Source organism: Alligator mississippiensis, chromosome 9 (assembly GCF_030867095.1).
Source record: "Alligator mississippiensis isolate rAllMis1 chromosome 9, rAllMis1, whole genome shotgun sequence".
Taxonomy (NCBI): Eukaryota; Metazoa; Chordata; order Crocodylia; family Alligatoridae; genus Alligator; species Alligator mississippiensis.
The window spans coordinates 22,416,327-22,522,244 of record NC_081832.1 but is presented as its reverse complement, the minus strand read 5'-3'; the positions used below and the strand labels follow the sequence as shown (position 1 = coordinate 22,522,244).

The following is a 105,918-nucleotide window of genomic DNA, read 5'->3' as shown; positions in this document are numbered from 1 at the left end:
ACCAAAGGAGAGTGGTAGATGAAGTTCAGGATCAGAGGTTGGTCTCAGTTATAGCACTGAAATGACTGGCATTACGTTGCTGTCATAGAGCAGAATGAGGCTCCGCTTGGTGCAGAGACTTCAGTGTTACCTGTTGTGGCAGGTTCCCATTGTAGGGATGTACAGATATGGGTTGCAAGGAAGTGGGTGATAAATGTCATCATGAAACCTGTCCATCTTTTAGTGCTTGCTACTTGTTGCAGTACAGTAAATCTCATGTTCTATTGGGGGCAGCATCACAATTCTTATTTTGGATGGGGCTGAAGTAGGGTCCAGGGCCTGAACAGCTGTGAGGGTAGCTCAACAGGCACTAGCCCTCTCAGCACTCAACCCAATTCTCTGTATCCCTTCCTGCCTCAGTGCTCTGGAAATCATTCTTAGTCCCTGCATTTCTTCCCTTGTGCCTCTGGCTCCTGCCAATCTGCTTAGCTGTCACTGGTAGCTGCCTGGGTCACACCCCCAACCTGCGAACACCTATCTCTTAGACTGCTCAGCCTGAGCTGACATTCTCTAGCTTGCACCCTAAGGGTATGGAGCTAGAAGTGAACTGGTTTCACTATCTTAAAGGGCGTTCACCCTTCTACACCTTCAGCATGGGTTTCCCTAGCCCCACTAACTTGGCATGTGGCTGAAAAGTGGGGAGCTGATTCCTGTACAGTGGCAAAGAGGGTGCTCCAAGCCAAGAGTAGCCTGGGAGATGGTACCCTGGCAAGAGAGGGAGAGGAGGAAAAGCAGAGTTGAAGGGGGATTTCCCCATCTGGCTTTCTTCTCCCTGTGTCTTCAGCAGCCATGGCTCCTTAGATTCAGAGGAAGAAAAAAACCTACAGCTCCTCCTTGATATTCAGCCAGCCCTGCCTCACCTCAGCTTTGTGACCTGGGACTCAGCTAGATGGGCTCAGACATCTCACAGTTGCCATAATGCTGCAGCTGGCTGAACTATAAACAGGCCTCAGATAAGAGAGAGACTAGCCTAGGGAGGCTACAAAGTCCAGCACTCTTAAGAAACCTTGCTCTCAACCTTGCCTTTTCTCCTATCCGCTCTGCTGCAACCTGGGACTTTGTGGCCCTTTGACCGCAGGCCTTTCCAGCCTCCTTGTCCTACTGGAAGCATCTCCTATTTGGAGGAGAGTTGTTGTGGTACCCCAGCAGCTCAGTAAGGAGGAGAGAGGATGCTTCTGGTGTATGTGTATGGGCCTCAACAGGACACTGTGGAAAATTCTTCACCCAAAAGCATGATACCCTGATTCTTACCAGCTGCTTCCCACCTGGGTGTGGGGCATGAAAGACTTATAGACAAATGCTGAGCTGTCAGATAAGATCTACTTCTAATACCAGCCTCTGCTGCTGTGATCAAAGGAGCTGGGAGAAATATCTGTGCAAGGTCAAACAGGCCCTTCAGGGCACAGGTAGTCACTGATTCAGCCAGTCCAAGTCCCAGGCAGCTGACATTCTCACCAGACTGGAACGCCTGCCCTGTGGTGGTGGGGAACACAAGATCTGCATAACAAAGATAAAATCCTTATTTCCTTCTTGAGCCCAAGCTGCAAAGTCTGCCTACCCCAGAGGTTAAGGGGCTAGTTGGTTCCAGCATTTTCATTTATCCTATTATACAAGGCTAGGTGGAAAGTTCAGGCTTGGATCCAAACTTCTTCAGAGCAGGGAGCACGTGGGCCTGGGGTTCGGATCATAGGCTTTTCTCTCTGCAAACCTAAGCACATACCTTATTCTAGTGCATTTTCTCCATGCTGTATGCTACCCCCCAAGACACCATGCCTGGGTGTTGTACTTCTAATGCTGCTGGGCACTAGATTCAACTACCCTGCTGCTTGGGGGTAGAAGGGCTTTTTGTGTCTAGTAGGAATCTGTCTTCATTCCAGGGGAAATCTCACTGAACAATCATTCTTTGGTTGTTCTTCTGACTACTCTTTGACTTTTAGTAACTGAGGCTACTCCCATCAGTTGCCCACCTGCTATCTTCATTCAGTGCATGAGTTGTGATGGGGCCTGTTCATGTTTTTTGTTGTGAAAATTTTCCACCTCTTCAGGGCAGTTATTCTTGGCTCCTGGAAACTGTCAGAAACACAGCTTCTGCTTGCTTCTGCTAAAACAAGGAAATGGGAGGAGGGAATGAGGAGAACATTTCACTCACTAGATCCCCATTGGTTACAAAATCCAGCTTTGGTAACGAAATACATACTTGGGAGAATTGCACGAAGCAAGCAGATGCTTTCTTCATAAGAAGTTAAGTAGAGTTGCTAGTTCTGGCTACCAGTCACCAGCAGATTGACTGGAAAAGACCAAGCTACTCGTGATGCTAATATAATACATAAATCTTAGTAAGCTGGCAGCCTTATTTCAGGTCAAGCTGCTATGGTGCTAGGTGCTGTACACTTATGCATCAGGCACCAGCCCCTGTGCTTGAGAGTGTCTATACACTGTAAATAGACAGGGTTGAAAGAGAAACTTGTCCAAGATCACATAGCAAATCGGTGGAAGAGACTGGAATACAACTCACATCTCCTCACTGTCCAGTAGCTTGGCCATTGGCTCATGCTGCCATTCAAGTATATGTTCATTGGTTTTTAGCACATCCCGCTCAGTTCATTTGGAACCTAGTGTTTTGCTGGGCAAAAGTACAGTTGTAAGGCTGTGTCATGCAAGCAAAACCTGAGAGTTTAAATGTTCATGGATCTCCTTTCTACCTGCGGACCATGCCTAAGCCTGCTTGTCACGTGAGAACTAAGGAGGCCCTTTCCTAGAGACACTGCTCTGAAGGTCTTAGATGTCCATGTGCCACTTCTCAGCATCTCTTACATACAAGGCTACAGCAGTTAGTAACAGGCTACAAATTAAAATACTATCAGGGAACCATGAAGGAAAACAGGATTTGCTGGAGGAACTGCCACTCGTATTACCCAGTTCCCATGCTCCGGATGTTAGCAGGTCAATTGTGTCCCAGTTCAGGGCTTCTAACAGTTTCCAGCATCTTGTGGCATTTAGCAGGTGATACATGCCTAATTACCTCAGCTAGGGCCCAGCATGTGACTTGCTTCCAGAAAAGAGAGCACTTTGTTCTAACCCCTTCCACTTCTCTCCATGGCGAGCTGCCCTCTAATCCTGCCGGAGGGTATTTGCCCTCCCTCCCCTTAGCCCCACATTTGCCTTGGATCCCCTCAGCTGAGAGCAATGGCAGGGTAATAATTTACTTCCTAGCATAAGCCACTCCTTAAGAATATTCCTTTGACCTTCAGGCTAATTCACCCAAACAAAAACACAGAGCGAGAGAGAGAGAGAGGGGTGAAAACCACCCTTGTGCAACTCCTAGTTAGCTAGCTCTGCCTTCTCCAGCTCCCAGTGTCCCAGCTCTGCCTGTTTGACTTCTTCGGCTCTCTCCAGGTAAAGCTTTGATTTGCCTTCTCATCTGTTTTTTGACTTTCCCTCACTTTGGAGTATGCAAGGCATTAGTTTAGAGCAAGCAAAATCCTTGACCCCAGACAGTCCCATGCAGGGTATGGAGCGAGATTGACTTTTGGGACGGCTGTTGTTTGGGCACGGAGGTCTGAGAGGGAATGGTACTGACAAGCAGGAGAAATTGATTTCAGGACCCGTAGGTGTTCCTCTCTCCCAGATGATCACACTCCATGGATCAGACTCTGGCTGGCAGTAAACACAGGAAGCAAAAGCTGCTTTGGATCCCCTGATCATATTCAGGGGGATGAGAGATTTTGTTTCAGCTTGAGAGAATGCTATCTATCTACATACGTATCTGTCTTGTACCCACAACCTAGAAGGTTTCAGCCAGGGAGTCACATGTGTGCTCGGAATATAGGATGCCCTTAATATATCCAGGCATCATCTTTATTAATTGTTCATCCCTCAGAACTGATTTTCAGGTATCTATTTTAATAAAGAGCAGCCATAAGCATTTTATATTATACATGCAGTTTCCTATTAAACAGAAAGGGCAGAGACTATTAGATACAAAGCTGAAGCCCCGAATCAATCCAAATCAACTGGAGTTGAGAAAAAATCCTGAAGCCATAACAATTCACGTTGTGTCTGCATGAGGATTTTCAGCTGGCATTAATGTTTGCCCCATTTCAGCAGCTCTGGAGCTGGTCTTGAACGGGTTGCTCTGATGGTGCTTGCAGCTCACCAGGGTTCAACACGCATCATCCTTGGGTAGCCCCCCCATGTTAACAGGATTGGACATGGGCAGCCTTATTCTAATAGTGGTGTGACAAGTAAGTTCAACATCAGACTTGGGACTACGGGACCAGTGTTTTTAATACGGCTGATGGGTAGTCTACTAATATCTCAGGAGGGAAGAGCAGGACAGCATGTAGTTAGAATGCTTTTTAACCCCAAAGGGGACTTCCTCTGCACATCGGATAATGACTTGTGGCAACATCTTAAATGTGGCTAAGCCCTACCAGAACTGGCCAGCCCGGTGCTGGTCCTTATATTGCCCTGTAACTGTATACATAATTATTCCTCAGCCCAGAGGAAGATGGCTAGATAATTGCTAAAGTGTCTTGCTGACATATGATTTTGAGCCTTGCTCTGAGCTTGTGCTGAAGGCTGCCTCCCTACTTGACCCAGCTGCAGTTGGGTACCTGAAGATGCTAGCTCTCTTCTCTGATGCCCTCTCTTCTCTGCTGTTGGCAGTGGAAGCTGGTGTGCTCCACCACTATTACTCTGATGAACCTTATAGACTCAAGTGAACCAGGACTGACTGATACAGATCCAGAGCAACTGCACCAAAATAATGCATCTGGGAAGGTGGACAAAATATGCACCCCTAGCTTTTAGAATTAAAAGCAGACTTGCTTCTTCTCTTTAGCCAGAGGAGTTGGGACCAGTGCAATGAGGGGAGGTGAACGTGGCCTCTGTGTATGAGAAGAGAAGATAGTGGGTCTGAAACCTGGGATTTTCCAAGGAACTCAGCACCCACCCAGGAGGTGAGGGCAGGGCAGACTTCTAGGAGTCCAGCAAGTTGGGTGCACAAGTCTTTGGAAAATTTAATTGTGAAGAGTAACAATATAAGCCTCTGGCTATTGAGCACCTGAAGAAATATGTTGCCTACTCTGCATGTTAAGCACTTAGCAATCTGGCTCTGAGTGATTCTGAAAAACCTGTGCCATATCCTTGCCTCTGTTATTTTGATTTAACTGGTATGTTTTGAGTTCTAGATTACTCAGAGGTGACCCAGGTTGTGGAAAAAATGCAGAGCTTGTTGCTCCTATTTTCCACATGTATATGCTGAATAACAAAGGCCAGAAAGTTGGAGGTTTTAAAGGAGAGAGTAGGAAATAAAAAGGAAAATTACAACTGCTGTTTGCTTTTGTCAGGACTCAGTCAACGTGTACTAAACAGTTGGGGAAAAAAGAAAGTCCTTGTTTAGCACAATTAAAATGCCATGTCCTTAATATGGTACTCTTCCCTTGTAGATCTTGATCTGTTTCCAGAGGAGGTCAGGATCTTTAAGCCCAGTAATGATAATATTTGAGGATACTGAGGAACAGGCAAGACTTGTCCATGGTCAGCCAGCAGCAGGCCAGGAATGGAACTCGGGAAATGTGTGTCCTATTTCAATGCACTATCTCCAAGGCCACGTTACTCTTAATTAACATGTAAGAAGAAACCTCCCACTATTCATGTGAGACCCCCTTCCCTCCCCTCCAAAGAGTTATTCAGCAAGTAAAGGACACCTAACATGATACAGCTGATGGCTTTCTTTTAGTCTTTCTTGAGTGCACAGAAGAAAGCAAGAAATAATCATAAAAAGCTCAAACACAAATGTTTAAAAAAAAAAAAGAAAGAAAAAGAATTACCTCCAAACAAGCTCTTATCACATAAGATCAGAGTACATTCCAGCAGGGTATTAAGGTCACCTTTCACCACTGGCTGAAGGTAATTTCTTATGTACTCTTTAAGGAAATGAGTATTTTATTCTAGGTTGGACCTGCAGATTTCAATTATTTGGGGCTGTACAGTCTGTTTCTGATGGTGATGGCTATTGTTATATGAATGGATGACAACAGCATGTCACTTTTCTCTGAAACAGACTATTAAGGAGCATGCACAATGTTTTGAAGGCATGTGGGGCATGTGCAGGAGCTGGGCTGTGTCCTGCAAAATGTCTTGCTCTGGGGAAATGATGAGTGCAGAAGGTAAAGCAAAGGCTCTGCAGATGCAGGTGAGATCTGGGTGTAGCTGACCCTTTGCACAGCAGACATCCCACACACATTTTCAACATAATAATGTTCCTTTGTGTACTGAGTTTGGAAAAATAGGGAGCTTCCCCCCTTAAAGGCAAAAAGAAAATGTTTCCTAACACGGCCAGTTTCTAAAGGCTGTAATCTGTTTTATATAGCCTCCCACAGGACTACAGGCATCTGAACAGTCAGTGGACTGTGGCCAAATGACAATCAGACTACAGCATGTACTTCCTGGCTACAGCAATCTGATACAGCCTGTCATCCATGAGGGAGAGGTTAAAAAATGTGGCATAAACTGTTAGCAACTTGAGGTGGGGGGAGGCTGGTCTCTACTTACAAGTTCTGCTGGTAGAGCTACATCTATTCAGGGAAAAAAAGAATCACAGGTGTTAGCCCCTGACGAACACAGCTATGTCCTGAGAAGCCCATGTCAATGCAGTTCTGCCAGCAAGAATGTCTCTGCCAGATAAGTTACTTTCATCAGGGGAATGGTTTAAGACAATTTTGTGATTATAAGCTACCTCTCCACTAGGGACATATACCAGGATAATCGGACCAGTGCAGCTTTCTTAACATCCTTTCCCAGTGTAGACAAACCTCCAGGTGTCAATGCTTAACAAGTTAACCTCCTCACAGCTGCCTCATGTACCTGATGGGCAGAGCTAATCATTCCAGCGGGTGTCTTAATTTTATACCACATAAAGAGGAAATGGGCTTAAAGAAGGAGCAGCAAAGTCAGTAAGGTTCAACTGGCACTTAATTGGGATTTGGTAAAATACTTACCCCATGTTATGACTAAATAAGAAGTGATCAAAGACTTGTTTGTTGAGCTGAACAACCGCTGGCATGCATGCAGGGTTTGTAGCTCACTGACATGCACACAGTCCCCAGGGGTCTCTGATGACATGCAGTTCTTTTGCGAACGAGGGCAAGGCAAAGGCCTTAAAATCTGTTATGGATTGTGCTGTCAAAGATACGAGTGCAATCCTTTTAGGTAGGAGTCATGTGCCACTGTATAAGGTGTTGAGTGCTAGTAGTAGCCATAACCCTGTAACCCTGACACAGTGGGAGTCCATGGTCATAAGCCATACAGCAGTTTTCATCTGAGCTTGCCTGCTGCCTTAACATCAGAAGAAGTCAGCTGTTCAATATTTCATGACCAGAATTGTTTAACAATTAAAGACCCTATTTCCTCTTCTGCTTATTAAGCTACTATCAAAGAGGGAAGAAGGTATAGCTTATTCCCTTTCCCACTGGGTTCCCACCACTGCAGACCTGGCACAAACAACCCTGCTTCTCAGCAAGACTGATTAGATGTGCAGGGATGATTTTATAGCTTGTCTCTGTTGGTTAAACACTTCATTGCCATGTGAACCTTCCTGATGCTTGGCTGAGTAATGGGAGTTCAAGGGCCAAAGTCATTCCTGGTGTAAATGGAGATAATTCCCACTGAAGTTGAATTTTGCCTGCACTGAGGGGGTCTGTGAAAGTAGCTGGGTCTGCACTGGGTGGGTTTCTGGGAGCATGGGTCTATGTCTGCCTCACAGCCCTGCCTGACGCAAAGAGGCATAAAGAGCTCAAGCCAGCTCTCAGGTATGTAGTGCATTAAGACACTGGTTATTGCCTCTGAACTGTGCAGGCGGAAGATAATCCTGAAAGCACCCTTGCACATCTAGATGCAGCAGGCAGCCCTTCAGTTCCAGGTATAGCGCAGTGCTCAGCCTGGAATGCCGGGAAGCGGGGACGGGCTCTCTGGGGGTTCTTTGGCCACTTGCTGCCCAGGCTGAGTTTTGGTGGCAGATGATCTCAGCCACTCTGACATTTGGGAGGCTGTTCTCAGCCTTTCAACCTAGGTATGTTTTTGTGGTCCCTAGTGCCATGACTGTGGGGAGCACAGTGCAATTTGGCCCCTGCTAACTTCCTCCCCTAACATACTGTGCTGTATGTGAACTTGTGGACAAAGCCAGCAACTGGGCTGGGTACAAGCTGTCTTCTTTCTTTCCCTGTCTGTCCCATCCAGGGATAGGTTGCAAAGACACCGTTGCAGCCTGTTCACCCTGGGGGGCTCCTGGGATGAAGTCCTCTGTAGCTGGCTGCCTCTCATCTCTTACTACTAGTTCTGTTGCCTCTGACTTGGGTGCTACCCTGCTCAGCTATTGAAACCACAGCTGGGAACTTGTCCTTATCATAAACCAGTACAAACAAATCATAATAAATGAAGAGCTAATCTCACGCTGCACTTACAGAGCATGTTTCATTCCAATGGGCTTGATCCTTAGCTTAGTCCTTTTGAGGTCTATGCAGCGGCACCAAGTTTGGATTTGGCCTGTTAATTAATTAAATAGCAGCAAATTCTTTTCTTTATGAAAGTAAAAACATAGTCTAAGTGGATACATTGTGTGGAAGTCAAATAAATATCAGAATAACACCCTACTCTAAGGTAGCACTTAGTGCAGCATGTAGACTCGGCACTGTGTAGATCTCAAAGCACTTTACAAAGCAGGTCAGTATCATTATGTCCCTTTTATAGATGGAGAAACAGAGGAAGTGACTTGCCCACGATCATCCAGAAAAACAGTGGCAGAGGCAGAAGCAGAATGTGGATCTCTTGAGTCTCAAGCCCATATCCATTAGGTCACAGTCTCCCCAGAACCTAGCCCTGGTCCAAGAGATTGAAATCTTTTAAAGAGGAGAGTCTCTTGATGTTCCCAAGACCAGAGTTAATGTTGAGAGAGTGCTAGTGCTCCTTTGGGTACCCGCTCTGCTAGACTCCAGCCCGTGACTACTCGTAATGTTTTGCTTTTTCTTCCTACCTGTGTCCTTTGCAGAAGGACAGGATACTGCCTAGCATCAGTTTGCTTCCACATCTGCCTCCTGGTCCTCAAGGAAAAAGAGCCTGGTGCCAACCACTGGATTCCCTGCGGAGTTCCTCAGGCAGCGTGTATATATCCAGGCTGACTGTATGTACACACCCCAGCTAGAGACCCCTTCCACAGCGCTGGGGAAGACAAAGGGTAATACACTTGACCAATACACATTGTCAATAATCTCTAGAACTGAGCCATCTTCCACACCTAACTGGCAAGCTGCAGGGTGTGGGGATGGGAGTAGAAGAGGAAATCAGGCTGTCAATTGCCTGCTACTTCAGCGTTGTGGCTGGAAAGCAGGTAGCAGAAGGGAGAACTGGGGCAGTTTGAGTTGCTTTGAAGGGCCTCAGCAGGTCATGACCCAATTCCCCCTCCCCACCTGCCAAGAGGTATGACTGAAAGCCCACCAACACCAAAGGAAGACCCTAGCTTCTCCATGGCAGGGTACAGGTAGTCCCATGTTTAGCTGGTGCTTAAGTCCACCCTGCAAGTTTGCCATGGCCTGACATAATTGGTACTAGAGGAGGGACCATACAGTTGCTTTACCAGGAAAGCAGTCTGGACAGGAATTAAACTGCTGTATGGCAGGCAAGACTGATTGGCACAGTGTGGGGGTGGTAGCATTATGAAGCCCTAGCTATATTCTATGCGTTACGTGCTGCCAACAGACATCATCTAAGACGTACTTCTCTCTGAGGCTGCGACCCTGATAAGGGGCATCAGAGCGCCTGGCACATACAGAGGCTCTCCGGGACCTTTGAGGCTGTGACCCTGAATCCCAGTGTCAGTGGGCTGGTGATGCCTGCCTCTTCTATGTCCATGCATTGGAAAGAAGGCAGCAAGAAATCCAGGGTGGAGGTCTGGGTTGATCTGGGAAAGCCTGGGAGTCACTGGCCACAGGCCTTAATCTAAATCCTTTTCTCTTGTCATGGGAAACAAAAAGGATCAGATATCTGACAGGGGGAGTAAGTACAGTACATGTGGTTTTGCCTACCTGGCCTTAGGGGGACTAACAGACTACTGTACTCAGTTTTAGTATATTTGAAGTGAAGTTTTGCACAGCATGTCCAAGCCTAAGCTGCCCCTGCTAAGGGGACCTGCGTGCACCAGAACTGGGTAAAACGAAGACTCATTTCCAAGGCATAAGGCATGGTCACAATTTCTCCCACATACCCCCCACATGTCTTCAGTACCCCTAGGGGTATGCTTATCACAGTTTGAGTACCCCGGTATATTATACAGGAGACCCTCGTCATTCACGGGGATACATTCTTTTTAGATGTCTTTTTAGCTTCCTCCCAGTGGGGCTGTAGCAGAAACAGCAGCAGTAGCAGGAAGGGAAGATTTTTATGATTCAAAGGGAGAAAAGGAAGATATATTAATTTCCATGTGCAGGGTTAACTGTTGTAGGCAACATAAGCTGTTTCTCTGAGGCCTTTAAAAGACGTATATGCTCAACTGTTTAGACTGGAAAGGCAGTTGGTTGTAATGTAAGGTCCAGAGAGGATAGTAAAGGTGAGAGTGAAGGTGGATTGCCTCCTTTACTCCAGGATGCTGGTAGAAGTGCTGACGGGGGTGTGTGTGTGTACGCGTACGCGCGCACGTGCCTGCTGTTGATGCTTTGTTACCTGTTCTCATGCTTATCACAGAGTGCTTGAGGCTTTAAATACCTGAATATTTTTCTGGCCTGCGTGGGTGATTTGTTTGTCTTTCTGCTTTAAAATGCCAGTCTGCAGGTGGATTCTTGTGGGAATGACTTGCCTTGATTATAGTATGCAGAGTTTGTACCTATAGAGGTTTCCTTTTTGTTTTGGAATTCATGTGTGTCTGTGCGTGTGTTTTGTTGTTCCCCTCTGAGGGGCTGGGCGCCATTCAAAGCAAATTGCAAATTTGCTTTGAATGACTAGGAGTTGTGCAGTGAGTACTGGTATTTAAACAGATCTATTAAAAAAGGACAAAAATCCTGGAGCTTTTTCTAATGCTTTTCTGGGCTAGTCTCCCTGCCTGAAGGCTCTGGCCCTGGGTTCTGCAAGCTGTAATGAACCCTGAAGAGGTGAAAGTATAACTGAACGCTGGCCTTGTGTAGCCAGCTCGGTATCTCTTAGATTTGTGGCAGGGTAAAGGCCGAGCCTTGCTTGGGTATGAAAGCAACCATGTGAGGAACTGCTTGTTCTTTCTTAACTGCATAGGACTCTTGAAACTTAACTCTTAGCTGTGGAATGATTCTCTGTGTTACAGTCCCTAGATGCAGGAAACATAGTGGATTAGCATTTCAGCTTCTGTGCGTCTCAGGCCCTCATCATGCTGGCCTCTTGTTAGTCACAGCTGCAAGGACTTCAGCATTTTAATTCTCCCTTCTAACACCTCAGACTTTGAAGCAGGCAGCTTCTTCCAAAATGCAAACCACCCTCCAAATGAAAAAAACACCCCAGTTCTTCTTGTCTTCTTACATTGTAATTAGCACTTCCCAGAGAGGATGAGGGCAAGGTCCCTACTGCAAGAAGTTCACAGTCTAGGTTAGCTGGAACCTGATAAAAGGAAGCAATGACATCAAGGAAGAGGAGCGGGGAGGCTCGCACGTGAGGTTGTCTCTTCCTGCGAGGTATGAATAGTTTTAGCAGTATTTTTGTTGCAAATAACACTAGGCTGAGATGGGAATGTGGGTCACGGGTGGCGAAACGGCAGAAAGAAGCAGGAGCTGCTTGTGCTGTGCTCCAAGCAAAACGTATGTTACTGAGGGGTATTACAGGGGTCTTTCATTAGCTGCAGTGATTGCTTGTTTCAAGTTGTGTGTGTCCAGGCTGCTGCGAAAACAGGTATCTGCCACCTCTGAGATGCCTCCACTCTGCTTATTCCTGTGTAATGTGAATCTCTGGGAAATAGGGCAGGGGTGGGTGGGTGTAGCAGTTTCTCAGCTGCATAGTGATGGCATTATGTAACAAAACCCATTGGGATTTGTTTGTCTGATCCATTCCATTGACTTCACAATGCTTGGAGCCTCCCTGCTGCACCAGCAAAAGGAGTAATGGAAGCTTTATTCTGTGTTTTTCTGATCAATGTTTCAGATGTAATTTCATGACCTATTTTTAGTGTTTAAGTGTGCTTTAGAAAATCTCTGGGCTGTAAGGCAAGCAGAAGGTGTTAGTGACTCTCTCATATAAGCCAATATGGTTAGAAGCTGCCTGAACTTTGAAGAACGTGGGGTGTAGGGACTGGCTAGGGAGGAGGGACACTGGGGATGGCTCCGATCAGAGTCCTCACGGTGGGTGCCATGGGATAGGTGCTATGTATACAGCAAGGATACCAAACCATGCTTCTACAGTGCAGGGGTGAGGCTTCTGTCCCTGAGTGGTCAAGTCTGATGTACTGGCCATAGTGGAAACACTTCCATTCCTCTCTAGGGACTTGGTGAATAGACTCATTTACCATAGCAAGGGACTATGGGAGTGTGGTACAAAGTGGGCAGGTATTGTGCACGTTTACCTCTGACAGCACTGTCATGCTCTGCCAATACTTTTTCATCCTGGCTCACCCAACCTTTGTTAATTTAGCCATGTGTTTCCCTTAAGAGAGAGGTAGATCGTGGTTGTGCTTAATGGTAGTCTGTCACGGCGACTTGTTCTGTCTGTGTTACAGTGGCTGCAGCTTGCAGATGTCTACAGTTGCAGTGACTTCAGAGTAGATGTACTTTTGGTGATACTGCCTAAAGCAAAGATCCTCTGCTTCCTTGTTATTTGTGATCTGAGCCTGGAATTTGACCAACCTCTATATTAGTTGTGCATGTTGGCATTAAATTAGAGGTAAGCGAGAGGGGAATTGGCAAGTTTTTTAGGAGAGCTCCATATTCAAAAGCCTGAGCTGTCTTCATAAATTGGCTTTGCAGAACTTGTTTGCATAGTAATTGGACTGAAATAATCAAACCACTTATTGATTTCTGTGGTGTTTGGGTGCTAGTTTGTATGCAGATACAGAGTGGGGTTGTCTTGGTTCATAGCTTGTTTGCTTTTATTCCAGGCTTTATTTACCAGAACAGGGTTCTGATTCCACAACGCGTTTGCAAGCACAGGCTAATGCCAAGCAACCCAAGGTGTGAATTTCAACAGGTCCATCTCTGTTCTTTGTGTATACAAGTGCCTAGTCCCAACAGGCAAAAGTCTAATGCTCCAATTTTTCCTCTTGCATTTAAAGAAGACTGCTCCTTTCATTGCCCTGTCTGCTGTCACTGTGACTGGACTTGCAGACACGCTGTTCAGTGCGTCTCTGTTCCCAAAGTCAGTCACGTTGTCTGTGATACATTTGGTTTGCTCTTTGGGACTGTGCTACCTGGCAGGTGTGCCTGGCTCCTACTCTGAAGGCTGAGGGTCAGGCAGGGTCCACAGCATCATAAAAGAGTAGGGATAGTGCCACCTTTGGGGGAGAGCAAACAAACTTGACTGCAAGCTCTTTATTGCTGGGAAAATCAGATGTACTTCCATTTGGTTATTCTGGGAGATAATGGTCCTAGGAAGCACTGCAGTCTAGGTATTTGATCTAGTGTAGGGGAGGATTTGCAGTGGGGTGCAGTATGTAGGCATATGAGAAACTGCTCCTACAATGCTTACACACGCAGGCATGTGTAGTTTCAGTTTCTGGCTCTTATGCCTCAGACTCCCAGAGCAGTGCAGTTGTCTTAATGGAAACCACTAACTAAACCAGGGGCAGGCAGTTATTTCGGGTGGAGGGCTGCTTACTGAGTTTTGGCAAGCCATTGAGGGCTGCATGACAGGCAGCCAGAGGCAGATAAATATTAATTTTCTAAATTTTTTTAGGGGCCCAGAGAGCTGGATAGAATTGTGTAGCAGGCCACAGCTGGCCCACGGGCCACATTTTGCCCACCCCTGAACTAAAGCATCATCTCAGTTATTCCCATCCATGTCTGTTCTGCAGGTCTATAGGCTAGTGCCAGCTAAAAAGTGAAGATGTGTCCTTTGTTTTATCTTTTTGCCGAATGTAAATCTTGAGCTAACTCCTCTCTGATAGTGGCTCCTTGACCTGTTCTTATCTCTGTATCCAGGGATTTAGTTTCCTATGCCAGGCTACCATCCCAGTATTGAGACCAACATGGGAAAATGCCTTCTGGAAACTCTCATTAGTTCATATTCATCTTAAAACTGGCTACTGGCTTGGGAGCTGCATGGCCACAGTTCACACTGCTGCCTCGGCTCTGGTGGAGCTCTTCAAGGCACTTTAAATACAACAGTTTTTCATGGGGTGTTTAAACTCTCCCAGTTTTAACCAGATGTTTTGATTCTCTTCTGTATCCGCAAACATGGGGGTTGAAGGGGAAATCTAGTCTTGGCGTATGTTTAATCTACAGATGCATCATTCCTTTTTGAAATTTGTCGTTCCGTTTCATCAAGAAGTGCTTAGTTAAGCGTGAGGCAGGGAGGGAGGATGCCCCCCCCCCCCCCCCCCGTTCTCCTGCCCTTTGCTACTCAGTATTGTAAGATATGAATAAAATGCCACTGAAGTAAAAAGGTGGCATTTGGAAGTTGCCTTGGGATGGTGTATTTGGAGTTGGGGAGGGGAGGAGCAGCAAAGTGCAGGACATTAATCGTCCCTTCCCCCAAGTTTTAATGGTGACCCTGACACTGACTTGTTATGTGTCCTTAGGCAAGTCACTTGGGCATTGTGATTCAGTGCTTGGCTACTTCACAAGGGTGTTGCATGGCTTAATTCATGCTGGTGAAGAGCTCTGAGAGCCCTGAACGAAAGGGGCTGTGTAAATGCCAAGCATGACGTATTGCAGTGTAACCTCCGTCTCGTGATCTTATTTCTGTAAGACTAGGACACTGCATGTTTTTTCTGGGAAGTGGCTTATGGAGGAGGTTTACACAGATCAGACCTACTTTCCTCCCAACCCCAGGAGCTGCAGGTTCCCAGCTATTGGTCCTTTCTTAGATTCACTTTTTAAGCAGAATAAAGGTTCCCAAAAGAGACTGGGGAAGCTGTCTTGCCTCCTGTACATTCCTGGTTATTTTGGTGTGTGGGTGGAGGGGGTGGCTTTGAAATGAAGGGCAAGGTCAGTTGGGAACAAACATGTTTCTGTGTTCTTGTGATCACGTCGCCGGCTAATCAGCTTAGTTTTCCAACTTTTCTTTTCCGCAGATCTTATAAAGCACGGACGCGAGAGGATAGAACAAACTATTAAGGCCTCCGGCTCCAGGCTGTGTTCCTAGTGAGTAAGAAAGCTGCAGAATGAGATGCTAGCCCTTTAAAAATGAAGCCTGATAACCTCTGCTCTAGACATAAGTGGTGAATAGAGACGACTGGCACAGGCCAGATGTGGGCAGAGCCCTGGGAGCTGCCTGTGTTACAAACGCAGTGCAGCTGGGAAGCATCCTTTGCCATGGCGCTGACCCTGCTCCCCAGGAGAGGGGCTCTAACTGCAGTGAGTCAAGGTGCCATGTATTTCTTGCGGATGGGATGCTGTGTGATGAAGTACTGAGAGGAGGGGAGGGCGCAGGGGTGGCACCTGCAAAAGTTCATAAGGTTGGCTGGCTGGTTGCAAAGGGTGGGAGTTTAATGGACCTGCATGCCTGCACAGCTTCCCTTGATTTTGGTGGGTGACTGGGGAAGAAGTGTGCAGGTAGGAAATGGATCAGATATGATGGGTGGGGGGGCAGCTACCTGGTTTGTTGATTGTTGTCTTAAAAATAAGGGATATGGGGGAGGGTCAAAAAACAGAATGGTGGACTGTGGTTCCCTTTGAGTAAGAATAAGAATCTCACCCTCTGGTATGTGACCAGGAAAAATAAGATTAACTAGAGAGGCATAAGACCCAGTGTTGATAACTTTGGTTCTGACCTGCCCTGTACAGCCAAACTGGCATGGGGTCACCCCCATGTGAAGTGTGACACAGTTAGTGCTCCTGGCTGCTACAGCCCAGGCTCGGGCTTGGTCCAGTTCTACCTTCCTGCAAATGCTAATGCAGCCTCTGAAATCATGAGTGGGGTGGCCAGGCCTGGTGTAATCTAGTTTGGGAAACAAGCTCAGAAAAACACCAGCATTTCTCTGGGTAGTCGCAACCAACTTGCAGGGTAACCTTGCAGCAGTCAGGTCAAGGAGGGCTGGTAGGGTTCGGAGAGGGGCTAGAGGCCTGCTACCTCAGAAGGCTGCAGTGTGGGGTGTAATAGCATCCCTACACTGGCTAAGCTTCCTTACTGCTGGCTGACAAGTCTCTAATCACTTAGTGCTGTAACCCAAGTTTTTTGGGTCACAAGGTTGGCTGTGGCAATAGTGTAACTAAATTGTTTTTGTTTTTTTTTGTGGGGGGGGACCAGGAGCTGTCCCCAAAATGGCCACCTCAACAATGTCAGCTAACTGCACTGCTGTGATTGGCACTGGCATAGCCTGGTGTTACCCTGTCTGCTGTGGCTGCCCCCAGTGCAGAGCTATCCTGCTATTCCTCTGGGCTGTGGAGTATGACTGGCTATAAAAGGGGGCAGCAGACGGTTGTGTTCATAGATAATCCGCCAATGAGACTTGCTGTGTCCACGATGATGTTTGCTGCTAGCATGGAACCAGCAAGAACCAAAACAATCTTGCTCTGGCACATGAACTTGTGCACTGCACAATAAAAGTGGGGCAACTCTTTCCAGGAGTGGCTATTTATTTGGACTGCCTTTCTCAGGCATCCAATGCAAGGCCCTATGTTTTATGTTCCTTGCCCCACTAGAAGTCAGTGGAAGCTTTAGGAGCTCAGCACTGGTGAAACTCTGTTTTTTGCAAACTTTGGCCTGATGATTGAGTTTAGGATAATGTTGTGCTTGCTCCTAGGCACTAAAATAATTTGGGCTGGATGGGTCTTTTTTTTTGTTCACCTGTACCTGGTACTGTCACTGTCTGTCCTGTTTTATAGCCAATCTGACCCCAGTAGCACCAGCCATGTTGGATGCAGGGCAGGAGGAATCCTGCCCTGTTATTCCAAATGCTGGGCTGGTAGCTTGATTGGCAAGATCTTGAGACACTGAGTTGTGAAATGCTTTTCCCTTCCCCATCAATTCCTAGGTGAGAAGATTATACATGCTTTCCCCATTAGAGCCAGCTTTCCCTATGTGCTGAAGTCTGAATTTTTTTTTTTTGGTACCTGACAGGTTGGTTGAGAGTTGGATGTTGATAAACAGTGTCTATTTTGTCTCTTCTCTTTCAAGTGCTGAAAGGGTTGCCTTCTTAATGGACCGTTCGAAAAACTCAAGTTCCAAACCCCAGGTGAGACCCTGGCTCCTACCCAGGCTGTCGAAGCTCATTGGAAGTGGGAGGAGGGAAGGGAGGAAACCATATTTGTAGGAGAAAAGCAAGGTGGAGAAGTTGGCTTTGATGTTTCTCTCCAAAGTATTCAGCTCAGATTCTTGATCCAGGGAGTGGATTAGTGTGGCTGTGTTGAGTGGTTTAAAGATTAATTTCACAGCTCTGAATTACAACCTTGGATGTACTTGACAGTGCTGAGGATTACTGCAGTGTCTCTGTAGTGCTGGAGATAAGACCACCCGCTGCCATGAGAGCAGAGGGGATTGGTTAATTCAAAGTTTGCAAAGTGCCATGCATGTTCATGTTGCCAGCACATCATATGTGGACAACGAGAGCAAAGCATGCAAAGCAGCCCCTGGCTTTTCCTACTGAAAATGATGTTCATCTTGCATGAATTAAACCAGCAGCTAAACTCATTCTTCTATTGCTGTTTTTGAAGATTAACAATCTTCTGGAGGATTAAACCAGTGTGGGACGAAGACTGGGCAGTAGAACTGTAGCTGAAAGGATGGCATTGCTCTAGGACATGACTAAAGATAAGGCAAGGGATAGAAATGAGATCCCCTTGTGAATATAGCATTTTGGAGGTGCTTCCCCAAACATGCCTGCACATACTCACTCGCTGTCAAAGAACTGCAGATGACAGACTTATTCTGCTGTCATTGGTGGCCTTGAAATAATGGGTGAGGAAACAAAGCAACTGTTCCAGTGCTAGGCAATTGGCGAAGGGTCTGAATATCTGTTGTGTTCCATGAGGATACTGAGAAATTGTTTGATTGAAACTGCAGTACATGAATACCTGTGGTGAGTTAAGGAGCACATGTGTTCTAAAACTCTTCATTTGAAGCTACATAGTCCTTATGATTTACGTCCTGGCTCCTTTAATGTCTATGTTGTCCTCTCTAGCCTCCAACACTGACTGACAACATCAACCTTGGGCCTTCAGCGAATCCAAAGTAAGCTCCATGTAAATATGAGGTAGGGTATGGAAGGAATTGCATAAGGTGGGGCATGCAGTGAATGATTGGCTTCCCTCTCTCAGGTGGATGCATGTGAACTAAAATGATGATGGTAATATGGCCCAGGTGAACACTGATGTAGCATGTATTTTAAACCTTGCCTTTCAAGTGGCTACCTATAGCTAGTCACATGTTCAGGTTGTATAGAATTTTGCTTTGTTTCTGGAAGGTCCTAATCCTTGCTTCTGACCACACTTATCCCAAACCCCTCACATGTTGTCTTCCACTTGGGGGACTGGCTTCTTGTTAAGTGGTGGAGGAAGACTTTTGACCATACTGCGTCTCCCTGACACCTCCAGCTTTCTGTTTGCTTCCTCTCTGGGACAGACTCTGGCTTAATTGAAGCCCTGGCTCTTGTCAGGTCTCAACCTTTATGGGCTGAGATGGACTTAAACAAGATTCCTCTTCCACTGTCCTGTTCAGCCCAGTGAATTCCTTAAATGTGCATCATCTTTGCCTGTGGCTTCTCCCCCTGCCACTGCTGCCTCCTTTTGTCTGTATTACTACTGAAGATCTTTTCCAGGTCAGATTTGTCCATGGATAGTTGAAATGGGATTTATGTAGTGAATAAAAGCTAGGTCCCCAAGCCTCTCTCAGCTCTTACCCTCCTATTATAAACTTGAGAAAGGAACTTTGCTAGGTGGTAACTTGCTATCTGCTTGTCCAACAGTGCCAAGCCAACAGACTTTGACTTCCTGAAAGTTATTGGCAAAGGAAGCTTTGGAAAAGTAAGTGGAATACAGCTTTGAACCCTAGTGGGCTACTGCTGGGGCCTAAATGACTTTCTATCATGCTAGCAGAACAGCAAGAAGAAAACATTGTCATAGGGGAAAAGAAGGGAATATGGGTAGAAAAATAGTGGCCTGCGGGAATTTGCAGAAACAGATTTTTGTTAAGATGTATGTCCTCTATATGACTAAAGTTGTTGTGGGAAAGATTAAGGAACACTTCTGTGGAATGAGAAGGGAGCAGGATTCAAAACCTAGTCTGTGCAGGACGTATGTGTGGGGACAACTGCAGGTTTCTGCATAGGGGGTGCACAGAGGTGCACATGCACCCCCCGAGAGTGCCGGTGCCCCCCTACAAGCGCGGGCCAATCGCTGTGATTTGCTGTAGCTGGTTCCGGGAGCGGCTGTGGTGATCGCAGTGATTGGCCATTGCAGGATTGCCCAGGGGGCAGGACTGGCCATGGGTAGACCCCCTCCCTCCCCACCCCCAGTTGGTGGGACTGGGAAGCGATGGGGCACGCCCCCCCCCCCGACTAAGGCAGCACCAGTCGCCCATGTTTCTGTAGGCTTCCTAGCATGGACCTGTTCCACCAGCGTCTGAATGACTGGTAGTGATTTTTCACAAAGCAACCTGTCAGCATCACTGAATTGAGCGGGAACTAAGAAGCTACATATCTAAAGCGATGTCCAGTAACTAGGGGTAGGTGGGAGCCTGTCCTCTGTATCTCCAATGTCTAGCAAAGCTTGATTTTGATTTTGATTTTTTTTAAAGAATTTTGTTATGTTCCAAGCCAAATCAAGTCCAAATCCATGAGTCCAGAACCATAAGTGGCCCTACAACCGGCAAACATCCTTCACCCCCACCAGGGGCTTCAGATATTTCCACAGTCTTTTGGCAGGCATCCTACATGCTTGCCCAAGTTTTGCCTACCCTCAGGCACAGGAACAAGCTAGGGAGAAACTTCCCATTTCCATAAAATGGGCAGTAAGCCCCAAAACCTCAGCAGGTACTAAACCACTCCAGAAGAACAGTTATCCCTGGGAGGTTTAAGGAAAACTGCTGTCTTGGACCCAGATACATGGTGTTTCCCCTGTCAGGTCTAGCAAAGCTTGATATGTAACATGCTTTTTTGATTCCGTTTCCTTCCAACATGCCCATAGGACAGAGGTAAGGGTGTGAGTGTTTTAGCACATTTAAGACCCACAGGGTTCTTTGGGTAAATGTAGTATCTTTTATTAGACCAACAAAATAGTTGAAAAAATTGTTCCACACTTTAAGGTTTCTATGCCTAACGAAGGTACCTCTCATCTTGACCAATTCTCAACCCACCAGATGAGGGTCCTTGGCTTAATGGTACTTCATGAGATGACAAGGATCCTCTTGGTGAGGAACTAGGTGGAGTGAAAGGAATGTAATTTAAAGAAGCTTGGTATGCTGGTGTCCTTATCAAAGGATGGAGGAAGAACATAAGCTGGGGGACCCTTGCTCTTTAAAATCATGGATATAATTCCCCTCCCCCCCCACCACTCTGCCCTTTGTGCGGTCATGTACACTTGTACAAAACTGTTCTGAAACACTAACCAGATGAGAGTGGGGTAAAGCAATAGAAACATGAGATCTCATTTTGTTCTCCTCTGCAGGTCCTTCTGGCCAAGCGGAAGTCTGATGGGACCTTCTATGCCATCAAAGTCTTGCAGAAGAAATCCATTCTAAAGAAAAAGGAGGTATGTAATAGAAGAGCATATTTAATACTTGGGAGGAGGCTTTTACTTCTCTTCTGGGTATGTTTGTTTCAAAAAAGAAGCAGGGCTTACTAGTGCCTCTGTTACTTGATGTGTAGCCCTGACGGAGCAGCTGAGAGAAGCAAGGATCACTTGGATGAACCTTGTGCTTCTGAAAGGAAGATTAAACAACACTGGTTTGAGCCTCTTGTAGGCAAGGTCAGTCCTTGTCCCTTAGTCATTTTGAATATGAACAGGCTTGTGCTTAGTATCACTGGTAACCCTTTTCCTTGGCTAAATCAACACTCAGTTCTGCAAACCATAGGGCTGATTCTGCAGATACTTGCTAGTGAAGACAATACTTTCTGCTGTGGGTAATGTTGGTAACACAAATGAGATTACTTAGGCTTGTAAGCACTGTACCTTGTAGTCTTTACTAGGCTATTGACTGCACGGATGCTAGTTCATGCTACCCTATGGAGTGCATGCCTATGTTATGTTCCACAGGGATGTAAGGAAAACATTTGTTTAGCATGATTCAGAAGAATCATTCTTGATGAAGGTCTTATGTGAGGAGGCTCTAGTAGGAATCCCCACTGAAGGCTACTCACCCATTACCCTCCCAGCTCTTCTCAGAGTGACTAACTATTTTGAGACTATGAAGAATCTTTAATGAACATTTGTCTGGCTGACCCTGGGGCTGTACCGACTAATTATCTTGGATGGTTCTTCACAGCAAAATCACATCATGGCAGAACGAAATGTACTACTGAAAAATGTGAAGCATCCTTTCCTAGTGGGACTCCACTACTCTTTCCAGACCTCAGAGAAGCTCTACTTTGTACTGGACTATGTAAATGGGGGAGAGGTGAGTGAGTGTATATGCAACTTTCCTTTTAGGACTCAAGTAAAGTAGAGGTCTAAAATGGTCCTGTTGCTGTTGTCTCTGATAAGGAAATAGGCTGTAGATGTCTTTATCTAAAGCAGTGTTCTTGCAGTTTTTGAAATGGAAATGTCAAGATGGACTAAACCAGGGGTCGGCAACATTTTTGGCCAGCGCGCCAAAAACACTGCAACCCTGACCCATGCCTCAACTTGGCATGCAGGGGCAGATTGTGAGGGAGCCACAAGGGGCCTGATTCTCATTGCTGGCTGTGGCTGCACACATGCCTTTGGGAGGATGACAGGGGAGGGGCTGGGGTTGTGCTGCCCTGGTCCCACCCCTACTCTGCGCCCCAAGACGTGCTCGCAGTCACTGCCACCAAAGAGCCAGTGCCTGTGCTCCAGAGCCCAGTGCAACTGTTTGCAGTCTCCCAGCTGCCTGCCACAGCCAGCCTGGCCTCTGGGCAGCTGCACTGTGTAGTGGGAAGGCTGGAAACAGTTGCACCAGGCTCTGGAGCACTGGCATTAGCTCTGTGGTGGCAGTGGCTGCATGTGTACCTCCGGGCAAGATGGCGAGAGGGTCTGGGGTTGCACTACCCCAGGCCCCTTCTCTGCTGTCTGCCTGGAGGCATGCATGCAGCTTCTTCTCCTGGAGCTCAGGAGCCTGGTGCAGCTGTTTGCAGCCTCTTGGCTGCCTGCTGCAAACAGCCTGGGCTCCATGGGCTGGTTGTGGTGTGCCAAGCAAAAGGGCCTTGCATGCCATGCTCTAGCACACATGCTGTGGGTTGCTGATCCCTGGGCTAAATCATATAGCCTAGCCACTTAGGGTACGTCTATGTAGCATAACATAGTGCTGTGCGGAGAGAGCTGGGTTAGCACTGACTGAGAAGCAAGAGTAATACTAACTCAGGTGGACCAGGAGCTAGTGCAACTATACTGATTTTGGAAGCCTGAGCTAGCTTAGGCTTCTCAACATGGCTTAATGCAGTGTTGTGCTGACATAACTATAGTCTGTCTTAGATTATGAAATAACCCTTTTGTACCACTCTTGCCTATGTTGTGCTTCCATCTCCCTTGTAACGAGTACAGGGTATGATGGTCCATTCTTGGCTGTAATGGTGACATAGAAGCGGCACTACTGCACCTATTCTAGAAAACATTCAACCACACTGCCATATTTAATAATCTAATGATGCACTGCTTACACCCTACAGGCTACCACTTATCTGGCTAGCTTGTATTCAGACTGCCTTAAGGTGTTTGTCCCCTTTATATGAAGAGATCTATTTTCCCCCCTCTGGATACAAAGACTGCACATTAGTAGCACATCTGTCTGGAGTTTTTGTTAGGCAAAACACAATACTGTTCTGGTGAGGACAGGGGAAGAGAATCCATATTAAAGGGAGGAAGAAGAGCTGGAAAACATGGCTTTTTGAATAACAAAGCCAATAGTGGCAGAAGCAGCCGAACTGACTGCGAGATTGGGAAAGAGTTGCTCCCAAATGACCAGGATTTTTTTTCTTCTGTGTCTACAGCTCTTCTTTCATTTGCAAAGAGAGCGCTGTTTCCGTGAGCCTCGTGCCCGCTTTTATGCTGCTGAAGTAGCCAGTGCTGTAGGGTACCTGCATTCCTTGAACATTATCTACAGGTAGGGTGTGTGTATTCCTGATGTGCATAGCAGCATTGGTAATACCCCCTGTTGTACTTGACTGTGTGCAGTTGCTGGTGAGGGAAAGGGAAATACTTGATGTTTTAATGCTGTCACCTTGTTAAGAGGAAAACTTTTAAAAACAAAGCTGAGGACTCTTGTAGTGGATAACCCCCCTGACATTGTTCTGCTGAACTTAGCAAGCAGAAACCTTTATAACTATGCTCCTGATCTGGGAGGTCCCGGGAGCTTCACAAATGCCAGGGTAGCACTTCTCTGAACCACTTCCACCATTCTCCTGACCTTTCCCTATCCATTATCAAATGGGAATGTGGAATTTGGGAGCATCCAGGTCGAGAGAACTTCTAATACAACATAGATCAAGAGAGGAGGAAGTTTTCCACAGCAGCTGGAACTCTGTCACAGTGCAAAACCTGTGCCTGTCAGCTTATTCAGCCTCTGAAAACCATATTTATATGAATAAAAGATGTGTAGGCTGATTCATAATGCCTGTGAGCTGCAACTCCAATGCTCCTGACCCCCATGCAGTTCACCAAGACTCCAGGAAGTCATCTTGTCAAGAATAGGTGTCATCCAGCAGCTCTTTTCAGTTGTCGTCATGTGCTGAGCCCTTTTGAATATCTGGCCAAGTCTGTTTACATATCACCTTTCTTTTCTAGGGACTTAAAACCTGAAAACATCCTCTTGGATTGCCAGGTATGTTCAGTACATTTGCAACCATACCTGCTTCCTGCATTTTCCTTCAAAGACTGAGGAACACTGGTCCAGAAGTCTTGGGTATGATGTAGACGGGAATAAGAAAGTGTGATTCCTTCCTTCCTTCCTTCCTTCCTTCCTTTTTTACCCATTCCTTCCTACACATATGCACACACATTACTGCATGGACTTTAAAATATTCCAGCAGTGAAAGCCACAATTCTGTGTTGCACTTGCAAATATGCTATGTAATGTTGCCTTTGACTATCAAGGCACTGCTTGCATTTTCCTAGAGCTTGGGACCTGAGCACTGGTATGTGAACAAGAAATTCAAGTGTTTTTATATAGCAGCTGTAGGCTGGGTGTTGTATAGTGCCTATCACAGCAACTCTCTGAACAGGGCTAGGGATAAATATCCAACTGATTGTGCCTAGCATTACAGTCTGGCTAGTCTAATAGACCAGCAGATAAATTCACTGTACACTTGTAAATAACTGCATATTGCCCGTTTCTAATAGATGACTACATTGTATGCCCAGGAATTGGAAGGTATATCAGGGAGGGACACAAAGGGTCTAGAAACCTTGTTCAGCCTGTTCATCAGGAAGGGTTTGATCAGGCTTCTATCTCTTCCCTTAGGGGCATGTCATCTTAACAGACTTTGGACTCTGCAAAGAAGGAATGGAGCAAGAAGAAACAACATCTACTTTCTGTGGCACCCCAGAGGTACAGCATAGACAACCTGAGAGTTTTGCTGGTTGTTGAACTCCCACTGAAATCAAAGCAAACGTACATCAGGCTATAAGCTTCTGTTTCTGTGCATGATACCGAACATGTTGGCATATGACTGAGCACTGTTTGCAGTATTTCTCTTACTAGTGTAGATAGCGGTCAATAGCTTATAAACAGATTGAACCGACACCTCAAAAGAGGAATCGCTGTCTCATTCACCCCAGTGGGGAGTTGTCTCTAACAGTGATGGGCTCCATTGTCCTTTTCCAGTGCTGTTTTTATTTGAAAAGCTGTTTCACAGGTAAAGGGGTTCAATTTTCAAAGATACAAATAGGGAATCTATGGGACCCTTCCATTATGGGGGAAAATGGGATGAAATATGGTTGCTGAACCCTAGTCCACATAGGTTCTCTTTTTTTGACTTGCATAGTTACTTCTTTCTTCTTCATAGTGTGGACACAGTTACCTCGGTATAAGGGTACTTAAATGATAAAAATGTCAACACTGGGCAGGGATTATAGTTAGAGGTACAACTTTTGTATGTAGATTAATTTATTTTAACTTACAACAGGGTTAATTTTTACTGATGGTCTTTAGGAGCTTAAGCAATTTTTTTTTTTTTTTGAAAAACATTGCAACCTGGGCAGGAAGGGGGAAGCCTGTTGATTCTGGAATGGCTGTGCCACAGAACCTGTCAATGTCATTGGTAGCTACGGTGATAACCTTGATACTGGAAGCCAGGACATCTGCAGCTCTGCATTTTCACTGCGGTGTTTATCTTTCTAGCTAGGAGTGAGCTGTATAAGGTGTTTACTCGCAGAGCATGGATGAGCTAATAGTCATCTGGTACTGACCTGCGTCTGAGGGCATCAGAATACTCTGAGGTCTAACTTACGGTGTCTTGCCCCCTGGTTCTTGTGATGTCCCACTACTCAGTGATTTTTTTTTTTTTTTTTTTTATAGCTTTTTACAGCCAGACCAGGGTCAATGTATTATACTCAAGAGTGTGAGGGATGCAAGATACTGGGATAGTTGTGTCCCCTGTCTGGGAAGGATATTTCTTAGGCATTCAGTTCTCAAAGTGCATTCTTTTTTTCCTCCCAACCCCCAAAGCTGCTGAAAATATTTTTGACAGGAGCATCGTAGCTTCTAGGCGTGACTGGAGTTGCTGCACTCAGTAAATGGAATCTCTTCTTCCTTGGCAAATGAGGTTCCTAATCTAGGCTGGAGTGCTAAATCTCATCTTGCCATTGCTCCCTTGCCACTTTCCAGGCATGCTCACCCTTTAGCATGTGTAAGCTCAGAATTGCAGCTAATGCACTCATATGAGGCCCCAATCTTATTGTATTGGCCCATAGACTGATCAGTAGAATAAGAGTTCAACTGTTGTAACAGAACTTAGCTACATCTACCCTTCCTGCCTGATGCTGAGATTGTTAGCTTGTAAAATAGCCTCTCATTGCTGCATTTGGTGTGCTGTTGTATTTGAAGTTTTGCATGATTCTTGCCAACAGGTAAGCAGTAATACAGATGCCATTGGCAGGGTTCCCAGATATAGTCTGTGGGGCTGGCAAAGGGTTTATTCCCAGCTCAGCTATGCATCAAAAATCTTCTGTCAATGGAGCTCTACACCCACAGAAATCTTTTCATGGTGGTTATAAGGAAGGGAAATCTGCAACTTGGGTTTAGCTGTGTTAGACTTGTACTTGCTAGTAATTTTGGAAGCAGCTGTGCATCTATCACAAGAGCTAGCCTGCTGCACTGAGTTCTTGTTAAAGTCCCTTGTTCAAAGTTGCCTAGGGAGAGAAAAGGCTTTACCCTCTTTAGAAAAGGTCTAAATGTATTGCTTTTGTGCAGGGAAATTATTTGTTAAAAAGGTAGCAGGCATCACATCTGTGTCACTGTAATGTGCTTTTTGAACTCAAATAAATGTAACCAGGAGGGACACTAGTCACGGGGATCCATTCCTGGGACCTTGCCTGAAACCTCTCTGACTCTTCACAGTATCTGGCTCCAGAAGTGCTAAGAAAAGAGCCCTATGACAGGACCGTAGACTGGTGGTGTCTAGGAGCAGTCCTCTATGAGATGCTGTTTGGGTTGGTAAGTGTTAAAATCCCTCGCTACTTCCTGTTGAGGAGCAGAGGGACTACGGTTTATTGAGGCAGTTCCCTGCTTAAGGAAGCATGACCAATGATCTCAGTCTAAATGAAAGTACTTATTGAAATAATTATCATATTACTAAAATAAGTGTAGCCTCTCTCTGTCACCCATTCACTGTAGAAATGAAATTTGAATTAATTGGCTTGTTTGCAGGCTTCATTGCAGTAACTCATGTCTTTGCTGATTTTCCTCTTCCCATCAGCCCCCTTTCTACAGCCGAGATGTGTCTCAAATGTATGACAACATTCTGCATCAACCACTTCAGATCCAAGGAACCAAGACCATGGCAGCATGTGATATCTTACAGGGACTTCTCCACAAGGATCAGAAGAGGCGGCTAGGAGCCAAGATGGACTTTGTATGTGGTATTTCTTGTATTAGGATATTTCTTCTCCACACCCTTAGTTTAAGTCTCTCTCCTCTCTCTCAATAACTATACTACAATGGAAGATCCTCATCTGAAGTCTTCCTAAATGTCAAGATGCTGACTACTCTCCCCTCTCTAGGGTATCATTCAAACCCTGGATCTTACAGCTTTGCTTTGCTTGGTTGCATTTAAAAGCACCATGATATCTACTGCGTACGCCTTCTGAATTGCAGGTTGTCTAAGTGTAAAGAAATATGACTCTTGGTTGGTTTGGGCAGGGGGTGAAGTTTCCTGTTGGTAATACAACGGGAAACTCTCTAGCTTGTAATTGCACTCTGAACTTCAGAACCTGCAGAAGAGAGATTTTGTTGTCATGGGTCAAGATATAAAGATAGGCTGGCTTGCCAGGATAGGATGGTATCATGTTGTGTGTGATCCAGTAACTCACAAAGCTTTATGCAGATCAGATGCTCTTCTCCCCATGGTCTATGCTACAGCACATTGAATTAGTAAGTTGTAAAGCTGCAAACTGCTCCAGAGGAGCTTGTGTCTGTTTTGTGCCTGCTGGAGAAAGATGGTTGAGGATGATTGACAGGGAAGTGACTTCCATCTCCCTCTTTGCAGCTGGACATAAAGAATCATGTTTTCTTCAGCCCAATTAACTGGGATGACTTGTATCACAAGAGGATCACGCCTCCATTCAATCCCAATGTGGTACGTGGCTGTTTCAAATCCAATTTCCTCTACATGAGTAGTAGAAAAGGAATTGTGAATTGTAATGGTTAGGTGTCCTGTTCAGATGTTTTGGCTGCTTCCAGTTATGGGAAGAAGCTAAAAATGTCATCCCCTGGAAACTTAAAATGACTTGCATCTTTTGCCTGCCCATCTCTCTCTCTGTTCTCTTCCCTTTATATAGTCTCTGCTTGTCATAACTCTGTTTGCCTGGCCATGATTATAGCAGAGAAAATAGGAATTCTTAACTTTGTGGGAAGGAGCAACCATAGGGAAAAGTGAACACTGCATTCCCCTTTCCCCAGGAAAAAAACCTGTTTTAATGTTGGTGGCTAAAGTCATTCAAGTAAATTTCTTGGAACTCTTAAGTTCTTGTCTCTTGTGTGGGAACATCAACATCAAGATAAGGGCTAGGTTACAGCTATCTAAAAAACACTCTACCTAAAATACATAACCTGACTGATAGCTTAGGCCTGTTAAGTTTGCTATGATAGGCAGCTGTGCCTTTTGTTTTTTAGGCTGGTCCTGCTGATCTGCGACACTTTGATCCAGAGTTCACTCAGGAAGCAGTCCCAAACTCCATCACCCGCACACCTGACCTTGCAGCCAGCTGCTCCAGTGCATCTGATGCTTTTTTAGGGTTTTCTTATGCACCAACTGATGAGGACTTCTAGACTTTATATAGGGCTTGAGGAGCCCAATTTTAACTCTGGTCTTGTTTTTAAGAAAAGGTACTGCCCTTTTGCTCGTGACTGTTAAGAAATTTGGAATAACCTACTAATCGGAATGGAACAGAATGGAACTCTTCCGATACCTGATGCACAACGCTGTCCTGAAAGTGGCCCTTCCTCTGGTAGGGAGGATGATAAACTTCATGTTTGGAATTTTGTACACCTAAAAGTTGAAGTTCTTTAAGACAATGGAGTTGTAGTTAGAAACTTTGCTGTTGTTTGTTGCATTCCAGAAACTGGTCTACTTACGCTTGTTTGTCTACCTCCTATTCCCACTTTTGGTGCAGGATTTTCAAACAATACAAGACATACTTATTCAATAAGCCACTTTTGGGAGAGGGGTATGAATGGAAGTGGATTCATTACTTAAATGTGCATCAGCAAGCCAGTTTCCTTGAACTTCTGTTAAAGCAGTTCATAAAGGAATAGCACACTGGGTGTAACTGGAGTGTGCTAATATATGCATAGCCTCGTAATTCATCTCCCTGTCTTGAGAGGTTCAGATTCTTTGTTCACGTTTGTGAAGCTATGATGCTGTGCCTCAATGACATTATGGTTACTTTGCTGTTCTAAGGAGGTGGCCTGGAGTCTGCTTATTGTAGATGTTTCACTTCAACTGTTTCTCCAGTCACAGACTTTTCTTAAGTCAGAGTAACTCCTTCTACGTATAGAAGCTGTGCAACTGAGGGCATTCTCTTTCCTTTCCTGGTCCTGGGCAGCCTATAAAGGGTCGAGAAGGCTGTTTTAAAGATTCCTCTTGCCTTAGCTTGGCAACTGAGGGATGTAATGTGCACAGGACCTCCCAATTAAAAGGGGGAGGTGAAACATGGCTGGCTGGATTGGCCTGTTACTGTAGAGAGGGGTACTCTTATAATAATATACCATGCCTTGAAAGGAAGGGGGAAACCTTTCGTTGCTCAAAGCTGGGCTCCGCTAGTACCTGGCAGTTCCTCTCTGAAAACAAACTGCAGAACCAGCATGTCCTAGCGCTGGATTATTGCATGAGGCACAACCCCACCTGCTTCGGGGCCTGCACAGAGCTTCCCCGTCCATGCGGGCAGCTGTTGGCTACGCCAGGTCCCCCTTGGCGTGCTCAGGGTAGTAGGCGGCCTCCCAGCTTTATTGAAACCGAGGTGGATCTGCAAGCACCAAACAAAACTGCCAGGCTCTAAATCGAATTGTTGTTATGCGCTATGCTGCCTTAAAGCTGCTTGGCTGAGGGTAGGAGAAAGGCATCTGGGATTTGACTGGGCAGCCTCCTCACATTAGTCTGCCTGTTCCTGCACTGGGCCCAAGGGCCTCTTCTCTGGGCTGTGTTGTGCTCTGGGGAGGCTGGTGCCAGAGACAGAAAGGGGGTGCAGGGCACGGCCCTGCATGAAGTTTCAATGTACCCAACTTTATCTTGGACATAAGAAGCAGGGGTTTGTACGGAAGTAAACCTGCTCCCATTGACTCCTCTTGGTCCAAGTGGGCCCAGCTGCTAAACCCCCCCCCGCGCATGCGCAGTAGCGCCGCGCCAAGCGGAAACGTCCGTGCGTTCCTCACCCGTCTCCGCGTTGGTACAGGCCAAGGAGGTCCAACCCTTCCCCCCTCTCTTTCCTCTAGAGAATGGTAGGAGCCCGGGCAGTGCGGCGGGATTGGGGAAAGGTAGAAGCGGGGCATCTGACGTCATCGGTCGAAGCGGGCACAGCTCTAGAGGCAGGAGCTCGTTTGGCTCTTCCTGCCGCCCGTACTTCACGGAGCGCTTCGCCCGTGCGCATGCGCACCGAGTGGGACGGTGGGTTGCTAGGCTGAGGGCGGCCCTTAGTTACCGAGCCTGGCGGGGCCGGAGGATGGTGCTGACTCCGCAGGTACCGTCCGTCTGCGGCGCTGGGCTGAGACCGCCCCCTTGCGTGGGCTCAGCGGCTCCCCCGCCTCGGGTGCACGGAAGCGGGCTCCTCCCGCCGTGCCCTGCATTGCAGTGGTGACAGCGGGGCCCAGGCCGGGACTGCTCGGGGGCCTCCGGGCTGCCTAGGCCGTGCCGGGCCTAGGGCAGATTCTAGGCGGCCCCGTGACCCCTGGACGCCCGCGCGGGTCATGGTGGGAGCAGCAGGGGCGACTCGCACCGGGGCCGCTGTGCGGACCCTCGGGGATGCTGGTCTGCCGCGCTTTGAGAAACCTGCGCTGTGGCCTGGCACTTCTCTGCCGTCACAGGGTCTCTAAAACCGTCTCCGCACAAACCTCTCCTCATTGTCTAGGGCACCTGCTGACAAGCAGCCTGCATCCTTCCTAGGTGCTCTCTGCCTCCTGTCCTGAGATGCCATTGAATGGGGGTATGTGAATAACAATAAGTTTGCACACGTGTTTACGAGCATGGCTGGGAGGATCCCTCTAGTTCAGGCCCGTTGACACACTACAGCCTTGTTCAAATTAGAAAAAAATATCAAACCTGTAACAAGCCATCACAGCAGCTATGTTAGTGAGAACCCAAGGGTAGACCACATGCAGGTGTTTTTGCTTTTGTATGTAGAGCTGCTCTGATGTTGTTATAAAATGTCAGAAGTGTAGCTAACTTTTATGGAAAACAAAAAGGGTCCTGGCTCCCAAAAATTTTGAGCAGCACTTTCTCAATCATTCATTAGATTTCAATCATTGAAAACTACAAAGGAATAGCATTAGACTGGAAGCCCGTGATTTTTGGGATTTTTTTTAAATACAGAGTACTGGTGAATCTAATTACATTTTTAATTAAGGCTACTGAAGAAATAAAATGGGAAGTCTTGTGTACTTCTTGGGGTGTTTGCCTGGCTGGCTGTTGTGTGATGATTTTATGTGTTTGTCTACAGAATGTTATAGTAAACTTTTAACAACAACAGAAAATCATAGCCTAACTCTTTTAGTACAGATATGCCATTCCTGCACTGACACACTACACACCAACCTGCATGTGCCTGCATGTGTTCCTGATTCACAGTCATGAAGAATCTGCTTGTTCTTTACACAAAGTTTGCAGGTATGAAATAGTATATTTTTGCTTTTGCTCTGCTTTTTGCATTCGTTCTCAAGGTTACTATGGAGAGAGATCCTCGGAACATCATTGTCTTCAGTGCATCCAAAAAAGAGATTTTCACTGTCAACAGTGGTTTTAAGTCTTTACAGAAAAGGCTTCGCAGTAATTGGAAGATACAGAGGTGAGGAATTGGCTTTCTTTTTCACTCCTTGTAGCTTTTAAGATGCATGAAGGTGAAACTGATATATGTAATAAGTTACTTGTGGAGTAAGATCAGTGCAGTTGAGACCATTTTTATGATGACATTTGAGGTACTTCATAATATATTAATGTTTGTGGATATTCATAGCAAATCAGAAGAGCATTAACCTGTAGCTCTGCTATGGGGTGGCTTTGAAGGGCTTTAATTGAACTTTCAGATAGTGGGATTTGTAAGTTTATGCAATCTCTGAGGCTACCCCACTGTTTGCTTTTTTTTAGAATGCTTATTTGCCTTCATAATGGGTTAAGATTTGCTGTTACTATTCTGGGGTAAAAAACTATTAAGCTTAAAATTAGGGGTGCACTGGTGGATTTTTGGGGGGGGGGGGGGCTGATACTGATAGCCAATTTTTAAGGAGGCATATCGGCCAATACCGATCTGGTTTCTGATGCACAGCCTGGCAGCTTGAAGAGCAGTGTCCAGCTAGTAAGTCTGTTGTGGTGGAAGAGGAGGGAGTAGGGGGGCAGATCGAGGCCCCTGCAGTGAGGGAGGGAGTAGGGCTGGGGCAGACACTGCACAGTTGAGGAGGGCCGTGGGATGGAGCTGCAGCTCATCTGGGAGGCGTGGGGAGAGGGGCCAGCTCCCGTTGCTGTATGCACCCCAGGAGGGCATGGCTGGTGTGTGCCCCCAGATCTGCACGTGGGGCCACATGGGCTGCTGCTGGGGCCAGGGCTGGGCCGGGCTCTTCCTGGCAGGGGGCTGGTCTGGAGCAGGCAGCGGTGGCAGCACTGGGAGGGACCTACAGGGGGGGTTCCAGCTACCCCAAAACTTGCTGTAGCCTCCCCAGTTCTCCTCCCCCTCAGCACCACTGCCACCTGCCCTGAGTGCGGCTTGGCCCAGCCCCCGCTGGGAAGAGTCCAGTGCCTCCCCGGCTCGCAGGGGCAGCCCACCCCACCGTGCAGATCGGGGGACACCAGGGGGTGCAGGGAGGGGGGCAGCTCCCATGCCCTCCTGGAGTGTGTACAACAATGGGAGCTGCCTCCCCTCCCTACACCCCCTGGATGAGCCATGGTTCCATCCCACGCCCCACCTCACCCCGGCTGTGCAGCGCCTGCCCCAGTCCCACTCACTCCCTCACCACATGAACCTCGATCTGCCCTCCACACCCCTTTTCTTCCCCCCCTCCCCTTCCACCACAACAGACCTACCAGATGGACACAGCTCTCCAAGCTGCTGGGCTGCGCTCCTCACCACCTACATGCTGCGCTGCAGCTGTGTGCATGCATGGGGCATTTATTGGCCAAATTATTGGTCACATCAGCCAAAAAAAGACTTTCCGATATTGTCAATTTTCCTTATATTGGACTGATTTGATGATCCGGCACCTCTATTTAAAATAAGAGTAAAAAAACATAAATCAACTGAAGTGTTCACTTTGTATTCCTTTGCTAGGCTTTTAAAATAAACTGCAGTTTAATGACTCATTCATGAACTATATATAAAATTACTGTGTAACGTGTTTTAATTAATCTGTTTATAGTTTAAAAGATGAGATCACATCTGAGAAGCTGATGGGGGTTAAGTTATGGATTACAGCAGGGCCCAGAGAAAAATTCACCGCAGCTGAGGTGAGAAACGTAGAAAGGAGGAGGAAAAGACTAAAGTGATTTGCATACTAGTTATTTTTCCAGTTATTTTTCACCTAGGAAGAAACTTGAGAAGATGACATACAACATTATATGATAGCACTGTAGTTTGGAAAGCTTGTTTTACATGCGTATAGATTTGAATGCTTTTTTGCAGGATCAAGCTGCTTTCAAATAATTAAAACTAGATACGTTTCTCATTTCTTTACAGTCTTTTTGAGTACTGTTCTTAGCTCTCTGATTGTATTCCTGTGTTTCCACCTTATTGTTTAGTTTGGGGTTCTGAAGAAATTCCTGGAAGAGGGTGGGGATATCCTGGTGATGCTGGGAGAAGGTGGTGAATCCCGATATGACACCAATATTAACTTCTTGCTAGAAGAGTATGGGATCATGGTCAATAATGGTAACTGAGTTTATTCCAATCTTTTTTTTTACCCCTTGTTGACAAAACCTTTGGAATATTTCTACTATATATTATATTTTAACATGTTTTAGGTTTTGAAATCCATATTTTTGTTGTAATGCAGAATGAGACTGCAGTCTGGCCAAAGACTTCTGTATATAGAATAATTTTATAATCCCCAACACATTTCCATTCATTTAGCACATCAGGTAGTTGAAGAGTAATTACTGACAAATGTTAATACCAGCATAAATGGATTTTCACAGTCGCAAGCTACTTAATGTATTATTAGAATTTCACTTGTAATTCATGGTAGATGATGGGACATTTTGTTATAAGTATTTATATCTTGCTGGGGGAAAAAAAAGATTCTCTGAGAGCTGAATTAATAGTTATTTTCAATCCAACAGTGATTTTTTCTTTTTCTTTTTGAGCTACTGAGAAAATTTTATCTAATGGTTCTTGAGATATCAGAAACAGTATATTCTCACCAAATGAGGCATTTCTTATTTTCTTTAATGACTGGTGGATGTTGGGTGTTCTAGTTCACATTCTTACATCAGAGTGGTGATAAGTTCAACATACTTTAGGTAACTTCTAAGGCATGTAAGGAGAGTTTGAACCTGTAAAACTAGATTATGTTTTTAAACTAGTGATCCTGTTTGCACTTGCAGGAAATCACAGGTTCAGGAGAAGGCATGCACACATATGATTGTAGATATCTACATATTTTCATTTGAGCCTGCAGATAAGTGTTTCCAAAATTATTTGAAGGTCCAAATCTGCAGGTCTAAAAAGAGTCACCAGGTTAAGGCTGTTTTAATTTATGCTTGGAACCAAACCAGCCCCAGGATTGTGGCATTAAAAATAAATACTATAAGTATCAACAAGTGAACTTGTGTCTCCTTAGTCTGCCTCATGTTCTAAGCACTAAATGTGCTTCTTCCATGGAAGGGAGAAGATTACATTTTAAAGATATTAAAAAAAAGATTTAATGCTTTTTCCTTTCTTCCAGATACCGTAGTGAGAAATGTATATTACAAGTACTTCCACCCTAAAGAAGCCCTGGTTTCTAATGGAGTTTTGAATAGGTTAGTGTTCTTAAGATCACAGAATAGTAGGGTTGAATGGGATCTTGAGGGACATTTGGTTTAACCCCCTGCATGAATACAGGAAAACTGTTTCTAAATCACCTCTGAATCAGTGCTTGAGGTTCCACGGCTCTCTTGGGCAATTTGTTCCACTGTGTTACTGTTCTTACAGGATGTAAACTTGTAAATAGTGCTGCTGTAAATCTGTGGGATTTTCATTGGTCTTTCATTGGTTGCCATCTCAGGGAAATCAGCAGAGCTGCAGGGAAAGCAGTACCTGGGATAATAGATGAAGATAGCAGTGGAAATAACTCTCAGTAAGTATCTTTCCTACATCAGCCTCTTCAGAGGAAAGATTGAGTGTGAGCCTGAACTGTTGTATTACTGGCACAGTAGGCAAGTGGCAATGCTTTGTGAGATGTGAGATTCATGTCTGAGTGTTGGCTTCTTGTTCCTCATGCTTCATGACTAAAAGAGAGGATTTCTTCATCAGTACATGCCAGCTCACCAAGAAGAAACAAGGATGGATTCTGATGGGAGACCTAACTGTTCCTCCTATCCAGTGCTGTATTGGGCACAGGACATAAAAGATAACCAAAATTGTACACAGCTACTTACTAAGAATTTCAGCCTGAAAAATTTGGAGGCCAACATCTTGTCATGATCACCAAGATTTTAAATAATGTGCTTTTGTGAACATACAGCATACCTGAAACACAACTACAAGTTAGAGTTTGTATAGACTGATCTGGATTTGTACACGTTTCCAAAGCATGCATTCAAAATCTTAGCCTCAGCCTGTTTAATACTGAAGACATTACAGTAAGATCTCTGTTATCTGGCATCTCTGGGGTAAGGGGATTGCTGGTTATGTAAAAATTCCAAAACAGAGTGGAGGGGAAAGGCGGTGGCGGCTGCATGGGGAGGGGTGTGTGGTGGTGACCGCCCATGGAGCAGTGGTAATGCAAGATGGTGGGTAGCGGTGGCTGCTGCCACATGCAACCTTTTCCCTGCCTCTGCTCTGCATCCGGCCAGCCGGAAATTCCAGTTAATAGAATTTCTGGTTACTTAAATGCTGACTAGCGTAGACTTTACTGTAGTAAAATTCTTACTTTTTTTTGCAGAGCTCTCACTTTTGTGTATCCGTTTGGTGCCACTCTGAATGTGATGAAACCGGCAGTGGCTGTTCTGTCCACGGGGTCTGTCTGCTTTCCACTAAATAGACCCATTCTGGCTTTTTACCAGCATAAGGTACAGTGTTGGATGAAATAAATTATTAATTCCTCGGTAAAGTAATTCTGATACTTTTTAACAATCTAATTTTATTTGACATCTTATTTACCTAGAGACTCCTCCCCAAATGTTCACAAAAAATGCAGACATCGTGTGAAGTATGAAGTAATTTACCTTGGATTGTTTTCTGTAGTGATTTACTTAGCAATTGGGCATGGACACCCCGCCAGTTCTCCTAAGCTGGGTGCCTGCAGTAGACAGTGCTATAGTGTTACAGTGCTGCTTTGAGTCATCTGGCACTGTAGCAAGAGTGCTAGTTTGCACTGAGCAAAGTGCATCCCTTTTTTAAATTGATTTGAGTAACCAGACATAATAGTACAATGGTGTATAGTAACTCTTCATGTTGAGACATAACTTACCCAGGAGTGGAGTATCTTACACTAAGGCTGTGCATCATATGTCTGCTTCATTCATAAAGTTAAGTTTACTTTATAGTAAATGTGTTGTGTGTTCACATCCAAAATTATGCACATGTTGTATAAAACAGGCCCCATCACTTGGGCAATACAAGTATATAAAGATTATGTGATTATGATTACAGAGTTGCTACCCATCTAAGGTTGAGTGAAACTAAGCATTTTCCAAATGACAGTCCACAGCTGTCACAGCGAGCAAAATCATGACAATTTTCTTACCTTTTATCTCCTGACATGCATGCATGGAGCAAAAGAATGCACTTGTGATAATCTTCACAGGTAACAGACATACACATGTGCAATACGTTAATCAAATCACATGAAGGTATCCGAACTTCGCTGGGTACAGCGTTGTTTCAACACTGCTACTGTTTAGCTGTGTTCTAATCTGGTTTCCTTTACCAGTTTGGGGAGATGTTTCCCCCCTGATAAGTAAAATAATCAAGCTATGCTATAGATTAAAACTTAAAGAATTTATCTTTACATCTGTCTTGTTTGTCATATGGATTAATAATTGAAATCTAACAGAATTGCAACATGGAAGAAAATCTCAGATTCAGTTTGGTTTCTCTGGCCACTACAAAGAATGAATTTAAACACAGTGGTTGCTAACCTGTTCCTGTTATAATGTTAATGGGACATAAGCGAGTAATGTATTTTTAAAGGCTTTATGTTAAAAAAAATATGAAAATAATCTCTAATTATCCCTGAATATGCAAGTGCCTTAGTACTTGATTTAGTGAAAACTTAGTTTTTATAGGAAAAGTTGCTAATCTGATGCTCTCTTCAACTGATTTAGATTTTCAGTTACATGTCTAGACCAAAATTGTGCATGCAGATGCATCTAATTCATTATTTGTGTATGTGATCTGATTTCCTGTCTCACTCATGCACTGAAAGGCACAAAACTGCCCAAGTTTTATAAACATTGTCTGCTTTTCCTAAAATGAGGGAACTTATTTGCATCAGAGTTCAAGTCATTCTGTTCTTGCTACAATAAAATACCATGAATACCTGAGGTGGAGAACCAACCTTTAATTGGGCATCTCTTGCTTTCATTTAACTGGAGGAAATTATAGGTAAAATGCTGGAAGCTGAAGATAATGGTAGAATTTCTGTTAGGGCAGAGAAAAGGATTAGAAAGAAAATACATAATCTGTTTGAGAGAAATGAGGTAGGATAAAGAATGGCAGTAGGTAAACTTTAGCTGGGAAAGAAACAGTAGAGGAAGAGGATGCTATCCTGCTGCAGTGCTGTGCAGCAAAAAGCCACTTTCTTTGTTTTTAGCTTACTGGGGTCTCATACTGAGCTGTAGCTATAAATAGGAAGTAGAACTTTTCCATTTGTATGAGACTAGGGGTGCACTAATAAAGGTTTTTTGGGCTGATACGGATGTCCGATTTATTAATGAGCCATATCGGCTGATACCGATCGATTGTTGATATGCAGCTTGGCAGCTTGCAGAGCAGCATCTGGCTGGTAAGTCCATTGGGGGAAGGGGTGGGAGGGGCCAGACCAAGGGCCCCGTGGTGAGGGAGGGATTAGGGCAGGTGCATGGGCAGGCTCTGCACAGCTGTGATGGGGCTGGGACAGAGCCGTGAACAGCTCGTCTGGGGAACGTGCAGGGGCAGTTCCTGCTGCTTGGCACACTTCTGGGGGAGCTATGGGCAGTGTGTGCCCCCTGGATCTGTGTGTGGGCAAGGGCAGGCTGCCTCTGCTGGCTGGGGCCGGGGTTAGTGCCCGGGTCTTCCTGACAGGGGGGAAGGGTGGGGAGGATTGAGCCAGTCTGCACTTGGGACCAGCAGCAGTGCTGGGACAGGGGGCTACAGCAAATTTTTGGGGTGGCTACAACCTCCCCCCAACCCCTCTGTAGCCCCCACTCCCAATGCTGCTGCTGCCCACCCTGAGCCTGGCCTCAGCCAGCAGTGGCAGTTTGACCTCACCCCGCGCACAGATCCGGGGGTCACATGCCCCCCATGGTTCCCTGGGGGTGTACCGAGTGGTGGAAGCTGCCTCCCACTTCGGACGAGCTGCTTGCAGGTCAGTCCTGCACCCTGCCCCAGCTGTGAAGCACCTGCCCCAGCTTCATACCCTCCCTCACTGAGGGGGCCTCAATCTGCCCCCCATGCCCATCTTCCCCAACAGACTTACCAGCTGGATGCTGCTGCTCTCCAAGCTGCCAGGCTGGCTGTATGCATGCTGCAGCTGCATGCGTGCATGTGGCATTTATTGGGGACATTATCAGCCACATCAGCCAAAAAAAGCCGATTGTCGATAATCTCAATTTTCCTTTTAGTGGTGCCGATATGATATGGACCAATGTATCGGTGCACCTCTAAATTAGACCATTATGCTTATTCTTTATTCAGTCTAAGAATACTGGAGCCCTATGTGAAGCACCTCTAACATCTTTGCAACCACAGTTGTATGCTTATATCATTTCCTATGAATTTAAGATTTGGTGCCAGCAAATAATGCTATTTCTTGTGTGTGTCTGTGGGGGAGAGAGGTGGGGAATCTTTTTGTAGAGGAATAATGTAGTTATTTCTTCATATGACATTTTTAATTCAGCTAGTTAAATAGGTTTGGTTGTATCTTTTGCAACTCTTTATGAAAAGCAAAAATTACCTTTGTTAGCTAGCTTGGGGCTATAAAAATGATGTTACATCATTCACAGGTTCAGACTGTGAAATGCTTAAGAAAGAGCTTACAGAAATTAGTTCTTTTACTTAAAAATCACTTAAGAGTCTCTCTTACCATAGTGAAGAAAATGTCATCTCTCTTTCTCTCCCTCCCTCCCTCCCTAAGAAAGGAGCCAAAATTGCAATGAGACGTAGACAGTTCATTTCTAGTTGATGCAGTCCTATCTGTTGCTCTGATTTGTAGGTAGTCTGCCAAGTGTTTAGTTTTTATTACTGAAGATCAGTCCTACTGTTAATTAGAAAGAATAAATTAGTTAAAGGAATATATTTATTTTATATTAATGCTGCACATATAAGAGTATGTCTTCCTTAGATTTTCCTTTAGTCTAAATTATTCAGAAATTTAATTAGAGTAACAATTCCCTCAAAAAATTGTTCTGGAATTTTTTTATTTTTTTTTTTGATGTATTAACTTCTTTGTTAACAGAACCGAGGTGGAAAACTGGCAGTTTTAGGATCTTGCCACATGTTCAGTGATCAGTATTTGGATAAAGAAGAGAACAGTAAGATCATGGTAAATGTTTAAAAATATACTTTAATGGCTTACAGGTATTTTATAGCATTAACAAGAACAGTCAAGAGTTGCAGTTTGTTTCCAGAGACTGGATACTAGCACTGCTATAAAATAATTAAGAGATGGAGATGCATGTATGATATAAATTTCTACAGGTAAAAATAGTGAGTTAGGTGCCTCAAAAATGTATTCTTTGTCTGGCAGAACTCTGGAAAGCTTTAGTAACCTTTGCCCTCTTAATTTTTTCCTCTTTTAATATGCAATATTTTTTAGGGTAATTGCTTAGCTAGAAATTACTTACAGTTAAAATGTGGCATCATGATCAGTAATGCTTTCCACTTTATAGCTGCTTTCACCTAAGAATTGTAAAATGTTTTTACAAAAGTACATGTATATCTTCATCATCTTTATCTGTAAAAAGGGGGGTGTTGATTTAATAAGTGAGTTGGGGATTCACAGAGGTTGAATGACGTGTCTGTGTTTATGTGAAAAAAGATATTTGAATATTTGGTCGTCTTACTATCATTCCTGTATTTTAAGTAGTGGACACATCATTTTACCTGATGTATAAGGTAAAAGGTAGTTTGGATGTTCTTTCATCTGTATGGGTTTTGATATAGGGCTATTTGTGTCTTTCTGTCTTTTTTTGAACATGCTTATAGTTAAAGGAATAATTTTGACTGGCTGATGAAATTCTAGATCATTTGAGAACTGTCCTGTTTGTATTGCTGTTCAAACTCGTTGAGGATGTCATTGCAAATCAACCTTTCCTAAATAAGTGCAACTCGTATGTAGTTCCTGGACTTGCAATCGCCTACATCAATAACTTTTCCTCAGGGTCCTTTTCCAGTACTGTAGCTTATAGTATATACTATGCAAGAATTCTTTATAAAAGTACAAGTCAAAAATCATTTGCCAATTATCAGAATCATCTTTAAAAGCATTTATGGATTTCTGGAAATTTACATTTTTCAGGCGAACTAAATTGTCTTTGTTCTCATGCCCTGTACAATATCTGTAGAATACTGCAAATTTTGTATATCTGAAGTATGCAGTTATCCAGTATATATCCCTTTGCCTTGATATATTTCTATAAGTAAACACGATCTGTGCTCCTATTACCTAGTTTGTTCTGAGATTAATTCACTGTTATGTTAGAGTTCTTTCATGGTTACCCCTTCTCTTCTAGTATGTTTCATCAGTTGGATTTGGTAAGAAATTTAATTGTTTAACATTATAGTAAATTATTCAGATACTCCAAAAACCCACTGTGTTTCCTCAGGATGTACTTTTCCAATGGCTCACAACATCAGACATCCATTTAAATCAGATTGATGCAGAGGACCCAGAGGTAAGAGATGTGGTTTAGTAAATTATTTTTTAATCCAGCAGGGTTGGTTTAACTGAAGGATCTGCTTGGTACACCATAACTAAAGACTATATCAATGTTATTACTTACCTTGCTTTTCAAGATGGTTGGGGGAGGGGGGTACGTGTGGCATAAAAATTAATAGATTAGGATTCATTATTATTTGGACTGTGATTCAGTGTAAAATTTCAGCCATGGAGGTGCATGTTTCCAATTTGCCTCATGTTACTAGCCCTCATATGCCGGATACATTAGTTTAGTTTAAATATTCTTGAAAATTGGACTGGTCCAATGTGAAACCTGGGCATCTGAGCTTTGACTTAGCTTCTAAAGTGTTGAAGATCTTTGTGAGCCCATCCGTCCAGAGGGATAACTTGGTTAAGGAATGCCAGTTTGTGCAAGCAGTGGCATACAAAGGAGTAATGTGATTAGCATCTCATCCAATCACCTTTTGGTTTCCCAATCCATATAACCATGATGAACCCAGTTACAATTTGGTCAGCTGGGGGTAGCTTTTGGCGCAAGGCTGGAGTAGGCCTTGAATGCTTGTCTATAGCAGGGTGCCTTAACTGCTCTTTTGCTATACCCCTTAGTTCAGGAGTAAGCATGGAGCAAATAGCACGTGTCTGTAGCTAAGCAGAGATTAGCCAATTAACAAGTTTGTGGAATCTTTCTTAAACAAAAAAAAATAATGTATACAAATGTTTCTTCTATCTTTATTTAAAAATACCCTGCATGCAGAAGGGAAGAGAGAAGTGTTGTATAAACAGCACATGCAATTTATTCTTGAAACCTCCATTTAACAAGCTTGCAAGCCTTTGAACAGCAGTGATACTGGTATATGTGAAGCATCTGTTTGTTCTTGAAGCACAGGAGGGTGGAACTGTGCTCCTTGTTCATTCAGAATAACAAGGATTGAGCTGTCTTCACTCTGCCTTTACAAGCAAGAGCCTGACAGAAATTCAAATATATCATCCCTGCAGCAGTTGGAGCAGGATTAGAGTGACGAGCTCACACATCTGTCTTTGCATAAAAAAGTAAGGCTATTTGGAATAGCAAGGGTGCAGGACAGCTATTACTGCAAAATAAAATAAATAAATTTAGCTGTCAAGTATTTGCCGATGCTGATCATTACAACTTTGCTTTAATGTATTATTTTTGCCCCCTTTCTGTTTACAGAAATCAAACGGTTTTTATATAAAACAAGTACTTCATAACACTCCTAAAACCAAATCCAGGGTCTGTAGCATGATGACTAACACATGAGGAAATGTGATAAAGCTAATTTTTTCTTTCTTCACTTAAATATCATCAAGAAAGAATGAGGAAGAGAAAATTTCAGCTACATGAAAATCCCTTCACTTCTAACAATATTATGGTGTTCAGATTTCAGACTATACAATGCTTCCGGATATAGCCACACTGTCTGAGCGACTGCGGGTGTGTCTGCAAGAGGGAGAGGAGAATCCCCGAGACTTCACTACGCTTTTTGATATGTCTATTTATCAGCTGGATACAACTTCCCTTCCTAAAGTGATCAAGTCAGTAGCCATGAATTGTGGTTTTTTTGGTTTTCTTTTTTTGGGGTATGTTTAAGCCTATGTTTAATAAGGAAAATGTGTTTAATATTTTAATATATTAAGGAAATTACTGAAGTGTGTTTTGCAGATGAATACACTGAACTTTTACCCTAGGACACTTGGGTGTAAACATACCATGGGTCAAAAAAAATGACAGCCTGACTTTGTGGAAATGTTGAGAATCACTGCAATAAGACGCTCAAGCCACCCTTTGGTAGGCTTCAGGTCCGTCCGTTGTTGTGTCGTTTCCCCACCCCCCGAAAATGCTAGCTCCTTAGTTTTCATGCTTTTTTTTACTACAGAAAAATATTAGAGCAATTCTTCTTTTGCAGAGAACTCAGAAATATTACAACAGGTCAGAATGTTTTTAACATTATGAATTTCTGTTTGAAATCTCTGGGTTTATCTTGTGAATCACATTTGTACACCTAACAGTGCTAACATTGCATAGCATCCTTGAGGGTCTTAAGGGACTCCTGGGTACTGTGGCAGTGCGGTTGAGAATCACTGTCTTATTGAATGCTTGCCTGTTTTCTAGAAGCTTTGTAGTTGTCATAGAGATTAAAGTTATGTTATTACAGTAGTCATTATGGATCCTGTGACATTTCTTTGCACAAACAAGGTGTTTAGCTTGGCATTCTGCATAAATTTCAAGTTCCCAGGTTACAGGTAACACAGGTAGGTGCTTAAGCATTCATTCTATTATTTTTTCCTCCTTTCAGACCTTACCTTTTTCTGTGTTGTAGATCTTATGAACAGCTAAATGTAAAGCATGAACCTCTTCAGCTCATTCAGCCTCAGTTTGAGACTCCGCTACCTGCACTTCAACCAGCTGTGAGTAATCTTACATGCGACTGACACCCAAGATTATCCTCCTTCTTGAGGCTTAACTTGATCATCTCCATAGCTCCATACTTTAAAGAAAGTAGAGCATTAAGCTCTTGAGACCCTTGGTACACTCCAGAGCCTACGTTTTAAGAAGTAGACCTATCTTTCGGCTTGTGAACTAGACTCTAGTCCAGTCTTGTGATTTGAGAACCACTTCCAAGGTGCATACAGGGATTAAGCAAAAAGCTGCCAGCAGAACTCATTACTTGCAATTGTGCTTTGAATAATCCATACATCTAGAATTTTCTTACATCTCCTTGCTTCCTGTGTACTCCTGTGACCAGTGGTGTCCAGCTTTCTCAGTGTGAAGATGAAACATGTTATTTCATAATGCTCAGTATCTTATCTATTTCCCTGGGTTCAGGAAGTCAGTCAGGCTTCCATCCTACCCTCAGTGCTCCCATTATAAAATGAAGCAGCAAGAATTGTCCTTTTTACTCTCTCCCATTTTCCCTTAGTAGTGTCAGACCAAAGGAAGAATGTCTCTTCTCTTCGACGCATACAAAATTTCCAGTGTCAATGCATTTATCCATTTAGATATACTTAACATACATCAACCACTCTCTTCCATGATCTCTGCTTCCTTCAGTCTTTCCAATTACAACCAGACTTTCAGTTTCCTCTTTCCTCATAAGATGGCCAAGAAACTCCAACTGTCTCTTTCTGATGTTAGTCATCCGCTTCCTTTTGCTGCCTGCTCTTAACAAAATATCTTCATTTGAAGTATGACTTGTCCAGCTTACCTTCAAGATGCATCTTGAGAACCACATCTCACTTGCTTCAATTCTTTTTTCCATACTTGGCGATACTGTCCACCATTCTGATGCATACATGAGGACTGGTATAACAAGCAATCCAAAACTCCTAACTTCATCCCCATAGACATTTTACTATTTGTCAGTATCTTTTTCATTTTCAGAAATGTGTCTTTTGCCATCCCTATTCTATGTTTTATTTCATGACCACATTTACCATCTTGATGTTATCTAGCTTCTCAAGTAGTTACATTTATTGGCCTGCCTTATCTGTTCCTTTTTCACTTTAATGTTGCATACAGAAATGATTTTCTTCTTTGTAATTACCATACATTCTGTTTTTCTACAGTTGATACTTAAACCCTTCTTCTCACTTTCACCTAACAACTGTATCTAACATTCCTTGAAGCTTCTCTTCTGAATCAGCTGTTAAGATTGTGTCATCAGCATAATTGTTCAGATTCTGTCTGCCAGCGATCAATCTCCCTCAGTATTTTTTTCTCACTATACAAGTTGAACAAGTCAGGTGAAAAAACAGTCTTGTCTCACACCCCTCTTGATTTGGATGAAATCACTTAGTTCATTTTGTGTTTTCACTGCTGCAGTTTGGTCCCAATAGAGGTTTCTTAAAATTCTCAAGTCTTTACCATCAATATCCAGTTCTTTCAGCATATTCATTAACTCCTCATGCTTAACTCTATCAAAAGCTTTGGTATAATCAATAAATCACAAAAAAAATCCTCATTTCTGTTGCTCTGTCTGAAAGCATTTGTACTATGCAGATAGCATTTCTTGTACCTTGACCTTCCACAAAATCATATTGAACTTTTGCAATCTCTGGTCTTATTCTACTTCTAGCTGTGGACCTTTGTCACGTGGCCCATTAAACTGATGGTTCGATGGCGTTCACATTCAGTGGCTCTAGGTCTTTTGGGGAGTGCAATAAAGATCAATTTACTGAGGTCCTGGGGTATTTCTCCACTTTCGTAAATCTCACTGATAACAGTTGTTAACTTTTCTATACCAGACTCTTCCAAACATCTTATTTGTTCTGTCATCTAGTCCTGTAGCTTTATTAGTTTTTATTTGGTTGATAACTGTTCATACTTCTAACTTAAGAATTTTCAAACTGTCTATGTTCTTAATAGATGGCTTTTGTTCTTGACTGTCATGGAATAATTGTTCAATATACTCTGTCCATTTTTTTTTAATATTTGTTCTCATTCCATAATGACATCTCCGTTCTTGGCTTTTATACATCCCTTAGCAGTACATCCTCCTTTGTCTGTGGTGTCTTTGATATGCCTGTACATTGATGTAACATATTTATCCTTTTGTTTTTCTATCTCTACATTTTTCATTACACCATTTTTCCTTTTTCTTCGTTACCCATTGATCAAATTCTTTTGTACAGTTTCTTATACCCTTCCAAGGTTTTCTTCTTTCTTCCATAAATTCAAGGATTTCTTCAGTCATCCCTTTCTGTTTCTTTTGCCTTACTTTTAATGGAATAACCCCCTTGGCTGTTTCAGCTAGTGCTTCTTTCAAAATTTCCCGGTTTGACATATTTCCTTTATCTTCAAGTTCTTGAAAATGATTCTTGACTGCATACCTTTCTTTAATTAGATCTGTTTCCATTAGAATTAAATAATCAAGTTTTTTGGTGCTTTTGGTTTCTTAAGTTTCCTCAACCTTATCCTGATGGCAGCGGAAGGCTGGGGCTAACAGGGCTAGTCCCCAAATGCAGTGCAGTGGAAAGGGCCACGGGGCAGCCCACTTGTGGGCTCTGGTTGACTGCATCAGGAGTGGGGAGGGGCACGGACTCAGCCAGGATTGCAGCCCGGTGTGTGGATCACTGCCCAGCATGGCAGGCATGTATCAGTCTATTCTATGAAGGGGCAGGGGCTGGGATGGGGAGGGGAGGGGGTAGATTGAGGCCCCCACATTGAGGGAGGGAGTGGAGCAGGGACAGGAGTTGGGGTGAGTGGGGCCCTGGCTGGGTTGGGTTGTGAGATGATCGGAGCCCAGGCAGCTTGTCCGGGGGGGGGGGGGCTCCCGCTGCTGTGATTACCCTGGTGGAGGCCTGGGGGGCATGTGCCTCCCTGATCTGTGCATGCAGTGGAGGCGGGCTGCCTGCTGCTGTTGCCTGGGCTCTGTGCCTCATTGCCTCTGGAGCCATGCAATGCCATGTGCATGCTGCTGCTGGGCTGTGAATGGGCCCCCCTGCCTGCCTGGCAGCAGGAAGCACAGGGTGTCGCGTGGCTCTCAAGGCAGCGGTAGTGGGGTGCAGAGCCCAGTGTGCAGTGGCAACCTGCCTCTGTCTAGCATACAGATCAGGGAGATATGTGCATCCCAGACCTCTGCTGGGGTATACACAGCAGCAGGAACCTCCCTGTGCTCCTGGATGAGCTGCCCAGGCTCCAGTTGTCTCATGACTTGGCCCAGCTGGGGCCCCATTCACTCCTGCCCCTGCCTCTGCCCCACCATGGCCCATCCTCCTCCCCTCGCCCCTTCCCCCACAGACTTGTCTGCTGGGTGGGGGGTGCACATGCACGCACGCATGCACACTGTCCCCCAAAATAATTTTTTCTCTCTCCGCCTGTGCTTGATGGTGCATACTACAAGTACACGATCAGTTCCACAGTCAGCCCTTGGGTAAGTTTTTTTCAGTTGTTGAACTACGTTTCTGAATCTTCTGTTGATGGTGATGCAATCAACTTGGTTTCTAATGTATCTCTAGGATCTCTACATGTATACCTTCTTCTCAGGTGGTGTTCAAACCATTTGTTCATAATGACTTGATCATTTGCAACACACCAGTCAATCCATCTCTCTCCTCTTTCATTTTTCTCTCCAAGTCCATGAGGTCCAACAATATTATCCACTTGTTCACAACCAACTTTTGCATTTAGATCTCCCATCACTATTACCACTTCTTGAGGTTTGTATTGCTTTTTTGCTTTAAGATCTTCATAGAAGCCATCAGTGTCCTCTTCCCCACTTTCAGCTGTCAGTGCATAGACTTGTATGTTGAAAGGTTTAGCCGTTATTTTCATGAGCATCACTATCAGATATTGCCCAAAAACTATGTAAACATTTTGAAGTTACTTCATCCAAAACCAATCCAACTCCTCTTTTGTGCATCTGACTTCCTGAATAGATGATCTTCATTCACATCTTTTAAAACAATAATTCCAGCCTATTTTCAACATGTTTCTCACAGACCTAGAATATTGATATTTAATCTCTTCATTTCATGCTTGATGTCCAATTTCCAGTTTGATGTAGAGTTCTCACATTCCACGTTGCCACTTTGACTGCTTGTTTTTGAATGCAGACAGTAGTATGTTGACCGTCTGGAGCCACCTGTCACACACAACTATCCTTACTGGGCGAGGTGTACTTACCTCTTGTCAGGGACCCCCTTCATGCCATTATGTGATTTTTTTTTTTTTTTTTTTTTTCCTTAATCCTTGAAAGACCATGGATTGTGCTTGGCAAAATACTGTAGTAGGCTGTCAGTCCTTGCTTCGGGTTGCAGTCTTGAGCAAGTCTCCTTTATTGTTGTCCCAGTTGCACCAGGCATCTGCCAGATGAGTTGATCCACCGTCCTGCACCCCCAACGGCTTCAATATTGGGGAATAGTGGCTAATGCAGTGTGTCCAAGCACAGTTTTGAAGAGCAAGCTTGGCACAAAAGACCTTGGCTCCAGTTGTTTCTTGGAGAAATATAGGCTTTAGAAACCAAGCCCCCAGCTAGTTTGATGGATGGAGGAGAGGAATTAGGAAGAGGTACATACATGTCTTACTCTAACCCCAACCCTGGATAGAAAGATGCTTAAAGAAACTGCAGATTTGCACTCTGTTTCTGAGTTTCTATATAGGAATAACCATATAGGATCCAGCTCTTGTGCTGGATTTTATTTAAAAAGAGGCCACATTAAAGAACAGAGCACTCAAGGAAGAATGTTTTTGGTATGTTCCTGACAAGGCGGGGTATAGAACACTCAGTTATTTTTATGAAATGCAGATTAAGTTTTCCAAATGCATTGAGTCTTTTGTGGCGTTTTGACTTCTCCTCAACTTTCAAAAAACCTTTCCTGGGATCCAAGCTGAAAGCTGTTTCCTAGTCACCTGTAGCATATAAGAAAAACTCTTTGCAGTAACCTCTACACTAAATCTTTTCTTTTAGGTTTTTCCGCCTGCTTTCAGAGAGTTGCCTCCTCCCAGTCTGGACCTGTTTGATTTAGATGAAACTTTCTCCTCTGAGAGAGCCCGTCTTGCACAGATTACAAACAAGTGTAAGCCAGACCAAGTTTTTAACTTTTGATTTATATATTGTACAGCAGTCCTGTTATTTTGATACAATAAGCACATGGAACTGAGCTATAGAACCTATTAATATTTCATGAAGGGTTAGAAGTGCTGTTTGCATATGGGGTCCATGGATTACACTCATCTTACATGCATGACCTTGTGCTATTAAGGTGTTAATCAGCAACAGTGCAGGGTACCCCCCCTTTCTTTCTCTTCCAGTTGTTATCCAGGTGCATGATCTTCAAATCTGCAGCAGCTAGGAGAGTGGTTCTTTGGGCCATGTAGCTTATGGGGTCCTTGGTTCCCCTCACTAATTTGTGATGGAATTTACTTAAAAAAAAACTGAGTAGCAAACTGTAGGAGTGACCTTTCATGATTACCTATATCTGAGACTGCTGTTAACCTCAGCTGATAGTTTTTATTTTAATAGGCCTCTTATCTTACATCTGCTTGCTGCTTTACATTTTATGCATAAATCATTCTGCACAACTATGTAGCTGAATTATTTTGCATCTTGTTTCCATTTTAAAGTAAAGTAGAGGTGGTTATCAAGCCTTTGTGCACATCTTAGAACAGGATCATATGTTGCAAGCTGTAAAACTGTTTCCGGACATTTCGCTGGTATTGATTCAAGTTGTTGATTTCCTGAAATGCTTAATTGCAAATATTGTTGAGTCAACTGGTGCACATGTGTATGTGACCTATCTGCCTCTTTCTGTGGATCCTCATTAGGTACCGAAGATGACCTAGAGTTTTATGTCAGAAAGTGTGGTGACATCTTAGGTGTAACAAACAAGCTCCCAAAGGAGCAGCAAGGTGCAAAACATATCCTGGAGCATATATTCTTCCAAGTGGTGGAGTTCAAGAAGCTGAATCGGGTACGCTTGTTTTAATAACTATGCTACTAATGAATGGAGAGTGGTGTCAGCTGTGGTACTTATTTTCATCTGTTCAGTGCTCATGTTTGTCTTGGGCAAAAAGTACTGATACACAGTGAAGATTTTGTCCTGTAGTGAGCAAGATGGGCACATGTGATTCTAACTACTAATAACAAATAGTTTACGAAGAAATCTGTTACACATCTCTATTCATGTAGTCCCTCTTGTTTCAAAACCCAGCATTGTTCTATTTGCTGTTATTTACTTTGTACAGCATCATTTACAGACATTTGTAATGCAGTGCCATGCAAAGCTACCTAGGCTGGCTCTGAATGAGAGAGCCTGTTTTTCAAGCAAACAAATAAGCTAGCTAAGTACTAGGGCTGTGCAAAGCTTTGGTCGCCGATTCGATTTGGAGGAACTTTGGCCCGATTTGGCGCCTCAATCTCCAAATCCGTATCAAATCGGGAGACCCATTAATCTCTCTCTCTGTCAAATTGGAAACCTCTGATTCGATTCGGAGAGATTCGATGATACTGGCCATAGACACAGCTTTATTTGTTTTTTTTTTTTTCTATGTACCTCAAGATCCCAGGCACGGCTCAAGAATGTTGAGATGGTGGGGCGGATGGAGCGTCCCACAGGAGCGTGGGGGAATCCCTTGCACACTTGGCGGCGGACCCGGAAGTATTTCTGGTCCACTTCTCAGTCTGCTGCAGAGTGCACAGGGGGGTGGGCCCCCAATCTGCCTGCCAGATAAGACCGGTGCTGGGCTCAGCCCGCACCCAGCACCAGGAAGATCAGTGATGCTGCTGGTCCTAAGTGGCAGCACCTGGCTTCTGTCAGCCAGCAGGCAGATCGGGGGCACACACTCCCAAGAGGACTCTGGCACAGCCTCTGCAGTCCTCCCGGTGGTGCCAGCGGGCCCCTGATCTGCCTGCTGGCTGACAGGAGCTGGGTGTTGCCTCCTTGGGTCAGCGGGGCCAGGGCAGATCAGCTTATGTGGGGACCTGCCACCCTGATCTTGGGACGGGGGAGGGTCCCCACAACAGCTGATCTACCTTGGCCCCATACCAGAGCTGGCTGTAGGAGGGTGCGGGGCCCAGGGAAGATAAGCTCGTGTGGGGACCCTTCTCTGCTCTGGAATCAAGGCAGCGGGTCCCCGCACGAGCTGATCTGCCCTTGCTGGCCTCAGGTGGCAGCACCCCGCTCCTGTCAGCCAGCAGGCAGATTGGGGGCCTGCCGGCACCCCTGGGAGGGCTGTGGGGGCTGTGCTGGAGTCCTCTCGAGTGTGTGTGCACCTTATCTGCCTGCTGGGTGACAGGAGTTTTTAAAGGAATTAAGCATTCAGACCACTAGATACAGCACATGAACCATACAGGATGTTTCTGCCAAGTACTGGTTATTGATTGTGTTCTATGTGCAAGTAACAGATGAACCCTGAATTTGGTAATGCAGATTTCACACCAGAGTTGTTAGCAATTGAGAATACTGCATTTCTGATAATTTTGTATATCAAGTTCAGGGCTCCTGAGTCAGTTTGCAGCTTCTCAGTTCTTACAGTAAGGTGTAGTCCAAATCTACATTTATAAAGGTAAAACAGACCTTTAGAGCATGGGGTGTCAAACGTAAGGCTTACAGCCTGGATCCGAGGCCCACAGGGTTGGTAGAAGAGGTGCGGGACAAGCTGGGGTGGGGCCTGCTGCCCAAATCCATGGGTGGGAGCTCCACTAGGAATGCTTGTTTGGGATGGTGGTGTGTGGACCAGTAATAGCTGTTAACTCCTACTGCCACTGCTGGCCCTGCATCCCAATCCAACCTGCAAGCAGCCCTGTGGCTGGATCTGGTTTGGGGGACAGCATGAGTTTGACACCCCTGCTTTAGTGCATCCAACTGTTACCTTGTATTAAATGTCTTTTTAACTATTTTCCTCCTCATTAAGGAACATGATATTGACACAAGCGAAGCTGGATTCCAGAGTGGTTACTGAAGCCGGCTTTTCCCATCAGTGAAAGAGGGAGACCTTAGCAAAAATATTTACCTGTGCTTTCCATTGTAAATATACTGTTTCTCTCTGTTGTGAACTCTGTAAATATGTATAATGTCTAAAAATGATACTTTTTAATGTTAAATGAAAAATTGTCATATAAATAGCACTTGCTTTCCAGAACCTTTTATAGAAAACAAACATTCCTTATTTAATCTTTTTTCTACTCCTTTTTATTGAAGCTGTAATTTTTTAATCATTGAAATAGTCTTACGTTAAACAAGATCTTCTTTTAAGTCCTATTTCTGCCTCTTGTATTTATTTTCCTGTCTCTGATATTTACTTTTGGAGTCTGTTTGGATACAGAACCTTTATGCTGTTTACAAATGCTTGCATTCCTAATTGCATTGTAGAAAAGATCACACGCTTGTGCTTGTGTTGCACTTTTTGAGCTGGGGAGCAGCATATGTAGCCATAAATAGACTTGGAACCAGAACTCATACAATTCATATACAATATGCTAATCTACCACCCTGAGGCATGGTTCCTCAAGCATTTGAACAAAAAATGAGAAAAAGAGGTCCCTAGTGTGTATTTATTTATGGATTTATTTGATCCTTGGGCTATTCACCAACTAGTCATTGTGACAGTGAACTAGTGCATGAGCAATGAAAGGAAAGTGAAGTTGACTGGTTCATTAGAAATGCACAATCTTAGTGTGTGTAGAAAACCAAGAGCATGAATGTGGAAAAGGAATGAGATACTAAACATTCTTGTAATATTAACAACACACTGTGCTACTGTTCATGTTGGGGTAAGGACATTCATTTTTCTTATCTATGTTTTTAACTTCACATTGCACTTCATGTTAGAATAATTGAGAATTGTATGCATCTGAGGCAGAAAGCCACAGCTGTAATTATTTCTTTTCTTTTTTCAAGTCTCCCATGTGGCCTCCTTTCTCTGGCACCAGCTTTCTGTCCAACACTGCCATCCCTTTTACCTTTGAAGTCGCTTCTAACAAACATTCCTTTTATCTTCTTGAAAAACTTTCTTTCATCTTCTCCAAAACACTTTAGAATGCAGGGGTGCTAAAATAGCAGTGACATTGCATTTCTAGGGTGAAGGGATCTATTCTTCCTTCCCCAAGCATCTAGCATGTTGATGGATGTTATACACTGCTGGGAAGAAGTGTATGCAACTTCATTGATTCCAAAGATTTTTACTTGCTTATGTCATTTTTTCTTTTTTATAAACAGTAAAACTATCTAAAAGTTCTACAGTTGTCTTAAGACGCATACAATCTAATGTCCTAACTCTGTTGCACTGACAGTTTTTGGTCAGATTAGCTTTTTCTATTTACCTTTTCACTACTATCATCTGGCTGCTATGGTTTTTATTTAAAATTACTCCTCTCACTCAAATGCACCAACTTGTATGTTCTCTGTGAATGTTTACACAATAAACCTAGTGTTTCCAAAACTATCAATCCCACCCAGCAAATTAGTATAGGCTCTAGTTGCTACTTATCCATCCAGCCTGTACTATTATTTTGTGTTTACAGTTAAAGTAATTTATTTATTTATTTTTTTGCAAAACTTTTCAGACTTGTTTTGCTGCCTGTTCTTGATGTTTTAACATGTTTTAGAAGCAAGGCAGCTGAGGGGTCAGAGTGTGTAACCAGCACCATAACTAGGATTTGTCCTTCCCCATCTCTGCATCCATCCATCATGGCTTCTGTACAGATTTCACACAGACATTAGGGCTAGAAGGACCTTGGAAGATCATCAAGTCCAAACCCCCGCCCGAAGGACTGGAAGTCAGCTGGGGTCATAGGATCCCAGTAAGATAAGCATCCAATTTTCTCTCGAAAGTGTTCAATGTAGGTGCTTGAACCACCTCCGATGGCAAGCTATTCCAGACCCTGGGGGCTCAGACAGTGAAGAAATTCTTCCTTATGTCTAGCCTGAAACAGTCTTGCAGTAGTTTATAACTGTTTGACTTCACCATCCCTTGAGGTGCTCTGGTGAACAAATGCTTCCCCAGATACTGGGGAACACCCCTGATAAACTTATAGGTGGCCATCAGATCACCCCTGGGCCTGAGCTTTTCCAGGCTAAAGAGCCCCATAGCTCTCAGCCTGTCGTCGTAAGGTCTGTTTTCTTGACCTCTGATCATGCACATGGCTCTCCTCTGCACTCTCTCAAGCTTCTCCACATCCTTTTTGAATTGTGGGGCCCAAAACTGGATGCAGTACTCCAGCTGCGGCCTCACCAAGGCCGAGTACAAGGGGAGAATGACGTCCTGGGATTTGCTTGAGAAGCATCTATGGATGCAAGCCAGCGTTTTGCTTACTAGCCGCAGCATCACATTGAAGGCTCATGTTCATCTTGTGGTCAATGATGACCCCCAAGTCTCTTTCTTCCCTAGTGCTAGCCAGCGTAACACTGCCAAGCCTATAAGGATGCTGCAGGTTTTTCTTCCCAAGGTGGAGAACCTTGCATTTTTCAGTGTTAAACACCATCAGGTTCTCATCCGCCCATTTGCTGAGCCTGTCCAAGTCAGCCTGGATTGCCCTCTTGTCTTCAGGTGTGGATGCTTTGCCCCAAAGTTTGGTGTTACTGGCGAACTTGGCCAGCTTGCTTCTGACTCCAATGTCCACATCATTAATGAAGATGTTGAACAATATGGGTCCAAGTAAGAATGAGCAAAAATGCCTTTGCGTATTTCAATCTAAATGGTTGCAAGTTGTAGACCAGTGCCACTTGTACATATGACAGGGGTTTAGTTCTCTCTAAACTGAAACGGTGGGTTTTTAACAATTCAAAACCCACCAACTTAAAAACCCACTGTTTCAATTTAGGGACTTCCATCACTGTGACAAAACAGTGAAAGCCCACCAGCAGCTCACCCCCCCCCCCCCCCCCGGGTCACGGGTAAGCTCTGCCAGAGAAGTGGTGATGGGCCAGATCCTTTTATTTATTTATTTTTCTTGGAGCCTGTCTGTCTCTCCCACAGCCGGGGTACAAGCTGCCAGCAGGACTTCAGCTGCAGGGGTGGGGAGGGGCTGGTCTTTCTCTTTTGTGATGGCCCAGGGGGCATGACTGCTCCTCCCTCCCCTGCAGCTCAGGGGCTGAGCGACCCAGAGGCAGCTCGTATGGACAGGCTCTGCTGGTAGGGAGGGGAAAGCAGTAAAGGGCCTGATCCTTTTTTCCTCTGAGCCTGCCCACATCTCATGTGGCCAGGGGTCAAGCTGCTGGCAGGCTGAGCAAGCCTTCCCCAGTTGTGGGCTACCCCAGTGCCCCCCCCTATAGTGGTGGCACCCCCAGGTGGGCAGGTGCTGCCTTTACAGAGGGAAGGTCCAGGGCTGCTGCAGCTCGGGGCCTGCGGGCAGGCAGCTCACCTGCCAACCACGGGAGAGGCAAGCAGGCTCTGCTGGACAACCCCCCCCCAGAATGGGCCCCTTGCTGCTTTTGCCTCTGCAGAGCCTGCCCATGCAAACTGCTGCCAGGTTGCGCAGCCCAGTGGTTCCCCGCAGTGGGGCTGCCCAGACGGGGTACTAGTGAGCCGGTGCTTCCCCAGCTCGCAGGCAGCACCCAGCCCAATCCAGTGCTCAGGGAAGCTCGGACTTGGCGGGTTTGCCATGCCCTGTGTGTCATCCCTGCTGCCTTCCTGCTGCTTGGGACTGCCTGGGAATGAGCTGGCTTGCCCCTGGGGCAGTGTAGGAAGGTGGCAGGAGGGCAGCTATGTATGCTGGCGGTTGGAGAAGGCAGCAGGGATCATGCACGGGGCACTGGAAGCCCACCAAGGCCAAGCTTGCCCAAGCACCATCCCTACCACCTTCGGATATATCTCTGCAGTTTGTTTCATCATAAACTAAAATATACTTTTTACTTTGCTATGTAACAAAGTAATTTAAAGCAAAATACAGCATGATGAAATTAAAACAAGCCACTGCAGGTGTAAATGGTGATGCCATTAAAGTGGTGCAAAAAGGTAATTAAGCTGCTTCAAAGGCAAATTTAGTCACACATCCCAGGATTTTCAGGGTTAAAACGCAGAGCTAATACTGCACTTTCTTCCTTAAAGCAGAAAGTGGCATGCTAGAGGCAGACCATAGTACCCAAGCACCTTTGCTAGGAGCCCTCTACTTTCGTTGGAAGGGCTCTGGATTATGTTGGAGTTATCCTTTCTTTCTCATTTAATCCATTTAACACATGAAGAAACCATTATACATCCTGCAGCATATGGATGAGGGTTTAAGAGCTGTAGCTAGTGAGAAGATGGGGATTTACACAATCACAGTAGTCTTAACATTCAACAACAGTGGAACACGATAGTTAAAAGATAGGGGGCTGCAGTTTTAGACTGGCTTTAGCACTGTAAGCCCCATTTCCTATACTGCCACCAAATAAATAAATAAAACCACAAAAATCATAGGTTGTTTTTCACAAGTAGAGCTGTAGTTTAGGTAGGACTGAGTTTTCACTGAAGCCATTCAACCCCTTTCACAAGCTGGGCCTTCTGCATAGTTGTTAACTTTTGGGATTTACAGGCTTTAAATTACTTTCATCCCCACCTGTTATCCTCTGTTGTGTGTTACTTACTGCACAGCCTCTTGCTGCTCTACTTGTTCACCCCATGATAATCTGCACACCCCTGCCTCCTCCCCCTACAGAGTTTCAGGGGAATTCCATTTTCAGTACCATCCTTCTTGCCTCTAGATGTGTGGGAGCTGTTCCATCAGAATCCATTCTGCTACCAAGAGGAAGCATTTTCTTTTCTCTCATTTTCCTAGCACCTTAACAGGAGCTTTCCACTAACATTAGCCAAATCTGATAATGGTTAGTCTGATCCCTCCACCTTCTGGTGGACTGTCACTTTAGAAACAACCCAGCCATAATTTGAGAGAGGGCAAGTACATCTGTTGTCATAATATGAAGGCTGGATCTGGGTGAGGCCCATTGTTGTTAGTGTCCAACAGCTGGAGTTGTACAGGTGGAAATGTAATGATGGGGGAAAGACTATTCAAAGTTACACCTATGCAGAGAGTCCATGGTTATGTATTAGCTACTTTGCAATTTGTGAATGAATGAGTTTAAAAGCCATCTATTAATGGAATGCTGATCCCCATTTCACTGCCAAGTCACTACCATCTTCTCAAGCCCCTCATTTTGACACAACAACATTTCTGCAGGAAACAAATTAGTATGGGATTCTCTCCTTTAATGTAAGTGGCTCTCCATCTGTATCCTTAGTCATGACTTTTTATATGTATTGTAAGTAATCTTAAATTTAAAAAGGAAGGGGAACAAATTCATGCACAGTAATAAGGATCTTTGGAAGATGATGCACCTCAAGATGAGGGTCACTGGAGAAGTTAATCTTAAGTATTGCCACTTCCTTCCCTAAGGCTTGCAATGGGCCATTATATAAGATATAGAATAATGTCATTCCTACAGCTAGACACCTCAAAAATTCCCACATTACGAAGTATTTCAAATCATAAATACAATTATTTTAAGAATCATCTGCAAATTAGTCCTGTGTGAGACCAGCAGATCTGTAAACATTTTGGAGTGGGAATGTTTTTGTTTTTTTTTTTTTTTTATAAGAAATTAAACCCAGGCCCAGAACTTATAGGATTTGAAATCTGTCCCCAGCTGTATGACCTTGGGCAACTCTGGGGCACCCTTGGTGCCTGAGTTTCCCCATCTGAATGACAGGTATAACACACTCTCCTTTTTGCACTCTCACTTGGAAATATAGGGCCTTTGTACATGCAACAAAATTGCCCTTTAAAGGGGCTTAAGTGCCCTTTTGCACCGTCTTAATAGCGTTGATATTTACACGCTTGGCAGCGTATTACACTTTAAATGACTTTTTAGCGTAGCAAGATAAAACCCATCCAAGGTATTTCAGTTTGATACCTAACAAAGTGCAATGGTGCATAGGGCACTGGAAGCCATTGTGGTTGGGGAAGCTCAAGCTTGGTGGGCTTCTAGTGCCCCATCCCTACTGCCTTCTCCCACTACCAGCATACCCAGCCCCCCTCTTGCAGCTCAGCCTGAGGGGCAAGCCAGCTGCTTCCAGACAGCGAGAGGGTGGTGGGGATGGTGCATAAGGTGCTGGAGCTTATCCGTCTCTCCTGGGGGGCCAGCTGTCCTGGTGCTTCTGTCTGTGGTGGCAGTGCCCCCCAGGCTGCACCTGCTCACTGGCACCTGGCCCAGGTGGTCCCAGGGGGCAGCACCACTGCAGAGGGAAGTACTGGGCCCTGCGCAGCTGAGGCAGGCTGGCAGCTCAGGGGTGTGGGGCAAGCTGCCAATGGGCCAAGTGCTCCCAGAGCTGGAGGGGACCCCGGTGCTTCCCTCCATGGTGGTGGTGCCCCCCCAGTGGCACCTGCCCACTGGCACCTGGCCCAGGTGCCAGTGGTGCCCCTCAGGCAGCACCTGCCCCTCCCCTCCCCCCAAATTCAAGAATGCCTGCATGAGCTGCCACTAGGTCCCACAGCCCCCAAGCTGTGTGGGGCTTGGTGCTTCCCGTGGGAGGTGGTGCTGCTCCCTAGGACTGCCTGGGGCAGGTGCCACCTGAGGGGTGCCACTGCAGAAGAAAGGACTGGGATGCCCCGCAGCTTAGGGACTGCTCAGCCACCAGCAGCTTGCTTGCCCCTACAACCCCCTGCTGCAGGAGAGGCAGGTAGGCTGCGGGCAGGGAGGTGGGGAAAGGATCAGGCCTCCCTCACCCTTGTACATGCATTGTGGGTTTAGTTCTCCCTAAATTGTAACGGTGGATTTTAAAAAACCCACCGTTTCAATTTAGGGAGAACTAAACCCCAGTTGCACATGTACAAGCACCCATAGGTGTTACATTCTTCAGGGGTGATCTGTCCCTCATTACATGAGTCATTAACAGTGTGGCTCTGATCTTTGTTGCTATCAAAATACCTTTTCATTTGTTAAATACCTGCAAAACCATTCATCTTCAGTGCAAACCCTTTCAACAGTAGGCCCTTGTGCTGTCTGTCCCATCTTTTGCCTGGCTGAGCACCCATAGCACTCATGCTGTTTTTCTTCCTGTGTGCCTGAAGAGGGATGCACAGCAGCAGTGAGCTAGCAGCATCTCTCTCCCACACTGCCGGCCCTCCTGTCACATGTGTAGGCAGTAGCTCTCCCTTACTTTCAGAGCGGCTGTGTTTAGAGCTGCGCAGCCACTCGCATCTAATTCTGCACTCGCCCATTTTCTCAAGATACAAGGGCTGTCATATCTCCTTTGCAGGCATTGCCTTGAGCTGTGATAAAGTAAGGGGGACAAATTAAAAGGACTGCAGGATGCTGAGTGGGCCATGGCTGCTATCCTGCTGCAGTCCACCACTGAAACCTTTCCAGGATCGTTTTTGAGGTAACTTCTTTTTTGTCTTCTCAGAGGTGCACATTTCCCCTGTGGATCACGGAGGAAGCTGGGGTTTATTTAACAGGAAGAAATTCTGACACATGGCAACACTGCCCACCACCAGTTCCTAGTTAGCACACGTGTTGTTTCACACTGAAGAACTGTCAGGGTACATGGAGCACTTTCACTTCATCAGTACTAGAGAAGTGTCTGAGTTTATTTGTGTAGAAACAGTATTCCCTTTTTATCCCCTCCCCTCCTTCAGCTCCTTGCTCCTGAAGTTATTCCAGAAGACAGCAGTGGGTGTTAGTGAGAGACAAGCCCATCTAGTACCTAGTTAAGCCAGTAGTTCTCCTACCGTCAATACTCTCTCTCTAAATGCAGGATGCTGGCTTTGATTTGTTCTCTTTTCAGTTCCCCCTGCTCCATCCATGATCTCCGCTGCCCTAGCCTCGCAGTGTCCACCTGTCACTTCTGCCTGTTGCCAAGACTGCCTTAAGTGCAGTATTTGTGCCTAGTTGGTGCACAGGTTCACTCAGAAGAGCCCTCAGAAGAGGGTCAAGCTACTGCTTTTAACTTCACCAGCCAAGCGGCATCAGCTAACAGGCTGTCCCTACAACACTTAGTCCTCTTTTGTGAAGTCAGCCATCTTGGTTCTTTGTGTCTTACATATCCCATGATGCTTTAACTCTGCATTAAAGATGGACCAGTTTAGCTGCATCTGGAGCCTCTGTTGGAGCACAGAGATTTAAGTAGGTACAGCTCCCTTATAACCAGCGGTCAGGGTAGGGGAGCTGGGATGAACAAGCAGGTGGTTTCCAAGATAGCAAGAGTCAAAATTTAAAGCCTCCCCTAGAAAAAGCAAGAGACCTTAAATGCCACCTTAAAAAAAAAGTCCAGGAAATTGTGTAGGACTCCTGGCCGGTCTACCAGAGCTACAGCTAGCCCCATCTGCCAGAGCTACAGCTAGAGGAACAGCTGTTTCATTTATAAAAGATATTAAAAATTCATTAGAGGGTTAAGGGATATTTTTTCCAGGACTCTCTCAAGCCAACTAATAATAACCTGCCCTGCTCCCCCAAACAACAACAAAACACAACCCAAAACTTGCATCCTTTTTCGACTCCTGAGCTAGGTAGTTTTGTACCCTCAGAACTCCAATACTCATCTTCTTTTTACAGTTGGGAAGTTAAGTTGCTAGCCTCACTGTAACCCAGCATCTCCTGAGGGCATTTACATTTTGTATTACCTACAAAGAAGCTAGTTCAGTGAAGAAAGCTATCACTTCCTGCCCTAACCTGGACTATGATGTCCACTATTCTTAAGGAATGAGGAAAGCTCTGGCTATTTCAGAACTCATGGTAAATTTTGATGAGTTCGGAAGTGTTGCCTAGCTTAAAGAAGCAGCTTACAGTTCAGTCAGGCCATCAGGTAGTAAGAGTCTCTGAAGTCTGCCATTTGTTAAATTATTAAACAAAAAACGCTCCAAAAAACACTCCCTCCCCCAATGCTGCTATATTTGCTCCCGCTGCCCAGCACCTTAAAATTGAAGGGATTGGTAGTGTTTTAAGTATATTCTCAACATCCCTACAGTTACTACTGTTAACACTTCCTTTTTTCTGCATAAAAGGAGAGAGAGTAGAATATAACCTCTGAAGGATACTCTTACACACTTGCTTGTTTAGTATCTCTGGATAGCCCTCCCCATTGCCGGTGTTTGAAGGTCTGGAAGTATAGTCTTAGTAAAGCAGATGCATCTTTTTATAAGTTACTGCATAATTGCTATAACAATCCCATGCACACTTAGGTGTAGTGTTACTCCCCAAACTCACCTGATTTAGCCTTCCTGTGCTGTTTATTACTTAGTATCCCAGAACTGAACTATCATTCTCCTAAGCATTATTTTGTCAGGATCTCACTCTGCCCTCTTCCAATTTAAGCCTCTTGCATGGTAGAATTTATAGAGTGCCTAATTAAATTACTTTGAATAGCGTCTCCTATTAGAGCAAAATCAAAGTGCGAGTTCAAGTGACAGTAGTGCTTTATTCAGTAAACAAAGTTACTCAGAGCCATTATAATCAAATCTGACAAACCTCCAGTAATTCATTACTATATAGACAACTATAGACCAAAATTAGTGTTTGTCCAAACACAAGCATCCCTACAGTTCAGTGCAGTAATTTAGCTTTAAGTACTAGCCTCTTTGCATGCTGCAAATACACACTGATGTGTCATAGGTTGTACTCGGCTAGTCCATCTCTCTAGATTTTGAGCTAGTGGTGGGGAGAAGGAGTGGCAGCTGTGGAGATGCAAGCCAGCTTCAAAAACACAGCAACTGATGGTCAAAGGCAAAACAGAGTCAACGCTAAAAACTCTGATAATGGAAGTAGAAACTCTTCTGGTGCATTCATCATAGCTTTGCTCTACAATGTAGAATCATAGGTGTTGAGACAGAACCACAGCTACAGGCTCTGGCTCACTTATCATAACAAATAGACACCAAGGCAGGAATACAGTGTCTTTTGCTAGTAGCAGCCCAAGGCAAAATAATAGCAGAGGAAGACGTCTCCAGAGATAAGGCATCTGTTTTCACAAATCCCAGTGATCTTGGCTCTTCAGCACTCACATCAAGGGACAGAATATTGTCCAGAGGGGCTTGTATCTCAGATATTTCCAATATAGGTGGGGGTGGCCTCCTGATATTTGACAAATCAATTACCGTCTCTGAGCTCTTGGAGAGCAAGTTCTCCATTGACTGGAGGCACTTCTCTTCCCTGCATGGTGTAGAGGACTTAGTATCATAATATATATCCACAGTGTAATCGACTCTGCTGTATTCAGAAACCAGATTGGACAAGTCAAAGGCAACATGACCACTCGGGGTCTTGCAGAAGGAAGCAAGGCCACCATCACAAATGCCTTGGATCTGACTGTGCAATTCACCCTTCATACTGCTGGTCAGAGAGGACTCGGGTCTTGTGAAAGTATGCTGAGGACTGCCTTTTATCATCATCATGCTTTCCAAGTCAAGGAGACCATCCCAACCATCTGGCTTAGAGGTACTGTTAGTTTCTGTGTAGTTATTAACTGGAGATGAGTAGGTATAGCTGGAGACACCTGCCACAAATCCAAGTTCCATGATTTCCTTTAGTGTCATGATACTGGCATTGCTTCTGTGGATGGATGACATTGTAGAGCCTTCCAAGAGTCACTCACTCTTCTAAAATCCTAATTGCATCCAACAGAGAGACAACTTGTAAGCAGAGGAAGCCCCAAGAAGCATGTTACTGTCAATTAAAGCTTGAGAAAGGAGCAGATTAGAAACTTGAGGTTTTAAGTGCACTGGTACAGGGATGTGAAAGTTGGCCTTATTCCCAATATGGAGGCACTTATACCAGCCTGAGAGAGCTTTCATCAGAAGAGCTTGTTCTAGTTTGAGAATTGGAAGACAGAAACCACCCAGTGCCACAAACACAGGCAAGCCCAATACAAGTTGCCTTTATACCAATATAGTTAGCTTGGGTAAAAAGCCTACTCCTTCAGCTAGCACTTGCAAAGAGTTCTACCAGTGTATGAACCAGACCTTGTGCCATTTCTCTTTACAGGGGTGTAGGTTGTAGCTGTGTTGGTCTAAGAACATGGGCAGACAAGGTTCTTTGGGTGAATCGGATATCTTTTATTAGACCAACCTAAATAGTTGGAAAAAAAAAAATTCCTCTCTTTGCACATTTCTCTTTACATGTACCTTCCCGTACCTTGTAGCTTAAATTTGATACGAACTAGAAGTTATTTTGTGGGTCTGTAGTTCAATTTTACATCTCACTCAGCATCATTGTTTTGAAATTGAGCTGTGCAGCCAATACTGAAAATATTGGCCAAATACCATCTGACAAGGTGCCAAGACTGCTTAAGTGGTTGTCCTGGGAGTCAGTCAGACAAATTATTAGCTTGAGCATCATATTTAGCTTTCATCTTTACAATGGCTGAAAGAGTTCAAGCGATTGCAGGAGGCTAAATCAGAGCTCTCTGTCCATACTAATCAAAGACACACCAATGATGCAGCCTAGGAAGTTTAAGCTCATTAGTGTACTGGAAGCTTGTTTGTAGCACAACTGATTTGTAAGGCAGCCCCTTTTTAGCACTAGATTCAGCTGTTTGAGACTCCAGTTCATACTTTGTATGCCAAGAACTTGCATCCTGCCTTCTGTCCACTTCAAAGGATGGCCTCCAATGGCTCTAGTCCCATCCTCTTTGTCCTCAAGGGGCAAAAAGGACTTCAGAGAGCAACATAGCAGGAATGGTCCTTCATTTGATGGGGACCATTTGGCACTCCCAGACGGAAGTGGACTGTAGCAGGCTCTCCTACAGAGCCCTGCGTGTGGACACACTTATGCTTTTGCTAATTGATTGAGTACTACCAAAAAGATTATGTAGTTTAAGTCAGGCCTAAAAAAAGAAAAAAAATCCTGAAGTAGAATTAGTGAAAACCCACTACAATGGCTATTTAAAATTAAAAAAAAGAGAGACTATAAACCTTCAAATGGATCTTAAAAAAGAAGACAAAATTAGCATAGAAGTTTTCTTTTTCCTTTCCTAGGGAAAATCTTAAACATTTGTAAAATAACAAGAAAAAAAACCAAGACTTTTCTAAAGAGAAGGGAAAAGCTCACCTTTTTCTACTACAGAAGATTTCTTGAGCACCATACTTAATCTACTGATACAGCTACCACAGCTTTTATAGCCTGGTCTTTAATGAGCAGCCCTCTCCTTGTAATTTCCTAATCAAGTCAATCTGGGGGAGGCATACTTTCAGTTTGACAACAGTGGGGCTGGGCTATGAACAGCTAACCTGAAGTTTTTGTGGGAGATTGCCCATCAGTTCTGCAGGCTTGCACACGTTTAATTTTAGGGGACATCAGTGAATAGCCCCATTGAGCTCACTGAGATGTTTAGTTAAGTCTGTACAGGGTCAAGGTCTAACTTCCCTGATTTTCAGAAGAGGACCGTTCAAACATCTCTCCTGGTATACAGCCTCTATGCACAGATGGCCGCCCCCAAGTCAGAGCTGCAACAATAAACTGAGGGGTTAACAGCCTTTCTCTTTGGCATACTTAGATAGGGATGATCCTGCTTTGAGCAGTGGATTGGGCTAGATGACCTGAAGTCCATGCCAGCCCTACTCTTCTATGATCTTTATGATTAACCTCTTCACTCAGCTCTGTAATTTCTAACAGGAGTTCTCATTTATGTAAATGAAGCATAAATATGGAGGCAGATTTGAAGAGTTGGCCGGCAGCAACCTCCTGAGTTACATGTGCAAAGATTCTAGGAAACCTAACGTGCTGACTCAGACACAGATGTACAATACGTACAGTCACGGGAGATGCTGGAGAAGCCCTGAACCACATGAATGAGCATGTGCAGTTGATTTTGTAAGGAGCAACAGTGCCATCTGCAGGCAGTGACTCTTTGTGCCTGCAAGTGAGAGATCTTGGAGCTCCAGGTTTCTCAAATTCTGGCAGAGGAGCAGCAGTGGAGAAGTTGCCATGTGAACCCCTGTTCTGCCATTGGTAATCATGCTGACACTTCCTCTGCTCTTTAGCACAGAGTACCCATCCTCTGTCTAGAATTACCTTCATTTCAGATCTCAAAGCATCCCTGGGGAAAGCAACATGGGGAAGAAGGTGAAGTTTGTAGCATTTTTACATGTGATGCAACAGGGAACATGGACAAGAAGCCATCCCCACGTGACCGTGCCGCTCTCCATAGGTGCAGAAAGTGCTCTGGGGTCCATGGACAAGTTTGGGAATCGCTGCAGTGGCATCAGTGATGAGCACAAATCCTCTGCTTAGGTATTTTGTCCTGGATACTTGTGAAACAGGCTAGTGCCCTACATGGCTGAATGCTCCAGTCACCCTCAACCTTTCAGGCCTAGGTGTGATGTATGGTCTGCTCACTCAGGTTTAAAACATGTTTCTGTCTCTCCCATTCTGTGATCACTCTGTGCCAGGGGGCTGTTAACCCACCCCATGAGGTCTCATGGAGTCTGGGGTGGGTATGGTGGCTGCTGTAGGGGCCTGTGAATGTGGCAGAGGTGAAAGGAGTAGGATTCTCTGCTTTCATACATGGCTCTGGGCATGGCTCTTTTTATAGCATTTCCTCCTGCAGATCTGGAGCAGAGGCTCTGATTACTGAGGCTGCAGTTAAGCAGTGCAGGTGGGCAGGTACTTAACTGTCAGCACATGCTTTAAAGCATTTTGCTCAATGCAGGGCCTCTTTCTATATAATCTTGTTTCCATTTTCTTCCGTGGCCATTTTGTTGTTGCAATTACAGTTGCTACAAATGTAGCCAATCTGATTTGGGGCACACTTTTAGGTCATACATAGAATGAGGAGGGCTTCTGTTCAGGGGTTGTGGGCAAACATCCCTGGAGGCGATGCCTGGAGGTATACAGTCGTCCCTAGAGAGGAGCTCACAGCTCTTTGTACATCCACCTCGCAGGGAAGGCTGTCGGTCACGCTCACGCAGGAGTACCCGACTCTCATGTCTGACTTTCAATCTTCAAAAAAGCACTTTACAGACATTAAATCTCAGGACACAATTTGCACCCTGGCAGAGACCGGGCCGCGTGTGCAAGGCGCGCGAGGCCCAGGTCCAGCTCTGGAGTCGGGCCAGGCACAAGCCCAGGGCGGCGAGGCGGGCGAGCGAGGCCGAGAGGGCGATGGCTTTGCTGGGGCGGCCCAGGCGCTTGAGCAGGACTCGCACCGGGAATGGATGTGGTCTTAGCAGCCTGGACACCCACGCGGGGCCGGCTCGGCCTCACACCGCCGGGGCAGGGCGGGGCAGGCGGGACCCCCAGAGCCTCGGGGGCTGCCCGCTCTCACCCACCCACCCGCGCGGCTCGGCTCGGCTCGGCTCGGCTCTTCCCGGCGGCGGGGGCAGCCCGGGGGCGAAAAGCAAAGCGGGGACCCCCGCGCCCCAGCCCGGGGGGGGGAGGGCGACGAGCGAGGTCCCGCGCGCGCCTCTTTTCGCCCGGCGCCGCCCGGCCCGCGCCCTCCCCGCGGCGCGCGCAGCTCCGGGCCGGGGCGGGGCTGAGCGCGGTTGGCGCGAGATAGGAAAGTGCCTGGTGCGGCGCCGGGCGGGAGCTGTGAGCGCGCTCAGCCGGGCTGTGCTGCCCCGGCCCCGGCCCCGGCCCCGGCCCCGGCCCCGGGCCCGGCCATGCCGCGCCCCAAGCCCCGCGCCCCCCGACAGCCCTCCTAGTGCGCGCCCGGCACCATGGCCCGCAGGACCCGCTGGTGAGTTGCGGGCGCCGGGGCACGAGCCCGGGGGAGCCCCCCATCGCTATCCCCAACCCCATCCCCATCCCGGCTGTCGGGGGGGCTGGGCCCGATCCTGCCCGGCCGGCGGAGCGTGGAGGCAGCGGGTGCGGTGCTGCGCTGGGGGTCAGTGAGGGGCCTGGGGTGAGCGACATGGCCCGGCTGGGAGGAAGGGGGCAGGCATCCCCGGCACAGAGGAAGTTGTCCTTCCTCCTGGAGCGCCGCGTCCCGTAAGGGCCATGCGGGAGGCCTGGTCCGAGGGGGTGGCAGGGCAGAGGCCAGCAGGGCGAGGCTGGGCCTGGGTGAAGGGCCTGTGGGCCACTGTGGTGCAAGTGGCCATATGGGCACACCCTTTTGCAGCCTGATCCAGGCCCAGGGGACGAGCTGGCAGGATTGGACCAGCCCCCCACCACTTTGCCTTTTCATGTGCCTGATATCTGTCTCAGTGTGCAGACGGGCTCACATTGCCCAGGTCCTCTGCCGCACCTTTGCCCCACCGATCTCCAAGAGCTTTCCAGAGGAGAGCGCTATCCTCGCCCCTAACTTGCAGGCAGGGAAGCAGAGGCAGAGAGTGGTGAGGTGACTTGCCCAAGGTCACCCAGCAGGCCAGTGGCAGAGCTGGGACTGGAGCCCAGTCTCCTGGTCCTAGCTCCCTGCTCAGTCTGCACAGCCATATTGCTTCACCTGAGCTCAAGTTACAGATCTTCAACCTCTGGGATTGATTCCAGTTGCTATACCCGGGGTGGGGGTGTAGGAAAGGGAGGTTCTGCCATGTTCTTGGGGCGGGTGGGAGCAAAGTAAACTGAAATGCTGAAGTTGGGCCAGCTGGTGTTGGACTGTGCTGAGCATGGTGTCCTGTGGAGAGCAGGTTGGTCACCCAGTGCTGGCAGCTTTTGTCTGCTTAATCGCTCTGAAAGAAACTGCATATATGTTAGATACTTCCCCTGTGTAAGCCTTCCACGTGAGTAAGTATGTGGCTGCTATGGGGTGTTATGCAACCACTGATGGGAGAGGGAGAAAGGGAGGAGGTCTGCAGTCACAGAGGAGATGTATCCAGAGAAGTCCTGTAATGAAAACCCAGGTGAAGTCTGCAGCATTCCTGACAGTGGTTGGGCAGCCTGTGTGCTGTGACTGCTGCTCACTGTGCTCACCTCACTGCTATCCTGTACTCACAGCAGCAAAGGCAAACAGGGGCATGAACACTTCCAGGATTGGGACCTTAAGGTTCCCTTGAAATCTGATCACGTAAGAAATCAACTATAGTTTCCAATATGACTTTGCTCCGGAGGGCCCCTGCCAATTTCGGTTTGCAAACATACTTTCCTTTTGTCCTGTTTTAACTTAATTTTTAAAAATCTTTCCTACATATTAAAAAGACTAGCTGTAGAGGGGGAAATATCAAGAAAAGTGTTCTTTTTCTTCATCTCTCAGTGGCAGCCTATGAACAGCTAATGCAGAGCTGATGTCCCTTTAAGCCCCTGGTCACTCCTGAAGACTTTTATTTTATTATATATGAATGTAGTGTCTGTGAGAGGTGCCAAGCTGACAGCACTGGAGGAGACTGAAGCCTTCTTGGTCTGCAGAATATGTGAGGTCTGAGCATCGTGAGCTCAAATATCTTCACTGCACACCTGACCTGTGTAAAAGTTCTGACCCGGGGTAGTTCAGTCCTCCGCTTGCTGAAATTGTATGCAAAGGGTTTAAATATATCAGTCTACATGACCCAGCAGCTAATAATCAAACAGCTACTAGTTAGTGATACCTTAGAAAATAATGACCTAGTTTTTGTATTGTCTGGTGGCCTTTTGGGATTGGTACTTCAGTAGCCACCATTGCTGAGTGCCTCACAATCCCTGTTGTTTTTAGGGAGGTTCTGTTATCCCCATTTTACAGATGGGGCACTCAAGTATAGAGAAGCAAAATGATTTTGCCCAATGTTGTACAGGAAATCTGTGGCAAAGTAAGCACTTGAGCTGTTTGTCCTTAGGCCTAGGTTAGTGGCCTAACATGGAGCACTTCCTCCTTCAAGGTAAAAGGGCCACATCTCTGGCATTTTACAAGGTCCAACTGAGTTAAATGCTTCTCAACATTTCACATGTGGCCTTATGGAATTGGTCAACAAAGTTAGGCCCCTCAACTTTGAATTCACCCCCGTGTTCCCACAAAATTGGTTAATGCCTAGATTGTGCAGATGGCTTGCCTGCATTAGGAAACTTGGCCAAAGCTTTCTGAAAAGCACTGTGAGCAAAGTCAGTGCCTGGAGCTGTCTATGGAATTTGCTTCAACTGCTGCTTCGAACACAAACATGCCGTTTTTTTTTAAAGTGAGGAACAAGAAGAGCTGCATTACCAGGATACAGACTCTGATGTGCCAGAGCAGCGGGAAAACAGGTGCAAAGTCAAGTGGACCCACGAAGAGGTAGGTGGTGGCACAGCACCTGCTGCAAAGGGGTGTGTCTCTGAGTGGATGGGTGTATTGTGGCTGTGGGGAGATGAATCAAGAAGAAAGCATCATCTGTAAGGGACCTCAGTGACTTCCTGGATAGGTAATCTGTGGATCAAACTGTCTTAATCAGACATGGGGCGGGGGGAGTTTGTTAATGTTATAGTGTTTTCCCAAGCAAATTTTGGTCCTTTTGCATCCACTTGACTTTGGGAATGCACCACACAGAGCCTTCCCCTTCACTCTAAAGCATCCGGCTTGGTTCGTTGTTGCAAGTAGATGGACTGATACCCATGACACCATGGTAACAACTTCTTTACCTGTAGGCTAGTGTTTCCCAAACTTTTCCTCAGCATGACCCCATTTATGACCCCTTTTTCTCAGCATGGCCCCTCGCTCCCACCCCCCAGGTGCCCCTCAGTCCCAACCGGCAGCCCCCCGGCCCTGCCAGTGCCTCTCCCTCCCAACCTGCAGCCCCCCACTGCTCCCAGGAGCCCCAGAGCCAAGGCCTGCAGTCCCCATCCCTCCCAGCAGCACTTAAGCCCCAGCTGCTGTCCGCAGGAGGCCCAGCAGGCAGGAGTGCTGCACTGCCATGGCTGGCAAGCTGAGGCACCCCTTCCCACCCAGCAGCATTGGGGGCACAGCTCTGCACCGCTGCACTTTACCGTGGTGCTTCCTCCTGTGCTGGGTCCTGCCTGTTGGGCTGTGACCCCAGCTGCTAATGTTGCAACCCCATTTGGGGTCACAACTCACAGTATGGGAACTGCTGTCTTAGGCTAATGACACTAGTCCTTACAAATGAGAGAAGCTTCACTCAGCTGCATTGTCTTTACTCTGAAAAAAAAATCTTTGTCTCTAAGTTGCTGATATGAGACAATATCCTAGTGAAGGCAGGTCAATTGGTAGTTTTCACAAGAGTGAACAGGTTGAGTTCAGGAATAGATTTCCTCATTTTTAGTTCCTGTGAGAACTACAGATGCCTTTATCTTTACTAAGGTTTCATATTGAGGTAACACATTTTCAAAAGTGAGAGCAAGGCCTCAAACTCCCCTGGGTGAGAGAGCTGTTTCCTACCTCTCTTCTCACTGCCAGAAGAACTGAGTTATTGACCTCACTTGTGGCCTAGGGAAGTTGTGGAGTCTCCTTCAGTAAATCTTTGCAAGAAGAGGCTGGACAGGCACTCGTCTGGGAAGGTTTAGGAATAACTGATCCTGCATCTATGCAGGGGGTTGGATTAGATGACTGCCGAGGTCCCTTCCCGCCCCTGATGCTCTTAGCTCTTAGGTTAGGAATATACTGGTAGTAAACATGCTAATTAGAAAGCAGGTAGACCCTGTCCATACAGTTGGAACCAAACCACATTAGACCATAATTGACTTTAGAAGTGAATTTAAATACAGAGCTGAGCTCTTGTATTTAATGAGTTGCCTGGACCATTGTACTAAAGCTCTGGGCCAGACATCTCTATGTGCCAGGTTTGCAGTTGTGCTTACTGGATGATGCTAAGCAGCTTGAGTAGTATTTTGGTATTAAATGGTATAAACTTCTCAGGAGGGTGGAGGTTCAATTTTCTTTTCCCTTAGCTTACATACTTAGTTTGGGCATGACTTGCCCTCTTTGCAGCAGCATGATATGGCCCTCATTCTTGTCTGCTTCTGTGAAAGCTGACAACTTTGTTCTTCACAGGATGAGCGGCTGAAGGCGCTAGTGAAACAGTTTGGACAGACTGACTGGAAGTTCCTGGCAAGTCATTTCCCTGTAAGTGGGGCATCTAGCAGCTCTCCTTTGTCCAGTATGGGATACTTGGCACTCTTACAGGACCTGGACCTCCTGCACCTGAAGTGCTTGGCAGACATGAACTAGAATCCTGTGCTTGTACAGACAGAAACTAACAACATCTCTTCCATCAAGCTTTGTGAGGCAGGCAAAGGCCTGTTCCTCATTTCAGCGGAGTTGGCTGTATAGTTTGTTTGAGGCCCCAGAAGGCCAAGTATGTTGGAGATGGGGCATGGGACAGGACTCCATGTTATCCTGATTAGTGCGTGAGATCACAACTGCCTGTTTTAATGCCAGTAATGGCAGCAGTGTGCATGTAAGCCTGAGGTTTCTTTTTTTTCCCCTGCAAACCTTACTCTGTCCTGTAGAGAGAGCTGTGCAGGGAGCAGTACCATGCTTGCCCCTGGAACTGGGTGTGTCTTTCTTTCTCTTTTGAAATGCTTGTTCCAAGCTGCTTCCCCTGGCCTCCTCCTCAGCCAAAGGCCACATGTGGCTCTGGATTGGTGAGGAGGGTCTATTAGAGCTGCCCAGAGCTAAGAAGAGAAGCTTGGGTTAGTGGCCATGTCCATGCAGTGGCTACCAGTAAGTGCCACATCAGGCAGGAAGGGAAGGTGGTGGGTGTTTTCTAGATTTTGGAGCAAGCCAAGTTTTCTGCAAGATGAGCTGGAGGGAGAGGGGCTTTGGGCCCAAGCCACTTTCCTTTCTCTGCCGTTTTTCTGATTCGTGCCTAGTCTGGCCTATCCCACCAGGCTGGGAAGAGTGCGTTTGCAGTATAACGGAACTAGGAGGGGGCCACGCGTATGGACACTGCTTGTGACTGCCTGCTGTAAACACAGCTTCAATCACCAAAGGGATGTGGGATACAGATAGCTCTGAGCTGTGTGGTATATGAAGCATGGGATACAGACAGTTTGGCTGAAGCACTGAGGAGAGAAAGGGCCAGCTCTGAACAGCTACTGCTAGAGGAACAGTGAGCACATTTTGAGAGACTGTCTTTCCTCAGCCAGCTGATTGCAATTGCATTGCCTGATATCTCCCCCACTCCCAATGGCCAGAGGCTGCGTGTTCAATGGACTAAAGGGGTGGCTAATGGTTTTAGAGACTGGAGTCCCTTACTTATCCACCTGATGAATATGGCAATGACAGAAGCTGCCTCTACGCATACATTTGCCAGTGTGCCTCAGGCTTACCCTGTAGGGATCATGTCTAGGGATGAGAAAAGAGTTTTGGTTTCTGAGGCCCATTTGGTTCTTGGTGCATCTCTCTAGCTATCAGGGGGGTCAGCTGTGGATACATGCATTTTGGGGCTTAGCAAGGAATTTGCCTAACTTATTTTGCCTGTGCCAGTAAGTAGCAATCAGATAGTTGCCAGCTTTGGCTGCTACTTGCCTGACATGGCTTAAAGCCTCTGACTAAGTGGTGGCCAATTTCCCATCCCATCTTTTCTCAGCTCTTAGCACATTTTAAACAGTCGGTGTATTGTGGCAGGTTCTCCTCAGTTGCTGTTGTAGTTACTGTCAGTGGCCTCTGTTCTAATGCATGTATATTGTAACTCCGTCACAGAACCGCAGTGATCAGCAGTGCCAGTACCGGTGGCTGAGAGTGTTGAACCCAGACTTGGTGAAAGGGCCTTGGACCAAAGAGGAGGATCAGAAGGTAAGTAGCTGGCAGGCTGCACTGAGAGGGGAGGAGGGCTGGATGCTCCTTGTGGACAATGAGAGAGGTGCTGGGTTCAAGCCTGACATACTTTTCTTTGAAATGTGATGAGCTATGCCTGTTGTTGGGTTTGATTACGGCCCAGAAGAGCAGTATCAATAAACTTCTGTGCACTCGGCGAACTGCTCCCAAGCATCCTAATAAGTGCTGTAGATGCACGAGGCCCTGCTCTTCTGAAAGCCTGACCTGCTCCCCATGCCATATTGCCACAGCGGAGACCACTGGGGCATGGATATGGAGGCCAGCGGGGAGACATGGTGAGAGGGGACTTACTGATCAGATGCTACCTCATGTTAGGTTTTCTGTTTCCACCTCTTTCAATCTGTGCTTTCTTCTCCAGCCCCCTTGCTAACTCCCCGGAAGTGAGTGCCCACCTCATGTCTGACTATCACAGCTGCTACCTTGCCATCCCTTCTACCTTTTGCCTGTGCACTGTCTAGTAGGCATTGCAGAACTCTGCTGCCATGCGTCACATTCCAGCTAGGTTATAATTTCTTAAGGTAATAGTCTTTAATTGCGATAGGGCTCAGCATGTATATACTGGCACTGCAGTATAAACCTCCTCCATCTAAACCTCCTTGGATGGAAGTTTAGATGCAGTGGATGTTGAAGAAATAGACCCTATATAGCAGGGGTGCACTAAGAGGATACAGGGATTTCCAGTGCCTCCCTGTGAAGGAGAAAGCTGGAGGAGGCTTGGAGCATGTGACAGCTTGTCACTACCTCAGAAGTGCGCACCTGATTTAAAATCCATCTCCCCTGTTAGTCACCAAAAGCCTTTTGCTTCATGGTAGGCATGATTGTTCACTCCCCTATACCTTGCATAGTCAGTACAGAATGGCACCAGTGTGCACCCTTTTAGCAGTGATGTAAATGATGATCTGTGGTGTGTAGTAATGGTACCCAAGGGCCTGGGTGTTTTATTCATGCAGACTCTCCTCTAAATTAAACATTTTTCACTGCATCCTCAGTAGGTTCCTGTAGAGTCACAGAGGATGAAAAGCAAAGCTGAAAACTGTCTCTTCATTCACTTCCCTTTGTTGTTCTTTGAAGGTAATTGAACTGGTAAAAAAGTATGGCACAAAGCAGTGGACACAGATAGCAAAGCACCTGAAAGGCAGGCTGGGGAAGCAGTGCCGGGAGCGCTGGCACAACCACCTGAACCCTGAGGTGAAGAAGTCCTCATGGACAGAGGATGAGGACCAGATCATCTTTGAGGCCCACAAAGTTCTGGGGAACCGCTGGGCTGAGATCGCCAAGCTGCTTCCTGGCAGGTAGGGCTTCTGCCTGATGCTAACACCTTATGGGTCTGGTGGGCTCTTGAGATATGCCCATTGAGGCTTCTGGCAGAAGGGTTAGAAATACATCAGCACTGTTGCTTGCATTCTTAACACTGGTGACCTGATTGCTATAATTGTGGCTCTTCTTTCTTTCCAGAACTGATAATGCTGTGAAAAACCACTGGAACTCCACCATCAAGCGAAAAGTGGACATGGGAGGTTTCCTCAGTGATTCTAAAGAGTCCAAATCCTTATTCTTATTATTGGAGGTGGATGGCAAAGAGAGCCAAAGTCTCCAAAGAGCCAGAAACCAGGTATCACACCAAGTGAATCAGCTGATGCATCGGATTTTGCTATGGAAGACTTTACAGCCCAGTTGTGAAGGGTGTGGGGGTAGCCATTACTGTTCTGTTAATCCACAACTGCACTTCCCACCAGCAGAAAAGTTCTGTGAGTGGGTGTACCCACTAGCCAGGAATCCTGACCCTCCATATTCCTTTCTTGTATAGGAAATGGAGTTGTGTAGTCTGCAGTTCTCTATGGATGGTCCATATAGAGGATATTAACCTCCTGTTATCTGTTATTCTCTTACCTTATGTGTTAGAGGTCTGTGGGTGTGTATTTAAAGGTCCTGGTTTTAAACCCTTTTGATGATACATAGGGGTAGTATTGTTCTATGCAACAGAATTTCTAGTTTCTTTTAAAGAAAAGAAAAATAGAAGAGTACTTATGAAAAAAAATCCAAGTGATTAAGCAACATTAAGGTTACAAATTTAAGCATCCAACAGTTAGGAGGTGCCAGAATTCATGCAGTTACCTTTTGTATCTGTCATAGCAGAGTCTGCAATTTACATGATTATGTTTTAACTGTCCTACAAAGATCCATGCATCATTTGGTGCTCAGAATGGACAGTGGCTGATACAGTGGGATGTAAAGTATGGGGATGCTCTCTTGGGGATGAGCAAAGGCTTGGGAAGTAGAACTGCTGGTTTATAGTCCTGCTTCTGCCACAGATGTCCTGTCCTGTTGTATTGCCAAGACTCCACCGTAATGCATACGCATGAGTGGGCTGAAGGAAGATTGCATAGGGAATCTCAGAACTTGACTTTGCAGCCATAACCTAATTTTAATAGGTGGCTTCTGTGTTTTGCAGAAAAGCGTTCTAGCCAGCTGGCCTGCTGATGCTTTAGAAATAAAAGAGGAAGATGCCAGTGATGATGAAGCAACGGGCTTGCAGGAGTTGCCCTTGGAGCAGCCAGCTACAGAACTGGTGGAGGACAATGCTGAAGGGACCCTGGAGGATGTGGTGCCTGAAGACACCTCAGCAGATGGCACCTCTCCTTACAAGTGGGTGGTTGAAGCTGCAAATTTGTGCCCAACTTCGGGACCTGCCTTCACAGAAGCTCTGGACATGATAGAATCCGTAAGAATTGGAGCAACATTGGCATAACTCTGTCTTATAGTGTCATGACCTGTAAGTGATCCTGGCTGATGCATTCAGCGAGGCTCCTCAAGAAAAAGCTCCAGAGCTGGGCTTTCTCTTTGACTTCATTGTTGCTTCCCACTGCTGGATTGGCACTGTGTACTTACTCCAAACAGTAGGAAAGACTCATCTGCTCCTCTGTGTGGGCTACCCAAAGGTTAGGTTCAGGCTCCGTGTTCTGAGCCAGCGTGTGGGGGTAGCTGCTTTTTGCCAGCATAGGCCCGTCTAGTACAGGACAGCCTGATCCTGGGTGGTGCACACAGAGCCACCAGAGGGGCTTTGAAATGCCTAGAAAAGGTGACATCCATCAGTTGGACTTGACCATATTATTGATGATTGTCTGAGATTTAAGTTTCTTTGCCAGGGGAAGAGGGAAGGAGGGAGCAGGTACATTCTGCAGCTCATTTTGGACATGGGGAAGGGACACTCAAGTTTGGAGTGCACTCCATTGGTACAGCTGTGTGGGGCCAGGACTGGCCCAGCAGAGAAGGAAGCTGGTCAGGAGAGAAGGCCTTTGGCAGAACTTTGTGCCAGAAGCTTGTGCTGAGTTTCTCCAGGCTTCCTGCAGAGTTTGGGTGTCCTATTCCCATGTAATTTAAGCAGATCTCTTGGGCATCTTTGAAAATCTGAGCCTCCATTTTCCTAGATACAGTGCTACGAAGTCTGTCACTATCATGAGCACTGAACACAGCTTCATGCTGAGGTTGATTAGGGATGTGATGGCTGGCTTTAAGGTTTAATAGTCTGTTTGCTTAGAGTTCAAGCTGATGGACTCTCTCTGCAGCTGTTTGCAAGGTCATGTCCTTGTTCCACAGCACCTTGGTCCTCTTCCTGGGCCTTTTCTGAGTGTTTCGCTTGTCTGGCAGGATCCAGATGGATGGTGTGACCTGACTCATTTTGACCTACCTGAAGATCCCGCTGGGGGCGGTAGCAGTAACAGCAACAGTCCAATTAGGCAAACTCCCAGCAAACCCCCCATATCTCTGTCCAACGTAACTGAGTATCGCCTGGATGGCCACACCATATCAGACCTGAGCAAAAGCAGCAAGGGTGAACTGATCCCTATTTCCCCACGCTCAGAGGTGAGCTTTGGGACCCCGCCCTGCATCTTCAAAAGGCAGAAGAAGAGGAAGATCTCCCTCTCGCCTGTCACAGAGAATGCCACCAGCACCAGCCTCTCCTTCATAGACTCCTGTAACAGCATGACACCCAAAAGCACCCCTGTCAAGGCACTGCCCTTCTCCCCATCCCAGGTATGTAGCTAGATGGGAACATGGTAGCTTGTTCTGTTGTCTTCTGCTTGGGGACACTTTCAGTGCATGAATTAGCAGGAGCAAATAGGTCTGCTCTGTTGCTTTACTTATTTGTGCTCATTCATGTTGCAGAGACTAACAAGCTCTGATGCTTAAGATTTATCTTGCTTCCTGCCTTGAAATAGGAATGGCCAGTACATAAGATGGCAGTGCAGTCACTGGAAAGTCTTGATGCAATTTGTATAAGATGGGACTCAGAACTGGGATTTTTCTGTCCACTGGTCATTAGAGTTGCCATTGCAGTTTTCACAAGAAAACAGGCTGAGAGTATGTCTGTGTTGTGGGGATGCTTTCAGCTAAAGGGCAGGGATTAGTCTTCCTGGGTCAGGGGTACAACAAGTGTTGTAGGTAGATAATAACATCCAGCTCTTATCCCCACTGTCAGAAAACTGAACTGCCACCTGTGGGGACCATACTAAAGTATTGCTGGGCAGTGAGTGTTACCAGCACAACATCAGTGTAGTGTAAGCAAAAGAATGTCCCATCAGCATGTTCTCCTGGGGTACCAGCACAGAAAGGTGTTCTTTCGGTTTTAAGCTGTCTGTGCAAGTCACGTAGCTACACTTGATAACAAAAGCATCAGACAGGCCAGGCCTTGTGTTGACAATGCAATGACTTGGATTACAGCTGCTCTAAGGGTAGTCCTTCCAGGGCTTCTCTTTACTGCAAGTGACCTCAGGCTCTTATGCTTCCCCCCCCTGCCCCCACTCCCTTCCTCTCCAGTACCTTCCCACAATTCCCACTGGGCTGTATTTTTCCTACCATCTTCCCACTTCCTGCTTTGACACCTCCCTTCACCTAATATGTATAACTTGGTTTAACATTTTATTTCCCCCATCTGCGTGTGCCTTGCTGTACCTAGTCTACTTCTAATACTGCTGCATTTTGAAGCACTTGATCTCAGAAACACCACCTCCTTCCTTTCTTCATGAGCATACTGTCAGCTGACTAAAGGCTGACCCTCTGTGAGGCCACCAAGAACCATGGCTTCAGGGCCAGGACCTGGAACTGTGCTGTCCTGTAATGCAGTTGCCTGCCTTCACTTTGTAGCCTTAGGCTGTAAGCTGCTTGGGGCAGAGCCTGTCATTTGTTCAGTGTTTACATGGAGCATATCACACTTTTATTGGTGTAATGTGACAACTCCTGGTTCTTGGCTTTGGCTCTGGCTCCTCATTATTCTTTGAGCTGTGCAGCCTCAAAAGCAAGAGGATTGCTGCCCCAAAGAGCTTGCAGTTCAGTACAAGACCAACAGCAGATAATTCTAGGCAGACAGAAGGAACACAGAGACTGAGACCAGTTTGTTAGTGTGATGGCCTGTATTCTCATTGCCCAAGCTATTGTCAAGTGTTTTTTGTAAACACCCCAGCAATTAAGAAGAATTTGAAGGACTCCCCTGGGTGCTACTGGATTAGGACAAGTTGACCTTCCTGGCACATGCATGCCTCTGGTGCCTGGCCTGTGTATAGGTGAGGAGCCAGTTCATCCTCTTGGCTGAAGTGGTTGAGGCCGTGGATTTTAGTGAGAAATATCTCACAGCCTCTCCCTTTGCCCTGCAGTGGATTCACTGTACTCATTTCTGTGCAGCATCTTCTACCTAAGGATTTCAAAACACTTCAGCAGTGTAAGAGAGTGTTACCTCTTAGTCTTCTGTTCAGTAGTGCCCTTTTTTTGCAATTTTGGGAATGGCACAGGTTTTCTGAGCTTCCAAACATCACATAGTGAATCTGTGTTAGAGCTAGGAATGGAAAACAAATCTCCTGACTTCCAGTGTCTTCTTCCAACCAAAAAGCCAATCTTTTTCCATGAGTGTAACAAAAATAGCTTCCTTCTCTTCCCCCTGCCCTCCCCCTCCAACCTTCCCAAGAAAGTTCCTGGTAGGCTGGTTGCGGGGTGAGATGTGGTTTTCACTGGCCTCATCTTCACTAAGAATGAAGAGGCTTTTCTCCTTCCTTTTTCTTTTTTCACTTGTGGTAGCTAACACAAGGTTATGGCTTAGTGTAGGGGTGGGCAGAATAGGGCCCACAGGCTGGATTCGACCCGTGGCTGCCCCCGTGGGGCCGAGCCCTGCTTGGAGCAGCCTGTGCTGCACTCCAGCCCCAGTCTGAACCAGTGCATACCTGCCAGCCTTGGTCTGGGCCAGTGCGCACAGCATCCAGTGGGGCTGCTCCTGGTGCAGCTGCAGCTGCCTGGGTGCTGCTTAGCTCTTCTTGCCTCCAGCGGCAGCTCCTCGTGCTTCTGCCCCTGCTGTGTTGCTCTGGGTGGGAAGGAAACTTCAGCTGGGCAGCTCCTGCTCCAACATACAGGGCTCTGGCTCCAGCTCCAGCTGCCTTCCACCCACTGCCCAGGCAACTGTGCTGCATGCACCCCCTCCCTCTCCTCCCTCCCTTCACCTCCAGCTGGCTCCTGGGGCTTAGTACCCCATATACATGTGAACACATCCTGCCACAGGGCAGGGGCATGCAGGGAGCAGATTGTGATTCTGCCCCAGGCTCCAGCTCCATGCTGTCACTGCCCTGTGACCCTGCCCCACATTCCTGGCCTCACCTGCCTGTCCCACTCCCAAACACCACTCCTAAACAACGCTCATTGCCTGCCCATGGCCAGGGGTGGTGCTGACTTGGTCCATCACAACTCATCAAAACTGTCTATGTAGCCACCAGGCCCAAATAATTGCCCACCCCTGGCTTAGTGGGACTGAGGTAGCTGGTTAAGGTGAAGACTGGGAAACCTGAGGTTCTATCTAGATCTGCTAGCCTGTATCAAAGCTACAATCTGCTTCATTTAAAGTGGGACATTCTCTTTGGTTAGCAAATCCGTGTTAAGGATACACCTTTGTTTAGGTGTGCCCACTCCCATCTTGGCCATACATATATTGTACAGCTTTCAGTGTTGCTGTTCCCATAAAGAAAAGAATAAATTTTACTTGCATCTGTGCCAGGAGTTGCACCAGTATCTATACTATTACTATTACAGATTGCACCCTGAACCAATGTAGTTAGGCCAGTGCAATTTAAAAAAAATTTTTAATGGTGAGATTAACCTTGAGTTTCCAGCATGCTCAGCATCTTTTACCTTTCTTCATTTCCCTTGTTGGGCAGTTCTTAAACTTCTGGACCAAGCAGGACACACTGGAGTTGGAGAACCCATCCCTGACCTCCACACCCGTCTGTAGTCAGAAGGTGATTGTGACCACCCCGCTGCACAGGGACAAAACCCCCCTGCTCCAGAAGAACTCAGCGTAAGTCTTTTCTCCTCCTCCCAAACCCCATCTCATCACAGGGAGGTTGGATTTTTTGCAGTGTTATCCAGCAGCTGTGGCAACCCCAAGAATAGGAAGCGGGGTTGCCAGTATTGAGGTTTATCTTGTTGGATTCCCCCCTGGTGAATCTGTTTTACAAGAATGCTGGTGTGTTGTAATGTTTTGAAGGGTGAGTTGTATTCCCCATTGCTGGAATGAAGGTACTCAGATTTAAAACTGGTGAGTGCCTAGAATAGGTGAGGTCAGTCAGCAGTGGATGGGCCTGAAAAGCCAAAGTCTCACCTATGAGTTGTGAAATCTGCTCATGATGATAAAATGCCTCAGCCCTCAGGCAGCTTCTGTTATGTCCACCTCCTGCTTGTACTGTTCAAGAGGATGTGTGGCTGGAAGGCTCAGGCTGGAAAACTTCTTTGAATGTATTCTCCCCTTCATCTGTGAGTGGCAGGGTGAAGTATCCCCCTTGTTTGGAGAACAGCTCTGCTCTGGAAGAGGATGCCTCAGCAGAGGGCCAAGCCAAATCAGCAAGTCTGAATAGCCAGTGTCACTGCCTGCAGAACCTGCTCTACCCTTGCAGAACAGAGCTTTAGCTTCTGGGTGTGTTTGCCTGGAGAACATAGCTGCATTGGGAACCGGGAGGTTGCTCATCTCTGCTCCACTCTTTTACAAATGTGTCCCCTGCCTGACAGGCAGTTTGGGGCATCATGCTCCATTTTACTTGCATTCCTTAGCTCTGGGTGAGGTGAAACCTTTTCTATGGAAACGAATGCTTTGTATTCACAGTTGGAGCTGGGCGGGGGAGGGGTAGCAGCTGCTAGCGGGGCTAGTCCTATGCAGGAGCACAAGACACATACAGCTATCTAGTGTACCACAGCCACAAAGTGCTGTTGGTATAGATGCAGCTATCCTGGCACAGTGGTGCTTTTCCAGCATAGCTGGTCACAACCAGAGCCCTATCCCTGCAAAAGCATGATTTTGCTTGCATGACTGTGTGAGGGGCTTCTGCTGGCCCAGCATCTGGCAACTTCCTTACTCCCCAGAGCTCCAGTGTACCCCTGCCCTAAGGAGCTGTGGGTCACTTGCAGTCCTCAGGGATTGAGTGAGTGATGGAGATGCTACTTTAGGGCTGGCCATGTACAGCTGGAGCTGTTCATGTGTTGGCTCCAGCAACAGTACCTACTTTTCCACTGCTTTGTCTGCCCTGCCTGAGCCCTTTCGGTACCCCCACCTGGCAGCAGGGCCTGCTGATTTTGATGTCAGAACCCAGCACCTGTGGAGCGTGTCCTCTGAGGAAGACTCAGAAGCATGGCTCTGGGGCTGCAGGGCACAGCGTGCTGCTGTTTGTTTGAGGGAGGGAGAGTAGCTGGGATAAGGGAAGATGAAGCATATAGTAGCAGATCCCAGCATATTCTGCTCCTGAATACCTGCCCTATCTCTGCTGTTAGGTTTGTCACCCCTGATCAGAAATACGTAGCGGACAATACTCCTCACACGCCCACGCCATTCAAGAATGCCCTGGAAAAGTATGGACCAATGAGGCCTCTGGTAGGTATTGAATAGATGCGTGTGCCCATTGCAGCATTGCTTCAGCCTGCTCACTGAGCTTGTAGGCTGCCCAAGTGATTATTGCCTGTGTTGTTGCCACCTAAACATTCACCAAAACACCCTTACACACCTGGAAATGTTCCAGCCCAATCTGAGAATTAAAGTGTGCTGAGTTGTTTTGGGCCATCAACCATCCCAGTCACTGTTAATGCGCAAGCCCTTAGTAGCCTGGGTACGTTCCTGGGCTGGATTGTGCCAGGGATTTCAGTGGCTTTATGAATGTGCCTTCAGAGATAGCCACAGCCCTTAGATCGTATATAAACCAGCAGTGCTATGCTCCCTTCTCTCAGGTTTGGTATTCATTCAGGCATCCCTGCTGAGCAGAGCCTTGATAACTAGTCCTGACTGACCAGGGATGCTGTGAAGGCAAGTTAGAAAATCAGGCTATGAGATTAGATTGTAGTAAACCAGTATTGCATAAAGGAGGCCTCCCTACCCCCAGTCAGCTGCACCCCATGCTTTCATCATCAGCATTGGCACAGATTAGCCTGCTCTGTACCACTCCTCTGACAGTGTCCTGTCCTGTGACCCTGCTCCTGATATTTCCCCAGCCGCAGACCCCGCACCTAGAAGAGGATTTGAAAGAAGTGCTCCGGAGTGAAGCTGGCATTGAACTCATCATAGAAGATGATGTGAAGCCTGAGAAACAGAAGCGGAAACAAGGGGTGAGCCTTTTCTCATACAGCTGCTGTCACGCTGCCCTGTTACACGTTGGTTAGGTTCCATAATTGGGCAGGGGCAGATTGTTGGCTGTTTAGTGGCTGCCATTATTCCTGCTAAAGTGGTCCTCCCACCAGGCACTCTGAGCATGTGAATGTTGCTTTTTAAGTCAGTGGGACTACTTGGATGCTTATGGTAATGCTTCTGGATCATGGCCTAATGTGCACTGAACATATGCCCCAGAGCTAAGTGTACCACTACCACTGCTACCAAGGCTCCATGAACCTGTAGTGAGTAAAGATCCCATAGCATTTCTCTTAAGGACTTGGGATGTTAGTTCAGGTCTACTGGGCAAGTTCTACCTAGGTCCCTTGTGTTCTGCTCACTTTCCCTTCCTGTCCTTGCAGGGGGCGTTACTTTTTCAAAACTTTGTTATTCAGGATTTTAGCATTGAGATTAAGAATCTGTGTTATGTTCTGTGGCAAAAAGAGAAAATAGATATCACTCCTGTTGGGGTGGTTGTGATGAAGATCAGCATGCTTTTATGTTGTCTGTGTGCACAAGACAAATGGTGACACTGTATCCTTTGCTGTAGAGAATCCCTGGTGTGGGCTCCTTGTGCTATGACACTCAGCATCTATTTTCTGCACCTGGAGCAATTTGGCTCGATCTTACAATGACCCTTTCAAGGGTGATACTTCATAGAGATACTGCATGTAGGGGTGTGGGTTGACTCATGGGCTTCATATTAGAGCCTTTTTGCCTTTTATATTGCTGGTCCAGTATAGCCAAAACTTTGTTGTCCTAAGATGGCTGCTTGACCTGCATGAACTATCCTGGTGAGTTTCGGGAGAAAGGGATCCCCATCACAAATCACACCTGCCACTTTGGCAGGGTACTAAGGAGTAACCCATTTATGGGGCTCGCTGTTCAGAACTTGTGATATTAAGGGCATTTATCACTGTTCTGTGTACTCGATCTCTAGGGGCTTTGGGTTTCTAACATCTTACACTAGTATAAATTTCAGGAGGAAGTGTTGAACATAACCTGCATGGTCCCCAGTCTGCATGGTCCCCAGCCTTTTGCACCAAAGGGCTGTGTACAGCAGGGATCTTTTTTCTTCTTTTTTAAAGGCTGATAAAACTACCTTCTGAACCCCCCCTTTCATGCTGCTTTTTCCATTGCTACTGGCTATTCCATCCCTTGTGCCAGTACCAATATTTATGATTGCCTGCTTTGTTACTTCTTATATGCTTCCCAGCTTCACAGAAGTCCCATCAAGAAAGTTCGGAAGTCCCTTGCCCTCGACATCGTGGATGAGGATATAAAACACACAGTGTCCACTCTACCCAAGCAGATCTGTTTTAAAAGAGCACCGGTGAGGGATGCTAAAGTGGTGGAGACGGGAAGGGAGGGCTGGAAGCCAATGGTGAGAACAGTGTTACCAACTTAACTGTTTTCTGGCTAGTTTTAATATGCTTTCAGGCATATTAGCATCAAAAGGTGAGATCCACCTGTATAAATCCCTGAAAATCCATTAACACATCATCTGACACTTAAGTTGGAGTCACAAAAAAGTAGAAGAGAAGTACCCACTTTTTGGGTTTAAATTTCTTAGGGTATGGTGGAATAGAATCACACGTAGACCCCCAGTGTACATCCGGTGGAATCTGATTCTAAGTGTACATTAAGAATCAGTTCACTGTGTGTAAAATTGATGAAGTGTCCAATGACCTTTTTGTGATGATTCTAGAACGTCTTGTCTGGTGAATTTCTACTTTTGGGGTCTGGCAACACTGGCTAAAAAAAATACTTGCTTAATAAGCCTTGTCAGTGTGAACAGAGGAGGTACTGGCTGGCTAGAATGTTGATTCTCCTGCAGGACCAGCTGCAAACATCTCTGAATCCACAGGAGAAAGCAGAAATAGTCAGAGGGCAGCTGAGTGTTGTTTAGACTGTATTAGTGGAGCTAATTAGAGGTGTTCCAGTTAAGCACACACAGTATTGAGAGGAACCATCTGTCAGAGATTAGAGGGAAGCACAATATATCCCTTCACTTCTTCCCTCCACTCCTGGGCTAGTGCTGTGCTGTGAACCTTGCTGCTGGGTTTCTGCTACATTCTGGGTCACATGCATGGTATTGTATGTGATGGAGTGGTGGCCTTTCTTAAACACCTTTCACACTGTGCTGTCTGAGATCATTGCAGACCCCTCTCTGCAATGCTGCACCCCTGAAACATTAAATGTAATATTCTGTGAAGCCTCCTTAATGAGCAGAGATGTGATTATCCCTGTTAGCCTGAAGTCGGGTAGAAAATAGACCCTAGCATTTGCCTCTTAATGAGGGGAAGCTTCCATGGTGGCTTCTCACATGGGTGGATAAAAAAAATGGAGCCTGCTGGGATAGTCTCTTGTGGACTCTGTGGCTCTTATTAATTGAATTAATACCTTAAAAATTCTTCCTGATTAAGTCTGATGAAACATTAGTATTACATTTCAAAACTTGAAAGAAGGACTCAGATGCAGGTTTAGGGCTCATACCGTCTTCCTTAGCACCCATTGTGCCTTATCTTTTGCACCATAGAAGTGTCCTCTGATCTAGTAAGTGCCACATCAGTGGCTACTGAAGGTGAACTGCAAAGCCATGAAAGTCTGGGGTAACAAAAATTACTCCCCAGAGGGGGATTTAAAGGAGCAGGGCAGGAGATTTAAATTTGAGATTACTTCTCTTAAAGCTGCAGCAAAACAATAAAACTTTTTTCCTGTTCCAGTCTGCTGCACTGCTGGACTTGCTAAAAATGGACAGATTGCATATTAACAATACTTAGGCTATCTCATCTTATTGCTGGTATCTCACCAATACCAGAGTAATCTCCAACCTAAATTTCCTCTGCTGCAGCTTGAGGCTACTGCTCCTAGTGCCATCTTCTACAGCCACAGAGAAAAGATAGAGTGACATCTAGCAGACTCAGGAGAACCCCTGGCCTATCGCAAAGCAGGAAGGGGAAGTAATTGCCTTTGAAAAGCAAGTTATCTCTGATTTCTGTGATGGCCCTTTTCCTTTTCCCCAGTAATGGGAAGGAATGGGGTGGAAAATTCTGTATGCAGACTAGACTTGATCTCATCCGTGAGGGCATTTATACACATACTTTTCTGTCCCATGACGTGCTGGAGATCTGCCACTTTGGAGCAGACTTGATTAATCAAGTCTGCTCTATGTGCGAGCTGAGGTGAACTGTGCTGCACTGTGGGCAGTTGTATAAGTGGCGAAATGTGTGTCAGTGCACAGAAAATGGTGGTGGTGCACTTTTGAACTTAAGCACTTCCAATGTGTTTTCATTCAAAAGAGCACCACTTCCATTTTCTCAGTGGTGATGTGCATTTTGCCACTTCTGCAACTGCAAGCATCACAGCACCGGAAGCTTTTCAAAGCGCCCGGTGCTGTGGCACTTGCATGTGTAAAAATGCCCTGAGTGTCTGTAGAACACAAGCTTCCTCTGGCCCTCCAGAAGCCACGTTCTGTCTCCGTGGCACAGACTATGCTGCAGTTGGAACCATGTTAACAGATTTATTTCTTGGTTGGGTCTGAAGGCCCAATCATCACCCCACTTAGATAGGCCCAACAGGAAGTGAAGACAAATGGCCACTTGCCAGCTGCAAATTCCTTGCTGTTTTGGCTCAGTTTCTCCAATCTGTAGCTGCCACTTAGGCTGAACAAGGACTGCTCCTGTGTTGTCCTCCCCAGGTGTCATTAGGCTTCTGGTTAGCTGCTGCCTCTCTTGTCCACATTATTGAGCTGTGGCTGCTATAGGTTTGCAGATAGATTCCCCTCATGGAGAAGAGGGTGTTTTTCATTGTTTTGGCTACCCACCTCCCCAAATATCTCCTCTATGGACAGAGCTATGTTCAGGCAGGCATTTTGCTGACAGAGCTGCCTCAGTTAAGGGTATGGTGTTTTCTTCCATATCTATATCCAGTGTTGCTGTTTCAGCAGAAAGTTGTAGCATAGACTGAGTCCATGTTTAAGCACTATTGGTGCTAATTTGGTTCTAACCCAGTTGCCCTGTGTCATTTTTCCTAAGAGCTGTGTGCTTTTGGTAGTGAGGCTCTAAGTAAATTCTTCCTATGCACATTGGTTGCTAAAACCTTGCTGGCAGCAACTGTTTTTAAGTAGTTGTTTCTGGTGTGGAGGAAAAGACTGGACTGGAGAATTTTGGGAACACAAGTGTCTGAATGCAGGTGGGCAATATTCCTGGGTGTAATGGGGCAGACTAACTTGTTTCCCTGTGTTGATTTTTTTGCTGCAGTCAGTGAATTTCTTCTCAAGGTCCCTGAACTTCTCTTCCTCCAGCAATAAGGATGACAACAGTTTGCTTAATAGGGGGTTCATGCAGGTGCAAGTGAAGACCGAGAAGACATCCTGTACCAGGAAAATCCCAAGCCAGTTCAAACCTCCAGCTCCGGTAAGCGCTGGCAAGCAGCTGCCCTGCTCCTTCCCCTCCCCGTGAAATATTAGTAAACAGCAGAAACCCTTTTCACTGCCCTGGGACTTGTGAAATGAAAGTGGAAGCACACCTCAGTAGATGAGGCACTGGGGGGGTGACAGAGACCCTCCAAAGCAGATTTATTTCTCTTTTTTACATGAATCCTATCAGACACCTTGCCCAGACCCAGCATGGAGCACTTTGATGATTTGAGCCTAGGTCTCGCTATCTGGACTAGGATGATTCTGCCACTGTCTGATTTTGGGGGAAGTCACTGAACCTCTCCTGTAGCTGGTTCTTCATTGGTACTATGGGGTTAATATTACACTGGGTTAGTGCTTTGAAAGCCTCTGAAAGGCCCATGTATATGCACTTTATTAACTTCTCAGTCCAGCGTCTTGTCTCTGTCTCTTTGTAGCTGCACATAGTTACATGAGTCAGAGAGAAGGGATAGCTTTCTTCTCAGATGCTTGTAATGGGGATTAAACCTATTTGTTTGTGAAAGCTCCTACTTGTGCTGAATAAATACTCTTCCATCAAAACAATTCCCACAGACCTCAGAATAAATTGGACTTGCATTTAACTTCCCTGGTTTATAAACCATGTCTCCCATTTTGGGTTGGGAGTGAATTGCTCTGGGCATTAATAGCTATGTATAAGTAACGTCTACTGGCAAAAGCTTGGAGGGTCTGGGACTCTTGAGGGGCATGGGGGGAAGGGTGGACCCATGTGATCCCCAGTTAGGTAAATTCCCTGGGCATTTTGTCCATTCTGCTGATGCCCAAAGGGAGGACTGACAAGGAAGGTATTGCAAGATGCTTGGGATTTACCTTGGCTTTCTCTGCAGTGGCCCTAATTTAAACATACTGCCTGCTGAGCCATGGTTGAGCTGGCAGCTATAACTACATTGATGGTGGTGCTGCTGTTAGCAGATGCAATGCTCTGGAGATCTGATTCTCTGTGGAAGCCCCTTTCTGTTACTTTCTCCAGCACAAAGGGGCTGCAGGCTCCTGGCTACAGTTGTCCAGGAGTCCCACAGGTGTAGAGGGGTACCTGCCACATGGTGCACAGGCTGCCAATCGGCTGCTTTCCACCCCCGGCAGCAGTCAGTGTAGGGGGCCTGTCTGAACACTGCACTCTGGCTATTCCAGATGGCCATGGTGGCTCCTTTCCCCACCTCCTGCTTGGGTCCTGTACTGGGTAGGGGAAATTCAGGCCCTAGGGTACTGGTAAGATGCACATTGCCTGATTTCCTCCATGAATGCCCATACTTTGATCTTTGCAAAAGGTCCTGTGGTCAGTGTAGGGAACTGGAAGGCAGATGCTGCCAGTGTCCAGTCCCATCCTGACTCAGATCTGGGGTGAATCACTCTGGATCTGAGTGGGAGAGTACAGTTCCCAGGGGAGTGCATGGAAAGATGTGGTCATGTTGCCCCTTGCCCAAACCTGCACTCCTATCCCCAGCTTTTTGCTGCCATAGCAGGGACTCCTAGTGGCAAAGCTGCCTGAAGACAGATCTGCAGCAGCAGACATCAATTAAGACTTGCTATATGGCGAGAGAGCTACTGTAGCTTCTGGGTTTCATTCATACCAATTGCTTTCTCCTGGAGACTAACTGTTGGGGGTTTCTATAGTCTCCTGAAGTCTCGTAGTCCTGCCAAGAAGTATTTACCGTAACCCAGAGGTGCTGCTATGCACGTATGTTAAAATCTGTTTTCTCCTCCTTCCTCCCCTTAATCCACTCTAGATGTCCCGTGCTTGGAAAGCAGTGGCTTGTGGTGGAACCAAAGACCAGCTCATCATGCAAGACAAAGCTCGGCAGATCTTGGGCATGTTAAAACAGAGCCATACATCACGGACCTTAATCTTATCGTGACGGATTGCCCTACCTTTTTTATGATTTTTTGTACTGGTTTTTAAATGGGAAGATTAAGAAAGAACACACGGAAGAAATGTTCTTGGCAAGACAGTGTTTTTATGGGTTTTTCCTTCTATGAATCCTGTATTACATGGTAGATTCATATTTTAATAAATTGTGTTAAATGCTGGAGGAGAAATGGGATATAAGTTTTGGAACCAGTAATGGAAAAATTAGACTACAGAAAAATACCTCTCCCCTCCTCCTCCCCACAACCCAGAGAAAGTGATAGTTTAAACCTCCTTCCTGTTCTTCTCCATTAGCAGAAATAAGCAACCTGTGAAATAGGGACAAGGCATTTACTGAACCCCAGTCGATTCCCTGCTGAGCAGAACAGATCAAGCTGAATTTCACACAGCCTGCTCTGGTCCCTGCATATTTCGCCTTCCAGCTCCCTGCCATTCCTCTGAGGACAGCATGGTGCCTTGTCCTCAATACTGGTGGAAGATGCTTTCTGGCTTGAGAATGGTGTTCAGGGGTTGCCCTTTTGATGGTTGATCATCGCTTTGAATCCATTCAGCCCTAGGGAGTCTCTGAAATCAATCTGCCTCTTTTTTGGGCTGGACCATCTGGATTTTTCCCCATTATTGAGGCCTGGTCTAAGCCTGTTTATACCCTCATCCTGTGTTTGGTTTTTAAGGTATTCTAGGATGGCAGCATTGAGTCTAGCTGGGATTCTTTTCTGTCTCATGGGCATGGAGGTTTAATTGATTTGTTTAGGAAACTACCCATCTGCCATCGGTGCTTCGTCTGTGGGAAGCCATTTATATCAGTACAGTACTGTGCGATTGTCTGGGGTGTTGCGCTCACCTCCAGCACTACAGAAGTTATTGTTAACAGTATGCAGCTTGGGAGCTGATGTATGTTCAGTGGAAGGCACAGGCAAGAGAACAGCCTCTGGTGTGAAATGGGACAGGATTTACAAGAGTTTGCTAGCCGTGTGCTTCTGGAAAGGAGCTGATTGTTACCTGTGCTTGTGCTGCCTCTAGGTAATGGAAGGTCATGGCTCGGAACATTTATTGATCTAAAGCAAGCATCGTTGACCATTAGCAGTGGAGGAAAGATTGCTTTCTCACTTCTGACCTGGTGGTTCTTTTCATTTGGTATGTTCTAAAGTAGTCTGAGCTGTTGCAATGTGAGTTAGCTAGATGGTAAGTCACACAGCTGGGACAAAGTAGCTGGGCAACCAAAATGATTAGGGGCCTGGGAAGCAAGTCGTAAAGGGAAAGAGTAAAAATGCCAAGGTGGAATCATGTGGGCTTTTCTCTGTGGCTGTAGAAGATGGGACTAGGAGCAGCTCAAGCTGCAGCAGAGGAATTAGGTTGGAGGTTCAGAGAAACTTTCTGACGAGCACTGGAACAGGCTACCTAGAAAAGTTGTGGAATCGCCATCCTTGGAAATTTTCAGGAGCAGCTTGGATAGACAGACACTTGGCTGGGATGCTTTGTCAGGGACAATCCTGCCTTGAGTGGAGGCTGGACTAGACAACATTGTGATGTCTCTGCCAGGCCAGCTTTCCTATGACCCTATGAAAAAGCTTGGCTGAGCCACTGCATATACTGACTCTATCCTATCAGTGAATAGGGGACTTCAGTCTTTAGGACTAATCAAAGCAGCATTCCAAAGCCACTTGAAAAGCAAGAGGGAGAATGTGTAAGTTCTCTTCAGCCTTTTCTGAGAAGTTGCCTTGCCTGTGACTGTGCTGGTATAATTAGAGGGATACAACCCCCTAGTTTAGATGCAGTTATACTGGTATGAAAGTGTAGGAAAGAGCAGTACAGTAACCTCTGTTTAAGGACACTGCCTCAAGACTGAAAAAGGCTGTGCCCTTACCTGGAGTATGAACTGAGCTGGAGTTCCTGTATGCAAAGCTCATTACATGCATAATGCTCTCAGCGGGTTAACACTAGCTGCCCTGAAACTGGTAGCCAATTTTAGGCTTCTGATAGTCATTTTGCAACTGAAACTGACGAACTTCCTTGTTTTCAAGGTTTTGAAGTAGTGGCTTTTGACAGCTGCTTCCCTTTTGCCTTTCTGTGTAATGCTCGTGCAGTTAAATTGTGCATAATTACATTAAGAAGTAAAGAGTAGAGCCAAAAGATGCCAGGCATTTGGGCAGCATGTGCTTGCAACCAGTAAAAAGTTGGGATTCATATTGCCTTATGCAGTGAAGTGAATTGCACATTTAGCTACTATGCATCTAGGTGGATTGCACTGTATAAAGACCTTTTTAATGATGCAAATTCTGTTGGCATGAGGAGTTGTACTTCTTTGCTACTTACAGTAAGAAGTCACTCCCCTTATTGAGACAGTTACACTTGTACCAATGCTGCATATACACCATGCTTTGTTTCATATTATCTGCCCAAATACGCTGCTGCCCTTTTAAACCCTTTTGCTCGTTCCTGTTCCAGCCAAATGATTACAGCCATGATAGTGTGACCTGTGGTATCTAGTCACATAATTTGGCTCTTAAAATGCTATAGCCCATGTTTGTGAGTTACACAGTCCTACCCACAAGCTGTTGTAAAATTACAGTAGGGTTCTATAATATTGCTGTAGACAGTGGCTTACGTTTCCACATTTAAAGGAGAAAAGTCTTATTACTGAAAAATGATTAAGGAAACTTTGGGTGTAAGAAGTGAGATTTCCCTGTCCCCCAATACATTTTCTCTCTCTTTTTTTATGCTAGTTGATAGCTTGCTTAATTTCTGTTTGGCCAAGGAAAATTCAGGGAGCCACTTCTCCCTTCTTTCTATTTTTGGTTCTCAGATCTGCAATGTTTGTTTTGCAACCACAGCTGGGAATATTGGTTTAAAACAACTTTGCAGCCAGTTCTATTTTTGCCTTTTAAAAAAAATACCGGAATGTCTCTTGATCTCATCCTTTATAAAAGGATCCCCCCCATCTCCAAAACCTGCTATCTTGTCACAAATCTGAATTGAGACTCCATGAAATATTGAATCCTGGTTGGGGTTGTTCACAGAAAATCTCAGTGTGACAAACGCTTTGTAGACTAACCCAAATTGCAGCTCAGCTAAACCAGAGAATCTCACTAACTCCAAACCTGCACTGTTCTGCTGATGCCAGTCTTTATCCTGTGTCATCTTCATGTTGCTTTATACTTCCAACTATTTTTTAATCTCCAAGCCAAGAAAAATCCTGATCCCATCCTAAACTAGGAGAATAAACTATAAGTGAAAGTGTATGAATTTATACTTCCTATGGAGACACTTCTATATGGTAGTCTCTCTTTAAGTGCATCACTGGGACTGAGAAGAGATGGCATTTACCTAGAATTTGCATTTGTCCAACCTTGGTGTAAACAATTGTCATTAAATACACATAAGTGTCAGTGCCATAGCATCAGCAGCCCCCAGTTGACTCCCTCATTTGTAAGGCTTCTAACACTTTCAGGATTGCTCTTAGTAGCCTTGAAAATGAGGGGAGACACCAGCTGTGAAACTGAGTAGCCATGTTCAAGGTTTGTAATAGCAGCCCTTTGACAGCTCCTTCTCCATCACCATTCCTGGCATCCTTAAAAGGAGCTCAAGAAATGACAAAGCAGATACAGTTACTAGACAGTTAACTTCAGTGCAATTAAGTTACAAAGCAGACCCTGGGACTGAAGGCCACTGTTTTTAAGTGGTTCATACAGTTAATTGATAGGGGAATAACCGGAGAGTGTTACAATGTAAGCAATAGGCCATAATTTGGGATTGGCAATGTTATGCAGGATTATGCACTTCCCTGGTCAATGGAGTACAGTGTCTTTGATTATCTAGTTTGACCTAGTAGGTAGAAGAGGACATAGACTTTCATCTAGTCCCTCCCCCCATCCTGTATTGAGCTCTAATTTGTGTCTGACTAGGTATCTCTTTCAGAAATGCAGCCAGGTTGGATATTAAACCAGCATGGGATGGAGGACCTGCTACTTCTGGTAGGAACAGGAGTAGAAAGAGCCTTCTGGACCATCAGATCTGGGTCCCTACATTTGCAGGCACCTGTTTCCAGAAGTATTTTCCCAAATGACCCCTTCAAAGCCTCACACAACTGCAAGGCACAATACCAGAAACACCAACGGCCCCTTACAGCAGGTCACAGGTGGAATGTAGGGGAGAAGAAAGCCCTACCTCTGCCATGACACCAAAGTATGTGGTTACCATATGCTCACCATCCTGGGAAGTTTTGGTGGTTTGCCCCAGTAATTAATCACCTTCACTGCTACATATTTGTTCCTTATTTTCAACATGAATGTCTGGCTTCAGCTTCCAGTCCCTGGTTCTGTTCTGTCTTTTCCCTATGGGCCTTCAGGATCCAATTTTTTTCTCCTTGTGGAGTTACTTTCAGCCTGTGCTTGTGGGTCATCTCTGTCTTAGTGATGTGACCCTTTCATCTTGTCCAGTCGCCTAAACTGTGTAATTTGGGGGCTGTTCTGTAATTGGCACAGTCCCTGCCTTCCAGAGCAAGAGTTTTTACAGCATTGGCTCTGTGGGGAATGGTGCTGGGCAAAGCTCCTGTCAGCCTGCTGAGCTTTTGCCTCAAAAATTCTGACCTGCTGCCTTCCCTGCCGAAGGGACCAGACTGTTTCAGGAATCTTGCCCAATGGAAGCAGAGTTTTTATCGTAAGTGCTCATGGGGGGCAAGCCAACCTGGACTCTGCTTACATCTACCTGGAGAAGCAAGTGCGAGAGGCAGGGAAATGGAGATTTTGGGGCAGGAAAGACGAGCTTTTGAATTAATCGGTTAGAGTCAATGGCACAATTCCCATAGACTGCAAGAGAGCCAGGATTTTATCTCAGTTTGACTCTCCAGTATCTGGAAACTGACTAATTGTAAGATGCTCTGGCTGTTTCCAGCAAGTAAAGTAATTTGAACTTTTCCAGTTTGGGATGCAGAGGGAAGTATAACACCTGTGTTCTTCATCTCTGGGTGGTATGGATGGAAAGGGCACTGGCATACACATATGTTTCAGGAAGAGAAAAATCCCTGCATTTTCAAACTTTTCCAGGGATCACAAAGAGCAGAGACAAGGGTGGGGAGAGAATGGCCCATCCTCATAGCTTATAAATCTCACCTGCTGCAAGATCCCTTAGTTGACAGGTTTGTAAAGCCTAACGCTAAATTGCATTTCCTTCCCCAACCCCATCTGAATGGAGACCCTGAGCTATGGGCTGCCACAACCGGCTAGAACACATATCTGGTGCAGAATCTGAACCTCTACCTTGTGGAAAAGGCCCTAAATTAGCGGATTACGAGTCTGGAAAACACTAACTGCTCACTCTTGCTAATGGTGTAAATCCCGATCTATCTGGGTGGCCTGCCATATGTGAATTGCTTATTAAGGAAGATCTAATGTTGAACCAATTCTGGGAAAAATGAGCAAGGATAGCCTAGATAATGACTAAAAGATAATTAACTTTTAATTGGAAAAAGATGTTGCCTATGTTTAATAAAACCCTGACTGTTCTTTCTGAGCTGATGCTTATGGACTAAGGTGGATACAAGCTTACTAGGCCTGTGCGAGTAGGCAGCTATTAGATCCGGCTTCAGATCCAGCTGCTTCAGATGCCAGGGGTCTGATCCGCAGCTCCAGACTGGGTTTCCACTTAGATCAGGCCGAAGCAGCTTCAGAGCTGCCTCGGAGATCCGGCCATAGGGTATAATGGGGAATCAATTAAATATCTTTAACTGTTGTTTTTTGTCTGATTTTGGATTAAAATTGCAGGGGTTGTAGCCTTTGCTGAGAGTATGAAGCCTGCCAAGTTTCAAGAAGATCGGTGCAGAGGTTTGGGGGGAACTGAACCCCAAATTTCTGAAAGAAAAACTCATGCCACGTGTACGTATTACAACACAGGGGGGTGACAACTGCCAGGGTGGTGGCCCCTGGTGAGGCCACAAAGCCTGCCAAGTTTCAAGAAGATCAGTGCAGAGCTTTGGGGGGAGCTGCACCCCAAATTCTTGAAAGCAAAACTCATGTCATGTGTATGTGTTAAGCCACAGTGGGGTGAAAACTGCAGGAATGGTAGCCCTTGGTGAGGCCACAAAGCCTGCCAAGTTTCAATTTGAAAGGTGCAGGGGTTTGGGGGGCAACTGCCCCTCAAAGTACTGCCAGGCAAAACTCGTGACATAGGTGACTGTGTGTGTTAAGGCACAGCAGGCTGAAAACTGCAGGGGTTGTAGCCCCTGCTCAGGCCATAAAGCTTGCCAAGTTTCAAGGAGATATATACAGGGGTTTGGGGGGAACTGCACCTCAAGCTGCGGACAAGCAGAACTGGTGACATGGGTGACATTGTGTGTTATGGCACAGCAGGGTGAAAGCTGCAGGGATGGTGGCCCCTGCTGTGACCACAAAGCCTGCCAGCTGTCCAGGAGATCGGTGCAGGGGAGTTCTGGGTTCTGGAGTCCTCCACCTCTAGCGGCTGACAGACAAAACTCCTGACATGGGTGCTTGTGCAACTGACTGTCTCTGTCTTGGGGCAGTTGATTGTCTGTATTGATTCCTTCCTCTTCTTAGTCTCTGGTTCTGTAGGTGTTAATTGTTGCTAAATAACTGGTTACATTACCTAGCAGCTGTGTATTGAGCTGGTCCCTGAGTGAATCATGATTGATTGCAGGGGTGTAAGTTGTAGCCGCGTTGGTCTAAGGACATAGGCAGACAAGGTTCCTTGGGTGAATCTGATATCTTTTATTAGACCAACCTAAATAGTTGGAGAATAGTTATCAAGCAAGCTTTCGGGTTCAAAGACCCTTCGCCAGGCTAAGGAAGTTTCAGCAGTTGGTGTGTGCTCTTCCTGGATGGAATGAAAAGTAAAGAAGCCAGAGGCTGGGCTGGGGAGTCAGATGTCAGGCAGGTTATAGTGTGTCAAAAATCCAATGGCTATATTTAGTCCATGATTTTTAGTATCCAGGAGGTTGATGAAGTGGAGTTCATAGGCTTGCCTCTGGGAAGTGTTGTGTAAGTTTCCTTTGAGGATCAGGACTGAGAGACTGGAGAGAGAGTGGTTTTCTCGTGAGAAATGTGCCCCCACCGGTAATTGGGTATTTCTGTCTTTGATAGATTTTCAGTGTGCGTTCATTCTGGTGCGCAGTTGTTGTTTGGTCTCTCCTACATATCTTCCATCAGGGTATCTGGTGCATTGGATGAGGTATATCACATTCCTGGAGGTGCAGCTGTAAGATCCTGGGATGCTGATGGCTCTGTTGTGGAGTGTAGTAATGGTGGGGGTGGTGGAGATGTGTTGGCAGGTTTTGCATTTCTTGTCATGGCACGGTCTGGATCCTTTTGGTGTGTTCTGGGTTTGAGGAAGTTTGCTTCTGGTGATGAGGTTGGCGAGGTTCAGTGCTTGTTTGAAGGCTAGGCTGGGTGGCTCTGGGAAGATCTCTTTAAGAATAGGGTCTCTGCCTAGTATGGGTTGCAATTGTTTGAGGATTTTCCATACAGGTTCAAGGGAGGGGTGATACGTCATAACCAGCGGTGTGCGATTTGTGGGGGTTTTTTTTTCTGTACTGCAGCAGTTTTTCACGTGGTATCCGGGTGGCTCTTTCAAACGTGCGATCTACCTCTCTGGAGGAGTGTCCTTATTGGCTGAAAGCCTTTTTAAGATTGGTGAGATGGCGATCCCGGGTGTGCTCTTCAGTACAGATGCGGTGGTATCTGTGGGCTTGGCTGTATATCACAGCTTTTTTGGTGTGTTTAGGGTAATTGCTGGTTCTGTGCAGATATGTATGTTGGTCTGTGGGTTTCTTGTATAATGTGATCTGTATTTTATCATTTTTGATACTGATCATTGTGTCTAAAAAGAAGACGCTGGTGCTGGAGTATTCTAAAGAAAATCGGATGGCGGGATGGTGATTGTTGAATTTCTGATGGAACTCAGTCAGAGATTGCAGGTTTTCAGTCCAAATGATGAAGATGTCATCGATGTATCTTAAGTATAGCAAGGGTTTGATGGTGCAGTTCTTGAGGAAGTCTTCTTCCAGGTGGCTCATAAAAAGGTTGGCATACTGTGGGGCCATTTTAGTGCCCATAGCTGTTCCCATCATCTGGAGGAAGTGTTGATTATTAAAAGTGAAATTGTTGTGTGTGAGGATGAAGTGTATAAGGTCAGTAATATCTTTGGGTCTGTTTTCTGAGTTGTAATCTTGTTCCTGTAGATATGTAAGGCAGGCGTGGATGCCATCCTGGTGTGGGATGTTGGTATATAGGCTGGTAATGTCCATGGTGGCTAGGAGTGTGTTGCTGGGAAGGTGGTCTATGTTTTTAAGTTTCCATAGAAAGTCTGTAGTATCTTGTACAAAACTTGCTTTGTGGGTGATGAGTGGTTTTAGGATTGATTCAATGAAACCTGATATTTCCTCAGTTAGGGTCCCATGGTTGGATATGATAGGTCTGCCAGGGTTCCCTTGTTTGTGGATTTTAGGGAGCATGTAAAATTCCCCGGGTTAGGTAGCGGGGGGATCAAGGTCTGTAGTTTTTCTTGTAGTCATGATTGATTGGTAACTGGTAACACAGGAGTTTAGCAGCCAGGCCTGCAGTAGTCATTGCCGCCCCCCCCGCCCCAAGACAGAAGCAGTTGCACACGCACCCATGTCACTAGTTTTGCCAGTCAGTAGCTAGAGGTGCAGGGCCCCAGACCCCACTTCACTGATCTCCTTGACAGCTGGCAGGTGTTGTGGCCTCAGCAGGGGCCGCCACCCCTGCAGTTTTCAGCCCACTGCGCCTTAACAGACACAGGCTCATCTATGTCATGAGTTTTGCCTGTCGGCAGCTTGAGGTGCAGTTCTCCCCAAACCCCTAACCGATTGTCTTGAAACTTGGCAGGCTTTGTGGCCTCACCAGGGGCTACTGCCCCTGCAGTTGTCACCCCCCTGTGTTGTAACACGTAGATTTGACATGAGTTTTGCTATTAAGAATTTGGGGTGCAGTTCCCCCCAAACCCATGCACCAATCTTGAAACTTGGAAGACCTCATGCTCTTAGCAGAGGCTACAACCCCTGCAAATTTCATCCAAATCAGACACAAAATAACAAAGTTATAGATATTTCATTGTTTCCCCATTATATCCTATGACTGGATCTCTGAAGGGACTCTGAAGCTTTTCTGAAGCTCCAAACTGCTTCGGAAAGCCTAACAAAGCCAGCACTTTGATTCAGACATGCTGCTTCAGACACCAAAGTGTCTGAAGCTTCTCTGGATCCGAAACATGGTCCAAAGTCTCGCACAGCCCTGAAGCCTACACAGTCGCTTAAAGGGTCTACCAAAATACAACTATTTTTGTATTTCAGTGAACAGAGCCAGAGAGCAGATTGGTTTGGAGCAAACTGCTCCCCTTTCTAGGGGTAGGAGCTCTGCAAAGTCATTTGACTAAAATGCCATTGCAAGGCATAAGGAACTCTTCCTCTACCTGCCTGGCACTGGGTGGAGAGTGGAAGGGAGGGTTCAACCCCACAAGCTGGGGTGAGAGAGGATGTCTAAAGACGGGTGTATTCAGAAAGGAAAGTAGGGGAACAGCAGGTGAAAGCTTCTCAAGCCTGAGGAGAGGACCTATTCAATTGCCCAGCCAATAAAAGAGATCTGGCTCCAGGACTTCTCCTTAGCCATGCAGTCTCTGTCAGCAGAGAGTACCTTGCCTTCTTGGCCAGGAAGCACCGGTGTATGAGCTGTAACTTGCACTGTGGTAGTCCTGTGGTCTGAGTTCCCCCAGTACCTGGCTGTACTGTTGTTGAGAGCAGGTTGGGGTGGAGTTTTAAGTAATTACATTACCTGGCAGGGTTCTCTCTCTTTCTCTCTCTCTTTTTTTAAAATCCTTGACCGGGTTTTGCACTGTAAAGTGTCACAACCCAAGGGTGTGATTTTTTGTTTGTGTGTGCTTCGGCACTGCTAAATTATTTTCCCGCCGTTTGTAGCTTACTTTGCAGGGTACATTTCTATGTTGCAGCACAGAAATGCACGTTGCAAGGAGTTCCTGCCATTTGTATTTAAATTCGTGCCCCACTATTGGTCAGTTCTAAATTATTCCTATGTGGCGGCTAGTGATTGGTTTGCTGGCCTTATAAGAGGCTTGAGTGGTTTCCGCCCAAGTCAGAAAACTTTGAGCACGCTGCAAAGTGCCTCTAAGGAGATTTGACTTGCGGCTAGCTGATCGATAGGCTGATCACCTATCGATTCTTCTCCCCATCGCCGAACGATCCCTCGATGTACCCTTCCCTGCACGCAAAAGTTCCACGGAGCCTTGAAAACTTCGTGTGAGTGAATCAGACTCTTTCAGAGTCCTTAAACTAGGATTTAAGCGAAGTATTCCTGGAAACGTTCCAGCCTACACCGTGACCATCTTCGGTGTAAGTAAATAATCTTAAACAACCATTAAGCGTCCGTGCCTAATTCTAGTGCGCCGCCTGCCTTCCCCGACCCGGCGTGTCCGGGCTGCTGACCACAGCCCGCGGTGCGCAAAAGGGCCTCGGATCGTTCCCGGCCCGCACATAAAGCTGCAACACCTAATGAACATGCCAGCTAAAGAAGAAGATGCATGAAGGGATCTTTCCAGCCAACAGACAGGCCTGTTTACATCAGAGGTTTAGCAACCAGGTTCTACACCTGGAGTGGCAGTAGCTGCTGCTGTTGTGCTCCAAAGTGCCCTTATCACCTACCCCTGGTTATGTGGTCTACACTTAGCAGACGAACAGCACAGACACGTGTCATTTACCCTTTAAGGGTGGTGTTGCTCCACTGGAGTATACCTTGAAAACTGGAAACCGCAGGTGTGATTTCTAATAACTTAGGAAGTACTTTGTAACCCTGGACACAGAGCTGCATGTTGCACTGTAATTTCCTTCAGTCTTCTACAGCAATGCAGATTAGTGGGATAAACAATTAACACCCTTATCTGGGTGGCTGCACATATAAGCCTCTCACTAGTAGATAAAGGGGGAGCAGTTTACTTAAGCAAGCAACTGCTTTAGGATGGATGGAGGCAGATGACTGCTAAGTTGCTTAAAGGAGGTAAAAACTTCTGCACTAAAAACTGAAGTTTTAATATACATTTACATTTAATACAAATTTACATTAAATTACATTAATCTAGTGGCAGTTTTTACCTTAGATTCTTTCTGGGGTAATTCTCTCCCCAGCAAGAAGGTTGCCACAGTTTGGGTTTGCATTGCCTGTGATTCTCAGCTGCAAAGAGCTCATAGAATGCCAGGTATTAAGAGTCCAGGCAAATTGTGCTCGAGACAAGTCTGACACAGAAGTTTATTGAAGGAAACATTTCCAATAAGAACTTTATTACAAGGGAGTGAGTCAGCAGAAACGAGATGTTGACCTGAATTCCAGAATTTGTTCAGCACCTGTTTGTCTGGTACTTTTCTTGCTTGAATACCTTGCCCCTTGCTGCCATTGTCTGATTGTATTTCTCAAAGAAGGACAGATTTTTACTTTTTAGGCACTATTTTTAGACACTATTTCTACTTAAAATATGCAGTGGTAATAAAGATTTAAGGAGCTTGATGCTGGAGGTGTGTGCTCTGAGAACAACTGCTAGGCTGAGCCCATAGAGTGGTAGGCAGAGAGGAATGCTTGCATTCTGGATCCAGATGTGAACTTGAGAACAGACTAAACCAGGCCTGCTAGGGCTAGGACTATTCTGGGCACTAATATAGAAAAAGCTCTAGATGCCTCAAGACTTCAAGTAAAAATTTCAGCTGCCTTGGGGTCAGGCAGCAGCTGAGCAAGGGGTGTTGAGGGGTAAGGTTTTGGACTTAAGTGCTTGAATTCCACCTTGAAGTCTTTTAATGGGTCAGGTCTTCGGGGCCAGATATTTTAAGGGTTTTTTGTATCTAAAGATGTAGATACAGGGCCAATGGGGTTTTCAAATAATACTCAGCTCTTAACCCCTGTTGATTTAAAACTCTGACTGCAGGGATGGAGGTAGCCCATTACATATAGCAACTTATAGCTTGAGGTGCTTTGGTAAGGGATCTTTCTGTGAATCTTGCAGGGTCTCCCTAGGGCAGCTACTTGATAGCTGTCCCTTCGTAGTCTGTTCAGTGGCATGTCTGTGTTTTGGGACATTGGGATATGCTCCTTTCTGGGCCATGGGATAGTGCCCACTGGAAGCCTGGTCATTTGATCTAAGTATGGCTCTGAGGCAGTCAGTCTGTTAGCTCCATGGCTGTGAAGCAACAGCTCTTGCCCTGGACTCTGCATACCACCTGCAGCTATTGCAGCTGTGAGTTGGCTAACTACAGACTGCTCAAGGCAAGCCTGCCCAGAGTCAAGCCCAGTTAACTTGCTGTTCACCCTGAAGTCTGTCATTGCTACCTTTGCTGTCAAGTCTTTGTCTTGCTGACATGGGATGTAATTGTCTCTCATATTCTGCAGCTCCTAGACCAGCATTCAGGTGAGGGTTTTGCCCTCTCTTTGCAGTTCTGGTGCCTGCGCTGTGATAATGGGAGGGAGGGAATGCATCTGCTTTTCCATGTTGGGAAAAGGAAGGTGAAGATGATGTGTAGATTCTCTCTCCGCTTGGTGCTGCTCTTAGCTTGAAATTGCTGCAGCCAAAACACATGTAAAACTGTGCATATTAAAAGTCACCTGTGCTTTTTTGCAGAGCCATGGTTCCTTGGGATACTTTACGTCAGTGCATTAGATAGGACAAGTCTTTTCCCAGGGAAGATAGGTGCATGTTAGGGGCTGCAGCCTATCAGGATATATTTAGAGAATGCAGCTCTTCTTGCGACTGGAGCCCTTCAGGGACATTTGTAGCTAACTTGCTGGAATTAGGAAGCAGCCACGAGGTGGTGCAATGTTATTAGATTTCAGCGTTGCTCTGTGGGATACAGGAGGAGATATGAGAGAGCCTCTTCTTCCTCTGCTCCTGCTAGATTCCCCCCTCTCCCCATCTCAGAAGAATTACTGTGACAGAGGGACTGACATGGCACTTAATACAAACACAGAGCCATCGTTCTGGTCCCATGTCCTAAAATTCCCTTTTTATAGGGAGCAGGGCTTCAGTTATGGCCCCTAAGCAGCATTTGAATGAATGCTCAGCTCAGTAGTAGGAACTATAGCTTCACTGAGGATCAGGTCCCTGTGCCCATTATTATTCATTCCCTTGTGTCTCCCTCATTAAGTTTCATCCTGTGACTGAAACCTGCTTGTGTTTAATCTCAGCTCAAAGGTGAAATGGTTTGGAAAATTGCTCACAAAATTCTGTAAGTGATTCCTAGTTGGATTGCCATTAATTTCATGGATTGGGTCCTCCGTGAGATCAGTAGATCTGGGAGGGAGCTGGGGTTGCTAAAAGTGTGTGTGTGTGGTGGGGAGGAGGGCACACATTTGTGGTAACACGGGGGTAATTGTCTTCTCAGCTTGGAACCTTGCTTTTCTATGGTCCCAGCTCTGCAAATACTATGCTCCCTGCCAGCAGGATGCCTTGTGGACTACAGTGGTAGTGGTACTATGCGAGTGCAGGGGGAGCTGATGGACAGGGGCTTATGGTCATTTCCATGAACACTCCAATCCTAGAATTGTATTGCACTTGCGCTCCTAGCAGACCCACGGGCCAAGCTGCCAGAGACTCAGGTCTGTGCAGGTCACTAGCAGAGCATCAGTATGAAGCCAATGTGCCTTTTAACAGTGGTTAGGCAAAAATTAGGGTTTTAAGTGGTACATATGTCTTGAGCCAGCCCTTTGTATAAAGGAATCTTCTAGCTTTTGCAGGATCCAACCCCAAAGTTAAAGATGATAGCCCCTAACTTAAACAGCACTTCCTCAATTGATCTCAACCTGTTTTACAAAGGGAGGTCATTGTCATTAGACCCACTTTACGGATGGGGAAACTGAGGTACAGAAGAGGGCAGTGATTTGTTCGAGGTCCATTAGGCACTAGACACAGCCACATACAGAACCCAATGCTCTGTCATCTGAACCACCCTTTTTGTAGGGCCTCCTTTATGAATCCGAACACCTACAGGCACCTAGTGGAACTACAGAACGGTTCTGGTGATGCCATCTAGCTACAAAAAGGAGTAAGTCACTAAACACTGCTGAACTAGTAAGGATGTAGTACAAGAAGAATAAATCAGTTTCCAGTTAAGCAGTTTGAAGGCATATGAGCCAGAAGAAGGGAAAATAATATAGAATTTGGGAATGCAGCTCCTATTTGAATGCACAAGAAATTGAGATAATTTGGGAAGGAAATTAGCGCAGGTTTTTAGGAAGAGAATTACCTTAGAACATCTCCCAAGATCTCCTTTCTATTGATATGGTTCCTATGTCCTCCCCTACCTCTTCAGATGCTGGACTTGCTCCTGGGAAGCATCAATGGATCAAAACTTTCTGAGAAACCTCTTAACAGGATGGAGATTATTAGTCACTGTGAAAGTTAATGCTATTGGATGATATGTTCTTCATTAAACAGGCATCATTAGCCCCTTTCTTCTTGTCCTTCTAGTTTTGTTTTAACCAGCTCTGAGCTGTCTGTGTTCTTTGTAAGTGGCCTCAGCTAGAAAGTAATTCCTTTATAACCTTTTAGTACAGCCTGTTCGAATATATATCTACTAGTCTGAGTGGTTAGGTTATACCTTGGGCATTATAACTAGGTGGGTGAAGTGGAAAGGCACCTGGAATATACAAAGGTACCTTCTGCACTTTGTTAGGAAAGGAGATCATAGGTATCATTTGTCAAAAACTAGGGCCCATACCAGGTGGGAAATGCCTATCGGTAGAGGCCAGTAAGAAATTTTCTACACCATATACAATATTCAAGCAATGCTTAGGCCTTTCTGCATGGGGTGAAATTCATCTACTGTGAATTTTCCACTCAAAAATGGGTCCTTTTCCTAGTGTGAAAATGAGCCATTTCCAAGATTGCCAGGAACATAGCTAGCTTGGAAACAAAATTCAAACAGGAAGAAACTGCTCATGTGAAATACAGTTGGAAACCCTGCCTCCTGTTTACCCAGTGTATTGTACTGCAGGCTCTTTTCAAAAGGAAGCCTGGTTTGAATGGACGTGGGTGGAAGAGAGCCCGAGTGACCACATTGTGGCCCCAGAATCTTAAGTCCTGTTGGTAACGCTGCTTTGATCTGGTTTCTGTTAAGAGTAGGCTTTAGATATAGGTGCTTCACATTTTCAGCCACACATCACCTTTGTAGAAATTTCAACCCCAAAACCAATAAGTGTTCAGGACTGGTGCCCCTTGATTATTGTGACAGAATGATCCTTTGGCTAAGAAGCCAAGATTCCTGCTGCTTGGCTACTTCTCAGGGGACTTTGAGAACTTAACTGCTTTCACTGCTACTGACCTGCTTGTGACCAGCTCTTAAGCCTTACACAGCAGGCCAGGGTTATTTATATATAGAAAAACCTCTAAACTTTACAAGCATTGGCCTTGGAGCACTGACAGCGGGCACAGTCATTTTGCTTCTAACTAACCTCATATTCCCAAAGCCCTTGCAGCCAGTGAGAACCAGCCATCAATGCAGCAATCATAGTGAAGACAGGCAAGGCTGACAGAAGCAAGATTACATTGGTGCCAAGTGTCAGGCCTACTCATGCAAAGATGGAAGTGCAAGGTAGATGTATCTAGCCAGGGCAGCACAGATTAGAGCACAAGAGATTACCTTGCTACATCTCGCATAGAAGCCTGATGATTTAGTATAATGTGAACAAGATATCAGCTTCCTGCCTGCCTGCCTGCACTAGGGGAATGCAACAGTAGCAACCCATCAGTACCCATTAGATCAAATCCTTGCTGTATGCAGAGAACTAGCCTTGGTCTCCAGTAGGGGCTGAAATCAGGGCTAACTGAAACATAGGCAAGGCACAAGTGTAATTGTCTAGTCATCTTAACAGTATTAAACATATCCCAGCACCAAACCTACTACCAGCCTTCTGCCCTCTGTCAAAATCCAGGAACACACCAACTAAAACCAATATTGTCCCCACAGCCCAAGCCCCAGCCCCAGCCCAGAGCCAAATGCAAGCTAAATGCTGTATAAGAGCATTGCAGACAGTGAGACAGATTCCAAGTTAGGAAGAAATTTCCAATCATACCAATATGAGCAGGGGACCTGAACAAGAGCAACAATTGTCTGTGATACTATGTGGAATCAGTCCTTAGCTATGAAATTAGCCTTGTTGATGTGTGTGTGTGTGTTTAAGCAAATCAAGGCATGTGGTTCAATGGGAAGGAGAACATCTTAACTGATCTCTCATACTTGGCTGGGTGTGGGTTTGTGTGGGTGGAGGGTGGGCAGAGACAGTAGATCTGAGAAGTGGGGAACTGCTGATTTCATTAAAGGGAAATGCTTATGAAACGCTCACATGCCCCCTTACCCATCCCAGGAGTTCAAACTAAGGACTCCAAAGGACTAACGATTTCTGGGTGCCCAATGGGGGTCTAAGTAGAGGGGTCTGAATTTCAGAGGGTGCCTGGTGCCTTCTGTGAACAGGCCCCTTGTACATCTGGGCCCCTAAAAATCACTAGGCACTTCAGAAAGTTGTGGCCTAGGCAGGGGGATGTCAAACCCTGTGGGAGTGGCATTAAATGGACGTGTGTAGATGAATCAGGGGTTTAATTCACCCTAATTGAAGTGGTGGGTTTTTAAAAACACCGCTTCAATTTAGGGTGAAGTAAACCCCTGTGTTGTGCATACCAGTGTCTTACCTGCCTCCAGCGGTGCGGAGGAGATGGTTAGCTGCTGGTGGCAGAGCGGTCCTCGGTGCTTCCCTCCGTGGCAGCAGTGCCCCCTTCCAGGCGGCACCCGCCCGCAGGCACCTGGCTCAGGCTGTCCTGGGGGGCACTGCAGCCATGGTTCCTCGCGTAGCTCGTGCAGGCAGGCAGGCTCCAGGGAAAGAAAAAGAAAAGATGAGGCTCGCCGCTTCTGTTTTTCTTCGGTGTAGCCTACTTTCCTGGGCTGCTGCCAAGCTGCCTGCACAGCCCCTGAGCCACATGGAGCCCAGTGCTTCGCTCCACGGCTGTAGGGCAGCAAACTAAAACTCTTTGAGGGCGTTTGAGTTTGCTGCGCCACAAAGCCATTTAAGGCGCATTATACCACCAAATATGCTACAGCGGTTGGAATTAATGTGCAATACGCCGCCAAAGTGTGCAATTTAAACCAATGCCATTAAAGTGGTGCAAAAACATTTAACCCACTTTAAAATGTCATGCACACATGCCTCTCGTTTAGTCTACACACACCCAAAAGCATGAAGCTGAAAAAGCCAGTGAATTGTACCTGATCGTAGTGTGATCTTTGAGCCTTTGGGGGAGCCATTTGCCCCTCTTTGCCTGACTTCTGTGACTCTATTCAGATTAAAAATTCTAATTTAAATGGGCTGGGCCCCAGAGCAGTTTAGCTAATCCTGAGGAATCAGTGATCTTCCATGAAC

At 45.8% G+C, this 105,918-nt stretch overlaps 3 protein-coding genes and 1 long non-coding RNA gene across 17 annotated transcripts; 3 read left to right on the top strand and 1 right to left on the bottom strand.

The window, feature by feature from the left end:
• Positions 1–3,299: 3,299 nt before the first annotated feature.
• Positions 3,300–29,334, top strand: SGK2 (serum/glucocorticoid regulated kinase 2). 6 transcript variants are annotated; one of them, XM_014609562.3, is made up of 15 exons: positions 3,300–3,435; positions 9,089–9,274; positions 15,275–15,344; positions 17,320–17,377; positions 18,323–18,372; positions 19,106–19,163; positions 20,805–20,888; positions 21,622–21,753; positions 23,303–23,415; positions 24,096–24,132; positions 24,772–24,858; positions 26,869–26,964; positions 27,227–27,382; positions 28,016–28,105; positions 28,642–29,334. In XM_014609562.3, the coding sequence occupies exons 2-15, from the start codon at positions 9,223–9,225 to the stop codon at positions 28,795–28,797; spliced, it is 1,239 nt and encodes a 412-aa protein (XP_014465048.1). In that variant the 5' UTR covers positions 3,300–3,435; positions 9,089–9,222; the 3' UTR covers positions 28,798–29,334. The 6 variants fall into 6 exon arrangements, with proteins under 6 accessions (XP_014465048.1, XP_014465052.1, XP_014465049.1 ...); XM_014609566.3 differs by lacking the exon at positions 9,089–9,274 and having other exon boundaries at positions 3,301–3,435; XM_014609563.3 differs by lacking the exons at positions 3,300–3,435; positions 9,089–9,274 and adding an exon at positions 11,631–11,729.
• A 1,025-nt stretch (positions 29,335–30,359) lies between these two features.
• IFT52 (intraflagellar transport 52) lies at positions 30,360–52,185 on the top strand. 6 transcript variants are annotated; one of them, XM_019484638.2, is made up of 15 exons: positions 30,360–30,465; positions 31,092–31,166; positions 31,900–32,024; positions 33,586–33,673; positions 33,965–34,094; positions 35,110–35,185; positions 35,431–35,502; positions 36,310–36,436; positions 40,024–40,110; positions 41,393–41,461; positions 42,866–43,020; positions 43,806–43,893; positions 48,894–49,002; positions 49,751–49,896; positions 51,839–52,185. In XM_019484638.2, the coding sequence occupies exons 2-15, from the start codon at positions 31,161–31,163 to the stop codon at positions 51,884–51,886; spliced, it is 1,326 nt and encodes a 441-aa protein (XP_019340183.1). In that variant the 5' UTR covers positions 30,360–30,465; positions 31,092–31,160; the 3' UTR covers positions 51,887–52,185. The 6 variants fall into 6 exon arrangements, with proteins under 6 accessions (XP_019340183.1, XP_019340184.1, XP_019340181.1 ...); XM_019484639.2 differs by lacking the exon at positions 30,360–30,465 and adding an exon at positions 30,532–30,631; XM_019484636.2 differs by lacking the exon at positions 30,360–30,465 and adding an exon at positions 30,537–30,704.
• A 7,018-nt stretch (positions 52,186–59,203) lies between these two features.
• Positions 59,204–88,653, top strand: MYBL2 (MYB proto-oncogene like 2). Of its 4 annotated transcripts, none has more exons than XM_019484633.2 (14): positions 59,204–59,281; positions 68,914–69,007; positions 70,718–70,789; positions 72,371–72,463; positions 73,577–73,797; positions 73,961–74,117; positions 74,958–75,227; positions 76,154–76,540; positions 79,699–79,838; positions 81,302–81,401; positions 82,013–82,126; positions 83,383–83,550; positions 86,429–86,584; positions 88,353–88,653. In XM_019484633.2, the coding sequence occupies exons 1-14, from the start codon at positions 59,226–59,228 to the stop codon at positions 88,479–88,481; spliced, it is 2,157 nt and encodes a 718-aa protein (XP_019340178.1). In that variant the 5' UTR covers positions 59,204–59,225; the 3' UTR covers positions 88,482–88,653. The 4 variants fall into 4 exon arrangements, with proteins under 4 accessions (XP_019340178.1, XP_019340180.1, XP_006276615.2 ...); XM_019484635.2 differs by having other exon boundaries at positions 59,211–59,281; positions 83,383–83,499; XM_006276553.4 differs by lacking the exon at positions 59,204–59,281 and adding an exon at positions 66,455–66,568 and having other exon boundaries at positions 83,383–83,499.
• On the bottom strand, positions 61,296–66,366 carry LOC109282493 (uncharacterized). The gene is made up of 2 exons (XR_002089495.2): positions 63,943–66,366; positions 61,296–62,500 (listed from the first exon to the last, which is right to left on the bottom strand). It is a non-coding gene; the product is annotated as an uncharacterized LOC109282493 (long non-coding RNA).
• Positions 88,654–105,918: the final 17,265 nt, after the last annotated feature.

Bases quoted from the DNA above. Each gene is read 5' to 3' on its own strand.
- SGK2 (XM_006276559.4), top strand. From the start codon at position 14,963: ATGTTTTTTCTGGGAAGTGGCTTATGGAGGAGGTTTACACAGATCAGA. The intron at 20,889-21,621 runs GTATGTAATAGA...GGTTCTTCACAG, and splicing joins CCATTCTAAAGAAAAAGGAG to CAAAATCACATCATGGCAGA. The intron at 21,754-23,302 runs GTGAGTGAGTGT...CTGTGTCTACAG, and splicing joins ACTATGTAAATGGGGGAGAG to CTCTTCTTTCATTTGCAAAG.
- IFT52 (XM_006276554.4), top strand. The intron at 32,025-33,585 runs GTGAGGAATTGG...ATCTGTTTATAG, and splicing joins AGTAATTGGAAGATACAGAG to TTTAAAAGATGAGATCACAT. The intron at 35,503-36,309 runs GTAAGTATCTTT...TTTTTTTTGCAG, and splicing joins AGCAGTGGAAATAACTCTCA to AGCTCTCACTTTTGTGTATC.
- MYBL2 (XM_019484633.2), top strand. From the start codon at position 59,226: ATGGCTGCTATCCTGCTGCAGTCCACCACTGAAACCTTTCCAGGATCG. The intron at 73,798-73,960 runs GTAGGGCTTCTG...CTTTCTTTCCAG, and splicing joins GCCAAGCTGCTTCCTGGCAG to AACTGATAATGCTGTGAAAA. The intron at 82,127-83,382 runs GTGAGCCTTTTC...TATGCTTCCCAG, and splicing joins AACAGAAGCGGAAACAAGGG to CTTCACAGAAGTCCCATCAA.